Here is a 120,430-nt window from a genome sequence, read left to right on the forward strand (position 1 = left end):
AAACATCTCCACACTTACAGCCTAAAAGCTCAGAGCAATGGCTTCCAGACCGGAGAAATCAAGCCAGGGGAACATCCCGCTTTTCTCCCCACCTGATTCCTCCATGTGCTTCCCCCACACTTGAACACTCCCCTGGCATTTATCATACATTCTTTTCTTTCAGATGCGGTGTGCCAGCCTGAACACCCCACCAGCCACTGGACCACAGCAGAGGGGCAGCCCTGTACAATCCTCCTTTGCCTCCCACCGCCTCCTCCTCCTGGCACTGAGCCCAGGACCTGACACACAGTAGGGGCTTAGCAAATGTTTGCGGAAAGGTGGGAAGAAAGCAGATTCACTTCTGCAAGAAACTTTGAGAATATGCTGAAGACATTCTGTGACTCCCACGGCCTTCCAAAGCCCAAAAAATCATTTTAAAAACTGATGACTGTGAAATTTCAATTATATTCACAAGGAGAGCTAGAGTGAACCGCAAGAAGCACAGAATAGCAGCATTGCATTTTAGAGGCTGAAAGGGCCTGAGAGAAGATCAAGCAGAATGGGGACTGTCCTTGAAGCCAGAGCCATCTGTTTCCAGAGGCCACCTGCTCATGAGCAGGTTTGAATTTATAGTCCTTGAAAGAGGGGACAGCTCCAGGGACATTAGAAGGCTATAATGATAGGTTAAGTCACTGCCATTAACCACCTACCAAAAATAATTAGTGCTCACAGACTGCATTAATAAAGGTACAATGTCCACAAAAAAGGAGGTGATAGCCCTCTTCTGCTCTATGGTGGTTAAACCACAGAGAATTGGGTGTAGAAAACAAACTGCATTGTGCAGAGGTTGGTCTTAAGAATGAAAAAAAAATCTGGACTTAGCCAGCAGTAAAAGGATTGGAAGAATGTTTCAGATAACAGAAAAATCTGTGTGAAGGATCTGAGAAAAATGCTGATCACTTCTGAGGACCTGCAAGAAAGGCCAGTACAGCTTAAAGAGAGAAAGCAAGTTGTAGCCAGACTTGAGGTTGGAGAAGTGGATAATGGCCAAACCTGCAGTGCCTCAGTGGTCATGTAGAGTTTGGATTTTATCCCAAAAGCAACAAAACCCTAACCTGTTTTTATATATTGTCCAGGGACCCACATTAGGCTAATTCTAGGATACCACACACACACACACACCACAGAGGAACAGCTCATCTATGTTCATTTGGGACACTGTATAGGTAGAGCTTCAAAAGAGCAGGAAGAAGGGATCCCCTGAGCCTTGACCATGAGAACATGGCCCAGTGGAGAACTTCTGACTTCCCTTGATGTCAAAAGCAGTTATCAGCTATTCCACTCTTCCTTTAAGGAGCACAGCCAGGTCTCTAAGGCCACCACCTGGTGGGCACACATCTGGGTCCCTGGAATACCTTGGTAGGCATTTCACTGCAGAAAACACAGACTGATATCACTTCACCCCTGGACACAGAGGAGAGCCCCACTGCCCTCTACTCCACAGCCCCTTCACAGGCCCCTTTTTCCATTTTTCCCAGAGGCTGCTGCTGAAGCCTCCACCCTCCAGAAATTAGATGCCACTGTCACTGCTGCTGCCATCCTCCCTTAGATGGATTATAGAGGTCCCTCCTTCTTTACTCCCTAGTCAGTAGCCAGGATGCATGTGTCTGACTGGTCCCAAGCCTATGTCGTGACAGCAAGGCAAGTTGGGAAAATGAGTTTTCTGATTCTCTGTTGCAGCGGTCTTGTTCCTACCATGACTCAAAAGCTGGAAGAATTCTCAAACAGGGAAGGCGGTTCCGAAGTCAGGAGACCAGGTTTGGTATGTGTCCACCCTAGGTTGGTTTCATTCAACCCCTATCCTGGAACCAGTTTCTATCCTTGCCATGGCTCTCTTAGTCTTAAGCAGCAGCAAGCTCAAGACTAGGAGTGACAGGGTGGCTCGGAGAAACAGAAGGGCAGGGACTACATGCAGGCAAATCTCTTAGGGCCTCTGACCCCCAAGACTCCAAGAACCTGGATCCCCAAAGCTCCTGTTAGCAGCACAGGGAAGAGATTTGGGGTCCCACCTGGGAAGACCTTCTGTGTTTAAACCCAAGGTTCACTGCCAGTGGAGGAGGAAGGTCAAAGTCAAAGGCAGAATCTACGTGATGTCCCTTCCCACGAGGTGGTCAGTCTTGGGGAAGCTGACAGCAAAAGTTGCAAAGATTTTGTCTCAAAGCATAAACTGAAGATCGAAAACTCTCTGTCCCCCAGCTGCCCCCAACATACACCCTGAAAGCTTCTGCGACTAGGAAAGCAGCCACCATGTCTGCCCCACCAGGAAGCCGACTTCACCCTCTTCCTCGGATCCTAAATTCCTAATCCCTCAGAGCCTGTCTGCACTCTTGCACCCTTCACAGATGGAAAACCCACCCCACAGGTCCAAGCATGTGTCTTCTGGAAAACTCCTCCACCGTATAAAATCCTTTCCTATGATTGTAAGCACAGAAGACCCTGCTTAACAGCAGTGAGATACAGCAGCCAATGTTCTGATCCACGCCGGCCCAAAGGCACAGGGTCTGCCAGCCAGCACTCCCTCTCTTTCCAGGTCCTCTCTGAAGACTAGGTAGATGCTGGGAAGAAGGGCCGCCCCAGGGAAACATGCTAATGTCACAATGAGCACACCACACACACACACACACACACACTCTCTCACTCACTCTCTCTCTCTCTCTCTCTCTCTCTCTCTCTCTCCTGTGATTAATTTAGGACAAGCCACACCAGCCATCTCTTCCCAGAAATTAGATGAAGCCTTTAAGGGTGAGGAGCAATCCAAGTTACCTAATCACACCCTTGAGACATCAAAAGCCCCCCATTTCATCCCCTCCCCTTTAGCCTAGATAAACAATAATAATAATAATTAAGCTGGTCTATTTATGGTTCTGAAAATCAGCAGTTCTGGGCCACACCTGCTAGGGTCGAGCTGAGCTACGGAAAGACGGCAAAATGTCCCCAGGTCTGCCTAACTGGAGCGGGCAAGACACAGAAGCTGCCAACATACCCCCTCCGGGGAGAACACAGGGCTATTCAGAACAGCTCGTTGGTGGGGTCAAGGAGAGGAAGCCGAGACTCTGAAGGGCATTTCATGTCGTGAAATCCAGCCGGCAGCCCAGGCTCATCACTCAGCATAAGCCATACAGATTTATTTATATTTTGCACGAAAGAGGAAAATTACTTAGCCGTAGGGATCAATTCTTCAACCCAATGTTTCTAACATGGCAATAAATTTATTTCACCGTTTCCCTCTTTCTTTTTCCACTTCTTGAAGTTTAAAGAAATAAGCCACCCTCTGGGGAGGCCCAGGGAGGGGGGACGTGTAAAGAAGGAAGGCCAGAGAGAAGCCACTCCCCGGGCAGCCTGGCTCTGCAGGGCGAGCCCGGAGCTGGAGTCAGGACGCTTTCCAGACCCTGATGCTGTCACTTTTCCATGGCATAAGTAACCCTGAGCAAGTCAAGCTTTCATTCTTAATCCTTAAAGTGGGAATAGCTATTCTGGACCCCACCAGGTTGATGTGAGAAGTAAATGAGACCAGATATGTTCAGGCTTCCAGTTCAGCTCCCAATACATCAACATGACTGATGGAAGATGAATCTTAATCAGATTTGATGGTGTGGCCCATAGCTTCTATACCCAGGTTGCATGGCACAAAGACATCATAGCTTGAACGAAGGAACATCTGGACCATTTCCCAGGGCAGACACTACTCAGATGTCCCTCCCCCAGCAGGGACTGGGTAAATCCGGGATGTTTGTACAGCTCTGGCGTAGTGCACCCAGGGCCCAGGAGACCCCCAGCAGCTGGGCAGGTGTGATGAATGGCCCTTTGGCATGCCACACCTTTTCGCCAGAGGCAGGTCGGGCTGATATATGTGCCATGTAAATGCAGCTGGTGGTTAATGTGAAGGTGTGATGGAGAAACAGGAATGTGGGGATTGACTGGGAAGAAATGATGCTGTAGGGATGAGGGCTGGGGAAGGAAAAGGAAGTTTTCCTGCGGGGAGATGCTAGAAGTGGGAGAGATGAGGATAGTCCAGTAGAAAATCTGGATGAAGACAAGGACACAAGAAGGTGCAAGAGGTGCAGGGAGTGCTAAGGGGTGTGGGGTGCTCAGGCGTGCAGGGAGTGCTCAGGGGTGTAGGGGTGCTCGGTTGCAGTGGGTGCTCAGGGGTACAGGGGTGCTCAGGGGTGTTGGGGGCTGCTCAGGACTATGGGGGTGCACAGGGGTGTGTGGGCTGCTCAGGAGTGCAGCAGGTGCTCAGGGGTGGCAAGGGCTGCTCAGGGGTGGGGAGTGCTCAGGGGTGTTGGGGGTGCCCAGGGGTATGTGGGTGCTCAGGAGTATGTGGGTGCTCTGGGGTGTGGGGTTGCTTGGGGGCTTCTCAGTGGTGTGGAGGGTACTCAGGGGCATGAGGGTGTTCAGGGGTACAGGCAGTGCTTAGGGGTATGGGCATGCTCAGGAGTGGAGGGGCTGCTTGGGAGTAAGGGGGTTACTCAGGGGTGTGGAGGTATTCAGGAGTATGTGGGTGCTCATGGGTGCAGGTGGTGCTCAGGGGCATGGGGGTACTCAAGGGTGGCAGGGGCTGCTCAGGGGTGTGGAGGTACTCAGGAGTATGTGGGTGCTCAGGGGTGCAGGTGGTGCTCAGGGGCATGGGGGTACTCAGGGGTGGCAGGGGCTGCTCATGGGTGTGGGGTGCTCAGGGGTAGTTGGTGCTCAGGGGTGTGGGGGGTGCTCAGTAAATTCTGATTCATGAGTTGAACTATTGAACTGGTTAAAATTCACATTCTAAAATAGGCAGGTAAATGGAGTCTACCTGGGAAAGGGTGTTGCCTTTGAGCCAATGAGCTAACACATTACAGCTTTTGTCTTTTTGTAAAATTTCCAGGGACCGAAGGATCCAGAGTCTATCCCCATTCTTGGTCTGGTCCTTTGGGATAAAATCCTAGTGAAAATAATGACAACTTTTGGTTAAATACTCTGAGCCTCTCGGGTAAATACTGTGAGAAGCAGAACGGTCAAAATTAATCAAAGGAAATAGATTTTCTTATTTACATTGGAGTGTGCATACATAGACTGCATTTTTTTCCTCCAGAGATTTTGAAGGTAAAAATATGTTAGGAAATATCCACACAGCACAGGTGTTCCCCACCACGGTGGGAGCACTTACGCAAGTTTTTTTAGGCAAGGCTTATAAATAGGCCCCAGCCAGTCTTCCTTCCGCGATCCTCAGACCCTCAGAGAATTCCTCTTACCCCTCAGCTCTGAGTGCCCTCTCCACAGTGCCTACCCCACACATCAGAGGACTAAAGGGAGCCACTCAAGTGATCTCTGTTTGCCAATGAGGTTTTAAAGAAAGCCACCCCATGCCCTGGTAGTAGCAGATGTGTGGATTTGTCAGAGACCACTGAAGCGAAAATCCAACTTGTAGCAGCTGGGGAAAGAGTTTCTATATTAATGCATTTTAGAGCAGGTATTGACCTCTGCTCTGAGCTGAGCCTACACAGGGTGCAGGGCACCAAGAGACATATAGAAGGATTGGGCCGGGTCCCTGCCTCCAAGAATCCCACAGTCCAGTGGCAGGAGTATAATGAGGACAGTGACTGCCAAGTCATGAGTGAGAAGGGCTCAGGCGGGGTGGGGGTGGTGGAAGGATGAGATTCAGTCCAACCTGGGGAAAGCTGAATGAGAGTCCCTGAGCACCTGCTCTTTGCCAAGCAATGTGTGGGGCTCTGGGTCTAGACACGTGGCTTGGCTTCCTCCATATCCTCACCCTCCTCCCAGCAGCCAGAGAGAGGGTTTAAAATCATGAATCAGATCATGTCACTCTTCTAGTTACACTTCCATCCAATTATCCTTTGGATACAGCTCCAGTTTCTTCACATTGTTGGATTAGTCAGCTACTACCATGTAACAAATCAGCTACCACAGCTGTTACTATGTAACAACCTGCCCCAAACAGTGTGAGTGAAAATGGTAACAATAGATCATGATGCATCTGCAAATCAGCTGGCTCAGAGGATCTAGGCTGACTGCCTGAACCAGGTCAGCCTAGACATGTTTTTCTCATGACAATGGTGGAGGGGCAAGAGAGTGAGTGAAATACAGACCCTCTCCTGCTTGGAACCACTGGACAAACATTATTGGCCAAAGTAAGTCACATGGCTGAGCCAAAGGCAAGGGGCAGGAACTTGTTAGAAAGGCATGTTCTTAGGCCCTGACACAGACCGACTGAACCAGGATCTCCATGGGTGGGGTCTCTCCAGCTGTGTTTTAACAAGCTCTTCAGATGATTCTTAAGCAGGCTGAAGTTTGAGAACCACTGGCCTATGCCAGAGGTCAGCAAAATTTTTCTGTAAAGGACAAGATAATAAATACTGTTGGCTTTGCCGGCCACACAGTCCCTATTGCAACTACTCCTCTCTGTTGTAGTGTGAAAGCAACCACAGACAATGCGTGAATGCATGGGTGTTGCTGTTTTCCAATTACTGAAACAGGCAGATTCGGCTCCTGGGGCCGTAGCTTGCCCGCCCCTGGCCTAAGCAAATGTATGCATGTCACAACATGTATTACTTAAGCTCACAATTCACATCTCTAACCAAAGGAATGAAAACTTCAGAGCTAAACACATTTCTTTTATATATATATATAAAAATCCATTTATTCAACAAATTAGTAAGTGCCTTCTCTGCCCCAGGCATTTGATATATAAAAATGGTGACAACATATCCGCAACTTGCAAAAAGGGAACTCAAACTAGCTGGGCACCTATTATGAGCCAGGGACTTTTGTATTGTCCCTTTCATTCCTCACAACAGCCTTACCAGGTGGTGGTATTCTCCCCATTTGACAATTAAGGAAACTGAGGGCCGAAGGGCACACACCCTGAAACCAGCAGAGCCGGGATTCAGACCCTGTTCTGACCAACGCCAAAGCCAGGGGTGTGTGTCTCTCAAGGAGGACACCCCACACTCAGTCTAGAGCGTCTGGGCCTGTTTTATTAAAGCCACCTTAGTGCCTGACCAGCATTGCCCCCTTCCAGTCCTGCCTCCAGCACCTCCTCCTTCTGCCTCTGGCAACATCAAAGACCACTTGTCCCATCTGCCAACAGAGCAGAAAAATAGTCCCAAACCAAATTGCCAAGGTAAATGACAATGTTCCAATGCTTTGTGTGCCTCTTCTCAAAATGCATCCTGGGGCTCCCTGGGAGATGGAGAGTGTTGCTATTATTTAATAACATGCAAAGCGATTTTTTAGGAAGAATGTGCTGTTTGGGATGAATGCTGATTGAATCCCATCTTCCTGACCATAGAGTTAAATCAAGCCTTTCAGACGGGTGATTGAAATGAAGCTGAAAGTCGATTTGGTTTCACTCAAACCCATCCCGTGCGAAGGGAGCTAGGAGTTTCCCCGCTGTCTCAAGAATCATCAAATTAAGCAGAAGCTGGGCTGACAGAGAACCAGAGAGGCTGCTTCAGCCCCAGTCTCTGGTTGCAGCCAGTTCAGAAGAAGCTAGGGTCTCTGGGGACCAGGAACCAGTGACTCCCACCTCTGCAGCCCAGAAGGGTTTTCCTTCCAGACAATATAATGCATGCTTTTTGTTGCAAGTTAGCTTTGCAGAAATAAATTCGTGAATTTTCTGCAGTAACTGGGGCATAAAAGTGGCCATGGCTTTGGAGAAAAGTCTGGGCTGCTCAAGCACCTTGCCAGGAATGTGCCCAGACTCTAGGGAGGCTGTTTCTTCTGCAGGGAAAACATGGGGAGCCATGGAACGGTCCCCTCCTTGCATAGTTTCTACACAATGGCCACAAGTGTACTTACTGCCCCAGCCCCTCCTGGCCCATCTGAGACCTGGTCCCAGCAAATCATTCCCTGGAAAGGCTCTGGCTCCCCTAGAAAGGGAAGACAAGAACTTTCCAAAACGCTGGGGGCATTCCAAATTATCCTGTTGAAGTGGTGGACTCCTGCGGACAGCCAACATCTTCCCATCAGCTTCCTCTCCAGGGCTGTCAGTGTTTGATCTCCATAAATCCCCACCTGACACACTCACTCTTTTTTCTCTCTTGTTACCTAGACCCTTTCAGGGCCACTTCTCCATTTTCTCTAAAGACAATGTCAAAACATTTTACAGATTAAATGGAAACTGTATCCAGCATGTGATCAGCTCAGCTCAGCCAGAAGCCTCCTTCCCCTCCTTCCAGCATCACAGCTCCCATGCCAAAGACACTTCCCTGACCATTTGGGCGCAAGCGGGCAAAGCCCCAGAGCAGTAGCCTGGCAGGCCCATAGGTGGCCTCCTCAGAAGGGAGTGGCCGTTACCTTGAGAACCTCCACTACTGTCCCTTTAGAGTAGTCTGAGGTCAGTAAGGAGCAACCGGTGTGCAGGGTTAAGAGGGGCCCTGCCTGGAGACAGGTGGCCGCCCTGGTGACTGCCTCCCACACACACCCCAGGCTTGCGTGGTCTGTGACGTGGGTGTTGGCTGGAGCCAGCGCCTACAGCCGATTTGGACAGGCAAACCAGGGCCATTGCTCCTCCCAAAATTGGCTTAACCAGAGGTGAGTCAGTACGGGGTCGGGCAGTCTCACAGCAGGCAGAGAATGGGACTTGACTGGCCGCACCTACCCAGATGGAGGTGGCATCTCCTTGTCTTTGTAACCCCAGGAGCTTCCTCTGCGCATGTGACAGGAAGAGAGGGAGGGGTGGAAAGAGATGGGCAATCAGGGAGAAAAGGAACTTCTTGGAAGTGCCTTGAGCCAGAGCTCAGACTAGAACCTGAACCAAAGGACACTGCAGATTCCTCAGGGTACCAACAAAGGGATCCTGGAACTGGCCTAGCCCAGGGGAACAGACTGAGAGAAGGCAAGATGTCCAGTGACCTTTGCGTGGGAGCAAGAACCTCGGGTGTCAATCAGAAAACCAGGTTTCCAGCCCCATGCATCAGCCACTTCGCAGGCTCTCCTGGGCCCCAGTCTGCTCATCAGTAAAACAGGTGAGATGAGATGATCTTCTAGACACCTTTCCACGTGTGTTCTGTGATTGCCTTGTCTGTAGGTAGCAGGTATCTTGACAGAACTCCTGCCTGAGCAGAATGTCCTGGGGACTCTAGGAGGGCAAACCAAAGAGTGTGCTGGTGACCTAGGAAGTCCCCAGGAGGAAGACAGAGAGAAAGTTAGAGGCACCTGGACACACATCAGGACCTGGTGGCAACAGTGAAGCTGGAGGAGTGGGGGAGGAGAAGAGGGAGACCACGGCCAAGCAGCCAAGTCCCCTCCCATGCTCATGTCCGAACATCAATTCCAACCCCTGTCCTCCCGTATTATTCCATCTGTTATATCCCATTCCTTTCCCTTACACCATCCATACTGACTTGTTTTCTTTTTATTTCTTAATATAACAAATTCTTACAACAGAGTGTGTACATATGCCAGGTGTTAGTCTCAGTACTTTACAAATATTAGCCCACTTAATCCCCACAACAGCCCTATGAGATAAGTGCTATTGCTCATCCCATTTTGCAGATGAGGAAACCTAGGCGCAAAGAACTTGCCCAAGATTGCCACAGCTAGTCAGCAGCAGAGCCAGTATTCAAACCTACGTGCTTCCTAAGGTCAGGGCTTAGGTCTGTTTTATTCACAATCCAGCACATAGTAGGTACTCAATGAAAGTACTGAATCTGCTAGTGAAGGATAGGTCCAGGATGATGTGAGCTCAAACTGCCACCAAACAAACCCACTGGGACCAGGCAGGCGCCAACTCCCACTGCGCTGAGGTGTCCACTCTCTGCTGGCCATTCTGCTCCCTGAGCTGGGGTCTGTCTGGTGTCTAAAGTCAGGCTGGAACCCTCGCTGGGGTAGCAGGGACCAGAGCCTCCACCCTCCTGTGGCTTCCCCTGCCCCCTCCACCTCTGTGGTTGGAGACTGCAATTAATTATGCTGTGTAATTAGATAAAGAGTATTCATTTTTCATTAATGAGGGGAAACTCTTGCATGGTAGCTGAGTTCCTTATGTTTTAATTAAGCAGGACTCCTGAAAGCCGCGTGGCTCCTTTGCGAGTGCTCCCTGTTATAATGAACAGTCACTTAGAATTTTAAGAAGTGAAGGATTCCTTCCCCAAGTTAATTACCTCAAAATTAGCTTAATCACAGCTCATTTAAACTTATCTAAACAACAGCGCAACGAGTTCCAGGAAACAGAGGTTCTGACTTTGCTTGTTAGAGTCATAAAAAGTAATAATAACATAAAATCCTCTCTGGTGGGTAGCAGTGACCCCTTGCTCCATTGGCTGAGGTGTGCTTGGAGCCAGAAGGTTCCCAGCTTCTGAGGGTTGAACCAGATTTGACCTCTTCCTCAGCCAACAGCACGTTTATGGCTGCACAGTTTCCAAGGGGAACATGGGATGCTGAAAAACCTCTCCTGTATGCCCTCAGAGGGTGGACAAAACCCCAGGACTATACCCTCCCTGATTCCCCCCCTGCCCCAAATACCACATGCCTCCCAGATCGCTCTCAGGTCAGGTTGTACCACAAGGCTGTGGCCAAGTCTGGCCTCTCCCTACTGGGCATGTGCAGACCAGAGTGCAGGGCTGGTGACCAGGCCCTGAGAAGCACAGGCTTGGGAGCCAAAAATTCCATCTGTCCCACCAGTACAATACCTGACACCCTGTGGGCACTCAATATGCATTTACTGAATGAACAAATGAATGAATGAAGGATCATTGTGTGGCCCTCGAATGCAGAGCTAGGATCAATAGTAACTGCCGGATTTTAGCTCCTAACAAAACAGAACTATGTTGTGGCGAAGTCCCCAAATAACATTTATAGAGGCCTCACTATGTACCAGGCACTGGACTAGGTAAAGGGCAAGGTGAAGGGCTAAGTCCTTTACATCAAGTATCTCTTTAATCCTCACAATAGCTCTGTAGCATACAGAGGATATTGTCCTCATGCCACAGCTGGGAAACTGGCACAAAGAAGTGACTGACCAACCTTGCCCAAGGTCACATTGATAATAAATGGCAGGATATAAACCCAGTCAGGCTCCAAAGCCTCTCAAAGAAGGACTAAGTTCCCTGCCTGGAGATGTGCCAGCAGAGGCTGGAGGACCACAGGTGTGAAGATGCTCAAGAGAGGGCCCTGTGCTGGAATGGGAAGGAGGGGAGACTAGGTTTGGGGTATCAGGCTTTTCCACCTGCCCTGCGGTTCCATTTAATCCCACCTGGTGGTTTGGAACAGTGACTGGGGCAAGCCCTGCAGGTAAGCACCCGCCCACAGAGACTGGGTGAGCCAGCAAGAGGCTGCAGTTCCCTGCCTGCCCCAAGGACTGCCAGGGACCTGCTGAATGAAGGAGGCTGGGAAATTATTTATCTGCATCCTCTGTTCCACACAATTGGCTTTCTTTTGCCAACTACTCCTCCTTGGGGTGGGAAAGCATGAGAAGCCGAGAAGGCGTGTCAAGCCATCATAAAAGACTTCCAAAAATAAGAGGCCTCCTTCCCTGCTGTAGAGATAAATAATTCTGGCAGTCCCATGCTCCCGTCCCTTCTGCCCAATCCCAGGTCACCCTGACTCACCAAAGGATCCTATAGCTCCTGGCAAGGGTTCAAAATTTTCCAGCCATTACCTGTCCCCTGCTCCATTCTCCACCTCCAGGAGAGGTGGCGCCACCGAAGAGATACCATGTAATTCCACTGTCACTGCCCTAATTACACCCCAAGGTCCTACCGCCAGCATCCCAGCATCCTGTGCCCTGCACTGCCTGCATAATGGGCCTTTTTTTAAAAGGCACTCTCTCTTTTTCACAGCTGCCTTTTGAAGGCGAACAATCTCACACAATGTCTCTTAATGACAGCACTGCTCAGCCATTCCCAGCTCTCAACCCCCAGCCCTTTTCCTTCCCCACCCACACCTCTCTCTATTTCTTTTTTTTTTTAACTAGATAATCATCTTAATTGTCATAATTACCCTGGAGTTAAGAGAAGGTACCTGGGATACATCAATCAGTTATGAAGTGACCTAATAAAAGGTCAAGAGGGTTTGTGTGAGGAGGCTGCAGGGAAGGAGACAGACACACATCACACATGAGCAAGTGCAGGCACAACCACATGCACACACCCTACACAGTACACATGCCACCCCCGGGGCCCTGAAGGCTGACAGTAAGGCAGTCAGAATCTGGAGCAATTTCCTCTTGATGCCTCAAAACAAAGAGCAAGGTCAGATCCTCTGGAAGAGACCCAAAGACTGCCCCTACCACAAGCCTTGTAAGCAAAAAGCCCTCCTCCCCGGGAAAAACTCAGCACAGGGAGCCTCAGAGCAGAGATCAGCCGTGCAGGTTTTCGAGGCTCATTCCCTGAATCTGTTCTGCCTCTCTTCAGGTCCCTATTTAATCTCTCAAAGCTGGAAAATGAAATCATCAACCAATCACCACAAGGTTCTGGTGAGGGCTGAATGTTCTGACCACATCACCTGCAATCATCTCTCTCCAGATGAATCTCTACCCTAGTGTATTACTGTGTTTCTTTTACAGTATTTGCAACAGTCTGAAAATGCATGAATATATATAAATGTTTAATGCACACTTCTTCCCACACCAGCAATCAGATACTTGAGGGCAGCTTTATTCACAGGAAAAGCATTCAAGGTTTACAAGCACAAACTCCGGCTAACCTCGCTGAGTTCAAATCCTGGCTCCACCACCTACTAGCTGTGTGAATTCCCATAAATTGCTCAACCTCTCTGTGTCTCCATTATAACATCTCTAAACAATAGTACTTATCCTCAGGGTTGTTGTGAGATTAAATAATACATTAAACATAAAGTGTTCAGAATGGTGCTGGCTTAAAGGAAGCGTACACTGTTTGGTGATTGCATTAATCCAAACACCTCAGACCATGCCTGAAACTCTAGACACTCAATAAATATTTTCTGTGTGGGTAATACACTGACAGCCTTTAGTACTAAGAGCTGAGTACATGATTAGCATTCCTAAGGCCCAGCTATTATTATCACCTTCATCACTGTTAGTATTATTACTGGGTACAGTCTCACCAGCCCCAGTTCCTCAAAGAAGGCTCTCCCCATGGCTCAGATGTGGAGTCAAGGTCAGCAATGGCTTTCTAGGAAAATTCTGCTGCATTGGGGCAGTGAGGACCCCTTCCCCAAGGGCCTCAGTGCATCCCCAGCTTCCATGCCAGGCAGCAGCTGGCTCCAGAGGTGTTTAATAAACAAACGCACCAGGGCTCTGCTGTGTCCCTACTGCAGACCCCTGCCCCTCACCCACCAAAGCCTGGAGTCAAATCTGCTTTTGATGTGTTAGGGCCTCCTCTGAGCTGGCGGGCTCTGAGATAGAGAGGCTGAGCCATCTGCCACCAGCCCAGGGCTGTCGGGAGGGAGCCCAAGCCAGTGGAGGAGTGAGGAGCGGGCGGGAGCAGGGTGTGAAAGGGCTTGTGTTCCTCAGTGCCAGTGGCTGCCTCTTCAGCAGGGGAGGGGTGGGAAAGTTTTCAGACCCCATTTGTCCACCACCACCCACCTGGTGGATCCCGCAGGCCCCAGTGAAGCCTGAGCTGTTAGCCCCGCACACAAACTAACACAGGGCAAGCCAACCCCATCCCAAGGCTTAGGCAGAAACGGGGAGCAGGGGGTGGGGGAGAGCAGATTTGGCCAGAGCCTTGCACTAGGACCCACAGGAAAGTTCTAGATGGATGGAACAAGGTGAAACCCACACGGCCCTGTAACCAAAACTTACAGATTCATCTGAAAGCAGTAAGTCAAGGTGGGATTAAATCTTTAGATGCCCTAAAAACATAAAAAGATTTTGGCCCCCTGACCCCCTCCCACTATAAAATTAAAAATAGAATTTTATTTTTTAGAAATGACACAAAATTACAAAGGGTCCCAGGCTCTGGAGCCAGGCTGCCTGGATTTAAAGCCTGACTTTGGGCAGTTACTTGAATTCTGTGCCTCAGAATTCTGTCATCTTCAAGATAAAGGTGACAACCACTTGGTTGTGAAGATTAGGTGAATACTATAAATTAAGTGCTTAGAACAAAACGTGTCACAGAGGCTATGAAAAGTTACTGTGGTCATGATTTTTGAAATAAAAATATCTGCTTTCCAGGTTTTTAGATTGCAAAACTCTGGATAGGTTCATTGAAGATGAAGGTTTTAACTCTTTGTGGTGTCCCCACTTGGGGCTGCCCTAAGCACGTGCTCAGGTTTGCCCATGGAGTAATCACCCCCTGCCAGATGACCCACCATGACCCTCTAAGGCCAGCACCTAGCATGGCGCCTGAACTGTGGCTACAAGTTCCTGGGAAGCAGAGGCATCAGCAGGGGCCCTGGGGCCTGGGGTCAGTGTCCAATCACCAAGAAGGGACAGGGAGTGGCAGGAACAAGTCCTTCCTGGACAAGCTTGAGCGCCAGGCAGGTGCCTGTGATGGGGGTCCAGTGGGGGCCTGTTTGCCAGCACAAAGCACAGGAGCATGAAGAAAAGAGGACTCAGCAACCCAAGGGTGCTAGGCTTCAATCCCTCCTGGCTGGGAGAAGGGTGGGTCCAGGCCAGCAAGGGGAGGCTGAGCCACAGGCACCAGCTGAGGGACAGAAGGTGTAGGGCCGGAGCAGGAAAAAGAGGCTCCCTTCCCCCACTTCTCCTGGGTCCTCTTCAGAGTAGCAGATGAAACACAGGGGACTTAGCTCTGTCTTGAAGCACAGAGAAAATCAGATTTGTATAGTCACTCTTGGATTGGTGTAGTAATTAAGCACTCAAAAGTAGAGATATCAGCAGAGACCAACTTCTGGGTTGCTTGCCCAGCCAACTCCTTCTTCAGAAATTGCTCTTTGCCGCCTGCCACAGGGCTACAGCTGAATGCTCCCAACAGCCACGTGGCCTCCCAGCAACCATGATTCTGTGCCCTCCACCCCACCAGCCACAGAAAGTGTTGGGGGGCAGGGGTACTTCACCCTGCCAGAGCCAATCAGAGTCATTCTCTGAGAACTCCGTGATGAAACAGAGGTACATTCAGCTCCTTCTGAGGAATGTGGCCTTCTTGCATGTAACCCCAGAGCTGCAGGGGCCGAGTTCTCTGCCACATGGCCCGAAGAAGCCAAGGAAGCTGCAGAGAAGGGAAAAACCAAGACAGAGACGGGAGGATTTGCAGCAAGGAGAGACAGAGGGAGACTGGTGGAGCTCTAGCTGGCAGTTCTGGTTCTGTCCTGAGGGCCAGCCACATCCCTCCAGGACACACTCAACACCCTTAGAGCAAGATTGCCTCGATGACTGAGCTACTTAGCGTGGATTTCTATTCCTCCAACCAGACACTATAATGCTTCCTACTGTCTCTGACACCATTAATCCAAAAGTCAACCATTTAATTAATTCACTAACAATGTGTACATCAGTTTCACATGCATCCGATTTTCAGAAACAAAATGTGAAGAAGGGGAAGGGAAAGTATTTCTTATGCAGCCCAGATGAATTCCTTGGCCCCATGTGGCCTGATCTTGCCTAGTTCTACATTCAGAGCAACACAGCCTGATGGCCAAAGCCAATTAAAGAAGGGAAAGCTCCCTCAAAGCATTGTAAAAGAGATCCTGTTCAAATCTACAGGCTCTTAAAAACCCTTTTCCTCTTTCTCTTCCTTTCCCCAGAGCCTCACCTCCTCCAAACCTTAAAATTCTTACCTCCGCAGCCCCCAGCCCTGTGCATCCTGGATTTCAGCCCTCCTGTCTCTCCTGTTCTGCCCCTTTCACAGCAGTTCATTAAGTAAATGTCTGGGGCTCCCCTTTCTCCCTTACCTCCAATGCCACAAGAAAGCCCTGAACTGGACCTTGAAGTCAGCAACTCTGACTCTTCTGCCATCCCTCCTGTGAGGCAGAAGAGGAGAAGCGAGATGGAGAGGGTGGGCAAGCCAGACATCACAAGTCAGCCAGCCTTGGCCCTGCCCCTCTGAGAATCCTAGAGATTTGATTCAATGTTCTGAGGGCAGTTAACGAATCTTGCCTTTGCTTCTACCTGGGCCATACAAACCCAGAGCCAACTCCCCTCCACCCTTCATCCCGAACATGCCACCTGACCCTGACCTCCAGTGTCCTAGCAGCCCCTCCCTTACTCCCATTTATACAAGGTCAAGGCTTACAGCTCTGATTCTCCTTCCTTGCTGCCATCTGGCCAGTGGCCCAGAAGCTTCTTCCAGGTCATCTCTCTGTCCTGCCTGGGATCACACCTGCTAATTTCTATCACTGGAGCCATAGTCTCCCACCCAGCTCCTTCCTACTTGGGCCATCCCTGCTCCTAGACAGTGCCCTGCAGGTGCACACACGAGCTCACCACATGCTTGTCATATGCACAATGGAGACTGATCTTCCTTCTTCCAGAAGTACCGCTTCCATTTTTTGTTTCCAGTGGCCACCTGGTATAACTCCTCTCCTTGGCACTCAAGGCCTTCTCGCAGCCCAGCCTCCCCTTCCACCTCTGTGAAACAAGCTCAGTCCGGCTCAGCTCACCTGTCACCTCCAGGAAGCTTTGTCTAGCTGATAGCCCCCTGAGGTACCACCCACACCTGTATAAATCCAGCCCCAGCCTGCAGCTTCACTAAGCCCATGTTCCCTTCTTTGAGCACATAAATATGATTGAGAGACTTGCATTTTTCCATGGCACATCACTCCAAAAGTAAGCTGTCTAGGGCAAGAGCTTGGCCCTTCCAGGCTTTAAGAGCTACAGAGAGAGGGAAGAAAAAAAAAAGCAAATCACAGAACAGCAAGCATAGTACAATCCTATTTTTGCAAAAATAAATAAGCAAACAACAAACTCAAGTATATATAGGTGAATAGATGTGTGTGTATGTGTATGACACTATGTGAGTGTGTGTGTGTGTGTGTGTGCGTGCACATACATAGAAAAGTCTGGAAGGCAATGAACTTTTTACATTGATTGTCTCTGGAGGGTAGGGAAGGAGATAGGGGTACAGAAACATTCATTTTTCCTTAGTGTTTGAATTTATTATTGTAAGCACATACCACTTATAGTTTTTTCCTTAAAAAATAATAATACTTTACAGGGAGCCAGAAGACACGGTCCTGGCTCTGCCACTAACTCACTGTGTGACCTTAGCCAAGTCCTTTCCCCTCTCTCGGCTTTAGTTTCCCCTTGCATAGAATATGTGGGCTTGCCCAAGACCAGTGGTTTTCAGAGGGTTCGAGGCAGCTGTGCAGAATGAGAGGATGCTGGGCAGCAGGGTTGTAGCCCCTTGTCCCTGCATCACCCTGAACTAGCATTTCACCCTTTTGTCAGTTTTCCGTGTTGAATTTCCAGTTCTTCAGCCAGACATTTGAAAACCACTGTAGTCAGTAATTAGGAATTCCAGGTGGGTTTTGGGTGAGATTGACAAATAAGTTCTGTATAAAAAGGAGGCCCATATAGAAGCCACAGGGCATAAATATGCAAAGAAGTAAAAAGCTAACCTTTTCAAACAATAAGGCTTCTCTCTCACTTACCAACTTAACATTTCCCTGTATGGCCCCGGAAGATGACTGGTTAGCCAGAGACAGGTAAGATTCCTCAAGGGAGGAACAACCTAAGACAGGCACAGTCACAGGGGAGCCATCAGGTGAGAAATTGGGGATCAACAGAGGTGAGGCTTAGAACCTCCCCCCCCCCCGTTTCTGAGAGAAATCTTCTGCATACGTGGATGTTTTATTGCCCTTGTCTAGCTTGGATTCACACATAGTCTACAGGCACACACCTGATCATCTACATTTGCTCTCTTACAACACTAAACTATGTTTTCTACTTTATCTTGTATCTACCTACCACTTCAGCATTTTATTAAAAATAATAATAATAAAGAGAGAAATGTGGTATCCACATATAAATCAAGTATAAAAATCAAATGAATATTCATATTTGAACTGACTGTTTATAGTTCATAATGCATGAGCAAAACCGAAAGCTTCTGTGATGACTGCCCTTGTACTGTTCACCATGTAACTTATTCACTATGTAAGAATTTGTACTCCATGTAAGAACTTGTTCGTTATGCTTCAGAAGATTGGAGACTGATGAAAATTAGGCTTGGGGTGGATTAAGAATTGTGCATTGAACATTGACTCCCCTATACAGAATTTTATTGTTGTTAACAACCATTTGATCAATAAATATGAGAGATGCCCTCACAAAAAAAAAAAACATATATATATATATATATATACACACACACTTCCAATTGTAAAATAAATAAGTAACTGGGATGTAATGTATAGCATAAGGAATATAGTCAAAATATTGTAACAACTTGGTATGGTGATAGCTGGTACCTAGAATTATCATGTATATAAATGTTCAATCACTGTGTTGTACACCTGAAACTAATGTAATACTGTGTGTAAACTACCCTTCAATAAAAAATAATTATCTAAAAAAAAAAGAAAAAAAAAGGAGGCCCATGTACAGAGCTGGGGGTGGGGGTGGGGCACATGCAAATGGTATAGCTACAGTGGAAAACAGCTTGATGGCTCCTCAAAAGGTAAACACAGACTTATCATAAGACTCGGCAATTCCGCTCCTTGGCCTGTGCCCAGAAGGGTTGAAAACAGATGTTCAAACAGATACTTGTAGGCCAATAGCAGCACTGTTCACAATAGCAAAAAGGTGGAAACATCCCAAATGTCCATCAACCAATGAACAGATAAACAAATAATGATGATGATGTGTGTGTGTGTGTGTGTGTGTGTGTGTGTGTGTGTGTGTGTGTGTGTAGAGAGAGAGAGAGTGAGAGAATAAAATAGAATAGATTCATCCACGAAAAAGAATGAAGTACTGATACCTGCCACAACATGGGTGAATCTTGAAAACATTATGCTGAGTGAAAGAAGCCACACACCAAAGGTCACATATTATAAGCTCCATTTATATGAAATGTCCAGAAGGGGTAAATCCATGTGCAGAATAACCTGGTGGTTGGTTGCCAAGGGTCAGGAGGAGGGGAGAATGGGGACCAACTGCTTAATAGGTACAGCCTTTTCTTTTAGGGTAGTGGAAATATTTTGGAACTAGATAGAGGTGGTAGCTGTACAACATTGTGAATATACTAAATGCACTGAACTATTCACTTTAAAATGGTTTGTCATATGTTATGTGAATTCCACCTCAATAAATTTGCTAAAAGGCAGGAGGCCTGGTGGTGACAGGGAGTCTGGGTTGGAGGGGACTGGGCAGTGGTCAGCAGGTGTGGAGAGACAGCAGGAAATAGCCCACAGGGCAAGAAGACTGTGGAGAGAGATGTCAAGGAGTGTTGGCCACATTATCATCATGTGCAGAGCTGAAGGATGGGGACAGTCTCAGGAGGGGGACCAACAGGTTTGCCCATCAGAGAGGGTCAAGGAGAATGAGGGCAGAGAGAAGCCAGGACATACAGAGGTGGCAATGGCCACTTGAAGAGCAGTAGGGCATGTTCCCAACAGCTCCCTTGTCTGGGGAGGCTTTGTCCTGAACATGCCAGTGATGCCGCAGTTCTTGTTTGCAGAGTCAAAGAATGAACTTAGCAAACACCTAAGGTAGGAGAGCCAGGGAGAGGTTTTTATTTAGAGATACAGTGAGAGGACAGAGCTCCTGGCTCATACCAGGAGGGGCAAGAGAGTCCAGGGTAGTACGTTGTCTAGGGGATTTATAGGCTGTTGAGGATTTTGGGGAACTGATAAACGGCTTAGGGTGTGGACTTGTACCACCTGCCCTGCCCCCAAGGTGGGCTGGGTTGTTGTCTGTTTGCTAAGGCTTTTTACAGTGAAGTCACCGGTTATAATGATACCCTTCTTTATTTGCAGAACACTCAAACATTCCAGGCCAAGTTGCTCCTAGCCTTTTGACCTTTAACTGATCTCACTGAGGATGTCTATATTCCTAGTCTGGTATCTTCACCCTAGAGAATTAGTGTGACCTTGACTTTGCATAATGCTGAACACAGAGTTTCGATAAGGACTTTACATTGTTATAGTGCTCTGACTGTAAATATCCTGCCTTGCTTTTTCCGGAGGCCCTCACCCTACTCTGACTATACCCATCGTCCCTGTCTCACCAGCACAAGGCAGGACTCAGTTGGTCCCCAGAACCAGATCCCAGCACCTGGGGTCAGGCCAGAGGGCACCTGGCTGCTCCACCCAGGCCAGGGCAGGTGCCCCCGCCACAACCATACCTTCCTTCCCCCACAGGCCCTGCCCCTGCACCAGGATGGATAGAACAAATCTGTCCTCATGGCTCAAGAAGAGGTGGGTCCTCTCTCCTGGGTCCTCCCGGCCCATATTAAGGCCCACGACACAATCAAGGAGACCCTAGGCCTTTGGAGAGCAAGAGATTTCTACAGGAAGAAAGGGGAAAGGATTCTAGAAGGTCCTTTGGAGGTGAGCCTGACCATCCATCCTTGAAAAGAAAGATGATCCCCAAGGGACAGGGAGGGCAGAGCCCACCAGGGGTTGCACGGACTTACAGTGGGAGGAAAGAGGAAGGCTCGAGGGGACTCTACATAGCCCCAGAGGTGGGAGGTCTATAGTTGGGGAAGTTGTATTTTATAAATACAGGCATACCTTTTTATTGTGATTTTGCTTTATTGTGCTTTGCAAATACTGAATTTTTGTATAAATTGAAGGTTTGTGGCAATCCTGTGTCAAATCTATTAGCACCATTTCTCTAACAGCATTGGCTCACTTTGTGTCTCTTTGTCACATTTTGGTAATTCTCCCACTATTTCAAACTTTTTCATTATTATTGCATTTCTTATGGTGACTATGGTGTTACGTTACAGTGTTATCTATGATTAGTGATTATGGCTTACTGAAGCTCAGAAGAGGGTTAGCATTTTTAGCAATAAACTGCCTTTTAATTAAGTATATACATTTTTTAGACAATGCTATTACACACTTACTAGACTACAGTATAGTATGTAAGCAACTTCTATATGTGCTGGGAAACTAAAAAATTCATTTGACCCGCTTTATTGCTATACTCGCTTTATTGCGGTAGTCTGGAACCAACCCTGCAGTATTTCCCTGTAGTTACTCAAGGTCTCCTAGCTCAGGCCTGTGCCTGAAGCCCTGGGACAGAGGGGCCTGCACAGCCCTAAAGCAGGACTGAGTGGAGGCTGAGAGCACAAAGGAGACCAAGCTAGAAGTCAGGCAGCCTTCCGACGGAAGCAGGTTGTGTCTGTGGAGTGTCACCAGGAACACCGCCCCTCCTTCACCCCGCGTGTGCACACATGTGCTGCTGCATGTTTGGCTAATCAGCTGGTGTTCTCTGCATCAGCAACTGTCTCAGCATCCTCTGACTTCCTCTGTCCTACAGACTTGCCCCATCCTGCAAGCACACAGTAGGTGTTCAGGGCAGATCTGGGGACACAGCACAGTGCAAGCACCTGGGGCTAACCTTCGGAATCAGACAGACCCGTGTGCAGATGCCAGCCCTGCCCCTCACTCCTGGATGTGCGTCTGGAGCAGCTCTTTTAGGGACTGTGGTGTGGCACCCCCACCCTCCTGGCTGCTTCCTCCCCATCTCACCCCACCCCAGAGGGAAGGCAGCCCTCTCCCTAGAGACCAACAGAAGTCCTACAACCTTCCTTCTCCCATTGCTGGCACGAGGCCTGTGAGGACCTCTGGTCACCCCACATCGGGCCATCCTCCTGCCCTCTGAGCCTACCAGGGTCACCCCATACAGAGATGACCAGGGCACCAAAATGCAGCCCATGCTCCATTACTAAGCCCAGTCCTGCCCTGGAGCAGGGCTGCAATCCTCTGCAGAAAAGCCCAGGCCAAGACAGACGGTATCACTATGCATCCTTAGCCGAAACTCAAAGATGCACACTACACACACTCCTAGAAGAGCTCTGGCCTCTCAGGCTGGATTGGAAGCTCATTACCTGGATTCACTGTCCCTGCCCAGCCCAGAGAAAATCCATCAGTGGGACACCCTCAGGGCCAGGCTGAGCTGCCCTGGCCCACAGCCACAAGCAAGAGCCCCCACAGGCACACAGATGGGGCATCTCCAGAGCCCAAAGAACCTGGCCCCCAGTAACACACTCTGATTGTGTGGTATGTGGCTGCCACCCCCTTGGACTGTGGGCCTCTGGAGAGCAGGGAGTGTGTCCTCTTCTTCTGCTGGTCCCCAGGGCCTAGCACAAGTCCAGCTCAGCACATGAGCAATGCAGCCAGAAGTGCAGGCCCTGGAGCCGGCCTGTCTGGATTTAAATACAGACTCCACCATATTTGCTGTATGATGCTATACTTACAACTTCACCTCTCTGAGCCACAGCTTTCTCACGTGTATTCATCTCTTAGGATTGTTGTGGAGATTCAAAGAGATAACGTATGTCAAGTTCTTAACATATGGCAGAGCACACAGGAAGGGCTCAATACAGGTTAGCTATTAATATTAGTACTACCCTCACAGAACCCAAGAATGGACTAAGAGTTACCAAGGCAAAGGGACTGGGGAGGGTGGGTGGGAAGGGAGGGATAAGGGGGGAAAAGGGACATTACAATTAGCAGACATAATGTGGGGAGTGGGGGCACGGGAAGGGCTGTACAACACAGAGAAGACAAGTAGTGATTATACAGCATCTTACTATGCTGATGGACAGTGACTGTAATGGGGCTTGTGGTGGGGACTTGGTGATGGGAGGAGTCTAGTAACCATAATGTTGCTCATGTAATTGTAGATTAATGATACCAAAATAAAGAAAGAAAAGAAAAAAAATATTACTACCACTATTACTGCTATTACTTTAGCCCACACTGACCTCTGAACTTCTGGTTGCACAAAATTATAGACTCTTGTCCCTGGGTTTCATTTTCAAATAAGGAAGCAGAGGCTGAGAGAGGTTAAGAGACTTGAACAAGGTCACACAGCTAGTAAGAGACTAAGCTGAGTGTAGAAGGCAAATTTCCTACATCAGCATTATTTCCACTGTGTTATCTTCTGATTCTCTCTCATCTGCCCACTCATTCTGGCTTCAGATCAGCCATTGTTGTTTTATTGTTTAACTTCCTCATCTGTGAGTGTACAGGAGCATGTGTTTGTGTGTGCAAATGTACACACGTTGGACAGTGGGTGGGGCTTGGTTGTGTGTGTGTTTCTGGGCACACTGGTGTATATGCTTGTATGCGTGTGGGTGACTATTTCCATGTGCCTTTGTACTGGTGTGTAGGTGAGTGTGCCCACGAGTTGGAGCACACAGGGGTAAATGTGGATGCAGGCAGACTGCAGGCTTCACTGTGTGCATGGACATGTGGGTAACTGCTTGGGGGCGGCAGGGTGTTCCTCCCAGCGTGATGGTAAGATCATGGAAGGCAGGGCTGTGTCCTCATGTCTTGGCATTCTTACTATGCCTGGCACAGTGCCAGGCATGCCATAGGCCTCAATAAACATGAATGGAATAGAAGGGGGCATGTATGCCCTCAGGTGAGTGGAGAGGAATTCCACCTCTTCAGCATTCTCAGCTACTAAGCTCAGCAATTATAGGAGGGGTGCTCCCTTGGGACCCCAACCAGCTGGGCCACCCTGCCTCCCCTGAATCAGGCAGTAAGTGCAGAGTACTGGCTAGAGCCATCCCCAGGGGACAAGATGAAGTGGGTGCCCAGAGACATACCCCAGTCTGAGGGTGGTTGCTTAAGCGTCAGTAAAGGAAACAAAAGATGAAATATATCAGCCATTGGCAGCTGTAAAAAGAGCAAAATCGCTCAGCAGAATGCAGTGCGCTATCCATCATCCGGCCCTTCTCCACTTCAGCTGCTGAAGCAAGAGGGTTTTTAATGCCCTCCAATTCATTTGCATTCACACTGCCATCCGTTTATGGTATCAGGGGTTGCCAAGAAGATCTGAACGGTTTTTTGAAGACGTTGATAAACCATTTCCACCAGGGAATAAAAGTTTTTTGGGGAAAAGGGAAAAGAAAGTTTTCCAAAATAATGCATTCCGTCTGCAGAGTGATGGTTAAGGGATTCTGCAGATGTATTGGCCCCATAAAACTGAGAAGGAGTTTGACCCAAATGTGCTCTGTGCTGGTGAGATGAGCAGTTCATTCATTTTGCAGCCAAGTGGCAACCTGAACGTTTGCAGAGAGTCACTGAGAAGAGCTTCAAAGGCAGCCTGCATCTTGTGTGTGACATGGCTTGTGATCCCTGAACACATATACAGCACTGAGGTCTCTAAGTCTTATAGGCTCTGCCAGGAATTCCCACTGGCTTTGAAAGTTTAGTAGTAAATGATTCAGCAGAGGGGGATCTCCTTTTCCATGGGTCTGATATCAAGTGACATCTCATCAGAGGATCTCAGTTAACTCCCAACTCTGCTCCTCCTTGGTCAATTGTCCAAAAGGGCTAGAGGGGATGCTTAAGACACAAGGGTCCCAGAAAAATGGAGAGGTTTGCAGTACCTCTGATGGACAGCTGGGTATCTGGTACTAGTGGGGTATGAGAGGCTGAAACAGGGAGGATTATAGCAAGACAAAGGTGGTTAGCATTCTGGCAAAAGGAACAACCAATAGTAATGGTCATTATTTATTGAGCTCTTACTATGTTCCATCACTGAACTATTTAATTTCATTTGACCCTCACAACCACATGCCAGGAGGTAATTTCTAATCATTCCCCTTTTACAGAAAATCCAACTGAGATCAAGAAAGGCTAAGCAACATCCTTGAAGTCACATAGCTAGCAAGTTATAGCAGAGCCAAGGTTTAAGCTGTACAATCCAGCCCCAGCACTGTGTTTGCCAGCAGCGTACGTGACCACGTCACAGGATCACAGGCTGTGGCAGGTGTCCGTGCCCTGCCCGCAGCCCCTAAGAGGCAAGTGCCTGCTAGAGACCCTTAGTGCCTGTCCTACAGGCTCCTTCCCTTGAGCATTTCCAAAATCTGACACATGAGTTTCCCCTTCTAGTCACAAACTCTTGTGTCCCTCCTGTATTCCAAGGCAACCTGGCAGTCAAACTCTATTCTTCCCTCCCATCACATCATTCACCAGGCCCTACCCCATCCCCTCGGGGCCTGTGAGCTCATGGACTCTCATTCCCATTTTCCCCTCTTGCACCCCCAGGAACCTGCAGCTTTCCACCCATGCAATCTCAGGCCTTGGGATAGGATCTTGCACCACCCAGCACACAGATCATAAATCAGAAAATAGTCTGTGAAGCACCTTGGAGAGGGGCCTGGGCTCTTCCACCTACTAGCTTGTCCACTTGGAATTAGTGCCTCAGTTTCCCCACATAAAACCCCCCATCTGCCCCCTAGAGAGCCCAGAAGTGGTTAAGAGCTGCTTGTTGCCTTTGAGAGGCTTAGAGTGTAGCACGGACAGATACACGATAATTAAAGTAATCTGATAAGGTCCTAGAAGGGAAGCTTCTGAAACAGAAAGAGCATAAAGGAGGGAGCTATTAGGTAATTAATAATGACAGCTACTGTGTATTGATTATCTATAATGTATTAGGCATTGTATTTATATGAGTTCATACAATCCTTATGTTGAATCTTCCAAAATGACGTAATTATCCTACTGCTCAGATAAGGAAGAATAGGCTTGGAGAAGTAAAATAACTCCCCCAAGTCTACAGCCAGAATGTCCTTGGGATTTCTAACACTCCTCTTCTTCTTATACTCATAATACAGTCTCACCCATGACCTTCCCATGGTGTCCAGGTCAGCCTCAGTTTCCCCATTTACCCAGAAGTCAAAATGAGGCAATCTGTGGCCCCCTTTTACTCATCTGTAAAATGGGAATAATAATAAAACCTACCAAAAATGATTGTATTAGGATATAAAGAAATTAATATATGATGAGCATTTAGTGCAATGCCTAGTCAGAGCTACATGGTGATATATTCTTTTTAATAATGTTATTTTATTGTTATCTCCAAGGGCACCATCTTGCCATGAGCCCATGGACCCCCTGGGGTTCACTGAGAAGCGTATTGTCTATGTTTATCAAATGATACAGATGAGAGTCCCCCGCAATAATGGAGCTCTACATTAAAGCCTCCAGTCCCCTCCCACCCAACCAGCTCTTCCCCAAACGACTTTGAGTAAGGCTCTCACACATCCCTGTTTCCACCATCACTGGGGCACTCCCAGCACCCTCACTTCCACAGCCTCACAAACCAAGAAAAGGGAAGCCAGAGGGTCATGGGAAAGGACAACGGAGAAGGGGGAAGGGTTGTGTTTCCTGTGGGTCTAAGACAGTGGTGAAAGTTGGGCTTGTATTTCCTGATCAAAAACTTTTCTGCTTCCAGAAGGAAACTGTCCATTCCTTGTGAATTTCAATGAGGTGCCCTTTCTGCAAGGAGGAGGAAAGCCATCATTTAAAAGACAAAGGCTGCTCTGGCTTGAGGAGAGGATGATAGAGCAAGTGCTGCCTTGGGGGACAGGAAGAGAAGGTTGGGGGTCTTCACCCACTGAAGTTGCATGCAGTGCATGTCAACAAGGTCCCTGCTCCTTGCCTTGTCTTGGGTTGGGTGCTAGGACACAGGGGTGTATAAGACACTGTCACATAAATAAACAGGCAATAACTAGACAGAGTGAAAGGTGCTAGGATAGAGGCATGCATGGTAAGCTGAGAAGGGAGAGGACAATGGGGTCACAAACCCATCATGGGACAGAGGGGCTGTCACAGAGCAGAGAGCATTTGACTCAAGGGTCTTGAAAGAAGAGTAGTTTACCAGGCAGAGGAAAGGGCAGGGGTGGGCATGAAGGAGGCATTCCAGATAGAAGGAACAGCATGAGCCACAGCAGGATGCTTGTGAAAGCCCAGAACACGAGAAGATGATGTATTATAAAAACTTGTTTGATCACAGGAAAGGTGAGAGTGACGCTGGATGAGAATCAGGGCCAGGCTATAAGAGCCTATACCTGCCCTGGTTTAAAAAAAAAAGTGCATTTCCTCTCTTAGAGGACTGAAGGATTTCAAAAAGGGGAAGAATATGAAGACATGTAATGCATTGTATGCTTAAGGAGGCATGGATTACAGAAGTTGTAAGAATGTGGACATTCTTGACATTTCTAGAGTAGATATAATAAGAATCTCACTTGAGGTCCCTGAAATGAGGCTGGGGGTAACAAAGGATGCTGAACAACTCAATAGCAGAAAAAATAAAAAATGGGCAGAAAACAGGCACATGAAAAGATGCTCCATATCGCTAATTATCAGGGAAATGCAAATTAAAACCACAATGAGGTATCACCTCACACCAGTTAGGATGGCCAGCATCAAAAAGACTAAGAACAACAAATGTTGGTGAGGATGCAAAGAAAGGGGAACCCTCCTACACTGCTGGTGGGAGTGTAAACTAGTTCAACCATTGTGAAAAGCAATATGGAGGTTCCTCAAAAAACTAAAAATAGAAATACCATTTGACCCGGGAATTCCACTCTTAGAAATTTACCCAAAGAAAACAACTTCTCAGATTCAAAAAGATATATGCACCCCTATGTTTATTTCAGCATTATTTATAATAGCCAAGATATGAAAGCAAAATAAGTGTCCATCAGTAGGTGAATGGATAAAGAAGATGTGGTACATATACACAATAGAATATTATTCAGCCATAAGAAACAAATCCTACCATTTACAACAACATGGATGGACCTAGAGGGTATTATGCTCAGTGAAATAAGTCAGGCAGAGAAAGATAAATACCAAATGATTTCCCTCATATGTGGAGTATAACAACAAAGCAAAACTGAAGGAACAAAACAGTAGCAGTTCACAAACTCCAAGAAGGGACTAGCAGTTACCAAAGGGAGGGGTGGGGAAGGGCAGGTGGGGAGGGAGGGAGATGGAGATTGAGGGGTATTATGATTAGTGTACATGATGTGGAGGGGGGATCATGGGGAAGACAGCATAGCACAGAGAAGGCAAGTAGTGACTCTGTGGCATCTTACTACACTGATGGACAGTGACTGCAATGGGGCATGGTGGGGGGGACTTGATAATATGGGTAAATGTAGTAACCATAATCGTTTTTCATGGGAAACCTTCATAAGAGTGTATATCAATGATACCTTAATAAAAAAAATGGACAGAAGGTCTGAATAGACATTTTTCAAAGAAGGCAAATAGATGGCCAACAGGCACAAGAAAAGATGGTCAACATCACTAATCATGAGAGAAATGCAAATCAAAATCACAATGGGCTATCACCTCACACCTGTCAGAATAGCTATTATCGAAAAGACAAAAAATAACAAGTGCTGGTGAGGATGTGGAGAAAAGGGAGCCCTCATGCACTGCTGGGGGAATATAAATTGGTACAGCCACTATGGAAAAGAGTGACTTGTAATACAAATTCGAAAGACTTGAAATTTCTTTTTTAATTACCAAAAATTAAAAATAGAACTACCATGTGATCCAGCAATCCCACTTTTAGGTATTTCTTCATAGAAAATGAAAATACTAACTCAAAAAGATGTATCCATCCCCATGTTCATTGTACCATTATTTATAATAGCCAGATTGTAACTTAGGAAACAACCTAAGTGCCCATCAATGAATGCAAACACACACACACACATACACACACACACACACACACACACACACACACAGTAATATTACTCAGCCATAAAAGAGTGAAATCTTGCCATTTGTGACAACATGGACAGACCTAGAGGGTGTTATGCTAAGTGAAATAAGTCAGAGAAAGGCAAATATTGTAGGATCTCACTTATATGTGAAATCTATAAAAATTAAAAACAAAAACCAAGTTCATAGATACAGAGAATGGATTGTTGGTTGCCAGAGGCAGGAGATGGGAAGCAGGGGAGAAATGGTGGAAGGAGTCAAAAAGAAAAAAAACACAATTAGATTGTGATTGTGGGACATGAATTTGATAGTGGACCATTAGCAGGATATATAATAAATGTTCACGCTTAATTGTTTTTAGAAAAGGATACTGAAGACATTTTAACTGAAGAATGGGTGAATTAATACAATGGAATACAGAAGGGGACCTAGGGCAACCCTCAGGGTACAGCTTGGTCAATCAGACGTCAGTATCTGAAGATTCTCCAAGACCAACAGAGGCCTGCGGTTCTAAGCCAGCTGGGATGTGGGATCTGAGACCCTAGACTGACAAGAGGTGGGCCTAGAGGCAAAGTGCCCAGCCCATACTATTCTCTTGCAGCCAGGATGGCAAATATATATCATCCTACATGCTAACTCTGATGGATTGGTGGTGTCTACCTAAATTACTATTTGAAAAGGATTATAAGACCATATCTGGGCCAAGTAGGAAAGAAAGTGCTGATTGATTAACGTCTGTCACAAGCGGTGGGTTGGGAGGGTAGTACCTGCATCTCGAACTTGTTTTCCCTGCCCTACATACTTACCTTCCCTGCTGAGAATTATTGAGATGAGTCTTCGGTGCCTCTTTTGATCCCAGTTAACAAAGAGCAGGGTGTGCACACAGGAGTGAGTAGTTATAGCTGGAAGCCATGTGCTAACAACCTAGGTTCTTTGAACCTCCAACTAGTGGGATCCAGAGGCTCACCAGGTAGCATCTCCCTCTCAGGGCCTGGTCTCTGGCATCCTGAATGGTATCTAGGGACTCCTCCTGAGAACCCACAGCATCCCGCACACAGTGATCAGCTGCTAGAGCATTAATAATGCGTAAGTGCTCAGAGGTCATGTCAGGGTTAGTATATGCCATAAAAATTAAGAAAAGGCAAAGGCACCTTTAAGTTTAGAAATTCTTACCTGGGACCTATAGATGAGCTACAGGAGGACTGTAAACCCCTTGAAATTAGGTGCAAATTCTTCTAAGTATGTGCATTTTTCTCAACGGAGGTCTTTAGGTTTTGTCAATCTCTCAGAGATCCATGACCAAAAAAGGCTTCAGTCACTGCTCAAGATCAAGGAGAGTAATGAGATACAAGGTAATTCTGCTGGGACGAGGAAGACAAAGCAATTGTATCTCAGTAAGAAATACACTGCTTGGTGTATCATCTGTCTACTCAGCTACTGTAATCCACTTAGCTTTAAAACCTATCCTCCAAATCTGGGATGCCAACTTGGGGCTACTTTTAAGTATTGGGCAGCTTAGAAATCCAGGAAGACCTATTTTCTCCAAAAATGTTCTTAGATTTGGTCAAAGAGATCCATGCCCCCCACAGGCTTCAACCACTGTTCAAAATGAAGGAAAATCATGCTATTTATAATCAAGTAACCATGGAGGTCTGCAAGGCCAGCAAAGGCAAAAAAAAAAAACCCTCTCCTTCATTGTGTTGGGAGAACAGCTAGAACAGGCAGCACCTGAAGGCGCTGTCCACCCAAGAACCTGTCAGGTTAGGAAGATGCTTAGCACATTATGTTATGAACTTGGATCGGTGGAAGACCCTGAAAACCATTAGGCTTGGGAATTTGCCCCTAGTCTGGGCCCAGGGGTCTGGGTCACGGCTGGGAAATGAGATGAAGGCACCTGTGTTGGCAGCCCTGGCTCATGGGCTGTAATATATAGAGCTGTGTCCCTTTCCTTCAGAGCTCCTATGACCACTTGTACAGACACATTACCTGGTATATGTTAGTGTGCTATCTCTCTGCTCCATAAGTCTGCCAGCTCTAGAGGAGCAAGAACTGTGCCTGGTTTTGTCCCCACTGTCACCTGGCAGAATGTTGGACACACAGTATACGCATTCACTATCTGTTGAATAAAAAGGTAGGTGGGTGGGTGGGTGGATGGATGGATGGATGGATGGACGGATGGATGGACGAATGGATCAGTGGGCCAAGGTGATCCATCTAAGTGTCAGAATCTTAAGGAAAAACTAAATCAAGTGCTTTATGAGTTTGGCCTTTGGGAGGCAATATGGTGTAGTAGCTCAGAGAACAGACTCAGGAGTTAAAACGCCAACTTTGGATCTCAGCTCTGCTGTTTATTTAGAGTATGACCTTGGACAAAATATTTAACCTCTCTCTGCCTCAATTTCCTCACCTGTGAAATAAGGATAATAACAGTTCCTACCTCATAGAGTCACTACTAAGAAGATTAAATGAGTTAATACATCTGAAGTACTGAGAATACTACCTGATCCTTATTAATCACTAGGTAGTAAAAATTTCAAAAGCTCAACAGATGTGGAGGATTGAGCATAAGGCAAAGGAATGCAGAGGGCAACAGGAGACTGAAAATGAAAAGTGGGACGTGGAGGTTTATTTAAGATGCCCACGGCTCACCCTGGTGTGAAGGAATCTGCTAACGGTACTGATCAGAGCTGGATAACAGTGATTGTTCTTGGAACACAAGGGGGAGAGCAAGGCTGGTGAAAGATGAGCTGACTTCTCAATGTGACTATGGGGCACCTGTGCGGGGGTTTCCTGTAGGGAAGCCTGGAGCTCAGGAGGGAGATTTCAATCAGGTGAATCAAGCTGAGGAAAGTCAACTCTGCCCGTAGGTGTAGGAGGATGGTATGAGAAGAAACCATCCTTGGAGTCCTCCCCACCCAGGTGGTCCACACTCCAGCCCTCAGGCTGCTGAACTCAGGCCCCTGCTGCTCCCTCCCAAGTCTTGCAAAGACCACATGGTCTCTGAGTCTGTCAGAGTGGTGCCCAGAGGCAGCCCTCAAGGCTCTTGAGAGAAGTTTGGCCTTTGGGGTTGATTATGTAGAAAAGGAAATTGGATTCAGATCCTTTTCAAACACCCTGCTGGGGATTCTTTAGACCTGGGGTATTTGGGATCTCCAGTCCTCCTGCCTTTGATGTGAGAGGGAAGTGGCTGGATGGGTGGGAAGGATGTGCGGGGGCCTCAGGATACCAGGCTTCATATGGATTGTCCCACACTCTGCCTCTCCTGGCCCATGTCCCATGAAAACGCTAGGCACCAAATGCCTCTCTTCCATCAACATAAGCAACAATAATGGTAACCACACTCAAAATACAGACTGCCTTAGCTACCTTCCCTGAGTGTTCGCAGTATAATAAGCAATGCCCCTTGTGTAAGGAATAATGACTCTGATCTCAGGTCACATTCAGTGCAGGCATATCCATAGTAACTTCTACCCATAAGCGAAATTATGTTAAAATCCATTACAAATTAAAGACAACATGTCTGTCTGAAAACATTCATGTCAACTGCCATTTTGTTTCAAGGTGGCAGAGTGAGACATCATCACGGTGGCAATCTTGATCTCTTTGCTAGTCTCCAGATGTGCCAAAATAAATCCATTTCTTCTAAATTTATCAAAGTGTTGACAGACAGAAAAATGCCAAGCAGTCAATTGAAACAGACACCTCACTTCAGTTTTCAAAATAAATGCATTCTAACCAAGCTCTGTAGTGGAAATAGTGCTGGACTGCAAATTAAAAAACCCAGATTCCAGTTCTTAGCTTAGTCATGTCTGGCTTCACCCCTCTGGGCCTCACACATCTCATCGGGCACATGAGGGTCTTGGACTAGACGATATTATGCTGAAAAAACATAAAATTCAGTATTTCTCGCTTTGCCTCGTGCAGTCTCCTGAGTCACCCTCTCCTGCCCTCCCTCCCTCTAAATGTTGACTGGCAGCCTTGCAAGCCAACTGGTCCTTCATCTTCCGGCGATTTATTATAAAGAAGGGAACAGGGCAGGGCAATGGGAGGGGCTGTCTGTGGCCCTCTGGGCGCTCATGAGTGGGAAAGCTTCTTGACATGTGACTTGTGATCTCCAGCCTGATTCACTCAAGTAGTCACAAGCAGGAGGAGAGGAAAAGGCACTTGGGGAGAAGTGCCCATACCAGGCAGCGGGCACCAGAACAGGGCAGCAGGATTGGCTGAGAAGCAGCAGACAGTCCCTCCAACTCACGGCAAACTTTGGTGGCCTGCTCCTGTACAGACTGAGTCCCTAGATGGGCTGGGCCCTGAACCCCCCAGACAAGGTGAAAGTCATAGGCATTCCTCTGGAAACAAAGCTTGAGAGCTGTGAGAGGGGCTTCTCAGAGACCAAGCTAAGAAAGGGGTTTGCAATGGCTTTTTTAACAACCAGAGAGCTGTGGAGAGTTAGGTTAGTCTGGCAATAAAAGTCTGCAGAGGGGTCTGATGCCAGAATGCCCTGGATTCTAACACCAATCCGTCCCTGGCTCTGGTGGTCTCTGCCTGAGACTGTCAGCCCATGCCGTGTCCTGTCTGACCTCAGCCAGCTCCAAAGCCAGATGCCTGCCCACCTCTGCATCCTGCCAGCCTGGCTACTTCCAGCCTGAGGCAACCCTCGCCTGGGCTGCCCTGGGCTGACGCCTCTGTCAGCTGCTGTCCAGAGCCACGCAGCTCCTTGTAGTAACTGCTGCCTGCACACGCAGCAGGTTTACTCCAGCCTTTCCCCACCTGGCAGCTCATTCTCCACTCAGTTCCCAAAAACACAGCAGGAGATGGTGAGAAGTCACAGGGAGAGGACTGGGACTTGGCCTAGCCCCCAGAAGGCCAAGCTGCAAGATCAGATCCCACCCTCCCCATGCCCCACTCCTCCCAGTGCACTCTAAACAGATGGCAGAGCAAGCCTTCCCTGACAACAGAAACCCGTTCTCACACATCAGCCAGCTAAGCAGGAGTCCAGCCTAAGTGGAAATTCCCCAGCAGTCTCCCTATGGCTCCACCTCACCCCACTTTGCCCCACGGATTCACTGTCTTTTAAGGGTTCTAGAAAGCTTTGTTACTAGGGGTCATCAGGCGGCCAATTGTGGAACAATAGGCCTCTATTAGGACAGATGTGTACCCCTCCCCTTTCCTATGTCCTGGCAAACGACCCTGAGAAAGACACTCAGTTCCTCTGAAGCTCAGTTTTCCCATCAGTTTCACCACAAGGCCATCATGAGATAATGGACATGAAGTACATGGTAAATTGTAGAGCATGGTGCAAGGACCAGTTACTGTGGCTATCCAAGTCCCACCCGTGCCTCCACATCATTCCGAGCCTCGCCAAGGATTCTGGGAGCTAGCTGGTGGAGAGCATACGCAAATTTCTCTGCATCAGAGCCTCTCACATGTGCTGTCTTGCTTAATCCCGTAGGCAGGTAGTACTGACACCATTCTACAGATGAGATCAAATTAATTGCCCAAGGTTATGTGGTTATGGTGTCACCAAGCCAGGATTTGAACCTAGTTCTGTGTGGCTCCAAAGCCAGCACGTTTTTTTTTTATTTTGTTATCATTAATCTATAATTACATGAAGAACATTGTTTACTAGGCTTCCCCCTTCACCAAGTCCCCCCCCACATATCCCTTCACAGTCACTGTCCATCAGCATAGTAAGATGCTGTAAAGTCACTACTTGTCTTCTCTGTGTTGTTGCACACCCCTCCCCATGCCCCCACACACACTATACATGCTAATCGTAATGCCCCCTTTCTTTTTCCCTGCCCTTGTCCCTCCCTTCCCACCCATCCTCCCCAGTCCCTTTCCCTTTGGTAACTATTAGTCCATTCTTGGGTTCTGTGATTCTGCTGCTGTTTTGTTCCTTCAGTTTTCCTTTGTTCTTATATTCCACATATGAGTGAAATCATTTGGTACTTGTCTTTTTCTGCGTGGCTTATTTCAGTGAGCATAATACCCTGTAGCTCCATCCATGTTGTTGCAAATGGTAGGGTCTGTTTTTTTCTTATGGCTGAATAATATTCCATTGTGTATATGTACCACATCTTCTTTATCCATTCATCTACTGATGGATATTTAGGTTGCTTCCATATCTTGGCTATTGTAAATAGTGCAGCGATAAACATAGGGGTGCATCTGTCTTTTTCAAACTGGAGTGCTGCATTCTTAGGGTAAATTCCTAGAAGTGGAATTTATTTTGAGCATTTTGAGGAACCTCCATACTGTTTTCCACAATGATTGAACTAGTTTACATTCCCACCAGCAGTGTACGAGGGTTCCCCTTTCTCCACAACCTCACCAACATCTGTTGTTGTCTTTTTGACGATGGTGATCCTTACTGGTGTGAGGTGATATCTCATTGTGGTTTTAATTTGCATTTCTCTGATGACAAGTGATGTGGAGCATCTTTTCACATGTCTGTTGGCCATCTGAATTTCTTCTTTAGAGAACTGTCTATTCAGCTCCTCTGCCCATTTTTTAATTGATTATTTGCTTTTTGTTTGTTGAGATGTGTGAGCTCTTTATATATTTTGGATGTCAACCCTTTATCGGATCTGTCATTTATGAATATATTCTCCCATACTGTAGGATACCTTTTTGTTCTATTGATGGTGTCCTTTGCTGTACAGAAGCTTTTTAGCTTGACATAGTCCCACTTGTTCATTTTTGCTTTTCTTTCCCTTGCCCGGGGAGATATGTTCATGAAGAAGTCACTCATGTTTATGCCCATGAGATTTTTGCCTATGTTTTTTTCTAAGAGTTTTATGGTTTCATGACTTACATTCAGGTCTTTGATCCATTTCAAATTTACTTTTGTGTATGGGGTTAGACAGTGATCCAGTTTCATTCTCTTACATGTAGCTGTCCAGTTTTGCCAGCACCATCTGTTGAACAGACTGTCATTTCCCCATTGTATGTCCATGGCTCCTTTATCGTATATTAATTGGCCATATATGTTTGGGTTAATGTCTGGAGTCTCTATTCTGTTCCACTGGTCTGTGGCTCTGTTCTTGTGCCAGTACCAAATTGTCTTGATTACTGTGCAAAGCCAGCACGTTTTAACCACTACTCTAATTACATCCCTCTTGCACCTTACTATAGCCCCTCCATCAGAACCAGACCTTGTTTCCTTAGAGAAACCACCCCACCTCAGCGGAAGGATTCTGATTTCACCTTCCCCTCAGCCCAGATCCCTGGGCAGTGCTTCTCATCTGAGCCAGACCTCACTCCCAGTTGAACAAACTATCTGGAACTTGGCTTTGGACTAGGAAGACACATCCCTCCTTGCCCGACCTCCAGCCTCTTCACTCACCCTCTCCCCACCCGGAGCCATACCCCAGCCACTCCTCTTCACAGCAGGGGCTCTGGAGATACAGCAGGTGTCCTTAGGCCAAAAGCTGGGAACATTATGATGCATAAGAATTACTAGGGAGATGCGAAAAAACTGCAGAGTCCCGGCAGAGATCCTGAAGCAGCAGACCTACAGCGGAGCAGAAATCCGAATGGTTCACAGGAAGACTGTGATGCCTTCGCTGCCTGGACCTGCAGTCCTGCAGTCTTCTCCCTGGGCCAGAACGCAGAGCTGATCATAAACCCCAAATTCTACATTTCTAAGGGGCTTTGCACGGTCATGTAATGTTCCCTTCTTCCCCAACGTTACAGATGAGAAAATCGAGGCCTAGAGAGAAAAGGTGATTCCTTTAAGAGCAGACCACTGATTATCAGAGCCAGGACCGGGGCCTGGGGTTGCTGATGTTAAGCCCGCAGGCTGTCCACAAGGTCCAGAGAGCCAAGGTAGGGGTGGTGAGAGGTGTGGCAGTCCTCTACAGCCTCTGGGTCACTTAGCTGTGGGGCCCAGGGCAACTCAGCAAGGACTGAGAGCCTTTCCCACTGATTTATGACATGGCCCCCACTAGAGGACTCCTGGGTCAGGATGCCATATGCTACTTCCCCAAGGAAGGTTCCAATATGATGATCACAGCACATGCCCACAGCCCACACATGCACCCACACATACACGCACATCCAGAGCCCCTCATTAGTGATTCCCAGGCCATCTGGTGCGACCACCTCCAGGGATCCCAGGTCTGGGTGTCAGGTGCAGAGGACATGACAAGGGGTGGTGCAAGGCTGCTTTCTTTCTACCAGCAAGAGAGGAGTTTGTGCAATACACTGAATTAGAACTGGGAGAAAATACAGGGGCACCCATACTGAAACCCGAAGCTGTGTGAGGCCTCCTTGGAGGCCAGCTCATTCTATCAAAGGTCTATAACAGTACCATTCAATAGAATTTTTTGTGATAAAAGTGATACAGAAATGACACAGGGTATGTCTTCTGTCCAACACTCTAGCCACTAGCCACATGTGGCTAGTAAATGCTTGAATATGGCTAATGGGACTAAAGAACTAATTTATTTTATTTATATAAATATTAAAATAAGTGATAAACTCATTTAAATCTCACAAGAGATGTATTTGTAGTTTCTCTCATTTTCCCCATTTATAGAATGAGGAGTTGAGGCACAGAGAGGTCAAGTAACTTGTCCAAGATCACACAGCTAGTAGGTGGTGGAGCTTAGAACTGAACCCAGGCAGTCTGAGTCCAGATTCTCTTACAAAGCCTTGCACCAAGCCACAGCCCTGATGGTATGCTGCACTCCTGACTCCCTGTGCAGGGCACATAATATACACACACCCATGAGTATGCATATGCAAGGTCTGGGTGAGAGGAGCTTGAGCAAGCACCAGACCAAGAGTGGAATCACAGCTCTGCTTTAGAGGGAGGCCCTAATTTGATGGAAGAGAGCCCCCCATGACCTTGGCAAGGCCCTGGTTTAATGAGTAAAATACCAGCAGTAGCATTTGGATCCTTGACTCAGTGAAAGAAACACAGGTCCCTGAGTGATGGAGCAGCCAGGCTGAGAGAAGAAGCAAACCCCTTGCCCTGGAGCATCTCCCCATCAGATGGAAGAGGCAGGGAACCTGCAGGGGTCCGAGCTGGGGGTGTCATGAATCTGAGGGAAGGTTTCCTATTGAACTGTCAGCTCCCTGACTCCATTTCAGCAGACCCTGAGAAAGTCGTTGGGGTCCCTGGGAGCCCCCTGGATAAGCCTTCCTGGGCCCTCTGAAAGTGCAGGTTTGGAGAAAGTGTGGCATCTCAGTGATCACTTCTCCCACCCTCTGGGGCTGGGGAGGCCAGCTACAGCTGATTAGGAAAATGTACTAAGAACACGACTTACAAATGGCCCCACCGGTCCCCACATCTCATTTGCATTAAGCTGTTGTTACCTTATTGATTATATTAAATTAGGAGATAGTCACACCATCTGCAATGCAACAATTACCATCATCAGACCAATTAGTATCAAATGGGATGTGGTCCCCGTCGCTCCAGCTCTGCACTTGGCCATTTCTAGCACTGTCAGCCCGGCCTTATGAAATAATTGTGTTTCTATTGAAACAGTGGCAATCAGCGAAAACCTTCCCAAGAGACCCACCGCTCTCTGCATGGCTCCGTGTTGGGATATCTTGTCACACAAGCACAAGCAAAATGATACAACTGGTATCTTCGGGAGCACAAGTCTCAAGGGGGCTGCTGTGAGGACAATCTGCACCAGGCCACAGAAATCCTTGATGAATCAATCACGAAGTTCCAGACAGACACGTCCACCTAATACATGTGTGCACACTCTTACCACCCCCACCCTCTCCCAATTGGAATGTACATGCAAACCACGTTCAGACGCATTTACATACAAGCACACACACACACATCTCCAGGAACACACACCCCCTCCAGTAAAGGCGCACAACAGATTCACACGCACACTCACAGTCACCCACTGCCGTACCTTCCATGCAAGCCTACACCTGGCACACTTGTGTATAGTCCCACACATCATTGTTCACCCCAACACATACGGATTCACACCCCCCACCCACATGCTCACAGTGATGTATCCCAGCACACTTTTGGATTCTAGACAGACTCCAGGGGGCTGGCAGAAGGACCCCCAAGACTCCTTCTCACCGGGGCTTAGGCACAGAAGCCTCATTCTTAGTCCTCACTGACACACTGCCAGCCTAGATCTGGCATACTGACTCCCCGTGGTGTGGTCTGAAGCCTCACCCAAACCACTCTTGGCTCGGTGGTTCTCCCTCTCAGTGATTGGGGGGAGGCAAGTAAGGGGAAGCAGGCAGAAAACAGGGTGCTCTGAGTTTTTCTATAAAGACATAGCCTTTGGAGACAAGCTTCACCATAGCGTTTTTTCACTGTATTGGCACCTGTTTACATTCTCACAGTTTTAACCCAGTGGCAGTATACTGAGCACAGACCCTGTGCCTGTCATGGGGTTATTCCCTCATTTGCAATAAATATTGCCTAGTGCCTCCTATGAGCCAGTCCTGTTCTAAGCGGGGGGGGTGGGGTACTCCACAGTGAACACAGTCCCTGTTCTTATGACACTTACAGTCTGGAGAAAGAGATAGCTAATGATGTAATAAACCACTAGGTATATAAAATCTTAAGAGCTGCGAATAAAAACAAAGGAAAGCAGATGAAGTGCAGGGGTGCTGTTTTAGATAAGGGGGTCAGAAAAGACCTCTCTGATGGGGTGACATTGGAGCAGAGACCTGCCAGAAGGAGGGGCAGGCCATGCAAATATCCGGGAGGAGGGCGTGGCAGGCGGAGGGAACAGCCAGTGTGCAGGGCCTACAGCAGGGGCTGGGTGGCACTCCTCACAGCAGCAGAGCAGCCAGCATAGCTCGGGCAAGCAGAGAGGTAGTGCCAACTTCAGGTACATTATCTCCCCTAACCCTCACAGCTCTATAGGACAGGATCTTATCAGCTCCAACTTATAGATGAGAAAACTAAGGCTCAGAGATGTGAAGTGCCGAGCCACACAGCGCCGAAGATACTGAGCAGAGATACACACCCAGGTCTGTCCATTCCAGGGCTGCCTCACACCCAGGCCCTGTCCTGCCCTCATGCACCTCTCTCTCTGCCAGGTTGAATCCAGGTCTGTCAACACTGAATGGTGCTCTAGCTCACTTACCATGGCCACCAAAGCCATGACTGATCCATAAATTCATTGCTGGGGCTTTCATTACACGCATATTACAATTCACATGATTACAGTCATTAGCAGAGCTTACAACTACCAATGCCATTAATAACTCACAGCTCTTTCCATCACCACTAATGGGCCCTTCCCCGGGTCCCTCTCACAGACACACGGGGCCAGGGAGGAACTCTGATGGGTGCTGGGGAGCCCCTGAGTCCGCTGTGGTCTGCCCCTGGCTCCCGCGGCTGCCCGCTTTGACTCTCCCAGGGAGCCGGCTGGGGGCCCACCCGCCCGGAGCGCCCCTCTCCATGCAGGCTCTGCTGACTGCAGTTGTTGTGTTTTGCTTTTTCCTTTGGGTTCTCAAGGAAGAGAGGACAAGCAGATCCCTGTAACATGCAGACAACTGAACACCGACTGCTGACAATCTACAAGTCAGTTCCAGTATTACACAAGAAGGAAGCCCTTAACGCAGAAGAGACAGTGGAGAGAGGTTTGTAGACTTTGCCAGAATCCCCTCCAAAAGCACGCTGAAAGAAAACTTAAAAGTAAAATATTTTTCTGTCTAGATCTAAGTAGTCAGTGCTAGCATTTTCTCATTTAATCTTCACAACTCTGAAAGAGGAGAATCACGCACACTTTACAGATGAAGAAGCTGTGGTTCGGAGACACTGAGCCACTTGCCTGAGGTCACACAGCAAATGGGAAAGCTGGGCTTTGAACCCGAGTTGATCTGGTGTCCCAGGCCGTGGCTGTGCCTGAGTTGCCCAGATCACAGAGGCAGATGAGGGCTCAAGGAGGGTCATGGCAAGTCCAGCCAACCATCCTGCAATAAGACACTCTCCTTGCAGGTGCCTGTGAGAGGAAGCAAAGAGAATTTAAGAGAAAGAGCAGGAGGGGCAAAGGAAATTGGGAGGAGGGAGGATTAGGGGAGTAAACAGAGGAATTTAAAGGAGAAGGAATAAAAAGGGAGACAAAGAAGGAGGAGACCCCTCCCCTTGTACATGCCATCCCACATCCTCACCGCTGCTCCACGCTTTGTGCCTAATAGGCATTTGCCACACACGAGCCTTAATCCACATTCCAATATATGGCAAGAATTAGACAGCCCGGTTGCCAGGAGCAGGGGCCAAGGTGCGCTGGACCCCAGAGGCCGCACCCACATTGTCTCATTCTCATCTTCAGAACAACCTTCTCCTGGGGGCCTAGGGCGCACAGCAGTTAACTGAGCGGCTTCCCCCACTCACGCACATTCACAGCTCTGTGCCTCTGCCGGAAATGTTATCCCCTCCCAATTTCATTGGCCGTCAAGCTCCCATTCATCCTTCAAGAGTCAACTGTCACCACCTCTCTGAAGCCACTCATGACTGCCGCAGGTAACACGAGTTGAGTAATACAGGAGTGAATGAGAAGTCCATTTTCCCCCCTCTCTGCCTTCAATCTCATTTCCCTGAGGTTACAACAAATGGTGCATATCCTTTTATATAATTTTCTAGGCCCATACAAACACAAAAACACATGTCAGCTTTTTAAAATTTCTTTCTTTTAAGTGAAAAAAATAGGATTCACATTACTCCAAACTTGCTTTGTTCACTTAATATAGGATGGGCGGCCCCCTATGTCGGTGCATGTGGACAGAACCCCCCTCCTTCCTGCCTGTGTGCCCACCGACCAAGCAGCTGTGCCAGGAGGTAACTGCTCCCCTTTCAATGGATGCTCATTGTTTCACTTTCATCACTTCAAACAGCCCTGTGATGAACTGCTTTGAACATTTAACCATATGTTCTGATTCGTTTTTTCCCATAGGATGGATTCCCAGAAGAGGGATTTGTGAAAACGGAGGGTATTCATATTTTTAAATTTTAATTGCTGCTTCTAATTCTGTGCCCTAACATTTATAGCAATTCTTGCTCCCAGTGATGTAAGCAAAAGCCCTCTTCTGTACCATGACCAGAACTGGACGTCATCTGTCTTTTCTATTCTTGCCCATAGATGATAGTGCTCACCTCACAGAACTGTTGTGAGTTTTAAATGTAAAATACAGCATCCAGCACATGAGACCTTAATAAATATTAACCATTTATGTAACTCTGATATCACCTCACCATATCTAAGGAAATCCTTGCATACATGATGACCTCTAGGTTCAGGGAATTATATTTTTTAAAAACTAGACCTGGATTCTAATCCAGCCTTCCCTGACCAGTTGTGTGGCTCTCAGCTCATCATTTAACCCCTCAGAGCCTCAGTTGCTTCATCTGTAAAATGGGGAAGATGTTTCATGAGGAAATAAGAGAGCTCAAATGCGCTGATGAGTGTGCAGTCACCTTTAAGACTCCATGCAGATATGGAGGGTTAGGCTCTCAGTTCCACTAATGACCAGGCATGATCTCTGGGTGATTACAAAGAAGCCACTTCTTAGGAGAGCAGGGACCTTCACAGGCAAGGAGGGGAGAGGTCTCCTGACCCTTGGTTCTCACCCTTCAACCAGGTATTCATGCTCCAGGCATCCTTGAGGACAAGGTGGATACATGAATATGAGCATCAGGTCATCTAAAGGGCCCCAAAGAATCTCCTCCTGTCCACAAATGTCCTCTAACCCAGCGGAAAGTGTTAGATACCTGAGAATTCACCATTAGAGACCCATGCCTCCCAGCAACACTCCCCGGGGGGCCCGGTCCATTCCCATGACTACACACATTGTTTACAAACCTTTCCAGCACATGTGCTTGGTACTGGGCTCTGCATTGGGCACCTATGGTACCTCATGATCATCTCTGTGCCTGACACTGTCTCTCCACCTCTGACTCCTCGCCATGCTTCAGACCCACACGCCAATCTATCAGAAACCTCACCCTCAATGTCCCACAGGCCCCTAAAACTCCCAAAGTGACCAAAGCAGATCCCAACGTGACCTTCTCCGCCTCCTCCATAAACCTGCCCCTTACTCCTCCTGCTTCCCCAACTCCATCCTCTAGGCCAAAACAGCAGAAGCCATCACCAGTGCAAGGAAGGGCCTGCTCCCTCACCACCTGCAACCCACCAGTTACGGGGCCCTGTAAGTTCATCTGCCTTCTGCATCCGACCAACCCAGGGTCAGGACTTGGGGAGGTGAGTGAGGCAAAATGTAAGGAGGTGCTCTCAGGTCCCAGCAAGGGCTGGTCCTCTAGAGTAGGCCATGCCAGCTCATCACTGGGTTCAGGTAACTGCCAGTTACCTGGCCTCCCAGCCTCCCCTCTCTGCCCCCAATCATTCTCTCCTCTTCCCTGTAGCCATATTAATCTTCCCAAGTCCCTTTGATCAAATCACATCCTCAAGAGCCTTCTAGGACTGACCATCACCTACTGAATTAAGTACCAAGCCTTGCATTCCCACAGGACAAAGTGACCACCAAGGAACCAACTTCTGCTTGAATCTACCCTGCCAAAGGCTCCACCTCAGAGCGGACATCTGATTGGACCAAAATGAGCATCTGACACAAGAGCAGCCCATCCCCAGGTACCTGATAGCCTATCACATGGCCTGACACAAAAAGGCCTACAAAGAGACAATGGTCATCAGCTGAATCAATCAGATTTCTTCTCTCAGAAATTTGAACTAGAAGGGAAAAGAGGAACTGTATAAACAACAGCAGGTAGAGCGTGAGGATTGTGCCTGTCCAGCTGCAGAGGTCCTGGTGCCATCTTAAATCCAGCTGTATGACTGCTCGAGCCTTTATTATGCCCCCAGGGCCTTGAGTGAGCTGGCTTGAGTGAATCTCTGATCCATAAAACCAGAATATCCAGGAATCTTTGCAATACAGCCCTGCTCAGAATCTTGGCTGAAAGTAACAGAAACCCCCTCAAGCTGGCGCGGCTGGGGCTCTTGTTACAAAGATCCGGGGAATTTGCGGAAGAGGCCTGGAGCTGGAATGCCAAACCTGCCAGGGAACAACCTCTCCCCCCACAGTCCGTTGGGCCACTGGGTGGAACCCACCCACTCCCAGCACTCAGGTAGGGATCCTAACCCTGCCTTTGCCCAGTCCCAGCTCTACTTTCCAGAAAAGAGAATCTGATTGACTCCGTTTGGGTCGGATATCCAATCAGCCATGACCCAGGGAACCAGCTCAGGGGAGAGACGCATGGCCCCTTAGCCTTTGAATTCTTCCCCTGGGTTAATCACTGCCTTCTCCCAGCTCACCCCGACCCACAGTGTGTCTTCAGGGAGATTCTGAGATGGGAAGAGGTGAAAGGAGTGTGGGGGTGGGGACTTTGCTGTCTGGCCCACCCAGGCCTGGACCTGGGTGAGGAAGGCTGGGTCCCACCAAGGCCCAGGACAGGAGACAGCTGTCTGGAGAGGGGTGTAAACTCCAGCTCCTGCCACACAGCCCTGAGCTTGGCTGTGACACTCACACACCCACAGGAAAGGGGGCATCCGAGGCTTTGTGTGGTTCCAAAAAGCTGGAAACATCTCACACCCACAAATAATAATCATGATTTTCTGTAATTATTATTTGTATATTTTGCATAATTGTCATAATTATTATCATCAGCTCATCAGCCTCCCTTCCCAGCGTGCTCTCCTCCTGTCCTCGGCCCTGAAATCTGAACACATGGGGCACCCTCTCTTGCCTCTGACTTCTGGAGAGCTGGTTCTTAGGGACTCCTTCAGGAAATGCGTTAGGATGCTCCGGAGGGTTCTTGTACCTTGCTTATCCCTCCAAAATATTGCTGGGCCTTAGTGCTAACTCTGTGCAGGCCTGCACTTGGTGCTAGGAAAGGAGAGAGAAATGAGAGAAGAGCTCATTCGCTCACTCTAACCAGAGAAATGAGGCCTCCCTGCTCCTTTCCAACCAGCAGTGTGCTGGGGCCGGCGGCGAGCAGAGCGGAGGTCCAGACTAGGAGCACCTCATCCCAGCTCTGCCTTCCAGTAGGTGACATCACATTGGCAGTTTGGAATCAGTCATGGTGGGAGTAGTTACAACAGAGAAACTGGCAATGGGGCTTTTTTTTCCCCAGAGAGCAAGTTGTTAGACATGTATCAGCACCCCCTCAAAGCCACCCTCCGTACCACAAACTGGATGTTCTCTGAAGGCTGAAATATAACAGCATCATTCTCCTGCAGCGGTTCTGTTACCAGAGGTCAAGTCAAAATTCTTCCCTCTCAGCCCTCCAGAGGCCTGCGTGAGCCAGCCCCAGCCCGCCACTCTGGCTCCCCTCCTCGCCGCCTCCCCGTGTCCTCCCAGAGTCTTTGAGCTCCCGAGAAGTCATCTCCAGGCCCCACTGTCTCTGGCCTCCCGCCTCCACCATCCGCCGTCATGCCTGAAGCGATGCTCCACCTGCGGCCTTCTCCCTTTCCCCACTAGCTTCAACACCACATCTTTCTGGAAGGCTTCACTGATGCCCCGCCTGGGTTAGAAACCCTTGCTTCACGCCCGCACATCCCACTTTCATGGCGGCCCACATTTGCCTCATGTGTCTATGGGGGTCAAGTCTAATTTGTTCATTCTTTTACCTTCAGTGCCTGGCACAGAATCTAGCCATTTGAATCAGATAGACTCAGACCAAATTGAATCAAACAGAATCCACAGCACAGCCCAAGACTGGCTGTGGCCAGTGCCTTTACAGAACCCAAATGAAATGCTCTGGGAGTTCAGGGCGAGCAGGATGCGTCTGATTGATGAGTCAGGACAGGCATGTTGAACCCACCCCAGGGAGCATTGCCAGCCCACACATTAGCAGGGCCGTACAGGTTGTGATTTTATTCAGCGACTCTCCTTGCACCAACTCTGCTTCTGGTCTACCTGGCCCTCTAAGTGAGGTGCCTTCACTGATGCCCCCCTCAGTTCCTCATCCTCACTGCTTGGCCTTCATACTTTGAGTATAGGAAACCCCCCCCCCATCAACTTTCCCACCTCTCCACTTATACCCACACAACACATACACCCCTCCAATTTAGTACCCAAAGTGGCTGAATTTCTTAGATCCCTGGAGGAAAAAATGGGGCTCAATGTTAGCAAAATTGGTTTGAAAGGGGGTTTGAAAGTGTGCTATCTCTTGCACACTTGAGTGCAAAGACTGAGATTCCAATATCATAGCTAACACTTATTGAGAACTGTCAAGGAGCAAAACAAAAACCAGTAGAGCTAAATTAAATAATAAAAAATTTAAAAAACAAAACCTGAGTGTTTTAATGTGCCGTACAAGGGTCCGCACACCAACAGACATTCAACCAAGCAGTTTTCTGAAACAAGAAATTCAAAGGGTTCTCCATGCCTGAAAAAGCAGGAAGGCAGCTGATGGTGGTTTCATTACTTATGGATGAAAACTAGCCCTCTGCCAAGGACTTGCCCAAAAGTCCAGAAAATCTCCAGGCTGGCCCAGTAAGGGTCTGGCATACGTCACATTGTGACAACAGCCTTCAGTTGTATACCTCCTAAGCAAATGGTACTGAAAGTGGGCATTTTCTTGTGTGGTGCTAACATATGTGCACAACTACTATGCTTTGCGGATGTGGCATCATTTGCAGGAGGCCCAGTGGTCAAAAGTTCAGGCTCAGGGACCCGACCTATATCCAATTCCCAGTTCAAGACCCCAGTGCAATACCTCAGTTTCTGCTTCCATAAAATGGGAATTATAATAGTATCTGACACACGGGTTGTTATGAGGATTAAATGTGTTGTTGTGTGTGGAACTCTTGGATAGGATCTTTTAAGAGGTAACCATTATTATTATTATTAATCTTCTCAAGAGGGAGAGGCGACTCTCATCTCCACTTTACAGATGAGGCACAGGAACTTGCTGGCCTGCCATCACCACTGCACCCCAGGGTCTACGAACTGGTAGCATATGCCAAGGCTCTGGGGAGGCCTCTCATACAACTGTTATTTAACAATGATTGAATAATCAGGGCCCACTCTCCTGGCCCCTAGGCCTCCTCCTGCTCCCCCACAGCACACTAGGCAAGGTCGGGAACCACACAGTCTGCAGACCCTCCTTCCTCCGGGGCCCTTCCAGGGAGCAGACAGGAGTCCCCTCTGTCTGAACAACCTCAGACTTCCCTCACCTCCCAGGCTCTTGAGTCTGTAAAGATTCTCCTTTTAGTCAAGAGGAATTCCTCCCTCTTTTCCATTTTCTCTCCCTCTCGCACCAGGACACCCAGTCTAAACCCCTGGAGAAGTTCTAGCCGTAGGGAAACAAAGGCCCTCGAGAACTGTTTTGCAGATGGCCCTCCTGCCCAGCCACAGAGCCGGAGGTAAGCAAGCTCAGGTCAGCTGGCCACCTGAATGGAGGAAAGAGAGAAAACGTGTCTGTCTCTGCTGTCAGCCCCCTGGAGTATGGGTGGGCACTGGAACCTGGCCCTGAGGTCCCAGGCTGGCCCAGGAGCATCCCTGAGATAGCCCCAAAGGAGGACACAGCTTGGGGATCACACACTCCTGCTGACCATTACTATGCAGAGCAGGAAATGTCAGTGGTGGTTGGAAGCTAGCACTGAGTGAAGAGTCCCCAGTTCCTCAAGGAAAGGGCAGAAAAGGCCCCCAGGGAGGTGAGCTGTGAGCTTGGCAGGGCTGGGGGTGGAGGGGATACCTGTCCCAAATGGAAGAGGCCCAGCAGAGAAATGGTTGGAGGCTTGTCCTTGTCCTGGTATCCAAGGAAGTGGTTCCATGTTGCCCTTAGCATGCTGGGGATAGGTGTAGGGGGCTAGGGCAGAGAGGCGGCTGAGCGTCAGTTGTCAGGGGCCTTGGGTGCTGGGCTAAGGAGCTAGGACTCCATCCTATAAGCAGTGAGGGGGTCACTGAAGGGTTTGAAGTAAGGAGAGGTGTGCCTAGATTTGGGTTTTGGAGAAACTGCAGTGTAGGGAATGGATAGGAGAAGGAGGGGGTAGGGAGGGAGGCCAGAGAAAAAGCTATTGCAGTAGTTCAGAAGATGGTGGTCCAAACAGGGGCTTGGGGCAAGGACTACAGATGGGTGGACTCCAGCCAGGGCAAACTTGCTACACAAACTGCCAGTGACCATCCCTCCTACCTGAAGGATTACTTCCTTCCAGCCTGCAGGCAGGACCCTGCCGGTCCCCTAAGAGCAGTGTGGCTGGGAGAGCAGCAGGACAGAGTCCCCCTCCTCCAACTGCAGCCTGAGACTGGGAAGGGGTCCTAGGGGAGCCTGCCCATGACGGGGCCAGCCCTAAAGAAGGGCTGAGACCTAGAACCTGTCCCCAGGAACCACATTCATAGACACACGCATACACCCTCTACACTACACACACATACACACGCAGGCATACCCAGCAGAAGGCAGAAGGCAGATACCACAAACACTCACAGGGCACCTGCCTCTCCTGCACGATCCATCCCACCCAAGAAATACCACTATATAACACCCACCTCCAGTCCCCCACAGATGACCTCCACCCACACCAAACCCCTTCTCCACTACACCCAGAGCTTATCCATTCAGTCCATCACATGCCCACCCGGCCTCACACCACCTAACCTCACACCACACAGGAGCTGGGCCAGCCACACTTCACACACATACACAGGTACCCCATACCACCCAGCCAAGGGCTGAGTGAGGCTGAGTGGGAATGGGTCCAAAGTCCCGACCAGACTCCACCCCTGTGTCCATGGGGCTGCCTGAACCTTTATCTAACCCACAGAAAGGCAGTACTTATTTAGGTTAAACATGACCTTGCAGAGCTGGCTGAAATTCTCAAACCAAATAATGTCTGATAGAGTCCTGTCTATGGGAACAAACTTCATAAACCACATGTATGTAAGTTACCTCCATCCTTAGAGTGAAAGACAAGGCACCTCCAATTATAAATGATGGGAAAACTCTGATATCAAAGGCAGTTCTAAATCAAGTAAATGGTCTGCTCCATTCATGCAATAAATTCCATTTTTTACCACAAGGAGATGACTGTTTTTACTAACAGAATATCACTTTTGTCCCCTCCACTAAATAAATGTTGAACACATAAGAATATTGATATAAAGTGGTGTCAAATAATTGGCCTGCCTGGGAGGTGTGCATGTGTCCATCTGGCTGCTCTTAGTTCATTCCTTCCTATGGCCTTCCCAGGATGGTGGGCAGTGGGCTTAGCATTCTCAGTGGGCACATGGTGCCTGTTGCTGGCCACATCTGCTCTAAGGAGGTTCTCACCAACAAGAGCAGCTGCCCACATGGAGGCCTAAGGAAGACACTGAGCCTGGAAGGGCTGTGGCTGATTTTTCTAAGCCCACACTTGACTGTGTCCAAACAGAACTCACCTGTCTGTGGTCTTTGGGGAGCTACAGGGGGACAGCACATTGATCAGCCTAGAAGGAGAGAGAAAAAAGAAAAACACCTTTAAATAGCAGAGCTTCAGATCTGTCATTGGTTCCTAAAGACCCGAGAACACAAGCACTCATGGGCCAGCTCTGAAACAGCCTCCCATGGGGATGCAGAGACAAATTATGTGTGCAAACACACCTATGTGCCCACAGACACACATGTGGGCACAGAGCAACACTCACGTGTACCAACACATATGTGTAGCACAGAGGCAAAAGTGTAGTCCACGCAGGCAGAACAAGCCCAGAAGTGCCTGTACAAGCCCAGAGAGGTACATTCCCATGCATGTAGATACCCAGCACCCGCACACAATATACCCATGCACACACGCAGGTGCTTGTACACCCACTCTGAACTCATCCTTGGCACACAGGAGCACTATCTTCTTGTGTGCCTGCCCACCACCTTCTCTCAGCCTCAAGATGTCACGTTAGGAGCTGAGGGGCCTGGGCCCATTCCTGTGACTGACAAGGTCAAAGGACGTAAATAATGCTGACCTGCCCCACAGGTGGGCAGAGAGCTTTTCAGGTCACTGAAACCCTGCAACCAGATTCAGTCAGCCCGCATCAGAACCACAGGGGTGGGGGGCGGGGGAAGGAGATTTTTTAATTACTGATGCCTGTGCCCCACCCCCAGAGACTCTGATTCAATTGATTAGGGCTGGCCACCAGGCATGGGTGTGTTTTTTAACACTCCCCAGCTGATTCCAATGTGCTTCCAGGCCTGAAAATTACTGAAGCAACCATTTGGCCACTGAGGTCCTGTGGCCATCCTTGTTCTCCAGCAAGACTGCCCCAATAGATGAGAGCCTGAGGATGTGAAGGTGTTCCACCCTCTGCCCTTCAGCTCACTCAGGAGGCCCTTGACACCGACTCTGACCCAGCCGGCAAAGACCCTTTTCCAAGTGTCTCGATAGTACAGAGCGCCCGGGGGCGGGGACGCCCATCCATGCACCGCGGCTGCCCCCTGCTGGACAAAGATGCCGAGCCCAGCTGCCTGCATGACCTGCTTCTCGCCAAGGCGGGCCAGGAGTGTACAGTTCTGAAGAGAAGTCTTCAAACTCTCAGCTCTGCACCTTCCTAAGGCCCAGCCAGCTCTCTGGTCTCAGCTATCTCCAACCTGGGTGATCACAAAGGTCCTTCCCTTTGCTCATCTACTCAACAGTAACCAGTAATGCCAGTGACCTGGCCTGGTCATTGTAACTGGAGCTACAGACATGAATATGGGGATCAATGGAGGAAGCACCTCCAGACACTTAGATGCCCATTCTATCCTCCAACAGCTTCCTGAGCCCCCTTCTTCAAGCCAACAGTGTCCTTGTCTACCCTACAGCCCTAATTCTCCCTAGGATAAAGCCCAGGCCCCATACAAACTGGCTCCTGCTGTCCAGTCTCCCTGGAAGGCGCCCACCAGGAAGCTGCCTACAAAACTCTTACTCACTCTTCTGCATCCTGTTCATGCCACCTCCTCTATGAAGCCTTCCCTGACCTCTTCACTCCACCACTCCCCACACCCCACCCATTAGTTGCTTCCTCTTTTTTTTCCTGAACATCACATGCCTGCCTCTTATAATAATAATTCTGTTTATACGTCTGCCTCCTCCAACCAGATCGGGGTCCCCAGCGGCAGGAACCAGTGGCCTGGGGTCAATAAAGTTCTGTAGAATGAATGAGGCCTTCCCCAACCTGCCCAGTCCATAGGGCACTCTCCCTCTGACTCTGCCACACTGGTGGGCTGAGCCCTTCTGTCATCCAGAGGAGCAATCCCTAGAATAAGGAAGACAATAATAATAGTACCAACACAACAAAATACTTACAAAGTGCCAAGTATATGCTCTGTTCCAAGTGCTTACAAATATTAATTTATGTAACCCTCACAACAACATTATTATCCTCATTTTATAGATGGGAAAACTAAGGCACCGAGAGGTTCAGTGACTTGCCCAAACACACAGCTGGTCAGCCCGGAGCTAGGGTTTAGCCCACAACGCATCTCCAGAGGCTGCACAGTTCATACTTCCCTCTTCATGCAAGAGAGCATTGGTGGGGCACCCAGGTCCACTCTGGCCTGGGCTGTCCCCTGGGCATCTCCTGTGGGTGCTGGGAGGGCCTTCCCAGAGCCAGATTCTCTCCCCAGCCGCCTGTTCGAGGGCTGTGCCTGATTTCCCTTCCCTCTTCACCTTTCTGACGAGAACAGATGCCACTGTAGCTGACAGCCTGCCTGTCAGTGGGAACAAGGGCAGATCCAGCCCCTCGTTTGTCTGGCAAGAAAATGCAATTGGACAGGGAGGCAGCTGAGCATTGGGAGACCTTGAGGCTCCACGGGTGGTGGCAGGAGCCGGCAGGGAAGGGGTACAGCCACAGGACAGGACTTCCCATCCTGAGACCCTCTGGACCAGCCCCTGCCTCTGATCCTCCCTCCCTCCCTCCCATCCTTCTATCCAGACATGGTGTACAGCTACTGTGTGCTGGGCTTGTGCTGGCTACAGGACACAAGGACAAAGTGGCCGCTCTTGTCGCCTGGGATGGTAAGCGGTCCCTTGACTGCAGAAGGCTGGCTTCTCCATGGGCTCATTCTTCTGGCAGCTGGCCTCAGGTCCTCCAGCTGCAGCGCCAGGGGTCATGTTCTGGCGGAGCTGAGGGGCCAGTGGGTGACCCGCAGAGGGTGCTCTCCCTGACGCAGCCCAGCCCGGCCTCCTGCAGTCTGGGGGAGCAAAGTGACAAGGCTGAGTTGCTGAGGCGGCCCCTAAGCTCACTGAGGCCCCTCAGAGGTGAAGCACATCTTTGGCTCCAGTGGGATGGGTGTGTCCCAAGGTGATGAGTGTGTCCAAGGGGCTCTTTGTCAGAGTGCATCTGAGTGTGTGACTGTCTGTATGTGTCTGGGGGTGGGGGGTGGTTGCAGGTAACTGTGCATTTGTGTCTCTGGGCTTTGTGTAATTGGAGCTCACATGTCTGCATGTTACCTGTACCTCTAGGCACCTGTGTGCTGCTGGGTGTCCCTGGGACACGTACCTAGCTGAGCACAGTCATCTCGGCCAGTACCAGCATTGCTGTCACCCACTGAGTACTCACTTTGTACTTTACCTACGTGTTTTTACTTATTACCCGTTTTCAAAAAGTTTCCTGACTGCAACCCTTTCTCAAGCCCCATGCATACGGGGTCTCAGAGGCTAGGCCAAGCCCAGATCCCATGGTGTGGCCTTCAGGCCACAGTTAGCCCAGTGATTCCTCTGGCTGTATGCCCCACCTGCCCCTCTCCTCAGCCAGGAATCCCCCCTTCCCTCCTGTCCAGGAAACTACTACTCACCTTGCAAGACCCAGAAAATACTGCTTCCTCTCAAAGGGCCCCCTTGATGGCCCTGCAACCTTCAGTTGACTTCCAAAGCCTTCCCTGACTTTCCAAGAGTTGGCATCTTCAGTCTGAGTGCTGCTTCCTGACACCCCTCTGGATGGTCATTACTTCTTACATGTCCAGCTTCCCACCTCACCGGGAGCCTGATTCCCCATGGAATCTCCAGCCTGGCACATAGCAGGTGCTCAGGAAACGTTGGCTGAGCACGTGGTGCTGGGCTGGCTAGGGGTAAGGGAAGCAGGGAGGTGGCCCGGTTTCCATTCCCTGAAGCTCTTCCAGCTTTGCTCAAGGATGCAGCCCTGTTCTCTCCCCTGGCTCACCTGTAAGGGTCAAGGTGCTCCGTCCAAAGCAGACTGTCTGAAGCTACCCAGCCCTTGAGGAGCTCCACAGGAATGTGCCCAGAGCACAGACCTCTGCCTGTGCTGAAAGCTCCTCAGCTTGTTTGCCCCTGAACAGCTGCTCCCCCCAGACCAGCAACCAGCCATGGCCACCACCCCTCCCCCCCACAGTCACTCACCGTGTCAGTGTCACCATCGAAGAGGCCTCCCTTGGAAGGGGGCAGGAGAGGGAGGAGGGGCGGGAGGTGGGGGAGAGGACGAGGGGGTAAAAGGCCAGAGCAGCAGAGGGCAGGGAGGGGGAGGCAGGAGGAAAGGGAAAGGGGGACCATCGCTCTTTCTCTTAGTGTCTTGCAGGCTGATGCTTCCCCCTGGTTAAGAACTGCTGTCCAGGCGCAGCCCCAGCCCCTCCTGATGACTGCCATAAGCACTGAGCAAGCTGCTGCATTTTATGACTCTCCAAACCAAAAAAATAATTAGAGCAATTACTGTCATTAGCACTCTGCCCTCTTCACCACCTCCTCTGACAGTGAGCCGCCAACAGGCGCCAGGGAGTCCTGATTGCACCCTGAGTACCTTGCACTCCCTATTTTACACCCACCACCTGCCACCTCCAGGAGCACCAGCCTGGACAGCATAAGCCACCCGCAAGGCTGGGAAGCCGCAAGGAAGGACCTGAGTGGGACTCCCGGCAGACCCCCTCCACCCCTGGGGAAGCTGGAGCCAGGCCCCTGGGAAACCGAGCAGAGAGGGGTGGCCCTCAGGGAAGGAACACACCCGGCCCGACCACAGTGAGACTCGGCCTGGTCCCCCTCCGGCTCTCCAGTGCCGGACCTCCCTCCCTGAGGCAGGACTCCCCCAAGCCCCGTCCTCTCTGGCTCTCCAGCCCCCATCACAGCCCTGCCTCATGTTCCACCACTGCCAGCGAGGGGCCTGGTTACCTGAACCTCAGAGTTTCAGTTTCCCCGTCTGTAAAATGGGCTGTCTTAGTCAGCTCAGGCTGCTGTAAGAAAGTAGCACAAACTGGGTGGTTTAAACAACAGACATTCCTCACTGTCCTGGAGGCTGGCAAGTCCAAGATCAAGGTGCCGGCAGAGTCAGTTCCCGGCAAGAGTCTGCTTCCCAGCTTGCAGGCACAGCCTCCTCCCCGGTGCTCACACATCTTCCCTTGGTTCACACACATGGGGTGGGCAGGAAGGAAAGAGAGGGGAAGCAAAAGGAAGCAAGACTTCTGATGTTTCTTCTTTAAGGGCACTTAGCCCATCCTGGGGCCCTACCTTCATGTCCTCATCTAAACCTTCTCACGTCCCAAAGGCCCATCTCCAATCCCACCACATTGCAGGGTAGAGCTTCAGCATACAGATGGGGGGCAGGGGGGGAGGGGATGCAATCCAGCTCATAGCACAGACTTTGAGATGTCCCTGGAATGATCCCTTCCTTGTGAGTGTCTCTGAAGGTTCAATGAGATGATCGACAGGAACACCTAAAGCCATGCCCGCACACAGTAGGCCCCCATCACCGGGGTCCTCTTCAATGCGGAAGCAGAGGATGACTGGGGCAGGGCAGGGGGTTCGCTGAGGAGGCCAGAGAGGGGGCCAGGCTCCGGGCTGTGATGGTTTGTAAGCCATGATGCCTGCGACCCAGGATTAATGCAACAGCCTCTCTGCTCATGTCCCTGCCCCCATCCTTCAGCTTATTCTCACTGCATAAGCCAAAGTGAGTCTTTTAAAATGTAAGTCAGGGAACACAAAGGATGTTTAGGGCCATGAAAATGCTCTGATACTCTAATGACGGATACATGCCATTATACATGTGTATAGACCCAAAGGATGTGCAACACCGAGAGCCCTAATGCAAACCGTGGACTCTGGGCAACAGGGATGCGGATTCATCAGCTGTAACAAACATACCACTCTGGTCATGGGGGAGGCCGTGCATGTGTGGAGGCAGAGGGAATATGGAAATCTCGTACCTTCCTCTCCCTTTTGCTGTGAACCTAAAACTGTGCTAAAACATAAATCTTCACGTTTCCCCCCAAAAAGTAATAAAAGAATACTTAAATGTGAAAAAACTACATGCAAGTTAGACGTCACTTGTCTGCTCAGAACCCTGCAGTGGATCCCCCTCTCATTGGAGCAAAAGCCAAAGTCCTTAGGATGGTGTCCAAGGCCATGCTCCTCCCCTGCTGCCCATCCCCTCACTCACTCTGACCTCAGACACATCCCACATACCCCTGCCTTAGGGCTGGCCATCTACCTGGAGCCATTCCTCCAGGTCAGCTCACCTCTTTCAAGACTTTATTCAATGTCCTCCCGATGACCCAACCCTCACCCACAGCCACCACACACTCCCAACTCCCTCACCCATTTTTACTCTTTCATTCCCCCATTGGGCTTAACACCTTTTAGCATGCTTTGTAATTATTTGTGGACATTGTTGTCTAGGCCCAGAAAGGCAAGGGAGCATTGTCTATTTTGATCTGATATTTTTCCAGGCCTACATCAATGTCTGGCATATAGTAGGCACTTAGTAAATATCTGTCTAATTTAATTGAGGAACTGTAATCTTAGCCAAGGCACAGTGTTTCCTCTAGAAGGTGTACTGACACCCATGGAGAGACCTGAACAGAGATGTCAGTGCTGCAAAGGGCAAAAAAGTGTCCATCAGACTGTGCGGGACTAGACTTCAACAGCAACACCATGTGGCAAGAAGAAACAACAGAGGTGGTCGGCTTCCTCTTTTCTTCTAGGACGGGGCCTGGCAGTATGATGAACACCACTTCAACTGCATCAATCAAAGGGATTCCTAGCCAAGAGAGACAGGGAGAGATTCTTAAACAGACTTTCTTCTAATAATGGCCCTCAGCAATTATTTTAAAACTAAAGGTTTTCACTTCACATCCATTAGGGTGGCTGTTACTTAAAACAACAAAATAACAAGTGTGGGCAAGGATGAGGAGAAATTAGAACCCTTGTGCTCTGCTGGTGGGAATGTAAATTGGTGCAGCTGCTATGGAGAGCAGTATACTGGGTCCTAAGGAAATCAAACAGGATTACCATATGATTCAGCAATTCCACTGCTATGTATATATCCAAGAGAACTGAAAGCAGTGATTTAAACCAATATTTGTACATCAGTGTTCACAGTAGCATTGTTCACAACAGTCAAAAGGTAGAAAAGTGTCCATCAATGACTGAAAGAATAATGAGAGGTGGTAGATCCACACAATGGAATATTATTCAGCCCTAAAAGGGAAGGAAATCCTGACATATGCTGCAACATGGATAAACCTTGAAGATATTTTGCTACATGAAATGAGCCAGTCACAAAGGACAAATACTGTAAGATTCCACTTATGTAAGGTACCTAAAATAGTCAAATTCAGAAAGACAGAGTAGAACGGCAGTTGCCAGGGCTGGGGGGAAGGGGCATGGAGGTTGGTGTTTGATGGGTGCAGAGTTTCAGTTTGGGATGCTGATAAAACCCTGGAGATGGAGGGTGGTGCTGGCTCGATGCCAATGTGAATGCGCTTAATGCCACTGACCTATACACCTTAAAATTATTGAAATGGTAGTTTTCATGTGATGTATATTTTACCACCATTTTTACAATTAATTTGTTTTAAAAAGTAGAAAAAAACTCCAGATAATAAAAAGGTTTTGGTGTGACTATGAGTCCAACAAGAGGTATTTCCAAGCATGGCACAGGGGTGGGTACAGACCATCTTCCCACCCCCACATGGAGCTCACCAGCCACTGGCACCACCTGACTGCTTTTATATGCCCCACTTGACCTTGTTGGGACCCAAGTTCAGCCCATATTCCTTTTCAGGGTCCATCTGTAATGACTCTGAGCCCCAGAAACTCGAACTGCACAAACATGTTCCTCTCTGAGGTTCCTTTCCCCTAGTCCTATTCCAAATTTGGAAATAGGCAAAAAGATGCTGTGAGTCCTCTCCCCGTCCCCGGAACTGGCCAGCAAGCCCGTCTAGAATCAGCTGCCTCTCAGGCACACAGCTTTGTTTGACATTTTAATTACTATTGATTAGGGCCCACGCTCTGTAAAGTTAGAACATTCACTTTTAGAAAACTGATAAGGTGCAAATCATTTCCATCCAGTAACAGTAAATAACTCCAAGGTTGTGGTTTTATTACCCTATAGGATATTCACAAATTTGTATCTAATTTAGTAATCCCATCCCACCATTGTTTTTCATATGAGTTTCTCATATCCTCCTTGGAACTACGTTGTTCAAAGATTCTCTCATTGAGTTAAATAATATTTTTTATTGTGCTCACTCCGTATTGCATAAGAATGATGTTTTTAATATTTTGAGAATTATACTTGGGCATCTTGAGAACCTAGATAGGTGCTCATGTGTTCCAGACAGTCCTGGGGGCTTCTTGTCACCTCACCGTCTCAATGTTCCTTCTAGCTCCCCTTCCCCCCACTCCTTTTTTCTCCCCTGCACCCCCGCCATCTGAAAATCCCTGTTCTCCTCTGCTCCTACTCCAGGCAATAAAACCAGGTTACATCCATAGCAAAATCTGCTTGAAAGGCAATCATTACAAAACAGAATGTTTGCCATTTCAGTTTGCTTTCCTGCACTTAGAATTCTTCCAGGCATCTTTGTAGAAAAACAGGTGGTATTTGCCTTACTTCTATAAAGGACCCATCCTGTTGATTCTCTTTAAAAAGGAGGCGGGGGAGGGCTCTAATGTGTATCTACATGTCTAGAAACCAACATGGTTTCCAGAAACCAACTGTCCCCAAGTGAGCTTCCTCATTAAGTTGAAAAAAAAAAGGTAAAAACCTTCTGCTCCTGTTAACCTGCTACAGTATTTTTAAACTATTGTTGTTATAGAAAAGAGCTTTTTTCTCATTTTTATTATCGTGTTTCTGACTTCTTTCTATACTCTTTTATTAGCCATAATTAATTGTTTTGCATTAAGGTTATTATGTTTGTTTTCTAGGGAAAACTGTGTCTTTAGCAAATGAGCATTATCCTATAGCTGAATTTTGTAATCATGTTTTCCATCGTATCACATCAGCTGTAATGTGTGTTTCTTTGCTATGATCAAATATGCTGAGCTTTTAAGCAACTATTGAGAAAAATGCATTGGTGAGCACAGAGACGAGGGCTTAAGTAAGGAGCTAAAAATATTTAAAGCAACCATGGTGGTTTGAGCCTGGGTGACGTGAAGAGGCCTGGACCAGTATCCTGTCTGCAAAGGGGGAGCTACAGGGAAAAGAAAGTTTCAACGACAAAGCAGCAGTGAGGGCAGAAACCGAACACAACTCCAGGTCTGCACACCTGAAGCCCAGTGGTCCACTTCAGTGACCAGGTATGGTGGGCACCCTGTCTACCTTCTCCAGTACCCCAATGATTGTTTTAGGAATGGGCGCTTGATCCAAACCTACACCAAACAGGCCCTGGCATTCCCTGTCCATGACCCACGTTGGTGCAATCAGAAGTGAAGCTCAGGCATTTTGTTGTATGGTTGGCTAAGGGAAGCCCCTCTCTCAACCAGGACTTGGAGAAAGACACCTAGGAGCTGATGGCATCTCCCCAGGGGGAAGCATCAGAGTAACATACCCTGGATCAAACCTATCTTGAGGTTCATGCTCCCTTTGGACTTAAGAATCACCTGAACTGCCCATTCCCTTTACTGGTTAAGCCAGTTTGCCGTGGGTGTTCTGTTACTTGCTATATGAAGAGTCCCAACTGATACACTGGGAAATGGACAATATATTTAATAGATACTGTAACTCCCTTATAGTGTATTCATCTGAAAAGAGGTGTGAGGGGGAAAGTAATTAGAATTCTCAGTGTATAAACATTTCCTAAAATGTGAATTCGAGGGAGGAATTAGCGGATATTTTAATTGTCTACTCCATCTCTACATTCTCACACTTAATCTACCTACTCTCTAAATATATTAACATTTTGGTAAACACTTTCCCAGTTTACAATACATCTTCACACATCTTGACTCACTGGGGTCCCACAACAAATGAGAGGGATGGGTGGTAACAGCAATGTCTCATTTTGTGTAGCACTCTACAGTTTGCCATGCTCTCTCCCTTATATTATTTTGTGTGATACTTGCATGCCTTCTTTGTGCAAGTTCTGGACTCAAGGAAAACTGCACTTGTAGTACTCTTGCCACAGAGAACTGTTTCACATTTCTGTGTCTTCACTGGTGTCACTCAGCCAATACTGTCCATCCCACCCCTTGTTCACTAGGTGAACTCCTATGCATACTTAAAAACCCACTTCAGATAGGGCACATCATGTTTCTCCACCCAGAAATGTGGACAGGTGGTGCGGTCCTCAAGAAGCATGTTGGCTTTGCTAGACTTGTTCAAGATCAGCCAGCTGGTGTGGGAGATGGAGTGGGAGCTCTGGCCAGAAGTTTTGTGATTTTGGCAAAAACTTCATCCATCACCACAGGAGAGACTCCAGCCACTCTGCCAGCCCCCTAGCCATAAGAACCTACTTGAAGCTTGGCCAGATTTGTACTCTTTGCTGTGGGGAGGAGGAAGCATCGGTGTCAGCCTTGGCCTCAGGCCATTTTTATTGGTTTCATGCTACTGGCCCTCAGGTCAACCCAGACAGTCTTCAGGCCTTCAAACAGGCCTCAAAGAGACTTAAAAATGAATCTCTGTCAGGTCGCAAACTGGTCTCAAAGAGACCCTCACCTGGCTCCTCAGACAGGCCTTGGAGGAACCCCTCGAGAGGTATGGATCAGGGCACCGACCCCATCAGGCACCCTTCCTCCAATCTCAGGTGTTCCCTCAAAGACACCCTTACAAGAGAGCGGGGACCTGGCACCCCCTGTCCATGTGCCTGCTGGAGGTCTGTCTGGGGCCTGCAGGACTCTGTATGGAAGCGTATGTGTGGGTCTGCGGGCCTGACTGGGGAGGACTGAGGACCCTGGAGGCGGCCATGGCTTCCAGTCCCATCCCCTGAATCAGAGCAGCTGGGGTCCTTGGCCTCCCCCATCTTGTTGCTGCTCTAGGGATGCTAGTGACCAGAGTGGTCCTCTCCATAGACCCAGGAGTCCAAGGGCAGAAAGAATGTGGAGAAAGCTGCCCCAGTTGGGGACACAAAGAGTCAGTGGGGGAGGAAGCACCGGGAGGAAACAAGAGGTGGCCCAGCCCTTCCTCAGACCTATGGGGCCTGTTTTCCTGGGGGCTATGGCACCACGGCCCAGCATTTACACGGGTATTTGCCGGGCTCCCTCCAACCTCTCCAGATTCATCTTCCTGCATACACCCTAGATTCAGCCACATCCACGTCTGGCCTTTGTCCTGCCAAACCCCTTTCCTCAGGTGCTATTCACCCTTCCCTTGCTGCTCTCCCCCGTGACATTACCATCATTTCTACAACAAAAAAGGATAAAAAATCCTGCACTGGGTAATAAGTAATGCAAGTGATTCACTCCTCGGTTTCATTAACATTGTTCGCCCGGATGAAGTCATGTGCTCAGTCATGGAGAATTTGTGGAGCACCTGGCGACACACTCCCGGCACTGGCTGGGAGCCCGCCCCACCCTGCCTGCCCCTTCCCGATGGGACTCACCCTGTCCCGGAAGATAACTAGCGAGTGAATTCTGGCCTTTGCAGAGGCCTTAACTCTCAGGGATGCCTCTCCAGACTCTGGTATTCAGGACCGCATAAATCCAACGCAGTCATCCCTCTGCTCATCTCCCACAACCACCTCCCATCTGTATGTGCAGGGAGGCGTGCACACAGGCACCTTCGCACAGGTTCTGGGGACAGGGAGGTTCCAGGGCAGGGAGTGGGGGTCTGAGGTCTGCACGAACACAGGGCCGCACCGTCCCGGGAGGGGCGCACGGGTGCTGTGGGCGGCCGCCACCCTTGGTGCCTGCGCACCTCTTCCAGCACCTGCACTAAAAGCTCCCAGCACACCGCGCTACTGTTGTTTAATTTTGCTGAACACCAAGTCCCAACCCCGTGTTAATTGGTTTTACTCCAGCCTTTTGTGCCTCTCATTAAATGAGGAAATGCCACCCATAAAATTTTAATTTTAAAAACCAACTTGTTTGTTTTATATTGAAATTCCCTGGGCAGCTTAAGCAGAGGGAAACAGACACATTTTCGTTTCATTAAAGTGACTTGAGTGAAGATAAAAAAGAAGCTGAAAAATTAGATTTAAAACAGAGAGAGAGAAGCATTTAAAGAAAATGAATGAAAATGAGATGCTGCAGAGGCCTCCACCCCTGCCTGCCTGAGCTCCTGCTGGGAGACAGCAGAAGGGGGGAGTTGGAGGACACTTTGGTGGGTGCCCCCAGTAGGCTGGACTGTGGACTGTCTCCCCACTGAAAATTGGCTCCCTGGGTGTCCTAGAGAAAGCAAGGCAGAGGAACCCCCACCCCCACCCCTGGACCAGCAGCATCCTTTTCCTCAATGACAAGCTGAATGATGGGTAAGCTAACCTGGTGGTCCTGGCTCTCCCGCTTACCAGCAGTGTAATGGAGGGCAAGTGGCCTCAGTTTTCTCAGCTGTGAAACGGGAATAATGACGTTTCTCATTTTATAGGGTTGTTGTGAGGATTAAGTGGATAATACCTTGGAACACTTAAAACAGAGCCTGCTATACTGTAAGTGCTTAATAAATGTTAGCTTTTATTATTCCCATCCCCGCTGCTACCCTTCCACTCTGTGCTCCTAACACATTTCCCTCTGCTGAATGCACCTGCCTCCCTCCCTCATCTACACATGCCCGCACCACTCAAAGGTCCTTTTAATGATGTCCCTGAGCCAAAGACAACCAAGAGAGATTGGGTGGGGGCGCTGAGGAGAGGCTTGGGGAACCACAATTCCATGGCACAATTCTTGTAGCCCAAACCAATTCATTAACATTTTATTATAATCCTTTCTATGAAAGCCAGCCTCCCTGAGTTCAAGTCCCAGCTCCGCCACTTACCAGCTGTGTGCTCTTGGGCAAGGATCTTCCAGACTTCAGTCTCCCATTAATAAAATGGGAACTGGATCAACCACATGTTGTCCTAAAGGTCCAATAACACAAGCTCTGTGGAGGGCTGGGCACAGTGAACAGCCTCTGTTCTGCATCAGGTCTGGGGGTCTGAGGCCTAGAGGTGGAACAGGTGGGAGGGGCAAGTGGTTCCATTATAAAGTGACCTCACCTCACTTTGGCTATTGCCGTGGGGTAATTATTAATGGCACTCCCTTTCATTCTCAAAAGTGTTCTAATCTGGATGACTAATAATATGCTCATCCTATTTCAAAGCCCCCACCCTAATGAGGGGAACCTCAGAGCTTGCCCGCAGGGTGATGGGAAAGGGTCCTGACCCTCGACCTGTTTTCTGCCTGACTAGAGTCCTAAGCCTGAGCCCTAACCTCACATTTGGTTTAGACTAAGGAGGCTCAGTCCCTCAGTTAGCATGATAAAGAAATATCAGGGTGGGGAGCGGCCGGCCGGGGGAAAGGCCCAGGGTTCCGGGAAGGTGCTGGAATCGGAATCTGTTGGGATTCCAGGCCTCAACTCAGTGCTGAGGGCAATTTACACAACCTCTGATCCTAACTTCCTCTTCTTTCCCACCAGGGCTGACGCAGGGGTGGGGGTAGGGGTGGGGGAGGGGGTTAACAATTGTTGTGTCTTACAAATGGTTGCAAAAATCAAATCAAACCAGCAAATGGATGTAAAGTGTCTTGTAAACTGTGCAGAGTTGCTCACAGTCTGATGCAAACCATTAGGAGGTCAGTGACATTTGCTCCAGCCACCAAAGCAGAATTCCCAGGGTCTGTTCCTGGAAGTGACCTGAGACGGAGACACACACGGCAGAGTAGGGGGTCTAAATGGAGGGAGGGGGTAACCCTGCCTGGGAGTCATAGCCTGGGGATGGGGTACAGAGAGAGGAGGGGCTGCCCAGATCACCCACAGTCAAGCCTCATGGCTCTGCCTCCTTCTCTGCCTGCCCAAATTCTTTCTAAATCCAAGGAACACTGGGGGCAACATCCCAAGTCAACTGAAATTACCAAATATTCGCAGAGCAGCGCTGCTGTGCCAGGCAGCATGCTAGGTGCTGGGGAGAGAGCTGGGATGGAGCTCAGAGCTGGACATGGGGCCTACGGTGAAACGTGTTTGATAGGAGCATGTACGGGGGTAGCATGATCTCTCATGAGGGATCAGAACTGTCCAGAGAGGAGGCAAGATGAGCAGTTAAGGAAAATGAGGTTGCCGAGCGGGCAGGGTGGGGGCGGCAGTGACCTCGATTTCTCCCTCTGTCCATCACCACCTGCCCAGGGCCATCCCACCAGGAACTTCACAGAAGCCTTGCCACCCTGGGGCCCAAGGACTGCACCCTGGTCACCAGCCCGTCAGGGCAGAGCCAGGGGCCAGCTCACCCTTTGTCCAGACCCTGCTTCAACTGGGGTCTCTCCTGGATGGGAGAATGCTGCCTCTGCTCCCCTTTCTGAGGTCCCAAATCCCTCATGGTTGGGAAGTTCTACCCGGTGTTTAACTCGAATCCCTCTTGCTTTCTCTGCTCTTAAGATTAATGGCTGACTGAAGGCCCTTCACCAACGCCGCTGAAACACCTATGAAATCTGTCCCGGGAGGAGGTGGAGGAAGAAGCCCACCAGGTCGGTGAGTCGGGGGTCGCACCAAAACCCTCCCTCAGGCAGAGGCCCCTGCCCCTCAATTTTTCCTCCAAAGCCCTAACCTACATCCTTCCTTTGGGGGTCCCTCTACCCTTCCAGCGCCTAGGTGGAAGCCCTCCTCATGCACCCTGCCCTCAAGACAGTCCTCAGTCTTACTCCCTAAAGGCCCTTTGGCATAGAAATCCTCCACAGGCCCACTCAAGGTCGTCCCTTCCATTTGGCCTCAAGACAGTGCAGCCAGCCTAGAAAAAGACTGCTTGGCCTCCGTGTGACGCGATTTTCTAAAGTGGAGGGGAGAGGCGGCTGCCCTCAGCTGCCCCGTCGTGCTTCCCGCAGCCCCAGGAGGGGTCGAGGTCGGACCCAGAAAGGACTTCCCGTGTGGAGAGCTGTGCCAAGGCCTCCCGGTGACCAGGCCTCGCGGCGGTCACCACAAGGGGGAGCCACAGGCCAGCCCACGGGAGCGTCATCTGCGACGGGGCCGTGCCGCCGAGGAGCGCGGGGGCGCCGGGCACTCGGGAGAGCTGTCGGAGGCGCCAGGACCCCGTGGTCGGAGGCGACACGCCCCGCGCCAGCCCGGACACGGGAAAGGGAGTGGCATCGCGTTCTGCCTAGTCATTGCCTGCGAAGACGCGTCACCTCTGATGTCAGAGCTTCTAAGGACTTCGTTCCATGCCTGGGCTCCTGGAAAGGGCGTCTCGGGGCCAGGACGTTACACAACTCCCCATGGTCTGTACCGCCAGGCCAGGGGATTCGAACCCGGGTCCGGGGGCGTCCGCCTCGAGGCCCATGCCCGCCGGCACGGTGGGCGGGGCACCGGGCTCGCGTACCCTTTACAAGCCCACGGCCTGGGCCTAGCTGCCTTGCTCCTCATCTCCGAACTGGTCTTCCATGGCGAGATCTCCTTGGCAGCTGTATCATAAAGAGCCTCCTGAAACCACAAATGTTTTCAAATGAATTCAGGTCCCAAATTCCCGGAGTGGGGTGGGGAGGCGGAAGACGGTGGCTGTGACTTTCAGCATGAAACTTAGAAGCTAAAGGCGCGGGAGACCTCACCGACCTCCGCGCGGGCTGCGGGGACATAAGGGCCCTCGGGCTTCTCGGGAAGTGTCTCCTTTTGAAAACTCCCTGGTCCTTGTGCTCTGAGTGTTTCGAGTTTGGTCCATTATGAGAAATCTCCTTTTGAAGATGGACATATTAAAATCCAGATGTTGTCCCCGCAGAACAAAAAGCTCCCCCCAGATTCTCTTCATGAAATAGGTTTTCATCCTTTGAAGGAGTAACATCTCTTGATAAGTGGAATGTTTTTTCCCCAAGCCAAGAACCTGGCTGCTCTGAATTTGTTAAAACCGGTTTAATAGCCTGTCTCCTTTCCATTTCAGATGTCAGGAACGAACAATGAGGTGGAATGTCAGAGGCTGATGGATTCAATAGATTGAGTATGGCTTTACTAAGAAAAGAATCTTGGATTTTAAAAAACATATGTTCACATCACTAATCATCAGAGAAATGCAAATTAAAACCACAATGAGATGTCACCTCATACCAGTTAGGACGACCACCATTCAAAAGACAACAACAAATGTTGGCAAGGATGTAAAGAAAAGGGAACCCTCCTACACTGCTGGTGGGAATATAAATTAGTTCAACCATTGTGGGAAGCAGTACGGAGGTTCCTCAAAAAACTCAAAATAGAAATACCATTTGACCCAGGAATTCTACTCCTAGGAATTTACCCTAAGAATGCAGGAGCCCAGGTTCAAAAAGACATATGCACCCCTATGTTTATTACAGCACTATTTACAATAGCCAAGAAATGGAAGCAAACTAAGTGTCCATCAGTAGATGAATGGATAATGAAGATGTGGTACATATACACAATGGAATGTTATTCAGCCATAAGAAGAAAACAAATCCTACCATTTGCAACAGCATGGATGGAGCTAGAGGGTATTATGCTCAGTGAAATAAGCCAGGCAGAGAAAGACAAGTATCAAATGATTTCATTCATCTGTGGGGTATAATAACAAAGAAAAAACTGAAGGAACAAAACAGCAGCAGACTCACAGAACCCAAGAATTGACTAACAGTTACCAAAGGGAAAGGGACTGGGGACGGTGGGCAGGGAGGGAGGGAGAAGGGGAATAAGGGGCATTACAATTAGCACACATAATGTAGGGGGTGGGGCACGAGGAAGGCAGTACAACACAGAGAAGACAAGTAGTGACTCTATAGCATCTTACTATGCTGATGGACAGTGACTGTAATGGGGTGTGTGGTGGGGAATTGATAATGGGGGGAATTTAGTAACCACAATGTTGCTCATATAATTGTATATTAATGATACCAAAAAAAATTTTCTTAATAAAATAAAAACATGTTATTTATCTAGATTGCCTTTAATTTGAGACATGCATTCTAATGAGACAAGTGTTAAGATGAAACAAATTATAAAAAACTTCCCCAATTGTATAATTCGCAATTCAAAAATTCTTGAATAATAACTTTTCAGGAAAGAAGGGTGCATTAAATGTACACGATGATTGTAAGACAGTCCCAATTTCAGCAATATTCACCTTTTTAAGTATATCTTAAAATAGAAATGTGGATTACATATGTGCAGTCTATGATAATGTGTGTATACAGGCAACAAGTATTTCTTTCAGTAGGGTCTAGTATTTTTGTTGAAACTATCTGAGAGCTCAAAGCAGGAATCCCTACCTCTCTCTGCTGGCCTACTACTGGTGATGAGTGCCCACTACCTCTGAATACAATCCTTTTCACTGTGGGGCTGTCCTGACTGGCACAGAGTAGGTTCTCAACTCCTTGGTACCCCTATGGTCCAGCTCTGCCCCTGGAGCCAGACAGGGTTATACTACTATGTCAGCCTCTGCCCCACTTTATTCTCTTCTCCAAGGGAAATATCTCCAGTTCTTTACTATCTTTTGCCCTCTACAAATTGGACTCTGGTCTCTCCTTGTCCCTGCAAAAGTATGGCAGCCAGAACTGAACACACACCTCCTGCTCTCACCTCCCTCATCCTCAGCTCTATACCTCTGTAGATGTAGGCTAGATAATATCAGTTCGGGGCAGCCATCTTACCATGGATTATATTGAATCTTCAGCCAAAGCTTTTTCCATGAAACTCCTTTTATTTTACATCCGACCCTATTCCAGTTTACTTCAGGGAGTTATTTAGTCTACCATTTTGTCTGCTTTAAGTGTCTTTGAACCCTGATTTGGTCATTTAAAATATTAGCCATTGCATCTAGTTTTAGGTCATCTGCAAACTCAAAATGCATGCCTTTACCCCAGCTGTTGTCACCCAGCCAACCAGTGTCTCTGGGACCTCAGTTTTGCACCTCATAATGTACAAAAGTGAAGTGCTGAGCTCTTAATAGAGCCCATGCACTAGTGTCAGACACAGTGCTAACATCCTGACATTCAATTCCTCACACCCATTCTCAGAGGGAGATATTATCTTCATTATGCAGATGAGGAAAACAAGGCTTTACAGAATTCAAACCCAGCTCTGTCTGGCATGCAATCTGATGCTTTTAGCCACAATAGCTCCTTGCCCCCCATCCCCCTCTCCCCCGGCCAGGAGAAGGATCTTTGATACAGCCTAGAATAGAGCCATAGTGCCACCAATAGCCACCTTCTTACAAACTGCTACACAGTTTGCCCCTCAAAGAGCCCCAAGTCCCAGGCATGGATCCCAAGCAGTGGAGAGCTGGAGGCTTAAGGGGACTTCAGAAAGGGATGCCAGATGCCTCTGTGGTGACGTGCACATGAGTGTGAGTGGGTGTGTCTGCGTGTGTGTGTGTGTGTGTGTGTGTGTGTGTGTGTGTACAGATGATCAAAGACAAATAGTGGTCGTCCCCCTCAGCCCAGGCCTTGATTCTGTTTCAGAGCAAGGTGTATTACAAATTTCAAGAATGACGTAAGGGAAGGTGTTTGCCAGCTCTGTGGAACTGGAGACTTAGTGTCAGAAATTCAGGTAGGTTTTGGCACATAAAGGACGTGATGTGTCGTACACACCTAAGTTTGCAGTCTGGGAGTCAGACCCACCACACCCCTCACTAGGCGCAGATGATTTAGACACATCACCTTACTCCATACTCCCAACATCCTAGGAAGAGGTCCATCTATGGGGAAGCTAATAAAGTTTAATACACAAGTGAAAGACCCTGCCCAGAACCTGCACTGGATGTGCTAAACTTTACATTTGTAATTTTAAGAGGGACCCCCAAATTGCAGAAGTTTCAGGCCCTACAAAACCTTCCCCTCTTATTATCCTCCTTTCATAGATGAAGAAAATGGCACTGAGAGGTCAAGCAAGTGAGCTCGGAGATAGGGCCACGAGTTGGTGAGGGTAGTATTCAAACTCAACCCCCCATATGAACCCCAAGGGCTCCAGGACCTTTCCTCCAGGACTGCACTCATGTCTTTAAGTGCAGTACTATCATCTGTTTCTATTTCTATATTTAATCAATTAATAAACACTTATTTACTTATTAATTTTTAAAAGAGAAACTGAGAGACGCTGAGAGCTTATCAAATGGAGGTTCACAGTTACTCTTTCTCCCACGTGGCTGAACACTGCCAGCCCCTAAGGTAACTTTGACTATGGCACAGTTTAAAATTTTTCTTATTATAATAACAAACTTATAGTATACACCCACAATGGATCATTGGTTAAAGACAAGAACTCTAAAAAAGAAAATTGATGTTGAAATACAAGTTAATAGGGAAAAATTTTTAATGAAAATATTTCTGTGAAGTCCACATATCTACACACTGCTTACATCAGACCACAGTTCTCACACATCGATGAATTCTGTTGGAACCACCAAGTATCCACCAGGATAATTAAATTGGGTCCCTACCTACACCTATGCCAAAATTAATTCCAATAGATTTTTTAAAACTATACATTAAAAAATGAAATAATAAATGTTAGGAAAAAAGTAGAATTTTTGTCACAATCTCAAGAGTGGAGAAGCCTCTTAAGCATCACAGAAAACCCCAGACCATAAAAGAAAATGATCTGTTTATCTACATAAAGTTGAAAATTTTTTCTGGGTAAACAAAAAAGAAATGCAATACAAAGTCAAATAACAACTGACTAATTGGAAAAGAAAATATTTGACATGTATCACAAAGAGTTAATTTCCCTTATCTTTAAAGAGTTCCTACAAATCAGTTAAGGATAAAAGACCAATAATTCAAAAGACAATGAGTCAAAGAATATAAACAATTATTCACAAAAAAAAATACAAATCAGTCTTAAATGTAAAAAAAAAAAAACACCTCTTATCCTCAGTTATAATAAGTGAAATAGAAGTTTGACTTCAATGAGATACCACTTTTTATCTTCCAGACTGGCAAAGATCAAAAGGTCTGGTGACTCATTGCGCTGACAAGGATATGGTGACCCAGGCCGTTTCCATCACTGCTGGTGGGAAGGGAATGGTGCAGTTTCTATGAAGAACAATTTAGCAATATTTTTCTAAAAAGTAAATGCTCATATACCTTTTGCTGTGGGTTGAACTGTGTCAGCCAAAAATTCAAAGTTGAAGTCTTAACTCTCAGTACCTCAGCATGTGACTTGACTTGAAAGTAGGGTCATTGCAAGTAATTATTAAGATGAGATCATATTAGAGTAGGGTGGGCCTTGAATCCAACATGACCTGCATCCTTATAAAAAGGGAAAATTTGGACACAGACACACACATACAGGGAGAATGTCATGTGAAAATCAAGGCAGAGACTGGGTGATGCATCTACAAGCCAAAGAACACTAAAAATTGCCAGCAAACCACAAGAAGCTCTGGGAGAAACCTGGAATAGATTCTCCCTCATGGCTCTCCAAAGGACCCAACCCTTCCCACACCTTGATCTCAGACTTCCAGCCTCCAGAACCCTGAGAGAATTCATTTCTGTTGCTCAACCACCCCGTTTGTTGTACTCTGTTACAGCAGTCTCAGCAGACTAATACACCCTTTGACCCAGCATGTTGAATTTATCCAATTATGTATTTGTACAGTTGCAAAGTTATGATGAGGGCAGGATCTACACTCCAGTATTGTTTGTAATAGCTAATGATCAGAAACAACCTAAGTGTTCAGCAGCCGGCAACTGCCTAAATAAATTATGGTACACCCTCACAATGGAATATTTTCCAGCTGAAAAATATTTCAGTAGCAGCATAACATGTCCTAATTGGTATTATCTCAAAGGCTTATTATGAAGTGAGAAAACCAAGATGCCACTGTTTTGTATAGAGGTCCTCACTTGTATAAAAATAAAGAGAAACGAAGCAGAAAACATGTGCAAATATTTGCTTGTAGATGCATAGGTTCTATCTGGAAAAATACATAAGAAGCTACTAAACTTCAGTTGTTCCTGGAGAGTTGAATAACTTTAAAGACCACAGGAAGGATATTTGGGTTCTACAGTAAACACACCTGTACCTTTTGAACCTTTTACATTGTTTATGTATCACCTGTTCAAGAAAAAAAACCTTATATGGAACATTGAGCTGTCTCTAATACTTCAAAAACCCACACTCAAAAGAGAAAATATAGCCATTTTAGCTTTTCATCTTTTGGAAATAACAGCTATTCATACCTGAAATGGGTTATTTGAAGAGATGGTATCCTCTCTCTTATCTCTTCATTTAGAAACAAAGCACAAAATTTGTTTTTAAAATAATTGAGTCAGAAAAATGAAGCAAAAGATCCAAGAATTCTAAACTCCCATGTATTGAAAGCAAATATATCTATTTTTTTATTTCATTGCATGTAAATTTCAATCTGTAATGATAATTTCAGCATACATTCGGTCCCCAAACCAAGCCTGACAAAATATTAATTCACCTGTGTACCAATCTTGCTCTTCCTCATAAAATTAACTTAAATTCTGTTAAACAGTAGACATGACTTCCTAAATAGAAAAGGGTCAAAAGTCACCTTTAAAAATAAGGAGTCTAGTTTAAAACCTATACATACTTAAGGTACTCTACAAGAAGATATGTCAAAGAAATAATCAATCCTCCCATGTTTCCTTCCATATGCTACATCTGTAGCTTTTCTTCTTTCTTCCTAATTACAACCCTTAAATAGAATTCGTGCCTCATATCAAATTTACCGAGTATCATAATTCCTCCAGGTGGTAAAGATACCTGGAGACAAGTGCTGGGCATAGAAGCCACAGGGCATAAATCTGCAAAGAAGTAAAAAGCTAAACATTTCAAACAATATGGCTTCTCTCTCACTTACCAACTTTACATTTCCCTGTATGGCCCTGGAAGATGACTGGTTAGCCAGAGACGGGTAAGATTCCTCAAGGGAGGAACAACCTAAGACAGGCACAATCGCAGGGGGGCCATCAGGTGAGAAAATGGGGATCAACAGAGGTGAGGCTCAGAACCTCACACCCCCTGCTTTGAGAGAAATCTTCTGCATCCATGGATGTTTTGCTGCCCTTGTCTAGCCTGGATTAATACTTAGTCCATAGGCACACACCTGATCATCTGATCATCTACATTTGCCCTCTTACAGCACTAAACTATGTTTTCTACCTTTATCTTGCATCTACCTACCACTTCAGCATTTTATTAAAAATAAAAATAATAATAATAATAAAGGGAGAAATGTGGGATCAACATATAAATCAAGTACAAAAATCAAACGAATATTCATATTTGACCTGATTGTTTATAGGTCATAATGCGTGATCAAAACCGAAAGTTTCTGTGATGAATGCCCTTGTACTGTTCACCATGTAAGAATTTATTCACTATGTAAGAATTCGTTCACCATGTAAGAACTTGTTGGTTATGCTTCAAAAGATTGGAGACTGACGAGAATTAGACTTGAGATGGATTAATGATTGTACAATGAGCATTGACCTCCCTATACTGAATTTTATTGTTGTTAACAACCATTTGATCAATAAATGAGAGATGCCCTCTCAAAAAAAGAAAAAAATGTTCTAATTTGATGTCATATAAGAATTGACATAAAATTTGCTCATTTCTCTTAAAAAAAAAATAAGGAGTCTAAGTAACAATAAGCTTTTGAATATAATCTTTGGGCTAAGACTGACCTAAAATAAACTTTTTAAAAGTATCTTCTTTATCTTGCAAAAAAAGATATTTTTAATTCAATAAAGGGCTTTCAAAGTCACTGATTGCTGTGAAAACAGTCTAAATATTCCAACATGTTGAGAAATGCAACCTAGTCTCACTGAGCTTTGTTTTACAACCTGTGAACTGCACAACCACAGGGGTCACCATTCAGATCATAATCCAAATTGTGTACTACACCACCTGTGCAGCTGTGCATATAAATCCTACAGCTATGGAAAATGTTGGGGAACCAAGGTAGGCTTTTGGGCAGTGGACAGTAGGTGCCAGAGCTGGGGATCACGTGGATTGTGAAGTCAGAATCTCATCCATACAGCCTCCTGTCTCTAGGTTGGCCCCCCTTTTGGAGGCTCTGGCAATAGAAATAACCTGATGTTTTCTCTGAGCATTGTAACCTTAATTTTCCTAAGGCTGGCTGGAGAAGGACAATCTGCCAGGGCCTATAATCATCTCCTTGGCCTGTACAACACAAAGTCCTCTTTAATCACTCTGCAGATGAAAAGAAGGCCAGAAGAAGGGACCCACCATGACCCTAATCTTTGCCCTAATAGAGGCGGAGGTCATTAGCACAAGGAGTGAGGTGGAGGGGCTGAACCTTAAGTGATGTTCATGCATTTGATCTCTAAGACCAGTTCTATCACCACCTTTCTGTGTGACCTTGTCAAATCTTTAAGCCTCTCTGGACTTCTGCATCCCTCTTTGCAAAATGAAGAGAACTACTGCCATTCTTTCTCTGCCTTTTAGGAAAACAGACAGGAAAAAAAGGGAGAGAGAGAAAAAAACATGCAGTGATGCTTTCACAGGGCAAGCCACATTCCAATTCAAACATTCCAATTATTATTATTAAACATCAAGAATTAGTGGGCTGAGAGTCAGGAGACCATACTGAGCAGCTACATAAAACCTCAAGCAAATCTCATGACCTCTCTGGGCCTTAGTTTTACCATAAGCCAAACAGCAAAGCTTAAACAGATCAGCAATTTGCTGATCTTTTCACCATTCCAAACTGTCCCCATAGACCTCATATTTTATAAGATTTTATCCCCTAAGTTGTATTTTAGATAATTTGTATATACTTAATAATTATTAAGTAATTATTATCATTATAAAGGATATTCTGGGTTGTGAGTGACAGAATTTATAGGCTTACATAACCAAAAAGTCTAGTACTGGGAATAGCTTCAGACAAGGCTTGATCCAGTAGCTGTTACCAAGGACCTATATTTAGTCTCTTGGCTCTGCCACCTATGTTGTGTCACAAGGTGGCCTCCAGAAGCTCCTGCCACTACCTGCTTTTCTCATTGTGACTGGCAAGGAACAGAGAGCTTACTTCCTGGCTGGCTCAAAGAAAAGACTAGGAATTGAGACTCATTGACCCTGGTTGGCCTGATTTGGGTCATGTGCCTCTTCCTGACCAATTACTATAGCCTGGAGGATGAGATTTTTTCTGATTCGGGTAAGCCAGTTAGTCCCCACCCCTGGAATGGGGTCATTTCTGACCAGATCACATGGCTGGGAAATTCCCAGTACTGTTAGGAGAGCAAATCAGGGTGCTATAAAGATAGCCAGCAAGCTTCCAGTGGCATGTGCATCAGCCAATGACACTTCAAACACCCCATCAGAACTTCTGACCAGCATGTGAGCAGCACATTAGTGACCTCCAGGATCTTGTGAACTGGTTGCAATGACAACCCTATCTGTGGGTGGCCACTCTGATCACAGAGCTGCCGTCAGCCTGGCCAGCAGCAAGCTCCTGATTGTGGTTAGACCTGGCCTACATCCAAGTTCATCCGTGGCCAGCTTCCAGCTCTCCACTCCCATCTGAATCTTCACAGGTGGCTCAGTTGGTGACACCAGGTGAACCTTGAGCTCCTGAGTTTCCAGGCCTATGACTGTACTTTTCAGATACAAGGGGACATCTATGAGCTGGACTGACAAAGAGGACACAACAGAAATGTCCACAGCAAAACATACCCAGACCACTCCAAACCACCCACACATTGACTCACCAAGCATTTACCAACATCTGTGCTCGGCCTAGTCCCAGGGACCCATCTTCAAGAAGCCACAGTAAGGTGGGAGACAGTGGTATTCCAACTATTACAGTCCAGAGTGGGAACATAGTGAGTGGGACAGTGGGGGCCCAGGGACAGGGGCAGGCTCCTCCTCCCCCCAGGCCAGAAGGCATGAAAGTCCACCCTGGCACGCTCAACGGCAGAGCCTCCTCAGCCCTACTCCCTACTCTCAAGACCCTAGGGAAGGCCTCTCTGGCAGCTTCAAGGGGCTCACCAAAGTTGGTATTCCCCAGCATAGACTAGAAAATGTCCAGCCCCAGAACTAGAGACCTAACTCTTCTGAACACCCTCATATTTCTCTCTGGCCCCTTCACTGAGGTAGGTTTGTGGGGTGGGGGAGGAGCAGGCAGGCAGACTCCTCCTTTTGCCTACCGTCAGACCCCCCACTTCTGCCTGGATCTTCAAAACCAAGTGGGAATCACTGGTTGGGGGGCACACAGTGAGGCCAGTGAGAAAGCTTTCATTACAACTGCTCTGTCCAACAGACTCTCTCATTCCTTCGAGGTAGCATTGCCCTCCTCAAGTCCCCAAGTAAGTCACTGCTACTTCAGAGCACCCATGTGGGTCTGATCCCCATGTCTGTGGCAAATGGGGCCAGAGAGGGAGAAAGCCTGGCTGGACACATTCTCAGCTTTGCTACATAAACTTACCATGTGGCCAGGGGCAAGTCTCTTTCCCCCTTTTAGCCTCTCCATCTATAAAACAAAGGTTTGGGGCCAGTCTCTATGGGGCTTTCCAGCTCTAACAGTGCAGAACATTGAGCATTCAAGGTTCAGAAGATGGGGAGCTGAGGTAGCTGAAGACAGGGTGAGAGTGGCTAAGGGAGGAGGTTGGGCAGGAGGGCCACCTGGCCTGGGTTCCATACGTAAGAAGCCCAAGTTTAGACTTTGGACGCCTTCTCCAGATGGAATCATTTTCAGTCCCAGGATACACACATACCTGTAGAAATGAACAAAGACATCCAGACCCATTACCAAAACACACCGCCTGTAAGGCCCATGAAATTATGTATTTTAAAATAACCTTTTTAATTTTTGAATTAATTTAAGATTTACAGAAGAATTGCAAAGATTGTACAGAGAGTTCCCATACCCCAGCCACCCAGTCTCACCTTCCCCTAGCATTACCTTCTCGCACCACCATAGTACATTTGTCAAAACTACAAAACCAACGCCGGCACTTCTCTTTCACTAAGTCCAGACCTTATTTGGGCCAACCAGCTTCTCCATGAATGCTCCCTCTGTTCCAGGATCCTGCCCAGGGAAGCATGTCGCATCCATTCGGCATGTCTCCTAGCATCCTCAGGTCTGTGCTGATGCTCTTGCCATGCTTTTCACAACCCTTTCAGTTGGAGGCGTCCTGGTCAAGCATTCTGTAGCATGTCCTTCAGCTGGAGTTTGAGGTTTTCCTCTGGCGTTATGGATTTTGGGGAAGACCACATAAATGAAGGGCCCTTCTCATCTCACTTTGGGGGTACACTTGACTTGCTACTGATGATGTCAACCCTGATCACTTGGCCAAGGTGGTGTCTGCCAGGTTTCTCCACCATAAAGTCATTATTTCCCATTTTCTACTCTATTATTTAGAAGCAAGTCACTAAGGCCAGGGCACATACAAGGGCAGGGGAGGAGATAATTAAAATCCACCTCCTACAGGAGGGAGACTCCACATGTATTATTTGGAACTCTTCAGTAAGGTTTGTCTCTTCTTCCCCAATTAATTATTTATTCAATAACTTATTTCTACAATATGGACTCATGGATAGGCATTTTATATTTGCGGTTATAAGCTAATACCTTGTTACTTATTTTACTGCTCTAATTGTTGCAGCTTTAGCCACTGGAAGCATTTGGCTCCTGGGTCCCTTTGACAGACCCCCATTCTTTTGCGTGTTGAGCACTTCCCAATCCTGGCACTACAAGAGACTCCAGGCTTACTTTTCTTCCTACCCTAGCCCTAGAATCAGCCAATTCTCCAAGGAAATAATACATATTTTAAACAAATCCTCCAATTATCTTGTCAATAGCCCAAATATGTTATGCTGTGTTTGAATACATGATGAAAGGAGTTATTTTGTTCAATTAGTATTTACAACGTACCTCAATTTTTGTAGTTCTACTGTGATATCTTTTTAAAATATACCAGGAGTCTCAAAACATGAGAGGCACCTGGCCCTTTCTCTACTTCCAGGAGGCTTTGTTGAACATAACCTCTGCAGCCACTCTGCTAAGGGTAGGTGACTCCTTAAAGGTGTCACTTTGACTCCTACAAAGGTGACTTAGCTCCTATGTCCTCCCCAGTCTGAGAAGCCCAGTGGAGCTACCAAAGGCCAAGGTAGTTCCTGGGACCTTTCCCTCTCCAGCTGCCCCTGGCCCCCACCCAAGGGGTGACCAGTCCTGGACCTCTGTACACCTCACCCAGGCTGGCCGGGTGCAGGCAAGTAGCAGGAGAGCAGGCAGGCTCCAGAAAGGAAATTGGCGAACTCAGCCTCTGAGCAAGCATACAAGAGGCAGAGGCAGACGTGGACTAGGCACCTTTAGATCCAGAGGACTCCTGGGAGTTAAAGCCAAAGTTTGCAAAATCCAACTGTAAGTGGAGCAGGGGTTTCCCAGAGCTGCCCTGGGTTCTGCAGAAGAGAGTCAGTTTCTCGGGAAAGAGCCGTGTGGAAGAGAGGATCACAGCTCACTCACCGGGCAGGCTGCGTGACACATCACCCATCCCACCAGCTGCCCCTAGCAGTGCTGGGCAGCCCAGTCCTGGCCCCAGAAGAGGTCCTGGGCAGGCAATCACAATCCACCATGTAGGGGCACAGGCAGGGTACGATGGGAGTCCTGAGGAGAAAGCAGCTCAGCACCTAAGGAATCACAGCAGGCCTCACAGAGGAGGTGACATCATCCAAAAGATGACTGGAATTGGCCAAGCAGCAGTTGGGAGGGAAGGAGGGCTGGGCACTCCAGCCCAGGTAGAAGCAAATGCAAAGGCACAGAAGTGTCTACAAGGCTGGACGGGTACCTGTGGCCTAGAGAGCACGCCATCAATGTGAGGCATTATCACTGTGGTTGACTTACCATCATTATGACTACTAACCTGGACTTGTTACTTAATATTTTTACTATCTTAAAGATAATGACTACAATGAATAAATGACTCATGTCACTGGACTTTTCTCAACTATAAAGGGGGCTGTTGTGAAGATCAGACATACAGCACACACAGCACTCAGCAGGAGTAGATATATGTGAGGAGGCCAGCGCTGAGCCCCCGTGGGAGGGCCTCTTGTTTTCCCTCTCTTCTTAGCCATCCAGCCCCTGGAGTTGCTGTGCCTAGAAGGCACAGAGGAGGGGACACTTTGGGATCTTCAAAGATGACCAGGCAACAAAGCGGGGACTTGGTTAAGCAGGGTCAAGGAACAGCTTCAGGAGCTAGCTAGAAAGACACACCACCTCCTCCCTCAAGTCTTCTGCAGTCTCCTAGAACAAGCTGGTATCAATGTAGAGATGGATGCCTCAGAGACAGCTGGGTGAATTGCAGCTCCACCAGCAATGGGACCCTGGGCAAGTGACTTCACCTTTCTGAACCTCTAAATGTCTGTTTCCTCAGCTCTAAAATTGTGTTCAGGATGTGTATGAGAATATCCAAAGCACATTCTTTGTAACAGCAAAAACCAAAACCAAAAAACCCTAGAAACGACATCTAATAACAAGAGAATGTATAACTATATTTCTTAAATACATTCTTAAAATGGAATATTATTCGATAGGAAAATAAGTAAGTTATAGGTACACAGGCAGTAGAACTGGATTTTCAAAGACATAATGTTGTGTGAAAAGAGGATGTCACATACTTATGGAATGATTCCATTTGCGCACACCGAAAACAAAACCAAACAATACATTTTTTAGGGATTCATACAAGGGTGGTAAAACAAAGAGAATTAAGGAAATGATTAGCAAAACTGAAACAAAATTCAGGGAAGTGGTTACCGGGATGAAGGGAGGAAACTGCGACAGAGGTATGTGGAGGGTCTCAGAGGGACAGGCGCCATCTATTTTCTAAGTTAAGTGGTGGATACATGGATGTTTATTATTACTATTATCCATTAAGGTATACATGTACCGTGTATATTGTCTTTCACAACAAAAATTTGGGCTGTAGCATGACTGTCTACCTCAGGCATACATGATACTTGTCACACAATGACAAGGCAGAGAAAATGAAAGCAAAGTATTGGCACACAGTAAGCACTCAGTATTGAGTGCTTGGGCTCCCTGGGTCTCAGTTTCCCCCATCTGCAAAGTGAGCTGGTTGCACTGCTGAGGCTTTGTCCTCTAGCTTGTGGATTCTGCACTCTCTTTGCACACACACATGCACTTGAGGTTAGGTACCAGGCCCCACCCTCCAGCCAGAAGGGTCCCTCCTGCCACCCTAGGGCACTGATGGTTTCAAAAGTGGCAGATGTGGCACCCAGTGCCCTGGTATATGAGCACCCTTGGTTCTAGCTGGGCAAGTAAGCTTTTTCTGAATTTCTCAAGGGTCAAATAGGAATAACCTCCGTCTTCCTCACTTAGGCCCGTGGGTAAATAGTGTAAAGCACTGTGCTCGAGTGAGGGATCCTGACTGGTTGACCCAGGAAACCAAGAGCGTCCTCATAGAGGGGGTGGGTGGCATCTCTGAGCTGTGTGGCAGTATCCTGTGAACACTCACAGGGGGACTGGCATAAACAAAGCTTCTCTGCCTGGTTTTCTGTGTCCGTTATAGTGTTCCTCCTGGTTGTTACCTACATTTCTATCCTGGTTTCAGAAAAAGCCTATACTACTGGGTACAGCCGCCCCCTCTGCGCCCCTGCTCCAGTCACGGTGTACCTGCTGAGTGTTCCTCTCTCAAACTGAAAAGTGCCTGTCTGGGTGTACATGTCCATAACTATGGACCTACCTCCAACGGTGGGTGTGGATCAACTCTGGGTACCTAATTTACTCAACGCATCCCGGACTACGTACCTTCGTCGGCTGGGGCGTACTTATCAAGCGTTCTTGGGTCTTAACTTTCGTAGCTGCACCTGTCCTTGCAGGACTGTGCTCTTACCTGGGTCAGTCCGTGCCCGACTCGGGCGCGTACCGGGTTCAGTCTGTGCTTACCTTACGCATGCGGGCCGTGCACTCCTGCCCTCCTGATAGCGTTGCCGCCGGAACCTCGAGTTCGGCCGGCGTACTGAATCCCCGCGGCCCTTGCCCCATTCCCCTGCCCGCGGGACCAGCGCGCCCGGCTCCAGGGGGCGGGGCCGGAGGGCGGGGCGGGACGGCGCGGGGGCGGAGCAGGAAGGGGCGGTGGCCGCTCCGCCCCCTGCCGCCCCAGCCGGCTACCGCCTCCCCTGCCCGGCTACCGCCTCCCCTGCCCGGCTTCCGCGTCACAGTCTTGAACGCCACCTGCCCCGGTATAAAGGCGCCGCCGGCCTGGATCCCGGGACTCGGCCCCATGGAGACGCCGCCGGCCGTGGCTGGCGCTTGGCGGGGTGAGGCGCGCGCGGCGGGGCGGGGGCGCCGGCCTCGGGGTCGGACGGAGGGGATAGGGAGGGCTCCGGCTGGGACCGACCCGAGGGGAGGGAGGTGGGGCCGGTCCCTTCCGGCCTCCCCGGGCCTCGGGACCCCCCCCAACTTAGCCCAAGTTGGGGGGCCCTGGGACACTGGGGACCAAGGTCCGGAGGAGGAGCCGAGAAAGCGTGGGGCTCGGGGCCAGGGACAGCCTACGCGTCATCGGCGCCCAGCGGCCAACCAGAGTTTCTCAGCAACTTTTTCTGCTGATGGATCGCCTCAGAAACTTCCCCTCCCCCTGTCCGAGAGTCTGGCTAAGGGCCCTGTTCCGCCTGGGCCTGAGCCCCGAGCGCCGGACGGAGGCAATGGCCTCAGTGGGGAAGCCCCCGGAACCCCCACCCATCCCCCGCTCACTTCCAACCCCAGGTTTCTATGAGCGCCTCTCCCCACAGCTGTCGGGGCGCGGCGAGGCCCTCAGAGGTCTCCCAGGACTTTTGGGTCCCTTGAGTGGGTGTGGGTCTGGAGGTGGAGTGGGAGGTGGAGTCAGGCTGCGTAAGTTCAAATCCTTGCGCCACCAGCCAACAGCTGGATGACCTTAGGCAAGTTCATAATGTCTGGAGCTGTTTCATCCTTTCTATAATGGGAGTGGTGATCCCTAGCTGGAGAGCTTTTGACAAAACTGACAGAGGTAACCCTCGGGAGATGGCTTTGCACAGTGCTGCCAGTCATCTGGTTGTGTGGGGCGAGGAGAGATCCATTTCCCCATCCCTAACCCTGTGGTTGTCCTGCAGGAGCTGTGACGGGTGCTTCCCACCAGTCTGAGCTGTGAGTGTCTGGTCCAGAGAGGCCCACGCAGGAAGCTAGTCCCGCCATGAGTCTGTGGGAACTTGAAGACAGCCTCAGCTGCCAAGGTACCCCCAGGCCCGCCCAGGAGCCCACTGCTGAGGAGGCATCAGCTGCAGAGCTGCAGATGAAGGTGGATTTCTTCCGGAAGCTGGGCTACTCATCCACTGAGATCCACAGCGTTCTGCAGAAGCTGGGGGTCCAGGCGGACACCAACACAGTGCTGGGCGAGCTTGTGAAACATGGGTCAGCAGCCGAGCCGGAGTGCCAGGCCTCACCAGACCCTGGCCATCAGCTCCCCCTGGTACCCCGGGGCGGGGGCACCCCCAAGGCTCCCACCCTGGAGCCCCCATCCCCAGAGGAGAACAAGGAGGGCAATGACCTGAGGCCCGTGGTCATCGATGGGAGCAATGTGGCCATGAGGTACGTGTCACTTGTGTAGCCAGGATCGTGGTCTGTGTCCTGGATTGGTGGCCATGTCTCTTCACCTCTCGCAGAAGAGCCTTCAGGAAGGAATTTGATCTCTGTTCATAAACTGGTCTATAGGAAGGGAAAGCCCTGTACTGAGGCCCTGCTGTGTGCCAGGAGGCTCCCTTAATACTCATGGCTTCTTGGAAGTGGATTTGTTAGGAATGTTTTAGGGATGAGAACAGGAGCTCAGAGAACTTGCTCAGGGTCATACTCCTGGTAAGTGGTAGGGTAGGGATTCGAACTCGGGTCCTTCTGTCTCCAAAGCTCACTTATGCTCTTGTCTCTCCCTGAAGGCCAGCACTCAGTCTCTTTTCCTCTCCTGTGACAGGAGGCAGGATGATGTAATGGTCAGGCTGTGGGCTACAGGAGCCAGTCACTGAACCTTTCTAAGCCTTCTTTACTCAAATCAGACCCAGCTAACCCACCTCTCAGGTGGTAGTTGGGAAGAGTGAATGCACAGAACATGGAAAGCAGTGCGCACTCAGGAAACATAGCTTTTGTTACTGTTATTCAGTCTGGGGCTTCTAAGGCCTTGTCCCAGACCTGGGCTCCCGTGGAAGCAGGCCCAGCTGCTGAGGCCGTTACAGCCGTGACCAGGAGGCACCTCGAGGATCTGGCTCTATGTGGGAGCTGGGTGTGGGTGGCCTGATGCTTTGCCTTCAGGACTTGGGTCCTCTCTGATTCCTCTGGAGCTGCCTGGGCTGGACTGGGTTCTGGAGCCTTCCAGGGCTCAGCCCCAGTAACCCTCCCTGACCCACGCAGGCTTTCACAGGGAATGGGATAGGATGGGGCCAGGGCTGCTGCTGACCCTAGGGAGCCCATACCTACCTTCAATCCAGGCCCCGCCCTCTGGCCCTACTTTCTCCCAGTCCCTCCAAGGCAGACTGGTGAGTCAGGGCTGGGTGGATCCTTCACAAGGAAAAGTTCTTGTGGTTGTGAACAGGCAGACCCCAGCCGGGTGAGGAGTGGGAAGGGTTAGGTTTCCCTGGCTGCCCCGAGGGATCTCCCAAGTGGGCTGCCTAAGGCCTCAGTGCCCTGCTGCCCCACCTCCTGGCCCAGTCAGGCCAAGTCAGCTGTCTGGCTGGTCCTGGCCCAGCCTAGCAGTCACGCAGGTGGCCCTCTTCCAGCTACATCAGGGTCAGTTTTCCCACCCCTAAAATGGGCTGAGCCTGGGTGGGAGATTGAGTAAAGCTGGCTTCCACATGCCAGCGGCAGCTGGTCACATGTGCTTTGAGAGTTAGGGGTTCCCTTTCAGGCTCGGGCTCCAGCCCCATGTGACTGGGCAAGGAAAGGGAGTAGGTCCCAGGCTCCTTCCTCTGGGGGCGTGGGCCAGAGTGCCAAGCCCCTGGGGCAGCCATGTGCTACATGTGTTTGTATCCTGGCAGAAGGAGGAGGGGCCTGAAAGGGAGGCGGGGCAGGTGGTGGAGGAGGGCACCTAGAGGAGCAGTGCCAGAGGAGGGGGCCCCTGAGAGACCGAGCCGCTGGGGGTTTCTGAGCTGGGGCAGTAGCTGGAGGGGAATTCCAGCCTCAGACTTCCTGTCTCAGCTGCTGCTGGGTTCCTGCTCTGCTGCCCCCTCCCCCTCAAGGGCAGGCGGGCCAGCCCCCACCATATGCAAATCGTGGGGAAATTCACCTCTGTTTCCTTCTAAGGGAATTTTTCTCCTCTAGCTGGGCCCAGCCCAGGCAGATCTTTTCACCTGGGTAGCCTGGCCTGGCCATGCCCTCTGTCATAAAGTGGGAGCAGCTGAGCTGGCGTCTGTCTCCTCCATACTCACACATCTTGCTAGTGTCTAATTAGCCAGGCTGGGGGGCCCTGACCTTCTGGGCAAACAGGGTTGCCATATGGGTGGGAGGGTGCCTGGTTTTTCTGTGCCAACAGAGAGCTTCCTCCCTTGCACCAAGAGGGACTAAAGAGAGCTGTAGGGAGGCACTCTGTTCCTAGGAGGCCAGTATCTGGGCTCCACTAGTCTTTGAAGTGTTCTACTTCTGCCCAAGAGTAAGCCTCAGACTACTTGCCTGGGGAATATGCTGGGGTCTAAGACAGCTGAGAGCAGGCTTGTCTCCAGCCAAGTATTTGATGCCCAGAGGCAGTATGCTGTCCTGGAAGCTCTGGCATTCCATTAAGTCCCAGGGCTCAAAGATTAGGCTAACTAGGATGGGGTGTATGCATGTATACACACGCGTGCAGAGGAGGTAGGTGGGTGCATGTACAGACTGAAGACTGCATACCTAAGATGGGCACCAAGCCAGAGACGATCACACCCTCCAGTCTTGGGGAAATAGAGCAGAAGGCCCAGGAAAGGGGGAATGGGATAGGAGAAGCCCTGGGCGTTGTGAAGACAGACCAGGGACTTTACCCATCCTGGAAGGTCAGAGAAGCCTTCTCAAAAGCAGTGACATCTCACATGGGTTCTGAAAGACGAGCAGGAATTTGTCAGATGCATTGTCTTCCTGTTCCCAGCCTGCCCCTACCATTTAACATTTTGTTCAAATTTAAGGTTGGGAGATTTTTGTTGTTGTTAAATAAATTTCAGGTCTCGCTGTTTGGGACAGGAAGACAATGCAGTGGCCCCAGGTGTGGGATCAAGTTCTCTCTTACCACTAGCTAGGGGGCCTTAGATGAGTTGTAGAGCCTTGGCTGCCTTCACTGTAGGATGAAGCAAGGAGGCATGTGATGCACCTGGCCTCCAGTGTGAGCTTGGCACCCACTACTCCCCACTTGTCCCTGCTGTCACTGTTGGTGCCTGCCTTTGTACCTGTGTGAACATCCACACCTGCTCTGGGGACGAGCACAGGCCCTGGGTTTGCATCTCTGTTCCAGCATTGCTGCTGTGTGCCCTCTGTGATTGCAGTTTTCTCCTCTGAATAAAGGAGAAAGGAGCCTTTAGTGTGAGTCCTGTCCTCAGAGGCTTGCTGATTGATTATTCAGTGTTGAGCACTTAGATCAGGCCCTGCTTACGGCTCTCAGTCAGTGTTAACTTTTTACTGTAACCCGGTTGGTGGACAGCAGAGAGGCCCACCTGAGGGGATGAGCACTACCTTTGGGCTGGACTTTGCCTTCCCTACAGTTTATAGAGACCTTCAGACCTGGGAGCCCCAGCCTCACCCCCAGACACCTCTGTGCCCCCCAGCTGCACCACCTCTCCTTTACCTTCTCTTGGGGCTCCAGTTAAAACCCCCAAAGCCACCCACAGGATGTGGTTGGCCATGGACTCACTTCTTTTGTGTCACATTTATTTTGTTTTATTCGAGAGTCTGACCTGTTCACTAAGGGGCCAGTGAGAGCAAGGGAGCCCCAGTTGGCTGCTTCTAGCCCTGCAGCTGGCCCCAGAGCCCTGTCACAGCATCCAGGATTACCTGGGAGCCCAGTCCCCCTCCCAGGAAGCCAGTTGGAATCTCCACTTAGCTAGACAGTCTTTGCCCTCAAGCAAACAGGAAAGTTGTCCTGCTGACATAGCCCTTTTTAAGGAGGCTGCAGACTCCGGAGCCCATTTTCCAGATAGAGAAATTGACCAGAATGACCCAGGGCTTTCCCCTAGATCCAGCCAAGTTTGGATGGGGTGAGGGCTGGCCCTTAGACCACACCAGGGGGTTGTCAAGTTTTCCTGCTAACAGAGTCCTCTGTTGTCCTCTAGACCATCTTTCTGCCCCAGGTCATGCCCTCCCGTGAGGGGTGAGAAGAAGACCGGGCGGGCCAGGTCTTTTGGGGAATTGGCAGTCCTGAGCAGAAAGGCACAGCCTTTCACTTTCAGAAAGGCTCCTAAGCAGCCGCCTCCACTCTGTCGTGCCTTCCCTGTGTTGAGGTTGGAGGTGGCTCCTTCCCCTTTGCCCTGCTCAGTCCCAGCCCCAGCAGTTTAGGAAGGACTGAACTTTAATCCAGCTTTAATCTGGAGCACTCTGGTTTCTCCTCAGTTAGCCAGCGGTGCCTCCCCGCCCCCACCCACGGCACTGCCCAGCAAGCGAGGGAGGGGTGGTGACTCAGGCTGCCCATGAGCTTCTGTGTCCCCATGGTCCCAGCACCCCAAGGGCGGGCAGGAACCAGAAGTCTCTAGGCGCCTTTCCCCCACCCCCAGGTATGTTGCAATTGGCCTGACCCTTCCCCACATGGGGAGCGGGTGCTGCCAGATTCCTGGGCGTTCCCTCACTGTCAGGAGATGGGACCTCAGGGAAAGTCCCTGGTCTGGCCATCCCGGACGCTGTGGGAACCGGCAGGGAATGCAGGCCTTGGGCCCCCAGCCAGAAGGCAGTGGGCTGAGCCCAGCTGTTCTGCCACCCAGGCCAGGCCAGGGGCTAGAATGCCACCTGCTTCCCTGCGGCTCGGGCCCAGGTGATAGCAGGCCTGCCACCCTTGTGGGCTGAACCTGCCCCTCCTCTCCTTCCCAGCCACGGGAACAAGGAGGTCTTCTCCTGCCGGGGCATCCTACTGGCAGTGAACTGGTTTCTGGAGCGGGGCCACACAGACATCACAGTATTTGTACCATCCTGGAGGAAGGAACAACCTCGGCCCGATGTGCCCATCACAGGTGAGTGACACCTCTGGATGGGTGTGGTCTCACTGCCTCAGGAGCCCTGCCTCTCCCCAAGAGAGATCCGGGTCTCCCCAAGACAACTTCGAGGCCTCAGGCAGGAAGCAGTATTTCTTTCCTGGCTTTGGCTGTCCTTAGCATCCCTGTTCTGAGTAGTGAATAGAGGTCACCTAGTACAGCCTCTGCCTCCAGGTACTGAGCACCTCCCTCACTTAACGGCGGACACTCATCCTGCATCTCCGGTGGCACAGGGACTGTATAACATAGCGGCTGAGCCTGTGGGCTCTGGAATCTGAGCCACTTGCTCCTCATCTGAGACATGGGGTGACATGGGGGTTTGATAACCTCACAGGGTCAATATGAGGGTCACATGAGTCAGTACATGGTGCTGAGAAGAGTATGTGACACATAGTAAATGCTCAGTCAAGGTTAGCTGTTAACCATTGTTCTCACAACAAGAGGCCTCAGCCTTTGGGAGTAAAAACAATTTATTTCCGTGGAAGTCTTCAGATACGGGGGCAGACTGAGTGGGACCCCCACTCTAGTGTGGCCCCTGCATGTGGGCTCCATTAGCTTTGTCCTGGTTACACAGGGGACAGAGCCAGGATCCCAAGCCCAGCTCCAGCTGGGGCTCCTTCACAGGCTCCTGTGGGACAGGCTGGGTGAGCACCACAGCCAAGCCCACCTCTGGCATGAACAGGCCTGATGTCAGAAGGGGAAGAAGGCCCAGCTCTGTTCCTGGGAGCCTTTACTGAGTGGAACCTGCAGGCCTGTTCTCAGAGGCTGTTGGTTTTCAGGCAGCAAACTACATACAAGGCCCAGGTGAGGGCTGGGGTCTGGCAGTGGCCAGGGCACAGCTGCTTCCTGCCCCTGGGATCCTGGCTCTGAGAGCCCCTGTGCCTGGCTTCCAGGAGGCTAGGATGCCCTTGTGGGCCTGGCTCTGGGACTAGGCTGGGCCCTGACCTGGGTCCCTGATGCCTCAGACCAGCACATCCTGCGGGAACTGGAGAAGAAGAAGATTCTGGTGTTCACACCATCTCGGCGTGTGGGTGGCAGACGGGTGGTGTGCTATGACGACCGCTTCATCGTGAAGCTGGCCTTCGACTCGGATGGGGTTGTGGTCTCCAATGACACATACCGGGACCTCCAGGGCGAGCGGCAAGAGTGGAAGCGCTTCATTGAGGAGCGGCTGCTCATGTACTCCTTCGTCAATGACAAGTAAGCTCCACCAGGAAGGGACCCTGTAGCCTGGAATGGGGCAACAGGCGATGCCCTAGGGAGGCTCAGCTGGGGGGCCTTGACCTTGCCTCCGGGTAGCTTTGGGAGTGAAAAGGACTTGGCACCACATGCACAAAGGTCAGGTTGAGACCAGGCCAGGGCATTCGCTTTTTAATTTGGAGGATAACATCAGGGCATTTGTGACAGGACAGTGGTTCCAAGACAGCCTCCTGTTCCCCATGCTGAATCTCTGATCAGAGGCCAGAGGTTATAGCCTTTGATTTTCAAGAAGATCACTGGCCTCCCTACGGCCTCAGAGAAACCCATGCACAAGAGCTGCTCTAGAGACACCACGGCTGTGGCCCTCTGGGTTGGGACCTCCTTCCCCCTGGGTGACCCCACCCACAGCCCAGGGATGCCCTGCTAGAGAGGCCCGTTTCAGAGCTGTCCTCCCTCCTTTTCTTTCCCGTGAGGCACCCTGTCCAGCCCCTTCCTCAGCACTTGGAAGACCCCTTCAGGTCTCCCCTCTACTTTGCAGGTTCATGCCCCCCGATGACCCCCTGGGCCGCCACGGGCCAAGCCTAGACAACTTCCTGAGAAAGAAACCGGTCTCAGCTGAGCACAGGCGGCAGCCCTGCCCCTATGGTAAGAGGCCCACCTTAGTCCTCCCCTCCTTCCAGTAGGCTGAGCCCCAGTTCCCCCTCTTGCGGACCACCCAACCCTGAGTTTTCCATCTCCCATCCTGGTCCTGGAGCTCCCCACTCAGAGTCCCGCTGAACTCTTCCAGGGCGGAAGTGCACCTATGGGATCAAGTGCCGGTTCTTCCACCCGGAGCGGCCGAGCCGCCCCCAGCGCTCTGTGGCCGACGAGCTCCGTGCCAACGCCCTGCAGTCACCCCCTAAGCCCCCGAGCAAGGACAAAAGTGGCCGACGGCCTGCACCGGTGTCTCAGCCCAGCTCTCTGCCAACAGAGCATGAGCAGTGCAGCCTGGAAGGGAAGAAGTTGGGCGCACAGGCATCCTCTGGGCCCCGCCGGGAGGGTCTGACACAGACCTTTGCTCCTGCAGGCAGGAGCCTCCCTCCCAGTGGGGGCACTGGTGGTAGCTTTGGGCCCACAGACTGGTTCCCGCAGACCATGGATTCCCTCCCGTGCACCTCCCAGGAATGCCTGGACTCGGGCATCGGCTCCCTGGAGAGCCAGCTGTCAGAACTGTGGGGAGTTCGAGGAGGCAGCCCTGGGGAGCTGGGCCCACCTCAGGGCCCTTATACTGGCTACAACCCCTATGGGGCTGAGCTCCCAGCCTCTCCAGCCTTCTCTGCCTTTGGACGGGCCTTGGGTGCCGGCCACTTCAGTGTCCCTGCTGACTACCCACCTCCACCAGCCACCTTTGCACCTCGAGAGTACTGGTCTGAGCCGTACCAGCTGCCCCCACCTACTCCAGTCCTGCAGGAGCCCCAGGTGTTGGGCTCAGGGGCTGACAGGGGCCCATGGGGCGGGGCAGGCAGCCTGGCCAAGAAGCGAGCCAGTGTGTACACCAAGCTGTGTGGTGTCTTCCCCCCACACCTGGTGGAGGCTGTGATGGGGCGCTTCCCACAGCTACTGGACCCCCAGCAGCTGGCTGCTGAGATCCTCTCATACAAATCGCAGCACCTCAGTGAGTAAGCCAGCTTGGGGCCCACACAGGCAGCAGCCTCCAGGGGCTGTCGAGCTGCCCGTTCCCACCCTGGAGGCTGGAGAGAGGGAGGATTAAAGTAGGGAAGGGAACCCACAAACCAAAGATACTGTAGGATTGGTTCTGTCCCACCCGGCATGTCAAGCTGTCTGCCCGAGTGAGTCAGAAGCGATCACCCTGTTGATGCACATTGTATCTCTAGTTTAAGGAGACACTGCCGGTAACGGCCATCAGTCTGTGGTTGAAGCCTAAACCCTTCTTCCTCTCAGAAGGCAGGGAGGGAGACAGGGGGGAGCTGAGGCCTGGGCTGGGGGCCCTGCGCACGGCCCCCCACCTCCTCCCCGTCCCTGGGACGCCGGCCTTGGCTGGCTAGTTGGGCACTGTGTGCCCGCCCTCCAAGGGCCCCTCCTCTAACCCAATGAGGCCTCGTCCATGCTCTCTCTCAGCACGAGGCTTCATGTTAGTAAGCAAGATGCTTCTTAATAACCCTCCTTCTGTCCCACTGTTTGCCTGTCCCATTACCCATGCCGTGGGGTTGTGGGTCCTCTGCCCCCACCCTCCCTTTTCCCCCCTTCCTCTGTACTTGGGGTCATCCTGCCCACCCCAAGGATGGGCGACTCAGGACACAGGTATGTGTGTACCCCTGTGATGTTGAATGTTTTAAGTGGAAAGTCCTTACCTCCCTTAATACATCAATAAAGTACATTGTGAGCCCCTTCAAGATATGATGGTCTTTGTTGCGCTTAAGGGTTGACCCGGCCTCTGAGGGATGGAAGGTCGGAAGTTTGCATCATGGACCTCAGTTCAACCGAGAGTGCTCAGTCCCTTTGGGGCCCTGAGAAGAGGCAGCCGTGGGCCTTGAGCTGGGGTGGGGGAAAGTTGGGAAGCAGAAGTGTAAAAGGGCTTGGAGTCCTGAGGCTGTGGCATGGGGAGGGCATGGCCCAGGGGAAGGAGGCAGGATTGGGCTGTTCCCCTTTTCTGCCCTGTGACCAAAGCTGGCTGAGAACAACTTCCAGGAGAGCTTGGTGAAATGTGGGGTGGGGAGCCCTTGGACCTGTCCTCGCAGGTACTGCCATGTTCTAGACCCAGAGTTGCAGAGTAAGGAACACTAGGACAGAGCAGCTTGGGAGGGACAGTGCCAGGGTCACCTCCATGTGGGAGGCTAGGGTTTCTGGTCACACACTGAAGAACTGGCTCTGGGTCATGGTGATCATCACCTGGGGCAAGTGATTACCCTTCTCTGGGTCTCAATTTCCTCGCCGATGAAGTGAGGCTCATTACAGGGTTGCTGTAGGGAGCACATGAGATCACGTGTTGGGCCTGGCACATGGTGAGTGCTCACTAAAGGGCCTTTGGTGCTGCTCTCTGTGAGCTGTGTTCACCTCGCTCCATGGTCTCAATCTCCTTTGCCCCTAAAAAAGAAAGGCCAGGCAGGAACGTACCTTTTTTTTAGATGAAAAAAATGAGGTATAAATATTAAATATTTTAAGTGAAAAGCTGGGCTGTCCAGATGATCTTCAAACAAACACCATTAGCAGGGGGAAATGGAAAAAAAATATGGGTCTATATTTGAACATCTCAATTTATATTTATTGCTTGTGAAGCTTTTATAGTATCTGTATTTTTTTCTTTGAAACTGCTTTAGCACAAAAAGCTGGGCAGCATGTTGGAGAAGATGCCACACTGCCATCTCCTATGCATCAGCCCCACTCCCCATGCTCCATCTTCATCCTTCACTAAAGAGAGCACTCTTTAGAAGTCTGCCCATCAGGGAGTAACCCAGGCACAATATGGAAATGATTTCAGCAAGTTCTCTCAAAGTCCCCACCACATGCTCTTTAAGGTATCCCAGGCCTGTTGCTTTCCGGCCTCCTCAGGAGATTTTACCTGCACAAAGAAACATTTATTTATACTTATTTATTTATACTGCCTTATTTATACTTATAATATACCTAAAATACTTATACAGTATTTTTTCCAATGAAGAACTGTATTCCAGATTAAAAGGCTATTTATGGGCTTTGGTTTGTTTTTATGGGACAGGAAGCTAAAATACTGGACTGTCCAGTTCACTGTCAGCCACTAGCAATGCTGAGTGACTTGCCCAAAGTCCCAGAGTAGGACAGACTCGGGGAGGGCCTTAAGTTCAGGCCCCTGTCCCACACACCTGAGGAAGGGAAGGCCCCAAACACTAGTTTGCAGTGACTCTCAGGACCCTGAGAGCAATGCCCCCTTAGGTTTACTTCATCCACATAGGCATCCCCACAGTGTGTCAGTGAAATGACCAGTCTACTCACCAGGTCCCCTCTGCACTGCTTGGTGGAGCATGAAGGCCAGCAAGAAGCAGGGTACCTTCACTCCGATTCCCATCCCACCAACAGCTCTTCGTGGACTTGAGGGCTCACACTCGATTGTTGACCACAGCTGAACTCTTGGTCACTTGCTGCTGCTGCTTTTGGGGGTTGGGAAAACCCAGGCTGGCTGTGGCTAATGTCTGAAGACCATGTCTGGCCCTGCTGGCTCATCAGCAGGCACCAACAAGCGCAGCTGACCCCATGCAGCAGGTGCCAGAAGAGACTGGGCTCCAGGGAGGACCAAGTTAGGTCAGTGCCCTGTGGGCCTGAGCTTGCATCCTTTCCCGGCAGCCTCAGCCTAGCTGACTTGGCCATCAGGGCTTGGAGCCTCCCCTAGCAGCCCTCTTTCTCAATCTGGCTTCCAGGCAGGACCACTCAGAAGCTGCCAGGCCCAATGCCCAGGATATGTTTTTTCCCATGACATGGGTTTTAACTGCAGTGTTCTCCCCACCACCTACCCACTGAAGCACGCTTACTTACCTGGCCTCCTAGTGCCCACCTGTAAAAGGGACACTGTGATCCCTGCATCTCTGGATCAGGCAAAAGGATCCCTTAGCTTGTGTGGTGGCAGCATGACAGGAAAAGCCCTGTGTTCAAGTTCCCTTCACAGGCTGTGCGGCCCTGGGCAGCCCACTTCCCCTCCCTCACTTCCGGGCCTACCTCACAAGACAGTTGCAAGGCTCACAGGGGATCCTGTGAGGGAGGGGGTGGCAGGGCCAAAGTGTGACCCTGAGACAGAAGCTGGAGGGGATCAAACTCAGGTAGCTGCCCTGGTGTTCTTTCCTCCTTTTGTTTTCCTGGTTCCCGGAGCTGAGAAGTTGACAGGGAAACAGTGAATATGCAAATTCTATACTGTTGGGAAATGATACTGGGAGCTCACAGATGGTGGCCTCCTGCCAGCCCTTCCCCAAGCCCGGAGAGGCCCAGACCCCACCCTGGGGCTCTCAGCAGCAGGGCCCGACCCTGAGTCTTCTTGCAAGTTCTGTCTCACACAGGTTAACCCCACTTGGGGCGTAGGATGACTGTGGAAATCTCTGCCTCTGTGGCAGAGAATGAACTGGCCCACAGCGGAATGAAATTCCCTGCCCTGAATGTCCCCGCCCACTCTGTCCCCATCCACTTTAGCAGCCTGAGGAAAACCCCAGTCCCAAGAGATCTGCGGAACTAAATAGGAGCAGGAGGGCTTTAGAGCTCCAGGGAAACAGCTCTCCCAGGGACACCACATCCCCAGCCCCCAGTGCTGCTAGCCCCAAACGTCACTGAGTCTCCTGCAGGGTGGGGAGGAGTCATCGCTGGAGAAGGCCACCACTCACCACCGCTGAAGAAGGCCACCACTCACCACCGCAGCTGCCACTTCCTCCCTCTTCCCACCAGCACAGTTCTGTGTCCTCCTTGCTCCCCACAACTCCTGGAAAAGCCAGAGTTTTTCTCCCCTACACAAAAGAGCAAGACCCCTGCCCTGAAGGAGCTGCTGAACAGGTTATCTATCAAGACACAGTGCCAGAGCAACAGAGAAAACTGGGATTCAATAGGACACAAATCTAGGAGTTGGGGGGAGGCAGTGGTGACAGCAGGCATCCTAGGGGCTCCTGTGCAGTCAGAGGATCCTGGCACTGTTGCCCCAAGGCTTCTCAAACCACTGGCTCATTTTTTTTGTTCCTACCCATAGTAGTGTGGGTGGAGAGGAGGGTGGTGAGTAAGAGCCTGTCTGAAGAGCTCCTAGTTCATGGGAAGGGTGTGGGAGATTTGGCTGAGAGAGACAGGAAGTAGGGCCCTACAATTAAGGAAACCCAAGCCATCCCAGGCCATGGTATGTAAATCCTTCTGGCGGGTTCCTGGAGGGGGAGGAGGCCCCAGGCTGCCAATCTGGGTGTGGCCTCGAAGCCCATCACAAGGCAGCTAGCTGCTGGCGATATTAAATTGCTCACCCGTTTTAGAAATGGCTGCAAACGTGGTAGAAGAAAAGCGTCGGGCAACTCACCCCACCCCACACTGAGTTGGGCATGTTCTTGGGAGGCAGGCAGGTCACTGTGAGGGTCCAAAGCTCTGATTCTGGCTGGTCTCCAGAGAAGGCTCGCTGAAGGCCTGGGTGCCTGGGGTGCTCTGCCTGCCACCTGCTGGCGCTTCCCGGTACAACTGCCTGTGGATCAGGGGGCTGGCGTAGCCTCAGCACACCAGCGCTGGCCTCAATAGAGGGCTGAGTCAAGGATCTTCAGCAGGATCTGAAATCAAGAAACTATGGAGAATAATATGTAAAGTAAGTGTTAAGGCAAAAATGGGATTCTTAATATCATTTTCAGCTGCACTCTGGAAGGCAAAACCAGAGGCTACAGTCGTGCGTTCCACAAAGTTTAAAGTTCCAAAAAATTCCAACTCTTCTGGGTAACAAATTACTCAAGAAAAATTCTCAGGAGCTGGAAGAATAAGAAGGAAATGAAAATGAGAAAAAAATACAAGTATTCACATTTAAAAAGTGATTTGAAAGATCGAGTCACAATGAGACCCACATGCTTTTATTTTTTAACCCTTTGGCTCAGTGATCCCACTGAGTCACATGTGCAAAATAACGTAAGGCATGGCAGCACTGTCCAAAACAGCAAAAGGTAGGAAACAACCTTGAAGCCAGTGGTAGAGGACTGGTTAAATAAATTTTTGTGTACACATTACAGGCTATTAAACAGCCAACAGACACGAGGCAGCTGCATTTATAGAACTTTTTCTAAGATGTGTTAGTAGATGAAAAAAGCACGCTACCATTTTTGTCATAGACACGTGTGTATTGATATTGTTCAGTAGGTATGAAGTTCCTTTGGGAGGATACACAGGAAACTGTTCCTGGGAAGGACAACTGGGAGCTGGCCGACTGATAGACTTACTTTTCATTGACTACACTTCAGTACTATTTATATAGACACAATTGGCAGGTATTCCTTATTCAAATTAAATATTTTAAAGCACCTTTGCAGTGTAGAAATGTTACAGGGGTGAGGAGGTGGGATCTGAGGAAAGTTGGTTGTATTGGCCCGGGATCTCCAAAGTTTATCCTTGTACACAAGCAGTAAAAACTTGGGAACATACAAACCCCCAACACATAGATGTTGTTAAACTGTAACTGCCAATTTTGAAGATCAGAACAATTGAATCAGCAATTCCTCACGGTTCAACTTAACATTTACTTAAATTATCTACATGTACTAATGAACTAATATTTATGTATATTACATAATACACTCAAAACAAGGAACTAAATAAGGCTGAGCCTGAAAGTAAATACAAACCAAAGGCCTGGTATGTCCCTCCCACCCTCCACGATCCATCTTAATGGAGGCCGTTGAGATACTCCCCAGACATTTGCCCAGCACAGTGGGGATCAGAACCAACTACACCCCAGCCATATCAGTGGTGAAACCTTTTACTCTACAGAAGCAGTTGTTCAAAGTGGAAATTGCTTCAAATCATGAAGCTTATCACTTGTAAATTCAGACATGATAACATTTATTCAGATTAACACGGGAAGGAGAATCCCAGTGCCTTCTTCTCACTCCATCTTCCAGGCACGTCACCTTGCCAGGTATTGGACACCAGTCTAAAAGAAGCCAATGTGTACAAAGCTGCATGATCCCACTCTTTCCATGCTGCACCCAAACCAGGGCAGTGCCACCGGAATCTGGTGCGGATGTGAATTTTTAAGTTAATAACGCCTTGGTAATTGGGAGTAAGGTTGAGTGGCAGGGAAGTCAAAATAGAAACAAACGCTAAGAAAAGTGTTTCAATATGGCATACTTACCTGCTTTTATGCTTAGGCCACTTAGTACTCATTTTATTTCCTGCATAGGTCACGATGTCAAGGATGCTCTTTACAGAATACTCAGAGTATTGATATCACCCAAGCACCCAAAGGCTCAAACTTGGGAGTTAGAAATAATTCTGAGGCCTGTTTCCTATTCTTTCAAAGCAAGGCATTTTCTCCTAAGCCAACAGTATAAACTCAATTGTGGGGGGAATATTTAACCTACTTACGTACTTTCATAAAGCACTCTGAGGGTCCCCAAGATATATATACAGCTTTGAAAGTCCTCAACCCATGCTGGCCCTTCCAAACTCATGACACCTCCCTCAGTCCCTGTCCTAGGCCCCAGAGCTTCTAATCTTTTACTCTGTGGATTGTTCCTACCCACAACCTTCAACTTGTAGGGTCTGTTGGTGTTTGAATAAACTACTCCCTCAGCCCCTGGAAAAGCATACTTGAGACTCCCTAGGAAGCTTGACCACCACCATCCTCCCAGAATAAGATATAAAATGTAACAACAAAGTGCCTGGACTTTTTAAAAAAGTCTTCTGACTACCCTAAGAAGCAAAGGGCATTCTAGTCCCACCTCAAGACATGAAGAGGCTTAAGGTCCAAAGCCAAATTCTGTTCCAAACCCAAGCAGCCTAGTAAATACATGCCCAAAAGGAGGCCCCTCTCAGTGGTCCTGGCAGTCATTCTGGTTCAGGGTCACTGGTGGTGGGGGCTAAGATGAGGGGTGCAGGTCACCCAGCAGATTACCTCTACCAAATGTTATAGGTGGAAACTGCAAGGACTACTGCCACCTAAATGTGGCCCTCTGTGTTAGCTCCCCTGTTCTTTTGGTCAATGACCTGATCAAAGTCATTACCTTACCCTCTTTTGAAGTCAAGCAAACAAATATCACAAGCATGGTAGGCAAAGATCTCTGGGCATTTTTCCTAAACCACCTCAATGTAGGGAACCTGAGCGATCATCTCTCAGGCTTATCTTTGGTACGCCTGGCCAACTTATAGGAAAACTGGGAGGTCCTTTCATCAATGATTAAGCTTTAGAGAGCAAATAAGTATAGAGCAAGCAGCCTAATCTCCATGATTATATATACACATGGGTGTGTTCATATACATAGATATACCTTCAAATAATACATCTTTTTAAGAGCAGTCCTACTATATATATCTAGTAAATGTCAAAATGCAAGAAGCGGATGTATTTTCAAGTTTGCTGTGTGCTTTTCTGAGAGTTAAGGAAACTGTAGGGATCCCACCAAAGCCTTCCAGAAAGGAAACCAACTGATAAAAAGGATACAGAAAGCTTCTCATTTCCACTATTAGTTTTTAGTTTAGTTTTGTTTTCTTAAGGAACAATCTAAATATAATAAACTATTTCCTTAAAAATCCTGACATTGGAGTTCTGCTACCAAAGATATCTAAATAGCCACAGAGTCAAGAAAAAAATTTATTTGAGGACAAAAGTGAAAGCTTTTGCACATCTGACAGGGTAACTTGTTTTGATAAGACACCATCCACATTTAGCTCTATCAATATTATCACAAATGGAACATATTTTTTCTAACAAAGATAAGGGCATAAGTAAAGGACTATGACTAAATAGAGTCAAAGGAAGGGTGAGGCCCCAAATCCTACCCTTTAGACTGGCTCCCAGCACAGGACTTACATTAAACCATCCAGACCCTGATGCAGTGGTTCTCATCTTGGCTTCTTACCTGAATCCCAGGACTCTGACAGGAAATCCTAATAATTAGACTATACCCCCAGTGTCTCTGGGGGTGAACCCAGGGATTGTTATTTCTTGAATAAGCTTCCCAGATAATTCCAATGTACAGCCAAAGTAGATCACCACTGTTCTAGAGGCAGGTAACAACTCGAGCAATTAACAAGTTCCTCAGCCCATCAAAGCCTGGAAGGAAGGGGGAATCTGTTGGGCATCGCTGGCTCTTGTTGATCCTCTTTCATTCTGTTCAAGAATTCAGTATGTTATCAGCTTTGGGTACAATTTTGAGTCTTTTTATACATCTTAGTGATTTTCAGAGCAGTATTTAATCAAGCAAATACCAGCAAAGAGAGAAAAGATGGAGAAAAAAAGAAATTAAATTTCCATAAGGCATGATATGAATAAATAAGTGAAAAAACAATCTCAGGTTTAAAAGCATAGCATGAGAAGTCAAAGCCTGTGAAATTTTATTTATACAAAATAATAAAAAACACCTGTTCTAAAAGGACTGGTTTAAACTTATTCAGCTTTTCCTGCTCCCTGAACTCAAAACTGTTTCCAACTCAGAAAGATTTAAGATAGGTATAATTATTAAATAAATGCTCTTTACCTTCTCCCTGCAAAAAAACAAAGAGCCGAGTTCCTCATTTTATTTATGGCAAACCATTATTTTCAGTTAAAAATATTGGCAACTGCCTGAAACAGACCATCAGATGTCAGCAGGAAGGTATGAGCTGTATAATGGCATTACAAAATGTCCCAAAAGAAAATAAGATGGTAAAAACAACAGAAAAATAATAAAACCAAACAAAATAAGAGAATGCCAGATATTTACAGCCTCCCTCTGAAGAGTGACCTGTGTTCTACTTTCAGCGTAAAAGAAACCCAGAGAACATTCCTCGATGAGCATCACGGAGGAAGGTGGTGCCTGGGGATGGGGGAGACATTCATTCCAAGAAGGGAGAAATGCACAGTCAGCAGCTTGCTGGGATTACAACCATGTCTTGGTCTTCCTGCAGGTCTGTCACTAAAAATGACACAAAGTACATGATCCAATGTGGTCTTACAGAAAAGACTTGCTTGTCACCACATTCCAGAACAGACTACTCATAGTCACAGGCACTGGGTCTGGGGCAGCAGAGGTGGATGGCCACGGACTCAGGTGAGGGATGCCTGTCTTTGTGAGGTCAGAGGAGGGAAGCAGGGCTCTGTGGCCTGGAGGCTTCTGCACTGATGAGTCTTCTAATAGTCCTGAAGAGAGAAAACAAAGTCCCAGTTTACTCTCAGCAGAACATTAGTTTTGGTCTGAACCTAAGAAAAAAAAATCTCATCAACAACTTTGCTAGGGGATTGTTCTGTAGGCTAAGATTCTATTTCAAATGTAATGGGTAATATTGCATATCTGAAAATGACCTTATGAGTCCAGTCCACAAAAGGATTGAAACACCTGTTCTCTTATTAGACCTCCTTTGCTCACCAGTCAGAAAAAAAAAGCTATTATCAATTCATTCTTTAATCAAAAGGGATTTTTCTTCAGCAAAAGTGTGTGACCCCTTTCTCTCTCCAAACTATAAAAAATAAATAACACCAAACAGCTGAAGTATATCCAGTCTCATTCTCCAGACTTTAGAATGAGAGTTACAACCCCAAAGTAGGACTGATCAAGCTCAAGCTCTGAAAATGAATACATTCTTCTAATCATCTACAAAATTACCAGCCTCTCTGAAAGGATATGGCTGATACTTACAGCTCGTGGTTTTTTGTTTAACTTCAGATCAATCCTGTGATAGAAAAGATAAAAGACAGTTGCATTTTAATTTACAGAAAAAGGGTCCAAGAATGAGCTACTGTATAGGATACAAGCTATAACAAAAACTATTTGGTTAAGTAAAATCCACATTCTTCATTAGACTACGTCATATTTAGTTGTTTACCCAGATAGTATTAAACTAGTATTTAAAAACATGAGCAGATACTCTTGCCACAAGGCACACTTACATGACTCAAGAAGAAATATACAGCAGTTCCAAAAGCCATATACTTTTTAGAAATTATTCCAAAATTATATATTAAAGAGGCTCGATTAAGAGGGCATGCTCTAAGTTACTGTGTTAGCTCTGTAACTATACCACTGATAATCACTGAGACACACAGTGACTAAGAACAGGAAAGAGACTAGGAGTTTGTATTTCTGGACATGAAACACAAAAGAAATTAAACAAATTTCAATTTTTAAGTCTTTCCAAAGCAAAATTTCAAGATCTTAAACTATTAATCTCCTTATGAAACAAAGCCAGAAAATCGATTCAAATATGAATTAAAGTAAAGGTTATCTATTTTTAAAGAAATTAAAATGTATCAAAATGAAGTTTACTTAATTTTGCTAAAGTTATTAAATAAAATGTTACCTCCATCACATTTTTCTGTTTTTAAAGAAAACTTCCCAGCCTAACCTAATATACATATCTACAATTAAACAGATAAACTATGGGTTAGAAAGGTCTCAAAAGGCATATTGGTCTCTACACAGTCTCTACACACTAAACAACACAGCACAGATACTAATTCAAATCAAACTTACTCAAAGTCATAATCAAACATGCCAGACGGGCTGAGGGGCAGCATTTGAAAGGAAGAAAGCAATAGAAATTAATACACTAATTGAATAAATTAGTCGATTAGCCACCCTAGTAAGATTTGTAGAAACAAAATCAGCTTTAAGAATCTTAAGCCATAAAGTTTCAAACATCAAAGCACCAAAGACTGTGGTTGGGAGATACCCTTCCCTCAGTGGATGGCATCTCAGAAGAACAGACTATGAAAGGAAAAGTTATTTCATTAGAAAACTAGATACCTGCAGGCCAGATTCAGAGTTAGAACTTTTTAAATATTTAATTATAATGAAAAATATAAATAGAGCATTAATAGAAATAGAGAAAGAAGGGTTTAGTCATATAACAAAAGGTGCTTTGAAGATAATACTAATAACTCAGCATAATACAGTTTCCCTAAAAGATAAAAACATTATACATTTTTTTAAAAGAAAACATTTCACAACTTTTAACTCAAATATTACGTTCTAAGTGTGTCCAAGGAATATGGTACTCATTTTCTACAGCACTCATCCTAGAAGCCATGAATAAACTTCAGTGATAGCCTTGTTCAAGAAACTGCACAGCCATATATCTCTGCTTCCTGAATTGGTGATGGCAGTTAACTGTTTATGTCAGGGCCTGAACTATGGAACACCAAAATCTGCAGCACCTCTATTAAAACAAAGGAAAGTTGACATCCATAAGCACCCAAGCCTCAGGAATCTGGATGGGAACAGTATAGAGAGGAGACCATTTGGGGGCACTGCTAACAGGTCGTAGTCTGGGCAGACCTCCAAAGCAAACATTAACCTGCAGCATGACACCAGAAACTTAGCTGGCTCCAAAGCTTTTCAGACTGTAGATAGGTGGTAAAATAATATGCAAAATGGCATATTTTCTTCCTAGCCTATGTTTGCAAGAGGGAAGCTAGAAGACTTAACTTCAGTATACCTTATGCAACAGTTTCACTTAAGTCATCTGGGAAAGAGTACACACTAAGTGTACAAACCAGGAACTACCAAATATTTAACTTGCAGCCTAACTTAACTTTGTTCACAAATTAGACTATACCTGTTTAATGAAAGCTTCACAAACTACCTAGAAGAATTCTAGAGTTTAGTATAGTAGTAAAAACCTTTAAGAATAACTTCAAGTTATTTCAACATTTTTCTTTAAAGACATTGGGACTTAATGTTCTGACACCTTGTAAAATGTAAAATTTCAGAACCCTGTGATCACTTATGAATGCTAAAATTTATTTGATAAACTTTCATATTCCTGAACAGGACAAATTCACAAGTTATTCCTTTCTACTACAGTACCAGATTTATTTGCACTTTGCTTTTACTCACCACTAAACAGTTCCTGGCACATAGTATGTACTCAGACATTTGTTGAAATAATTTACTACTTAGTTTATCTGCCTGTATGGGATGTGGCATATTGGCGGTCGGGGGGTTGGGTGGGGAAACAAGTATTGGGTGCAACCTTACAATGTGTACAAAGGGACCAGCCCCATCCCCAATGTGTCAGACCCACTAAGACATATTCGTCAGGGACAAGGGATTTGGACCAGACACAATTCCTGACTAAAGATGGCAGGAATCTGAGAATCTTAACTGGCCACTAAGGTGCCATTCAGGTGCACTGAACCTGTTTACCCTAGGAAGGCGGCAAATCGGCCCCATTCTGCTCCCTTGGGGCAGGTGAATGCCTAAGGCCAAGGGAGAAGCCCAGCCGGATAATAAACCGGGAGAATGACAAAACAATTTTGCTTTCCAAACAGAAAACACCATTTGTGAAAGGAATAACTAACATCAAAGATCTTTATAAATCCTAGTATTTTTCTGGAAGGAGTTAGCTACTGGGCTGGGAGAAGAAAGGGTAGGAAGTATTCCTATAGAAATCTACTGAAACTTGCAAGAAGAAAGGTTCAATGGCTAATTCCCTTTTATCAGTCAGTTGTTCATGTCACAAAGGAAAATGAGGAATTACCTGAAATAAACAATAGCTATCTAGAGGGTCTACTGTATTAGTATGGAAAAAATGTCCCAGAAATTTCTGAGAATCTTCTCCCTACTCTAGACACTCTGAAATAGGAAAAGAATCATTACTTTAAAACGACAGAGTAAATTTAGTAAAAGCAACACAGAGTATGATATTTCATTACCTTTACAGTTTAAAAGATTATTTTTAAGAGTATGGTTCTCTATTGTTCGTGAAAACCTAGCATGCGGCCTATGACAGTGATCAAATAACCTATAGCCTTGCAAATATGCAAATAAAAAAGATAAGCAATTTTTGCTATTTCTCACTGCACTTAGGAGACTGGCATGGGGACCTTTAGTTTGCAGAAAACCATTAGGCAGCAGTCCTTAGTCACTAATTAGAGGAAATACTATTTCTGCAGTCTAAAAACCACCACCACTATAGAAAAGAAAAATTGTTAGAAGATTTAAAGAATCAGTTGATGCCTAGGAGCCTAGGAGGGAGGCTCAAAGCAGTTACTCCCATGTGCCATATCCACAAAGCCAACAATTTTAATACCTTAGGTGCAGGAAGGAATGTCCCACGGGTTTGTAAAGCAATCCAATCCAGAAGCAAACTGGACAGGAAACCTCACCCATTCTTTGCATGCCCCCTTTCATCTCCTCAGCATGTAGGCTCCTGACAGGCGACAGAGAAGAGCTGGCCTATGGATACCTGGTTTTCATGCCTTTCAGGAGAAGGTTTGAGGTCAGGGCAAGATTCCCCACTCTACAAACTAAGCATTACCCTCTCTGAGTGCAGTCGTGTAAGTTTCAATTATCTGAGTTAAAATGCCCCAGCATTATCATACAAACCCCAAGCAGAGTGAATGCTAAAATCCTCTCTGGGTGACACCTGACCTCTCTGTCCACTGATGTCATTCCTATCTCATTATACACTGTAAAAACAAAAAAACAAAAAAACACTGGACAAACATTATCTAGAATGGAACTTTCATATCTTATAGACTATATGTTGTTCCTCTGACATCTGAAATCAGTATACTGCAGAGATACATAAAAACAGAGAAATGATAAGCAATCAAAAACTTTCATTTAAAAAGGAAAAAAACAGCATGTCGTATCAGTTCTCTCCATCCACAAAGGAATGAGTAGGCAGGGGTCAGGATGAAGAGCAAAAGACTTCATCCCACTTTGCAGCTTCCCATCATGTTCTAGAGGCATCTTTCATGTACTACTACACAGATTCTGTTTCTACTTCCCCTTGTCCTCTTCTAAAAGGATTCCAAGGTCACTGTATTAAAGTTTTTATGGAATAAAATTCTTCTACATTAGAAACAGTGAAACGGATGTCCTCCTTCATGGTGAATCTAATGCCCACCAAATCCTCCCTCAGAGAGAAAACAGCCCGTTCCATTGGACCAAAGGAATTTCTATCCATCAGCAATGAAAGATTGCACCAATGCTAAAGAATTTCTATTCTAGTGAAGTCCCTTCAAAGCAATAGTCATGGAAACTAGGCAGGGAGTGGGCAGGGGGGCCCTCCCACTGACCTGTGCCGGTTTTTATTCTTTCGCTTTTTATGGCTGCTGTGGTGACTCCCTGAGGAAGTAGAAGAAGCAGCCTTCTGAGGTTTCACTCCCTGCACAGAGCCATCCAGATCCTCAGGGTCCTCCTGGCTGGGCTCATTTTCCTGATTGTGGAAGTCTGGAGAAGTATCACTTTCCGTCCCACTTCCTGGCTCCCCTGGAGGGAATAAACACAAGTCCCCAGAACCATCATCAGTACTCCTCAATTTGTCCTTCAGCCAGGAAAGATTTTTTGAGCACTAATATGTAGGTAAAGGCTAATTCCTATCCTCAAGGACCATACATTCTAACAGACAGGAAAATGTATGTTGACAGAGAAGATACATATAGTTAAAGCACCAGAGTTACCAGAGTTCCTGAAAAACATGTAATCTGAAACAGTGTAACCAGAGGCAAGAGATTTAAGGACAGCTGGGAGATGGGACCATACAACCAGGATAAACTCACCACGTGAAGGTTATTTAAAAATAGAATACACTAATGAGATTAATAATTATACAAGAAGCATTACCAAAAACATTAGAAAGGTCTTTGGTAGGTGAGTGATGACCTTGGGAAAACATCCTATAGCTGGCTCCAGTTCCTTCCCCCAAATTGTACAGGAATCCTGTCTTTCTATCAAGAAAAGGGGCCCAAGAGAAGAGGAGCTCCATTACCTAAATTATTCTGAGACGTCTTAAGAATATTATTTTAAAAGATATTTTAAAAGAATATTATTTAAAATACTTTTTAGCTGACACATATTCCCAATTTTAAAACATCCCTTATACATACTAAACAAGCAAGTTCAAGAACAATGTGTTTAAATATTTATTTTTAGGAATAATCACATGTATTTTGGTATATGTATACTTTTTTTCCCCGGAAAAGAATTTCTTAAAAGTCTTAATAGGACAGGGGAAGACTTTCACTTCACCAAATCACTAAAGGATCCTGACTACGTACATTTTCTGTTTCTAAAAATTGTTAAAAGGGGTTATGTGGACAGCAGGACAGAGCCCAGTTTTCTTCTTTTCATGTCTGTATTATAAATTACTGGGAAGAGATTTCAAATTGAGCAACACATGGATACAAGAAATGAAAGAAAGAGAAGGTCCTATAAAAGCAGAGAAAACAGACAGAACCATATCTCAGAAATCATGAAATCCTATTTTTGAACCCTTCATGAAAACAACAGAAGAGGGATCTCTAGAAACTAGAAAAAATATACTGACCAACTCTGCCCTTCAAAAAAGTTCAGGAAAATTGATTTCATGTAAAAATTAACAAATGAACTTCAAATTTACTACACAAAACTACAGTAACCAAGACTGTGAGGTACTGGCAATCAAGAATATACATATAGATGAAGAGAACAGAATTCTAAGTCCAGATATTAAAGCCTTACATTTATAGTCAATTGATTTTCAAAAAGGGTTGCAAGACAATTCCATGAGGAAAACAGTCTTTTTAACAAGTAATGCTGGGACAACTGGATATCCACATATAAAAGCATGCAGTTGGACCCCTATCTGACACCATACACAACAATTAATTCAAAATGTATAACAGACCTAAATGTAAGAGCTAGAAGTGTAAAATTCTTAGAATCCATTGTATTAAGCAAATGGCTTCTTAAATATGACCACAAAAGCAAGCATGACAAAAGAGAAATTATATATATATAAATGATTTCACCAAGAAAGTAGGAAAAAAACCCACAGAATGGAAGAGATATTTCCTAATTATATATCTGATAAGGACATATATCTGGAATATACAAAGAACTCTTAAAACTCAATAATAAAAAGATTAAAAAGTTTAAAAAATCAGCAAAGGATTTGAACATTTCTCCAAAGATGATGCACAAATGGTCCAGAGGTATATATATGAAAAGATGTTCAACATCATTAGTCATTAGGGAAATGTAAATCAAAACCACAGTGAGATACCACTTCATACCTACTAGGATGACTATAACAGAAAGAGAAACAATAACAAGTGTTGGTGAGGATGTGGAGAAATTGGAACCTCATACATTGCTGATGGGTAATATAAAATAGTATAGCCACCTTGGAAAACAGTTTGGCAAAAGTTTAAACAAAATTACCAAATGACCCAGCAAGTCTACTCCAAGGTATATAACCAAGAATGAAACATATTCACACAACCTTTGTCAAGAATATTCTTAGCAGTATTATTCATAGTAGCCAAATGGCCATCAACTGATGAATGGATAAATAAAAGGTGGTATATCCATATAATGGACTATTATTCAGCATTAGAAAGAAATACAGTACTCATACATCTTTCATTGGGGTTTTTTTTGGGGGGTCGGGGGTGAGTGATTATAGTGTTAAGAACCTATCATTTATAGAAGACTATGTGATCCAGCAATCCTTCTTCTGGATACTTATCCAAATGTCCATCAGTGGATGAATGGATAAAGAAAATGTGGGCTACACATACAATGGAATATTACTCAGTGTTAAAACATAAGGAAATCCTCTCATGTGCTACAACATGGATGAACTTGGAGGAGATTATGCTAAGTGGAATAAGCCAGTCATAGGAACAACAAACTCTGCATGATTCTACTTATATAAGGTACCTAAAACAGTCAAACTCACAGAAACAGAGAGTAAAACAGTGGTTGCCAGGGGCCAGGGTAGAGGGGAATGGGGAGTTGCTGTTTGATGAGTATAAAATCTAAGTTATGCAATATGAATAATCTCTAGAAATCTGCTGTACAACACTGTGGCAAAAGATAACATTACTTGAATTATTATGCACTTAAAAATCTGTAGATCTCATATTTAGTACTTTTAACCACAATAAAAAACTACATACGTATCATTTGGAGATATATACTGAAATATATACAGGAAAAAACAGTATGATGTCTGGGGTTTTTAATATAATACAGGTAGTGGAAGTGAGAGTAGGTAGGGTGTGGATAGGGCCAGACTGACCACATTTTGATGGTTCTGAGGCACTGTGATGGGCACATAGAGGTTTATTATTTACTGACTTTGTGTAAATTCAAAATTCACTTTAATAAAGAGTTAGAAAGTAATCATAATCATTTTTCCCCTTATTATATCCCCATTATATATATATATATATATATATTTTGGTATCATTAATCTACAATTACATGAGAAACATTATGTTTACTAGGCTCCCCCCTTTACCAAATCCCCCCCACAAACCCCATTTCAGTCACTGTCCATCAGTGTAGTAAGATGCTGTAGAATCACTACTTGTCTTCTCTGTGTTGCACAGCCCTCCCCGTGCCCCACCCCCACATTATACATGCTAATTGTAATCCCCCTTTCTTTTTCCCCCTCCTTATCCCTCCCTTCCCACCCATCCTCCCCAGTCCCTTTTCCTTTGGTAACTATTAGTACATTCTTGGGTTCTGTGATTCTGCTGCTGTTTTGTTCCTTCAGTTTTTTTCTTTGTTCTTATACTCCACATATGAGTGAAATCATTTGGTACTTGTTTTTCTCTGCCTGGCTTATTTCACTGAGAATACCCTCTAGCTCCATCCATGTTGTTGCAAATGGTAGGATTTGTTTTCTTCTTATGGCTGAATAATATTCTATTGTATATATGTACCATATCTTCTTTATCCATTCATCTACTGATGGACACTTAGTTGCTTCCATTTCTTGGCTATTGTAAATAGTGCTGCGATAAACATAGGGGTGCATCTGTCTTTTTCAAATTGGGCTGCTGTAGTCTTAGGGTAAATTCCTAGAAGTGGAATTCCTGGGTCAAATGGTATTTCTTTTTTGAGCTTTTTGAGGAACCTCCATATTGCTTTCCACAATGGTTGAACTAATTTACATTCCCACCAGCAGTGTAGGAGGGTTCCCCTTTCTCCACAACCTCGCCAAATTTGTTGTTTGTCTTTTGGATGGTGGCGATCCTTACTGGTGTGAGGTGATTATCCCCATTATATTTTTAACAGACCCTCCCAAGCTATACTTTAGGAATGTGACTAGAAATATTCTTTTTGGAAAGTCTAGGGTGTTTTCCAACACCAACAATCAATTCTCTGATTGTCTAGACACCAATAATTCAATTCTATACTGATACTAATAGCAGAGTTAGGAAAGACTCCCAGGTGTCAGTCCCACAAAAGTGCCCCCCACTTCAAACACCAGTTGCAAGTCCTAGGCCTCCTATTCTTTTGACCAGCCAGCTATACATCAGGGGTATCCATAACCCCATCCCTGGATTTGATAATTAGCTACAATAGCTCACAGAACTCCCAAACACTACTATTAATGTCTATTGTAACAGATACAACTCAGGAACAGCCAAATAGAAGAGACGCACAAGCAAGGTATGGGTGAGGGGAGTGGGGCCTCCACGCCTTCTCGGGATGCCCTCCCAGAACCTCACTGTGTTCACCAACAGAAACTCCATCACTTAGGGGTTTTTAATCAAAGCTCCATTATGGAAGCATGATTAATTACATCACAGGCCATTGATAATCAACTCAATCTCCAGCTCCTCTCCCCTACCTGGAGGTTTCAGGGGTGTGCTAAAATTTCTAAATTTCTAATCTAGGCTTGTTTTTTATGGCAAACAGCCCCATCCTGAAGCTATATAGGGGCCCCAGCTACCAGTCATTGCATTAGCAAACAGAAGAGTTATTCTTACCTCCCTGGAGATTCCAAGGGTTTTAGGAGTTGTGTGCCAGAAAAGGGGACAAAGACCAAATATGTATTTCTCATTATATCATAGAAAGTAATTGGGATTTATTTATGAAAATTACCCTTTGGCACATTAATTCCCCTTCTGGGACACTACTATACAGAAATAAGAATTCCATTACAAAAAAGGATATGTGTAGGAAGTTTACTGTGACATTGCTCAGAGTGGGGAAAATAGAGACAGTGGGAATATTCATCAGGAGGCACAACCAGACTTTGAAAAAGAAAGTAAGATGACAACACGTAACACACACAGTCCTTACTATAAGCCAGGCACTGTTCCACACACTTTAAATTAATTACACATTTTAATTACTACATACAGCCCTCACAAAACCTCTACAATTATGATTTCCATTTTATAGAGAAAGGAACTGAGGGCTAGAGAGAGTAAGAAACCTGCCAAGGTCACACAGCTCATAAGGTATATATAGAGTTGGGATTTGAACTCAGATGGTTTGACTCCGAAGTCTGGGTTCTCAGTCGCTACTCTACCCTGCCACTCTCTGTAGGCACTGAGCTGGCAGGGGTATATGTGATATAGTAAGTTAAAAAGCAGGTAATATGCAGTTAGATCCAATTTCTCTATTAAAAAAAAAACTCCAACTCTGTGTGTGTGTGTGTTTGTGTGTCCAGAAAGATGTGTTAGGACATACAGAGCTGTTGGTTACCTCACAAAGTTGGGACTGAAGCAGAACAGGTGGTAATTGACCTTTTTCTTATTTACTTCTGAATAGCTTGATTTAGCATAATGATAATGTATTACTTTCACAGTTTAAAAAAACATAAAATGAAATATAAAAAGAAGAATCTAAGATGCAGAAGTATGGTCAGGACAGCCTTCCTCTCCCATACCCAGTCCTATTTTTATTTAGGTAAAAAATGTCATCTCTGAATATGCAAATTGCAGAGGCCCTGGCTATGGAGGAAACAGCCTGGTGGAGCATGAAGTCACAAAAACTTTGCATCAGATACAGGATGACAGAAGGGGCACAGACTAACTGTGTAGGGGCTGAACACAGAGAGGGGTTACCTAAAAAGGTGGAAGACAAGAAAAGCAAGTTAGATACAGCAAATTTTATGGTACAATTCTATTAAAAGACGTTGATCAGAAAAACCAACTTTTTATTCATTTGGGGCCAGCTGATACGGAAGTATTGAGTAAATGAATGAGTTAGTCACATTGTATAAGGCAGTGTATGTGTCTAAGCACCTGTGCAAACATATACAAAACAGTATAAATTGATCAAAGCCCTATGAATGGAGAATCTACCTGTGTAACCTCTCTGAAGAGGTAACATCCAGGCAATAACAGATGTAGCAGCCCAAGGACTGATATGGATATTAAGTATCAGGGGAGTCAGAGAAGATAGAGTGGATTACTCAGAAAAAGCCTTACTGAGGGAATAGAATTTAAACCTGACCTTAAAAAATGAGAAAAATGAGAAGCCAAAATTAGCACAAATGAGAGTATGAGCGAAAGTGTAGAGGTGAGGAAACACAAGGGATATTTAAGACAAATGAAACAAACATCTCAGACAGAGAGCCTGAGAAATGAGAGGTGAAATGGAGTAGCAAACTAAGAGGAGTCATCAGTGTCAGACTGAGGGTTTCTATCAAGAGAGAGAGTATGAGGTGATGGTTAAGAGAGCTGACTTGTTGCTTAACATGAGCCTGTTTCTCCACCTGTAAACTAGGGATTCTTATGAATAAGGCATTGGGTCAGATGCTGGAGCTACAGCAATGTTCCCTACTTTTAAGGAGCTTATTATAATCTCTACCTATCTTCAAGGAGTAACTTTAAGGATTTAATAAAATAATGCAAGTATTTGTTTGGTGTCTGGAACATAGTAAATGTTCAAACTTCAATATCCTTGAAATCTTCAAACATGCAAGTCAAATTCTAAACAAATAGTAAAGACTATCTGCAATAGAACAGTTGCTAGCAGGTCATAAGGTGAAGTCATCAAGAATTTCCGAACAGAGAAGTGACATCAAACAATAAATATTTACTAAGTTCTCTGTACAAACCCATGTTTTAGGCTTATCAGGCCAGAAGTGGTTTACAAGAGGGACTAGAGCAAGGAAGACGAGACTAAACAAGCAAGACCACAAAGTAAGAACAATTTTCTTGTTTGGCTCATGGCAGAAGAAGAGGAGTGAGAGCAGAAAGGCTGGGTCACATCACTTCACAGTGCAGCCGCAAGGCGGTCACTCATACAATGCTGCCACCATGAAAAGACACCTAAGTTTCTTGCCTCTGACATAAAAGATAAAGAATGCCAGATTTTATTTAAATTTAATAAACCTACAAAGGAGATGCTCTACTTATTAAAAGAAAGGAATAGATACTGAATAATCCCAATAATCAGCACAAAAGCTTGAGAGGAGGAAAGGGAGACAGCGGAAAACCTCTCCACGCAGTTGGCCTCTTACCCACTGCAGTGACATGAGCACTGAAGAGAGAGTTGGTTTGGTGAAGGGTTCACAGAAGTCCAGTAAAACAAACACACAGACTGTGCTGACCCTTTAAAGGAAAGTGGATAAAATTTGCCTGTTTTTCATTTACTTTACTCTTTTTATGAAAATACTCAATGATAAACTACTTTGCATAAAATTCCCCTTTGGGGACCATCCTAATCCACTTTATTATTATTATTTAGGTATATAAGAAGCCAAAGGAACCAGAAAGTAATGCATTTTTCAGGTAAATTTTCAGAATAGTTTGGGAAAAAGTGACCGAAGTGCAAAACTCCAAAATCCTCGAGAATATGCAACTCAAAATTCTAACAGAATGTTTACTTCATCGTCATCAAAGATCAAAAACACAGAAGTGACTCTGAAAAGATTTGTTATACAGAAATTCTGAGACATTGAAGAGATTCTGTAATAAGGAAAAAGAGTGAAAGGCAAAGTAGACCATTCCTCTCATGGAAGTAAAGCTTGGTTTAAATAACCTGGGAATTCCAGGGACCCTCAAGTCTTGAACTAAGTTTAGAGGCCTGAGCACCTAGCAGAAGCAAACATAAAGTCTTCTCTGGAAGACAATACCTGCATCCTAGCCCTCAAATTATTCTACAAATACTTTTAATTACAATGTACAATGAGTGGTAAACAAAGATAACTAAGCACAAAGGGAAATTAGACTTTATGAGTAATAACCAGTCAAAGCACCAGACAACAGAAACTGGTTCTTAAAGGCTTCAGAGATTAAAATTAAACACAGACTACAAAACAACTAGGCTTATTCTGCTTAAAGAAGTAAAACACAAGTTTGACAAAGAGAAAACTACTGAAAAATTACATAGCAGATTTTAGAAATAAGTGGAATTTCTGGAAATTAAGAAGTAATAAAAGATTTAAAAATAAAGGGAGGTTAAACAGCAAGTCAGACCCAACTGAAAAGAGAATTAGTGAACTGGTAGGCAAAGCAGAGGCAAAAGGATAGAAGGTATGAAAAAGATAGTAAGACACATAAGGGATTAAATGGGAAAGTTTAACATACATTTAATATGAGTACTAAAAGGTGAGGAGAGACAGTATGGAGTAAAAACAGTATCCGATAAGGTAATAGCTGGGAATTTTCCAGAATTGGTGAAAAAAACCAAATCAGTTTCCAGAAGGCCAAAAAACCCCAAGCCAAACAAAAAAAAGAAATTCATACTTACGACACATAGTAGTTTATTGCAGAAAATCGAGATGAAAATAAAATCTTAAAATATAGCAGTGTAAGTGGTGATGATGGAGGTACTGAGATACAACAGAATTACTTTAAAGGTGCTCTGACTATTTGAATCAATGAACTCCCACTATTGATGCAATTCTCTATACTTTGCTTTATTCCAAAAAGAATTTAAGGTAATTTACTAAGATTCATATAATGAAATCCAATAAAATAAATTCAAAATGAGATAAGCAGAACAAAAGAGGATTAGAAGGGTTACATAAGCTGAATGCAGTACTAAGATTCATTCCCAAAATGTATGCTGTAAATTCCTATATGCTTTCTAGAGAACCACAAATCTGGTTTTAAACATTTTAGTACCTATAACAAAGAAATAATCCATCACAAGATTTTAGGTAAAAACCAACCAGTTGTTCAGGAAAAATCACTATTCCTAAAGAGAAAGCAGTAATGATCATAACATTTGGAACATACTCTCACAATAAATACGGTGACACATTTAATAGGACCAAAGCATTATTCATCAAATGCAACTTTGCAGGAAAAATCAAGGAGTACCAATACAATGCATTACAGGGGTGGCTCAATTCAGGGGAAGATCTTAGGAAAACGGGTAGCGTACATACGCTTCAGAGAATCTTTAATATGTTTGTCTCAGTCAAGCTTCTGAAAGCAGTGGCTTTAAGAATCTTTTCCTGACAAGTGCCAAGGGGCAGCTATTCTATGTGGGTAGTTAACTAGAGTCAAATGCTGAACTCTCCACTCTCCCAGGTGCAGGATTATAGGCTCTTGTAAAAACTGAGCAGTCAGACATCATTCTATCTCAAGTCAAAAGTGGGTTCCAGAATGTTCCTTAACCAGTTTTGTTATTCTAAAAAGCAGAAGATAATGGCTCCACATTCTAGAAGTGGCATTAACTGAAAAGAAATGAGATTTAACTGACATACATAGAGAAAAAGAAATCAAAGGGACTTGGTACAATTGACCAAGCTTACAGAAAGGAGTCAAAAGATGCCTGTGAAGTTTTAAATGAGAGAGAATAGAAGTACTATAACAGAAAAATTGGGCAGATATGTTTTGTAGGAAATAGAACAGTTAATTTTAGACAAAATGTCTGAGTTTAAATATCAAAGTAAAAATATCTAGAAGACATTTTCTAGAATTTCCTAGAAATGCATGACTACAGCTCAGGACAAAGGTTAGCAATAGAGCTAAAAGTTTAGAAATCTGAACACAGAGAGAATAATGGAAGTCACTAAGTAGTTCTAATTCCCAAACTACCAAAATCCTTCTTCCTCAAACCATTGCCCTGGTGCAAACAAAAGAACTGGATCCCACAAGATATACCATCTGAAAGAAGTACACAGACACACTACAAAAAAGCAGGTTGTATTTCAAAGTAATTAATGCAATGCATTCCACACAAGGAGGGTATTCAACAGAGCTACACTGAGCCCACTTCAGAAAGCTAAACATTCAGATCTATATCCCATCACTGGAACTCAGAAGAGAATTAGACTGTGTGGCTTACTTACAGAGACTGATACAATTATTTAACAAAGTAAATACTATCTACTCTCCATTGTATATTTAAGAACACATAGATACATTTCATTTATAGGATCAGATTTCCCTAAGAGGGGTGGGGGTTATTAGCTATGTCTCAATTTTCCATGATAAAGCCTTGGTTTTGGTTTTGGGGTTATTTTGAACTTAAAAAACTCTCTAAGACTTATCAGAAGCGAAGACTATCTTTGTGTCTCTGAGCAGCTAAAGTCAACCTTCGTGTGGCAGGAAGAGGCAGGAAGGACATGATAGCTTTTTCCTCAAAGCAAAGACATGCTTAGGGATACCCAAAAGGGTACCTAACTTCTAGAAAGACAAGGCAAGAGTATAGGAGATGCAATCTTTGCTTACACATTTGGACACAGTTATACGAGGTCTGAACAGGGATTACGGTAGTTTAAAAATAAATTGATGAAAAAGTAACAAAATTAGCTTACTTTTTTCAATGAGCTGGTCCTGAACTCCTGCCAATGCACTTACTGCCTAAAAAAAAGAACCACAAAATTATCTACCACAGTAATTATTACTATAATTACTACAAAAATTATCTCAGGCCTCAGGAGAGCACTCACAGACAGAAGGAAAAGACGAAACTCACAGACATTTAACTGAGGCCTTGCTCAACAATGGGCCACAGAAAAGACCCCCCACCTCACTTACAGCTGCTGAAGTAACCGAGGATTTACTGAAGAGCCGCTCAGCTTCCTTAAACTTCCGGTTCCTTCGATCATTTTTGCTATTAGAGTTTCTATAACACACAGAAGAAGCTCATTGTAAGCACAGAGCTATGTCTATAGCTCAAGCTGAGGATGTCCCAGGACAGACAAAAGGAACCTTTTTTTTTAAATTACTAAATACAGAAATGCCTCCACACCACTTGAACAGAGTGACCGTCATGCTAACTGCCTATATATAGACAATGATGTTTTTCAACATATGGAAGGTGCTCAGTTGTGAAACATTACTTTAGTGGTTCACAATCATTTCCATTCCCATATGTATTTATTTTAATGCATATTTTTAAAAACAACCAGCAAAGACTAGTGATATGAAGTGTTTCTATTTACCAGATTAAACAATCATAACAATTAAAAATGTTTAACTCAGATTAAACAATTTAAAAAATTTAAAGAACCAGAGTTCCTTAGAGAAATGGCTGATATCAGATCTGGGACAAGAAAACGACAAGGTGAGTCTGAGACATCTTATTGGGACAGAAAGCAAAGTGCTCAAAGACTAAAAGGGTCCTGTCAAAAGGGCAAAGGAATCAGTCTGAGGAGGCTCCCACTGGCCACGTTTGAAACAAACTAAACATTAAAAAGGATAATGATGAGTGCGTTCACTTTGTGAAAAATCACTGAGCTGTATATTTATGATCTGTGCATTTCCTGTGAGTATATTTCAATAAATCAATTTACACTAAAAAACAGAATAGACCTTTATAATAAAAAAGTGGCAGTACTAGATCCCAACACACCATGAGCCTGTAGTAATGCTAAAGAGAGACAGAATGAAACAGAAAGAAAATTAAATGGGTAAAACTCTTAAGAATGCCAGTAATAAATGTAAAACGAATAGTAAAATTAGAATCACCATTTTCCAACCTCCAGTACAATAAATGATTCAGACAAGAATCAACAACAGATATTAAAACTACTGAATAAAAATTTGGGATAGCAGTATATTCACAATGTCTAAAAGTACTAAATTCCCAAACTACTCTTAATTGCAAAGAGAAAAAATGAACTTTTACAATGGAGAAATCCGATGATCAAACTTAGCAGCAACCATAATTGGACAATATGACATCATGTGCCTCCTGATAAAATAGAGGTAAACAAGAGAACACGAACCACTTCTGCAACACTTTTGCCAAGAGCATTTAAAGGCTCTCTCACCTGGTCACAAAAAGAGAAATACAGAATTGGGATATTCTACAAGACAATGTCAAAAACAACTTCACCACAGAAAAGGGTTTGTGTATGTGCATATTAAAGGGGAGAGATACAGAAAAGAGGGAAAGAAAAAGTTAACATGTGACAACATGTTAACAATTGGTGAACACAGGTGAAGGGTAGCAAGTGTACATGTGCTGTTCTCTTAATTTTCCTACAGACTGGAAGATTTTCAAAAAGTTTGTTAAGTTTTCAAGGATAGCAGTCCTAAATAAATTGTGGTACAGTTGGCACACAGGGTATGGCAAATACTGTGAGGTGGAACTCATGACTGATTAAAATGTGGAAAACAGGAAGAGTACTATTACACAAGGTACTGTCATACGGTGAATTATTAAAGCCTCACACAACCCCGTTCGATAAGCTTGACTTTCCCTATGTTACAGATGAAGGATTTGTCCAAGATTACTCAGTGAGCAGAGGCTGAGCCAGAGTCCAAGTTCAAACCCAGACTGCTTTCCACACCATGACTTTACTACCATTTCCCTGTAAAGTTGCTACCAAATATTGGGGGGTGGGGGGATGGGGGGGTAGGGGGGGTACAATGCAAACACTACAGGCTTTTGACGCTCACTTTTGGTTGGTCAGATAGCGATCCCAGCCACGAATAATATTGCCATACATCTGAGTGTCTTCTAGGTAGCTTCCTTCAAAAGCATAGATCTGTCTCTCCAAGTTTGCCAGTGTTTCCTGAGAGATAAAAAAAAAAAAAAAGAAGGAAATAATGTCTTTTAAATGAAAACATTAGGTCTGACCAAACTGAACTCTTGATACTAAAAAACTCAAGTTCAACACTATTACCACCCTTGTGGAGAGATGTAAGATAGAGGAAGGCTGTTTCGGACTAGATAGTCTAGACCTGTCTTGTTAAATCCCTTTGAGAACAGAATGTAATGTATAGAGTCTGTCCCCAGAAAAATGTACACACATGCAAAATTTTGCATATAATTCAGAGGGTTCATAGAATCCCTTTGTCAAGAACCGCGGCTTAGGCAGAAGGTGAGCAGCCCTCCCTCCCTCCGCCCACGCATAAAAAGGCCCTACTATCGAGGAGAGGGAAGGGTGAAATGAACACGAGCAGCCTTCCAGCGCCAACTCGCTTCCCTCCCGACAGGCTCAGAAAGGGAGGCCCTGGGCTGCCAGTTGCTATGGAAACCTAGAAGGACAGCTTCAGGTGAGACAAGCCTCCCCGGTGCCTAAGCCAAAACGCAGGGGGAGGGAGCGTTAGCCCCCCTGGGTGCATGGGGCTCTGGGTGCCTGTCACAATTCTCTAGACTGAGGCCTCTCCCCTCGCCTGTCACCTCCTCGACGTTCCCAAACACATCACAACCCTGCACATTAAAACCGTATTCAACGGATCTCCGCTCCCAAAAGGACACGCGCCCCCTCCATCCTCCAAAGCTCAGCCAGGATGGCTGCGTGTCCCTCCCGCACCCGCCTCCGACCCCAGCCCCTCAAAGCCCGAGGGCGAGCCCGAACCAGTCTCCCACCGACCGCCGACACGCCCGCCCCCACCGCTCCAAGATCACCGACACGCCCGCCCTCACCCGCCTCCCCGCAAGGCCGCGGTCACTCGCCTTCCGAGGGGTCCCACACAGACGCCCCGCACCCCGGGCGCCATCCTTCCCACACGCCCCTCGCCCCCCTCGTCTTCTTCCCCGTCTCCGGCTTCGCGCCCCGCACCCCGGCCGCGGCTCCGGGCTCCGGATCCGCACAGCCGGGAAGCCGAGACGCCGGCAGGCCGCGGAAGGCGCAGCCTGGCCTCAAGCCGCCGGACCCTCGGCCGCCGCCGGACCCGTTGAGCCCGCGGAGTAACGACCTGGGGCCCCCCACCCGGCCGCTCCCGGTGCCTGCCCCTCACCGCCAGCTCCTGCTTCCGCTTCACGAGCTCTGCCAGCTCCCGCCGGGTGTCCGGGATCTGCGGCGGCGCCGCCTTGTTATGCATCGCCATGTTGGGCTGAGGCGGGCGGCGGCAGCGCCCGGCTTAAGACGGTTCCTCCGCGCTGCCGCCCGCCAGGGGGCGCCCGCGTAGCACTGCGCCTGCGCGCGCGTTTACGGAGGCACGCGCCGCTATCTGGGCAGCGGGCTGAGCGTTACCGGGCTCACCTCTTGGACCTAGTCGCGTTACTACCCTGGGCGGCCGGTTGGGCTTTACGTACACCACAGGTCCACCGTGTCCAAAAACACACTTCTAAAGTCACCTCAGTGAATGACTTTCCCTGTCCACCGAACTGCCCAAGTCAGAAACCTGAGTATCCTCTTCTCCTTCACCCCCTTAATCCAAACCAAATCCTGTGGACATTTCCGGCAGAGCCCGCAAATCCGTCTGCTTTTCCCTGCCGCCGCCTTCATTCTACCTGGCCCTCCCTGTTTTTGGCTACATTGTTGCAACAGCCTCCTGTTTTGCTCCGTCAGCTCCCTTTAATCAATTTTCCACGGTGGTGCCTGGATGATTTGTTTTTGGAAAACATGTAGTGCCACTCCTCTGGTTAAAACTTTTTAATGACTTCCATTGCCCTTGCTCAAAATTCTACTGTTACCATTAATCGATAAACGGCACTTGGAACAAGTAACTAAATTTCACTTGTATCAACTTCTACATCTGTAAAACGGAGGTGATAATAGTACCTACCTAATACAATTGCTGAATTAAGAGTAAATCACTTGATGTAGCTGCTTTGCAAGTGTTAAGGACTATGTATATAAACTTTTTTCATTAAGTTCAATGCTGTTAACTTTGTTCTCACTTGCCCCACGCTTACTTCTCTGCCTCGGGCTACCTCCATTTTTCAAGGCTCTGTGATTTCACTCTCAGGGATACGATTTTTTTCTTTTCTTTTCTTTTTTGGTTCCTTGCTTTAAAGTCTGGATTCCAATATCTGTGGATTGGTATCTTACATCAATTCTGGGAAATCATCATCTGTTTTTCTTCAGCTATGCTTCTGTGTCATTTTCTCCCTCTTTCTGAAACTCAGATTAAACAATTCTTAATTTTTTCCCAATCAATTCTCTCCACCTTTTTGTCTCTCTGCTACATTCCGCATGGTTTGTAGATACCTTGGGATTTTTACACAATCATTTCATCTACAAATAGGGGGTTATGTTTTCCTTTACAATCTGTATGCTTTTTATTTCCTTTTCTTCCATATTGTGCTGGCTAGGACTTCCAGTTCTATGTTAAATAAGAGTAGTCAGAGAGAACATCCTTAAGTTGTTCCCTATTTTAGGAAGAAAGTATTAAGTTTCTCACCATTAAGTTTGATGTTAGCTGTATGGTTTTTGTAGATGCTCTTTATCAAGTTGAAGTTCCTCTCTATTCCTGGTATACTGGCAGTTTTTACCATGAATGGTGAATTTTTTCAAATGCCTTTTCTCAATTGCATCAATTGATACGATAATACATTTTTTTCTTCAGCCTCTTGTTATGTGGATTACACAGATTCACTTCCAAGTGTTGAACCAGCCTTGTATATCTGGAATAAACTCCACTTGGCCATGCTGTGTAATTCTTGTTATATAGTACTGTATTCAATTTGCTAATATTTTATTGAGGAATTTGTGGCCAAATTCATAGTTTTACACACTGTAGTTTTCTTTTTTCACCCTGTCCTGTCTGGTTTTAGTACCAAAATAATATTGGCCTCATAAAATGAATTAGGATGAGTTCCCTGCTTTTCCCATTTCTGGAAGAGATGGTATAAAATGGTGCTAATGTTTCTTGAAATGTTTGGTAGAATTCTTTAGTAAAACCATCCTAGATATTTATTTTCAGAAGCTTTTCAATTACAAATTCAATAACAGCTATAGAACTATTCAGACAATCTAATATACATTGAATTTTGGTAGTTTATGATTTTTGAGAAATTGATCTCTTTCATTTAAATTGTTAAATTTATGTGCAAGGCTAATTGCTTTTGACCTATCTTCCAGTTCACAAATTCTCCCTGAAGCTTCTGTTAAAGTGTTAAAGTCATCCATTGATGAGTTTACAGTTACTGTATTTTTCATTTCTACAAGTTCTAGTTGGGGGTCTTTTTAAATAACTCCGATTTCACTTGTTGCCATTTCTTGTTCAGTGGGAATTTTCAAGTTTGTAATTTATTTCTTTGAAAACAGTAACCATGAACATTTTATAGCATCTTACAATTCAAGTATCTGGTTTTTGAGAATCAGTTCTTATTAATCTGTTATTTCTGTTGGTTCTCACTATAGTGCCTTTTCTTGTGTGCTTTTAAAAAAAATAATTTTGTCATTGCAGAAAAAAAAGTGGAAAAAACTGGAGGGGAGATAATAAGTCCCTTCAAGAGTAATTTATTTCTATCAGACACCTGGAAGCACTTACAGTACAAGGTCATCTAAAAAAGTTCAAGGCTTGTTTTCCTGAGCTTCTAGGCTGCAAATCCCTGAGAATTCTATTTCTGATCCACTCTTTTATCCCGAAAAGTATAGCCCTTTGGCATGCCAGCTTTTTGTGGGAAACATCTTCTATTAATCTACCTATTATTTTGGGCCCTGGGTTTTTTTTTTCTGTCCCATTCAACATAGGGTGAGTTCTGATTTACTACAATCAAATATGGGTTTCCCTTTAGATCAAATGTGGTTTCTAGGCATCTATGCTCCATTTCTCACTGGATTCTTGTTTACCTTCACTTTTAGCCTGGTAACTTTTTTACAGATTTTTCAGTTCTTAGATGCTTTAAGAAATGTTGCTTATATTTTATCTAGAAGTTTTGGCTATTTTCAGCAGGAGAGTTAGAAAAATAGCAGTCCATTATTATGGGAAACCAGAAGTCTCACTCACCTTCTTTCCCCTATTGAACTTCAAGTGCTTCTAAAACCTCATTAGTTTACTATCTCAGGCATTTCTAAATGTAAATTTCTGTCTAGAAATATTCCTCTCTTTATCATCCCAGCTGGTCTCTTCTGGCTAATTGCTTATTCTCCCCTGATTCCCACTGCTTTATTAAATCCTATTTCTCTGTGCAGCCACAATCCCCCATGTTTCAACTATCCAGCATTATCTGTAGCTGCTGATTGTATTGCTGCGTGAGGGCCAGACCTTGTACAACTCACGACTGTTAAGAGGTAGTATAACACAGTGGTTAAAAGTGTAGCATCTGGAATCAGACTGAGGGGGTTTGGATCTAGGTCCTACCTACCACTATGGAACAACCTCTCTGTGCCTCATTTTGCATCTGCAAAATGTAACAATAATCATGGGGTTATGATGATGAAATGTTATGTGTACATTAATGCTCATGTAAAGCACTTAGAACTATGCCTTGTACATAGAAAATGCTCCTAAGTATTGACCAGTTTTATTATTGAGGTCTTGATTCTTGGTGCCTCTCAGGCACCTGATTATTGAATATTTGTCTATTTTTATAAATCAACACGATGACTTCCTTGCAGTTCGGTGACTTGGTGAGGTAAGATTTGCCTGAGCCACTCTCCTACCCCTGAAAATCACCCAGTGAGATTCCTTTGAACCCACTATGAATCAGGCAGCCTAATGAACCAGCTGTCTTTTCTCTCCTCAAATCTCTCCAGTAAGCTATGCCAGGGAGGTGGGAAGGAACAGTCTAGAGGAAAGACCACTAAACCAGGACTGACATGGCTTCTCATCCTAGCTGTACCACTGCCTTGCTATCAGACTTCAGGTAAATCACTTAATTTCCTAGGATCCTTTCCACATACTCCATTCCAGTCCTTCTGTCCCCTGGACTGCTCAGTTTGAAACAGTGTCCTCCTTTACTCTTGGCTCAAAATCAACCTTTTCTCTAACGCACACCTCAAATGCCATCTATTACACAGGTGCAGCCCACCTCCAATTACTACTCCCTGTTTCTAATTCACAGTCCTAAAACCAAGTGTTAGCATGATAAACTTACGGAACCACTGATTGGATTCATTTCAACATTAGAGTACACGTGAACAAATCAACTGTCTTTTTCAACTGTTTCCATTTGATAAATGGAAACTTTAACCAAGAGCCCAAATTAAGCTTTAAATTCCAAAGCTTTAATTTAAATCAAGTAGCTTTTCCCCTTGATTATACTCACATACTCAGGAACACCATGGGCTCAGAATATCATCTCACAGGCAGGCATGGCAGAGGTGCTGTGTGTGTGTCACACTTAGGCTTCTCCTTAGCATGATTATGATTTCATTCTTCATAACCACAACTAGTTTCCACAAAGGGAAGGATGTTAATATAACCTGTGCATCATACCAATGATAATCAACCTGAAATAAAAGTCTTTTAGAACCAAGCTACATTGTATATTGGCATACTCAACAGAAGACAAAATTTAAAGCCAACCCTTTGGTTACCTGAATTGATACTCTGCTTTCACTTATCACTGAGATCCAATAAAAGTATTTGAAAGTTATGCTACTAGTTTCACTTACTAAGCTGTCCTTGGTCCATGTTAGAATGAGAGAACTAGACGACCAGGGGAAATGTGAAGATTCTGTCTCACACCTCCAAAGAACTGTAGACCTCTAGTGGACTGGAGGAGGGACTCAAAAGCAAAGGGCTGTTTTGCGCATAGCTGTATCTTGACAGCAATGATCTGCAACAAGCCAGCCACAGCGCAGAAAAGGTGGAGAATGAAGGTGCAAATAGGTAAGACACGAACATGAGTTTCTAAACAATGAATTAATTCAAGAAGTAAGCTTTAGGATAATG

The 120,430-nt window shown here is 47.0% G+C and overlaps 2 protein-coding genes and 2 long non-coding RNA genes across 11 annotated transcripts; 1 reads left to right on the forward strand and 3 right to left on the reverse strand.

Annotated features, from left to right (window-relative positions):
* Window positions 1–55,018: 55,018 nt before the first annotated feature.
* LOC118972957 (uncharacterized) lies at window positions 55,019–78,794 on the reverse strand. Of its 4 annotated transcripts, none has more exons than XR_005062130.2 (5): window positions 64,127–64,682; window positions 62,676–63,245; window positions 62,327–62,457; window positions 61,603–61,768; window positions 55,019–55,455 (listed from the first exon to the last, which is right to left on the reverse strand). It is a non-coding gene; the product is annotated as an uncharacterized lncRNA (long non-coding RNA). The 4 variants fall into 4 exon arrangements; XR_005062129.2 differs by having other exon boundaries at window positions 62,676–62,831; window positions 63,045–64,682; XR_012130119.1 differs by having other exon boundaries at window positions 63,045–64,682.
* Window positions 78,795–78,885: 91 nt separating this feature from the next.
* On the forward strand, window positions 78,886–88,502 carry ZC3H12A (zinc finger CCCH-type containing 12A). 2 transcript variants are annotated; one of them, XM_017658517.3, is made up of 6 exons: window positions 78,886–79,032; window positions 79,843–80,317; window positions 84,749–84,888; window positions 85,875–86,109; window positions 86,648–86,754; window positions 86,897–88,502. In XM_017658517.3, the coding sequence occupies exons 2-6, from the start codon at window positions 79,923–79,925 to the stop codon at window positions 87,769–87,771; spliced, it is 1,752 nt and encodes a 583-aa protein (XP_017514006.2). In that variant the 5' UTR covers window positions 78,886–79,032; window positions 79,843–79,922; the 3' UTR covers window positions 87,772–88,502. The 2 variants fall into 2 exon arrangements, with proteins under 2 accessions (XP_017514006.2, XP_073089739.1); XM_073233638.1 differs by lacking the exon at window positions 78,886–79,032 and adding an exon at window positions 79,616–79,739.
* An 847-nt stretch (window positions 88,503–89,349) lies between these two features.
* Window positions 89,350–90,609, reverse strand: LOC140848870 (uncharacterized). Its single transcript, XR_012130118.1, has 2 exons — window positions 90,079–90,609; window positions 89,350–89,668 (listed from the first exon to the last, which is right to left on the reverse strand). It is a non-coding gene; the product is annotated as an uncharacterized lncRNA (long non-coding RNA).
* Window positions 90,610–95,367: 4,758 nt separating this feature from the next.
* MEAF6 (MYST/Esa1 associated factor 6) lies at window positions 95,368–115,768 on the reverse strand. 4 transcript variants are annotated; one of them, XM_037021319.2, is made up of 8 exons: window positions 115,601–115,768; window positions 114,314–114,429; window positions 112,445–112,532; window positions 112,222–112,267; window positions 101,792–101,984; window positions 100,798–100,917; window positions 97,404–97,437; window positions 95,368–96,907 (listed from the first exon to the last, which is right to left on the reverse strand). In XM_037021319.2, exons 1-8 carry the CDS (start codon window positions 115,688–115,690, stop codon window positions 96,899–96,901), a joined length of 696 nt encoding a protein of 231 aa, XP_036877214.1. In that variant the 5' UTR covers window positions 115,691–115,768; the 3' UTR covers window positions 95,368–96,898. The 4 variants fall into 4 exon arrangements, 3 of the variants coding, with proteins under 3 accessions (XP_036877214.1, XP_036877215.1, XP_036877216.1); XM_037021320.2 differs by lacking the exon at window positions 100,798–100,917 and adding an exon at window positions 98,238–98,267 and having other exon boundaries at window positions 115,601–115,762; XM_037021321.2 differs by lacking the exon at window positions 100,798–100,917 and having other exon boundaries at window positions 115,601–115,758.
* Between the last annotated feature and the right edge of the window lie 4,662 nt (window positions 115,769–120,430).

Source organism: Manis javanica, chromosome 4 (assembly GCF_040802235.1).
Source record: "Manis javanica isolate MJ-LG chromosome 4, MJ_LKY, whole genome shotgun sequence".
Classification (NCBI taxonomy): Eukaryota; Metazoa; Chordata; class Mammalia; order Pholidota; family Manidae; genus Manis; species Manis javanica.

What these genes read in the sequence shown, in the direction of transcription:
- ZC3H12A (XM_017658517.3), top strand. Translation starts at nt 79,923, where the DNA reads ATGAGTCTGTGGGAACTTGAAGACAGCCTCAGCTGCCAAGGTACCCCC. An exon ending in GCCCGATGTGCCCATCACAG is followed by an intron (nt 84,889 to 85,874) that starts GTGAGTGACACC and finishes CTGATGCCTCAG; the next exon opens with ACCAGCACATCCTGCGGGAA. An exon ending in GCGGCAGCCCTGCCCCTATG is followed by an intron (nt 86,755 to 86,896) that starts GTAAGAGGCCCA and finishes GAACTCTTCCAG; the next exon opens with GGCGGAAGTGCACCTATGGG.
- MEAF6 (XM_037021319.2), bottom strand. Translation starts at nt 115,690, where the DNA reads ATGGCGATGCATAACAAGGCGGCGCCGCCGCAGATCCCGGACACCCGG. An exon ending in CGCTATCTGACCAACCAAAA is followed by an intron (nt 112,533 to 114,313) that starts GTGAGCGTCAAA and finishes TGTGTGTTATAG; the next exon opens with AAACTCTAATAGCAAAAATG. An exon ending in CCTCGGTTACTTCAGCAGCT is followed by an intron (nt 112,268 to 112,444) that starts GTAAGTGAGGTG and finishes TCTTTTTTTTAG; the next exon opens with GCAGTAAGTGCATTGGCAGG.